The following is a 102306-nucleotide window of genomic DNA, read 5'->3' on the forward strand; positions in this document are numbered from 1 at the left end:
TACTTACAAATGGGCTTTTTTCAAAAACACCGACACTGAGGGTTTATATGACCTCTGCTGTTGCGAACCCACCGTCGTAAAAAAGTTTTTTTCTTGCATTTTGATTCTTGTATTTAAAAACTGTTAGTACTAACATTTACTAGCTTTTATGGGAGTATCTGCACATGGATATCTTTAAGTAATATATTATCTTTAATCATGTAAAATGATAAATTTTGTAATTTTGTCTTTCTGAGTTTGAGACAGCGGTGCTTTGTTATTGAAATAAATCGAAAAATAAACTTAGCCAGGGCTACAATTTGAACTTAGCCCCTCTGCTATAATTTTGAACATGTCTTTCTGTTTTGTCTTATTCAAGTATGTTTTATTTTAAACGGGCTATAAAATGGAGACCGTGGGTTTGAAACGGACGTAAAACATCGCCATTTTGATAGGAACTATCGTCATCCAGGGCTTTTGAATAGGGGTAAATATTGAAGACTAATTTGCTGATTGTGAAACTGGATAATATTCGCACACGGTGTCTATTTGCAATTCGCTTTTATACCAAGCCCACATTGTTTTGCGCAATTTTCCTATGAAAATCCTAACGGCGAAATGTAAATTGTGCATCTTCGGACGTGGAATATATTGCGAAACATCCTTGAAATCCACTACTACAAAAAAATAAACGCAGAACTTTTATAACTACTAGTACTTCTTTTTTTTCTAGGATTATAAAATAAATTAAAACATAAAAAAACAAGCGGAACTTTCTCTAACGTTTTCGGCATCTTTTTGGCAAAATATTCATTCGTACATCCTCAGGACGAAAAGTGTCCAGATATAATCATGAAGTTATTAAATTTAAAATCGTGTGTTAACATTAAATACAAGATTTAAATAAAGACAACTGCAACTACTGAATAGTTTTTATTTTGTTGTTGTTTAATCGGTGTTTGTTGTATTCTCTATGGGGATTAAACAATTCTCGATTCGGACTTTTAATCTAAACCTCTCCAGTCCTGATTTTGGCCGGGGTTGAGGAAGGATGGAAGCCAGGATATTAATAAATTTGCTTCTCATAATAATCCTGCATTTAGCAAAGTCGCAGAGACATGAGAGGCCAAGTGGTAAATACGACTTTTTTTTGACAAAGTTTTCGCACAAACTCGCGATTATGTGGAAAATTTGTGCAACATACAATAAATCAAGGTTTTAATTCCAGAATATATTTGCAAAATTTCTTTTTATTAGACAGCTATTTAATATTTGATTAATAAAATGTAAGAACGTCAAATCACCTATTTCAATGAAAAGTGCTTTTTTTTAAATACTAGTTTGAAAAATATTAGACACGTGTCCGAGTCTATTTGCTAATGGGATCTAGGAGCCGAAAAAAAATATATTTCAGCTAATTGCTTTTGCTATATATGTATTTCAAGGTTATTATATATCAGTCGATTTTTTTAACCTAGGATAAGAAAATAATATGCAGGATCGTAATAAATGAGATCAGATATATAAAAAGTTACAAAAACGTTTCTAGTAAAGTAAAGTAGTTAAAAAATATATTTTGAAAGAAACAATTAGGATATGTTGCAAAAAATACTGATAAATAAAAAAAATCGTGGTCATAAAAAAATAGAAATTTTTGGACTGGATTACTATTAAACTTTATAAATCCTTTGGATTTTATCCAAATTGAACCTCATTAGAACTATTGGAGATCCTCATTTCTCTCCTTTGAGCCTACATTAACGAACATTAGATTTTATATTTTCATAAGTGAGAAAAATAAGGATGAAAAAACTCCTCAAACGTTTTATTTTATTTCTACGGTTCTAATTTATTTATCAAGTTGAAAAGTGTGTCATTATTTGTTCATAGGGTCCTAAATCTATGTAAAGATTCTGATAGTCATTTTTAAGTTATCACTATTTTTGAGATTTTCAAAAAGAATACATATCTCTGATTCTTTTCAAAAATCACAAAAATAGTGATGACTTGTAAATGACAACTAATCCACCAAAATCTTTACTCTATGAGCTTTAACTAATGGCACAATTTTTGTATTTGTAAATAAAATAAGAGGAAAATTTTGAGAAAGCAATATTTGATGATTTGCCCAAAAATTCAGGAATTTTTAAGGGTGAGATTAATGAATATCAACTTTGTTTCTTGCAAAAAAAAATTGAATTGCTTTGCTACAATTAATATAGTATTTTAATAGTTAGTGCCAATTTGCTAGCACTCAGAATCGTTTTTCTGCAAAGTATGTTGAAATAATTTTGTAGTGAGAAACAAAGATGATATTTGTTAATCACACCTTAAAAACCTGAATACAAAGTTTTGGATACATTAAAAAAAAAATTCTTAACCTTTCTTCTTTTGAATCGGTCCAATTTTTAAAAAATTCCAAAAATGTTTAATTAGCTGAAATTTGGGGGGGCCGCGGTAGCCGAGTAGTTAAGTCATCAAACTCTCGGCGTAGTAGATCCCGCGGTCGTGGGTTCGATCCCCACGTTGCCTCTGAACTTTTTCTGACGCCTAAGGGGACCGGTGAATTGAAAGAACAAAAGAAAAAACACGGCACTCATCAATGGAAGGAGCAGGATCAGATCTCAGCGACCTTGAATTTGGTCCCAACCCTCTTCAAAATTGAGTTTCTTCGATGGAAGAACACCGGCACACCGGGGGGGGGGGGGTCAAATTCATGCTTGTGTTGCGAGCCCCCAAAAATGGAGCCAGGGATAAAGTACAATAAGCTGTACAGCTGCAGTGCTCAGGAGGGAACTCCTCTAGTTCCTGGTATCCATTGAGAAAAAAAAAATAGCTGAAATTTACCCACTGGCAAAAATGCGCAGACGCTTGTCTAATATTTTTCATCCCCACGATAAGTTTTATTAAAATCAGTGATACCATTCTGTAGCCTCTTGTTATAGATAAATTATTAATATGATGATCAGTTACATATATGACACTTTACGTGTGAGCGCAGGTTTAATTTTTTTCAATAATCCTCATTTCTGTTGCATTAAACTTCAATTTTAAAACATGTAATAGTAAAATGGTTGACACTGAAATTATTTTGCTTAAAGTAAGCAAATAAAAACTTATTTTTTTTCCAAAATAAAGTCTATACTTTTATATATAACATAAAAATCCAAAAAGCATTATAAAAATTAAGTAATTTATCAATCTTGATTTTAAAGATAATTATATTTTCCTTCCTTCCAGATATTACAATATAGTAAATTTACAATAAAGTTACTTGGATTTAGTGTTAAAATGTTGAACCAATTAAAATATAAAATATTGTCAATATCATCCTTTTGATTTATTTATTTCTTAATGCTCATGCATTTCAGCCTTTACTAGGAGGAGCTTTACTCATTTTACCTTAATAAATTTTTTTCGTTAAAATTAAATTGTTATTTAAATGAAAACAATTCAATATTGTTATTGAAAAAATAGTTTTAAAAAATTGTTATTTCTCAGAATGGGCTAATTAAAAATGTATTACCCATGATCCATTGTCAAGAATGCGGTCTTATAAATGTAAATAAATCGTATAAACTTAATTATCATATAGTAAAATATAAATAAATCATTTTAGATTAAAAAAACATTACATTTTGAAGTAGCAGAACCCACATCTTTTGTGTAAAGGAGTGACAAAACCTTTTCTCCCCTACTTTAGAAACTGTGAAACGTGGTTAAAAATGTTAAAAAATAATTATTGATACAATTTTAATAGAACTTGTCCAGTCTATTGAGCTAAATTCATAAATTTATTATGAATAAAGTCACTTTAAGCTTATTTTAAATCTTGATGAAGGAAATGAGTATTTTTCTTTCTTTCAAATTCGTCTTATCCTTGATGTTTTATATACAGTTGGAAAACTCTTAGAGAAGCATGATTTAAAATAAACTACATAAAAAATTATTATGCAAATGTAGCAAGGCTGTAGTGAAAACTGAAATGTGGTTCGTGTCAGAAAACTCACGGAGAATAAGGAACAGCCAAATTTTAAATTGGAAGAGTTGTGATGTTCAGGAAAATAAAATATGATAAATTACCAAATTAAGGATTAAGAAATAAATAACTCTCAAGGTTGTTCAGCAATATTTTATGTTTTTAATGAGCCCAATATTTTAACACTGACCCAGAATATAAAAATAAAACAAAAAAACAAAGAAAGAGGAAAAGGGAATTGTAATATAAATGTTGTTCAAAGAACCTGTTCTTATATCAATAATAATAAAACAATTTTACATAAATATGTTATATGTGATTGTAATACTGTACTTTATTCAATATTATTTTTATTTTATTTTTAAGGTTATTATCACCATCGCCAGGATTCATCACATAAAGAAAAAATGGATGTTAGATTTGGGGTGAAAAAATATGTTACATATCTAATACCCTTAACCTACCATATGCTAAATGCGAAAGTAGCTGATTTTCAGAAAGATAGTGAAAAACCATTATTTAATTCATATCATGGTTACAAAACGTTAGGAAACGTATTTCCTCGACATATTGCAAATCAAGCCACAAAGACGAAAAATGAAGATGTAGGCCGTGCAAACAAAGGAAATGTCAAATTTAATGGTCCAACGTATGAGGTCATCAAACATATTAACTGTAAAATAAACACTCCACTGTGTCCCTTCCTACAGAAAAAAAGCCAAAGTAAGATTCATAATAAATTATATTATGATATGGCGAAATGGGCAGTCAAAAAATTTTTGCCAATAGAAAAAGGGCAATTTGAAAAAACTGCTTATAAAAATAAAAAATTTATTGAGAAATTAATTACAGAAGGGAAGAACATAATAAATATTGGAACTGAACAGACCAAAGGATTGATTGGTTTTGCGATAAAACCAATGAAAGAAATAAATGGAAAAGATGACATAAAAGAAATGTACAATGAAAATCAGCCCACTGAAAAAGTTAACCGATTTAATATTGAAGTACAACCCGTAAGCAAGCCACATGAAGTCACTGTAGCTCAGTTTATTTTAAACCAGCATAAGAACAAAATAGAGGAAGAAGCAAAACTTGACCATGCACAGAATGGCTCATTAAAAATCAGGAATAATTTTTACAACACAACAAATGAAGAATTGACAAAAGATAAAGCAAACATAGATGTACAACAGAATAGAAAATCTCCAGTTGAATACTTCGTTATTGAACTTGCGGACAAAGGTGAAAGAACATTTAATGAAAGTCTGGAAGGAGCAGTAATTAATAATGGAAAAACATATGAAAAATCACAAGAAAACAATGCTACAAATGATCTTCATAAAACAAAAGATAATACTCTTAAAGTTCTTCAAACAGTATTAAATGTGAATGAACGTGAAAAAATTAATACTGAGACAGATTTTAATAAACAACAATTAAGAAGAATTGTCAACAATCAGAGTCATCATGCTGAAGAAGAAATTATTTCACATAGTCCTTCTATGGTGACTAACATCAAGGATAATAATCCAAAAGATGCAGATAACATTAAAATTGACATATCTTCCGAACAGACTGAGATTCAGAAGAATCTTGAAGAAGATACAATTTTAATAATTGAAAATGTTGCAGTAGATTCCAACATTAAAAATATGAATGGGAGTGATTATACTGAAATGGAAATTAGTATTATTGATACATCTCATCTAGAAAATGGTAGTATTGTACCATTAGAAAAAGAAAAAGTTGCTATTATTGAAAATTTTCCCAATGAAAATCCACAACCCACTATTATAAAAATAGAAGTTGACAATGCTGAGAGCGATGTAGCAAGAGATGCCACTAAAGATGAATTTACTGAACATGCTGACGAACATAAAAGTGACCCTACTGAAGCCGAACGAGTGGTTAATATTGAGAATGGATCCGTTGTTGTTTCAAGTAAAATGAATGAAAATGAACACAAGATTTTGAAAAAGGATAGTGATAATAGAGATCAACTGCAAGTAGAAATGGCAAAGAATGATGAAGAAATAACTCTCAAAGAAAAAACAGAAATTGTGAGTGAAGGTACTTCACAATTTACATTGGATACCGATATACATAAAAGTGAGCTTACCGAGGCAGAACGAACAGCAGACATTGAGAATGGGTCTGAAATTTTTGAAGGTAGAACTATTGAAAATGAAGATAAACTTTTAACAGAAAACAATAATAATTTAGAACAACCTGCAGGAGAAATGTCTGTTAAAAAGGTTGACTTAGCGACTGAAAATAAAAAAATCGCTATTGAAGATATTCCTGAAATTGCAGGCAATTCTCTCATTACTAAACCCATTGAAGATGTTGGAAATGACTACAGTTTTAAAAGTTTAAACATTGAAAACGAGCACCAAATTTTAATAGAAAATGATAATAATGTGGAACTGCTCGAAGGTGAAGTGACTACTGAAAAAAATGAAAATATGCCCGAAAACAAAGAACTTATAATCGGAGATGTTCCAGAAAGAAATTCCGTCATTACTAAAAGCCAGTCTAATGAAACAGAAAGAGTAATCAATGTTGAGAATGAATTTGTAGTTTTTAAAAGTATAAATGATGCAAATGAACACAAAATTGAAACAGAAATCAATAACAAAATGGAGCTGGCTGTAGGTGAAATAACTGATGAAATGGATGAAAGAGAAGCAGAAACAGTAACAGTTGATGTCAAAGGTGTTTCTGAATTGGTGTTTTCTGGCAAAAATCAAAGTGAGCCGCTAGAATCTAGAACAGTAGACAATATCGAGAAAAATTTATATATTGAAAATCAACACAAAAACATATTACAGAATGGTAACAATGAGGAACAGTTCACAGTTGAAAAGGATCAACCAGCTGAAGAGAAAACTATTGATTTCAAAATTGATACTGAACTGTCAGTGTATTTCAACAAAAGTCAAGATCTACATAAAGGGTTAATTTTTGACTATCAACAAAAAACTATGTCAGAGGGTGAGAATAAAGAAGGGCAGCCTACAGTACAATTACTTATTGGTGAGAATGCAAAAGATATAGAAGAAGAAGAGAAAACTAATACCATCCAAGAAGTTTCTGATGAAGGTGGACAACTTGAATCTGGAATTTTAGTCAACCCTGAGAAAGATTTACTTGATGAAGTCAAAAGTATACCAACTGGAAATGAAGAAAACATTGCGGAGAAAAAGGAGCTGCCTTCAGCAGAAATAATTCTGGAAAATGATGAAAAGGATATCACAGCAGAAGAGAAAACTATTACGATCCAAGATTTTCCTGATGGAGGTGGACAACTCGAATCTGGATTTTTAGTCAACCCTGAGAAAGATTTACTTGATCAAGTCAAAGGTGTACCAACTGGAAATGAAGAAAATGTTGCATTGGAGAATGAGGAGCTGTCTCCAGAAGAAGTAATTGTGGAAAATGATGAAAACGATATAACAGCAGAAGAAAAAACTATTACCACCCAAGATGTTCGTGATGAAGGTGAACAACTTGAATCTGGAATTTTAGTCAACCCTGAGGAAGATTTACTTGATCAAGTCAAAAGTGTACCAACTGAAAATGAAGAAAACATTGCCCTGGAGAAAAAAGAGCTGCCTCCAGCAGAAATAATTCTAGAAAATGATGAAAAGGATATAACAGCAGAAGAGAATACTTTTGCGATCCAAGATGTTCCTGATGGAGGTGGACAACTTGAATCTGGAATTTTAGTCAACCCTGAAGATTTACTTGATCAAGTCAAAAGTATACCAATTGAAAATGAAGAAAACATTGCCCTGGAGAAAAAGGAGCTGCCTCCAGCAGAAATAATTCTAGAAAATGATGAAAAGGATATAACAGCAGAAGAGAAAACTATTACCACCCAAGATGTTCGTGATGAAGGTGAACAACTTGAATCTGGAATTTTAGTCAACCCTGAAGATTTACTTGATCAAGTCAAAAATATACCAACTGAAAATGAAGAAAGCATTGCCCTGGAGAAAAAGGAGCTGCCTCCAGCAGAAATAATTCTAGAAAATTATGAAAAGGATATAACAGCAGAAGAGAAAACTATTACCATCCAAGATGTTCCTGATGGAGGTGAACAACTTGAATCTGGAATTTTAGTCAACCCTGAGGAAGATTTACTAGATCAAGTCAAAAGTATACCAATTGAAAATGAAGAAAACATTGCCCTGGAGAAAAAGGAGCTGCCTCCAGCAGAAATAATTCTAGAAAATGATGAAAAGGATATAACTGCAGAAGAGAAAACTATTACCACCCAAGATGTTCCTGATGGAGGTGGACAATTTGAATCTGGAATTTTAGTCAGCCCTGAGGTAGATTTACTTGATCAAGTCAAAAGTGTACCAACTGAAAATGAAGAAAACATTGCCCTGGAGAAAAAGGAGCTGCCTCCAGCAGAAATAATTCTAGAAAATGATGAAAAGGATATCATAGCAGAAGAGAAACGTATTACGATCCCAAATGTTCCTGATGGAGGTGAACAACTTGAATCTGGAATTTTAGTCAACCCTGAGAAAGATTTACTAGATCAAGTTAAAAGTATACCAACTGAAAATGAAGAAAACATTGCCCTGGAGAAAAAGGAGCTGCCTCCAGTAGAAACAATCATGGAATATGGTGATGAGAATATAACAGCAGAAGAGAAAACTATTACGATCCAAGATGTTCCTGATGGAGGTAGAAAACTTGAATCTGGATTTTTAGTCAACCCTAAGAAAGATTTACTTGGTCAAGTCAAAAGTATACCAACTGAAATTAAAGAAAAAATTTTACTAGAGAAAAACAAGACTAAGGAACATCCCACAATTGAAAATATATCAGCAGAAGTAAAAACTATTGACAGAGTTTCTGAATATTCTAATGAAAAACAAGGTGAACTGCTTGAATCAGGTATAGCAGACAATATCAAAAAAGATTTCCAAGACACGATCAGAAGTATTAGCGTTGAAAATCCACATAAAATTTTATTGGAGAATGATAAGAATGAGCCCACAGTTGAAAAAGAAATAACAACAGAAGAAAAAACTACTGGCGAAAGTGAACCTGAATTGTCAGTAAAATCTGACATCACTGAGCCAATTGAATATGGGCAAGAAGCTAATACTGAGAAAGATTTCCAAGCTAAGATCGAAACTATTGTAATTCAACAAAAAATTGAATCAGATAAAAATGAGGAACAGTCTACTGCAGAAAAGGATTATAAAGATATATCAAAAGAAGAAAAATCTATTAACATTGAATTGTCTTACTTAAACCACACTGAACCATTTAAATCAGAAGAGAAAACAGACACACCTACTACCACAGATTCTGATGTAATACACAATGCTGTGAATAAGGAACAAATTAAAACTGACAATTTTATGAATGGACTTAAAAATATTGTTAACAATGATACTGAAGGTGAAAGGAAGACCCTAATAGAGGATATTATTGAGAAACAGCACACAAATAAAACTGATAGTGTGCTTCAAGCAAATGTAAGGAAACTCAATTTGTTTGAACATTTTGCTGATATAGCTACAAGGAGCAAGGATGAAAGGAATGGAACTGAAAACTCCTATAGCAATACTCAAAATCAAATAACCATAAATGGTACTAATGAGGAAACCATCGCAGATTTGCAACTAGATTATTCAGAACAAAGTCAATTTAATGAAGAAAAAGCCTTTATGGCTACGGGTTTTCCAGAACCGGCAAAATCAATTAACTCATCTGATATTACAAAATTAGAACACCTTACACAAACAATAAGTAATAGAACTTTTATTCCAGCGGAAAAGAATAACCAACTTAAAACCCCATATGCAGAAAGGAAACATATTGATTATAGTAAAAAGTGGTTGACCATACAATTTGAAAATAAAACTTTTGGAAGTACCAAAAAACGACTTGAAGAAGAAAAGATTAAAAATTCTGAAGGTGATCATGAAGTAAAATTATATGAATCCAAAACTATTATACGTCATAATGACAAGTCTGAGCCAACTGAAGTTCCAACCAATATGGAAGACGATAAGAAAGAAAAAACTTTGGACACCCACAATAAACCCTTTAAAATGGATATTTTTAGGGCAGAAAACCAAAACCTAAAAGAAAATGAAAATAATCATTCAGAAATTATAGAAACGTTAGATCAGAAAGGGCCAACAGAGCTGGACATCATAGAAGAAGAGAATAAATCACCGATAAAAAGACGTCATGTTCGCTCTCGTTCAGTGGAAGATGATCGTTCTGTGGAAGAAGGTTTATTACCATCTTTAACGATTAAAGATATGTCAGACAGTAATATGACCGAAAACATGAGGTCATTTTTAAACCAATTGGATAAGGATTCTATCTTAGATGTTATTAGTTCCATGAAACGAGACCATCTTGCTAAAGCAAAGCCAGAAGATAAACAATTTTTAGAAGAAACATTTGAAAAACTCAGGCTCTCGGTTCTAAACATGGATCAGGACAGCGATATGACTAACTTAAACCGCAAAGCACACATGCTAACTGATACTGGTTCAGTTTTAGGGCTTTTAGCTGAGGAATCATCAATAGTAAAATCAACTGAGGACTATGATTCTTATTACTACAGTGATGCATCACAGGAAGAAAGTGATGAAGCTGAGCCATCCTTTCTTGAAATGCTTTCTATCGCAAGCAGACACAAGGAAAAACACTTTTCTCCCAAAAACCAATAATTTTTTTTAATATATTGATTTGTGACAGTGCAGAAATATGCATAATTTATTTTAAATTGAGAACAAATAATAATGTTTAAATTTGAGTTTGAACATATTGCAAATAATGTTATAAACTTATATAACATTTTTATATTCAATATTACATATTTATTAGATTTTTATAATAAATAAAAACATATTATGTATGTGTGTATTTGTGATTGCTTATTTTTTTTTTTTTAACTGATAAAACTAATTGAAAAGTACTTATATCATAAAAAAATATAGGCCATAAATATTTCTCTTGTTTAAAAAAAATATACAAAACTAGTAAAACGTAGGCATTTTTATTGTGTACTTTAAATTTAAATTTGTTTTCCTACACTGCAAAACCCTATTTGAATCTCATCTGCGCTTTTTGAAGATATTAAACCATTTATTGACTGCAGACAAATTATATTCACGCTGAAAGCCTGAAACTAAAAAGATTGTCAAATGCAGGATATTTCATAGTTGCACAATGGGTGAGTAAATTTTGGGCAATTTTTCAAGGCCAACGGTATGTTGTTCCTCAAATTTCTGCTTCCCATTTTTATGTAAGTTCATCATTTCTTAAAAGTTACTGGTATTGTGGCACTCTATAGTTCAATGTATTCGTCCGTGAGAAGCTCCTGTGGTCCTGAAGTGAGGAGGCATTCCTCTTTGAATCTTCTTGTACATTAAGATAAAACTGTGACCTAGACCAAGACATAGAAAGCTGTTGCGTTAAGGGTTAAATTAACCGATTAGGATGATTGGGGAGAATAATGTGAGATTTCTGCAGAAGTGCAAACGGCGAAATGCTGAATGCATTTAGTAGTCCGAACAGCAAAGTTATGCACACTAAAATAATCATAAATGACCTAACAACATGAATAAATTTTTAATTAAAATAATAATTTTGTTATGCTATCCACAGTTCACAATGTAGGTTGTGGGAATTTGGAAAAAAAAATCCTTACTGGTTTTTTAATATTTTTTAACGTCGGGCTATTGACACATCTTCAGCAGTGCTAAATGTCAATTGATTAGAATAATTTAGAATTTTATCATTAATATACAAATAGAAACCTGTAACATAAATTGACAATTAATATCCAACCAATTGGTTTTTGTCTTTCAATTAAAATTAAATTGAACTAGTTATCAAATAGGCTAATTTCTGTTAAGTGCCCCATGAAACCAACACTTCCAATAATGAGATAATGAAAAATGAAAGATGTGCCCAAAATGTACAAAATTTTTTTTTTTTCAAATACCCTTTATCTAATTCATTTAAATTATTTTGAACATTAATTAATACAATAAAATGCAATTATAGAATAGTCCATTTTGAAGGTTATATGAAGCAAGTCATAAATTACATCATTTATTTTTTATAAATTGAGTTGAATACACTTTCAAAATCACAGAAAAAATTGTCTCACAATTTGCACATTGTAAACAAATGAATTTCATTACTTTTGTTTGGGTATGAATAAATTATTACGCTTTTCCTACACAGTTGGAAAAACGTAATAAGTTTATTCAAACGCTAAAATTTAAAAAAACACATTAAACAATAAAAAGAATAAGAATCAAGAATTTTCTACGCCTTTTTATTCAAAATTAATGACAAACTTTTTACAACTAAAAAAAATCAATAACTTCTTAATCTTCCAATGATGGAGAACCTGCTCATTAAATCTCTAATTGAGATTATACTGAGAATTTCACTGGAAAATTAAAATTATCAATTTGAAAAAGGAACACCCTGAAAAAAGAAACGATTCTGCATTCCTACAAAGTAATAATCATATATGTACAGAACAGTGTTTTAAGTATTAATAGAAAATTGATGCCATTGTGTCAGCAATCCGTCATCATCATCATCGTCATCCTCATCATCGTAATTGACATACATTTCATGTTCAGTTGTAATTAGCTCTGTTATTGCGCTGAAAGATAAGTTATATATTTTGAAACAAATTTAATTACAAAATAATTTGACTATATACCTTAAAATGTAATGCTCATCATTAGATGTTGACCAGTTTGTGACTCCAGGGTGGGATAACTTATATTCAAGAAGCCAATCCAACCAAGCTCGTAATTCCTAACATAACATTATTATTAGAAAATTTGTATCAAGAAAAACCAATAACAACTGACAATTATTAATTTAGCTAATGAGGAATGACAAATAAATCGTATATTTGGATTTATTTCAATTATTCTGAGCTCTCCTTCATCCTCCACACTAAATTTCTCACAAAAAAATATCAGAGGTAGAGGAAATATCATGGATGTATCAAAAAGAAACGTCGAATTGAGGCATCGCATTTTTTCATAGTAAACCAAAAATCTGAAATGCAAATTTTAATGTGTGAAGACTGGTATATCCATCTTGGATCATTTGTATCTACCTGCTTTCAAAACTTTCATAGCTATCATTAACAGACTTAGGATGTATAATGACTTTCTGGTTGTTTTCCGGTAACCTTACAGTTGTCAATATCTTCGTTCTTACCTTTTTAAGCTTTCTAAAAATGTACAAAAAATACTGTGTATGATTTTTGAGGTAGAAAAATAATTAAAATTATAATTACGTTATAACTGCAACATTGGGGTAGAGTGAGCCACAGAGTAATGCTTTTATAAGCGCAAGATTTTTTGAGTTCTTATTCGACTCGGGCGCTTTAACATTTGATGTAGAAAGATAATTCATGTCACACATTAATTTTGCAAACTGAAACTTCAACTCTCTAAAAGAAGGAAGGTATTACTTAAAAATATTATTAAATAATAAACAATACAAATATATATTGATTTAATAGTTATAAACTTACTGGAGTTGTTCTAGTATATTATGGGACAGGAAATTCCTATAACAAAAATGTTTTGCACTTTCCCAACTTGATCTTTTTTCATTTTCCCACAAATGTATAACTTTTGCCATAGAAAGATGATCACTTTTTTGACCTGAATCAAAATTCTTTTTGATATTATATACGTCTTCTTCCCTTCCCTATTGCAAATATATGTTAGTATGTGGGAATAACAAGGAAGAAATATGTTTAACAAACCATAGGTATGTAATATGCATCTTTGAAGGAAAGGCTGGCAGCTATTGAATACATTGTGTCTATACAGCTAAACATAGAGGCCAACAAAATCATTTTTCCTGTATGTGGATCTACCGGTAAATTAGCAAGATGAAACCCTAACGGGGTCAGCTTCTCATCCTCATCCAAAGCATTCATACTTGTTAGAAGCTAAAAATATATAAATTAATTATAAACATGAAACTATGTTATAATAACTTTATAACCCAGCATTGCCCAGGGAGATAATAAAGATTTTTTTTTAAATATAATTCCTGACGCTCATTATTTGTTATATGTCCATTTTATAATCTCTAAACCAGCCCGGCATTAAAAAACAAATTGTGAAAGTTTCATCGAAACACACATACAAACATTCACTTTTAAAGTAGTACACACTTGTAGACAAAATTACACGACTCTATAGACAAATCGCTGATTTTGTTTGTAGACTGTTGCGGAACAAATCCTAGATGATTTAGAACCTTTGTCACACATCCACACCTACACAACTCAGTTAAACGAGTTTCTGCAATAACATGGCAAGTGAGATAGCGGCCTGCGGATTTGCAGCTTGTTCAGTTTTAATTTTTGATCAAAAAAGGAAAATTAATTGTAAACACTGGTGGACAAGGAATGTTTTGGCAGATGGTCCTAAATTTGGATTGACTTTTCTGGACAAATTAATATTAGAAGATAGTTCACATTTCAGAAATTTTACCTGGCTAACCATCACGGATTTTGAAAAATTGCTTCTTACGGTGGGGAATAAAAGATGCAAGCAAGACGGTTTAGAACAGCCATTCCATCCTCCACACGACAAAATGTCTCAAGTTTTCTATCCGAGCTGGTAGACCATACACTTGCAATTTTTGTCTGCAGGTATTGCAGAACACTCGATTCCCAAATTTTCTATAGACAATCACAGAACTTTGTCAATAGATACAAGTTGTGTGATTTTGTCTAAAAGTGTGTACTAGCTTTTACACATAGATATAAAAAAGTAAGTACTTCGAGTGATAATTCAACAGCATCAGGATTGGGCGGATCCATCACTTTAGCAAGAAAAGGGGCAATTTTTCCCAACTGGAGGATTTTCGCCTGCAAAATCACTTCTTCCAAACGAATCCTCAGCATTTCTGGTAATTGGTATGCAGCAAAGAAATTTTCCCTGACACTGATATAAAGATGGTAACAAATTCCTTCCTGGACTCTACAAAAATACAATATTTAATAATCTACTTTGCAGTTCATTAAACTAGTGCATACCTTCCAGCTCTTCCTTTACGTTGTTTCGCATTAGCGCAGCTAATCCACTCTTCTTTAAGTGTCAAAACGTTATTTTTAATATCAAAATTCTTAACTTTGATTTTCCCACAATTAATAACGAAAACAACATCATCTATTGTAATAGATGTCTCGGCAATGTTGGTTGATAAAATTATCTTTCTCATACCTTCAGAAGAAAAATTTCAAGCTTTTAGTACAGGTGGCCAATAGAAAAATAAAAATTATAACTGACCTGCTGGCGGTCTATCAAAAATTGTTCTTTGGTTAACAGTTGGCATTAAAGAGTGCAAAGGAATTATCACATAACGACCTGTCACACAAATAAACAATTAATCGTTTAAGTGCAACTGAATTTGATTCATACTCACTAGAAGGAAATTTTCCAGATTCTGTCATCTCGCGGTTTAAAGATTTAATCTTTTCCCATCCAGGGAGGAAAACCAGGATCGCACCAGGACCTTTATTCTGACAAATATGTGTTAGCAAGGCAATAATCAGTTTGTTGTTGATCTCACTGCTTTCTGGCATCATTAAATTTTCTATTGTCTGTTTTGAATATTTACCTGCGATATTTCTAAAACAAAATGAAAATTGTAAACAATACTTTATTGTTACTTCCTCATTATGATTATATTGTACAATTATTAGTAATATTTTGTGGGTTTTCTTATTGAAATACTTTATCAGTATCACTAATTAAGAGCACTTACTAAGTTGTTATGAAAAACCATGTGCCTAAAGAAAAAAAACGTTTAAATTTTGTAGAATTCCCTCTCATTCAAGGTAACCAATTCAAAAGGGTAGACATTAAAATCATAATAAATAAAAAAAGTTCTAAAATGTACCGCCGAATGGAAAGACATATTAACATCAGGACTAAATCATGTTGAGGAAACCCGATGACTTCTTTCATTTATGTGAAGTTTAGCAAGGATGCTTCCTGTCACCCACCCTCTTCACCCTGGTACTGGATGCAGTCTTGCATGCATCCCTGGAAGGAAGGAAAAGAGGTATTCAATGGAGGTAAAATTGGAAGACCTTGATTTTGCTGATGACATTAGTCTCTTGGTACCAAGAATAAACGACCTGCAAGCCAAACCAATGGCCCTAAACAACAAAAGGTTAGGCTTAAAAATAAATTGAGAAAAAAGAAGAAAAAAAATTGATGAGAATAAATCTTAGAACTGCTGATGCTGGAAGATGGCAGCGATGAAACAGTAGATTCCTTTACCTACCTGAACATATAAGCAATTAATTCACTATTTTCGTGGTCCGCTTGACCAATTAATACATGACAATTAATTAAGGTTTTTAGTTGAGATGAAAAATGGCAAAAGGAGGGAAAACTCATAAGGTGGGGTTGAGACGGGGAGTTGATGTCCGAGTGGATCGAGGTCACGATAGCTCAGGTGGTAGAGCAGCGGCGTATTTAGCCGAAGGTCGTGGGTTCGAGTCCCTCTCGTGCCATTAACTTTTTTTCATCTCAACTAAAAACCTTAATTAATTGTCATATAAGCAATGTTGAGCTCGAACAGAACTGCATCCATGGACTTACTGTGAAGTTGTTACAAGTGAAAATGAAAGGAAAAAAATTTTTTGCACTGGGGTGGCCAGACTCGGGCAGAGGCGAGGGTGCCTTCGGCAAGGTTGAGCGAGGCCTGGAAGAGGCCGAAGACGTGCGGGTGGTATTTGGAAGCTGAAGGAGGCCCAGCCAGGGTTAGCGGGGACACTGGAAAGGAGTGGGGCCCAACCAATGTGAACATGGAAGCTCGAGCTGGGACTGGTTGGTGTGGATGAGCCAGGCGAAAAAGTAAAGAAAGCATGTGATAGAAGTGTTTTATTTAATTATTTTGGAACTTTTTCTCATCATCATGGAGTGGAGGGTTCACGTGTGCTAGGGGAGAACCGCTCTGGAACGAGAAGGAAAAGAATGTACTCAAGGTTCGAGCTTTTAATTTATATTGTAAGGTTGGTTTCTGGACAGTTTTGTTTTTGGTTTATTTTTGAAGAGACTTGTTTTATTTTATTTTTTTTTTTTCGTTTTATTCACCATACAGAGGACATTTTACTTTCTTGTTGTGTTTTTACTTTTTATTTTGTTATTTCACCCGAGGGTTTCAGTTTTCTAAAAAAAAGAAAACAAAATATAAAAACAGTGTGGCACCTGATTATTTTACTTTTGGAGACGAAGTGGCCAAAGACCAAAAAAAAATCTGCATTGAGCCCCAGGTACCGGGCGACCGGGTGAATTACCAACAGTCCGGCAAGGAACCGGTAACAAAGTATGCAAAAGAAAATGGAAATTATTTTAAAAAAACATTGAGAAAAAGGGGCAGTGCCAGATATGCCCTAAAATGGAACCTGCAAGGATGTTGGACAACCGAGGCAAATGTGGAGACGATCACTGGGAAAGGAACTTTTCCTGGAGTCAGGAAGTCTTGGAGAGGGGGATGGAAGAACTTTAGCTCTCTTTAAGAGCAACAGGAATTAAGTCAAGAAAGTCAACAATCAACAAGCATAAACAGTAAATCTAGCTTGTACTCCTCAAATAACTCAATATTAATCAACCAAATCCTATTGCACAAATCTGTATTGCAATTTCTATTTAACAAAAAAAAATGAAATGCCTAAAAATTGTTGTTGTGCACAAGGAATTTTGTAATAACCTAGTTGATGGAATCCATGCACGTGAAAGCTCAAACACTTAAAATATTTAAAACCAAGATTCATGTTCAAAAACAAGAGAACATAAACTCACACTTAATTATTTACAAATATTTTTTAAAAATTCAAAAGAAAAACAATCAAATCACCGATAAAATGGACCAAGAAGTTTGGTTTCTTCCAGTTCAGTCTTTTTCGCTTTTCTTTGTTTGTTCCTTTTAGTTGAATACTGAAATCTGCAATAACATAAATTATTCTTATTTTGTATAACTTGATTTGTATTTTATCTTGTAAATTTTGTTTAGAGCGTACTCATTTACCTTAACATTTCTATGACATCTTCCAAGTAATATTCTTTAACAGGGTAAGTAAATCCAGGAATGTTGATTGTTGGACAGTTGTTAAAATATTTTGAAAATTGATCTGCATTGAGAGTAGCACTCATCAAAATTACTTTTAAATCAGGCCTCTAAAAAAGAAAAAAAATACAATGTGATTTATTTATTTAATCACCAATTAAACTACCCAAAAACTTACAGCAGGAATAATGTCTTTTAACAGGGTTATGACCATATCTGAGAGTGTATCCCTTTCATGAATTTCATCCAGAATGACATGTGACACCTTCTTCAAAAGTGGGTCAGACCTCATGAATTGCAGAAGAACCCCTGTTGTTACAAACAATATCGAACCAGATTTTCTTGGCAGAGATCTATAATAAAATAAACAAATAATCAATCAGGAAAACAATTACGAGACTCTCGTGTTTACCTTTCAAGTCTTATTTGGTAACCAACACTATCTCCAAGCTTTTCTCCTCGCTCATCGGCAACTCTGGCTGCGATGGAAATCGCTGATATTCTCCTTGGTTGGGTGCAAATAATATGCGTCATGGAACCATTTGCATTCTCAATATTGTCTTCCAGAATGAACTGAGGTACTTGTGTAGTTTTTCCACATCCTGAAATATACTAATGTGATAATACTGAATGTAAGAATAAAAACTTTGCAAAATAAAACCTTACCAGTTTCACCGCTTATTAAAAGAACGTTATTTGTCTTAAGATGTTTGATTATTTCAAATTTTTTTGACATCGCTGGAAGTTTTTTTCTGAATTTCTGCATCTCTTGGTATTTCGTACTGGTTGCTTTGTACTTTTCCTGTTCCATATACATCCAATCTTTCTGAGCATCTCTATTCATCTGTAAATATACAGTTTATTTAAAAGCACTATATTATAAATTTGCATAAGTTCTCACATCTGTAGTGTACTCTGAATGAGAAATTATTTCAGACATCAGGCCCCCAATTGAATTTAGAAAATTTTTCTTAAATGTGCTCTCTTCAATATGTTTGTACTTCTCTTCATCTGTTTGACACGTTTTTTGGCCGTCCGCTCTATAAAAATACAATTTACATTTACCCCATAACCCATAAAAAGATATTTTATTTTTGACATTAAGGAACCAGACAAAAACTGCAAAAGATCAAAAACTTTCAAAATGTAACTATACCTTAGTTTAGTTATACTTGGAGGGGTTTGAGTAGTTACTTTGCTCAAGATGTTATAAATTTGCTGCTGTTTCTTTTCACTGAGCTCAAGGGGAATACAATCCTGAAACAGAATCCATAAGCAAAACTAGTAAATTACAGCTCAATTTATAACTACATACAGCTTTCTTTATCCGCTTCTCTTTCACTTCTCCAGAAGATTTTGTTTTAATGCTTTTTAGTCTGTAGAAATGCCCTTTAACAAATTAACATAAAGATAGTGAGTTTTTCTGTCACCAACTGTGACAGAAAAAATTATGTTAATACAAATAAATTGCATACTCTTTTTTTATTTTGTATACATACAGGAATTATATATAACTATATTAAGAATTATTAATTATAATTATTATACATTAAACTATTACTATTCAAATTATATCGTTATTCAGATATTGTGAGATGCGGTCGGGTGTGATGTAGGTTTCAGAAAAACATTTTACACAGAAGACAAACACTTTGAGCCCTGAAGATGATCTCAATAAAAGATGGAAACGTTGGCACGATAAAGAAAATGTTTTTCTGAAACCTACATCACACCCGACCACATCTCATGATATCTGAATAACTATAGATTAACGGTCACTAATCTCTACACACTCAAATTATATCATTGGAAAACTCATTAGGAAAGTACACTTCGGTCTTTGAAGCAGAAATACATGCCATCAATGCTTGTGCCCTGGAAAATCTTAAAAGAGGTTACACTGACCAAAAAAATTCTCATAAGATCAGATAGCCAAGCAGCCATTAAAGCATTAGCATGTAAAAGAATCACATCAAAATTTGGCAGTGAATGCATCTGAAATCTCCAAACACAACAACCTGATGATATCTTGGGTGCCAGGGCACAAGGGAATTTTGGGTATCGACAAAGCAGACAGTCTGGCCAGAGGAGGATCTGCAAGAACATACATAGGCCCTGAACCTTGGGATAACAAAAACAAATATAGAATCTTCCATCGCAGAATGGATCCAAACAAAACAAAAAGAGAAGTGGATAAACTCTAGCAGTGCTAGACATAGTAAACTTATGGTGAAACACCCTCACCAAGACTGGCAAAAGCATTGCTGCAACTGGAGAGGGCCAAACTCAGAGGAGTGGTAGGACTACTAACCGGTCACTGGCATCTGAGAAAACATCTACACAACATGGGTATATACAACGATGATACCCATTTGTAGATTATGTAATGAGGAGGAAGAAACAGCCACCCATATCATCTTCGAATGTAAAGCAAGAGCTCAATGGAGATTTAACCAAACGTACGGAAAAAAACTTAGGGAATCAAAATGCAGCAGCGAGAGTCAATGACCTGATACTTCTAAGGAGAAGCATTGAGTCTGTTGCTCTGAACTAAGGAACTAGGAAGGTACAATAAGCCAGAAGGCTGCAGTGCCTGGGGAGCGCAAACCCCGCTTCCTAGTATCCTTTTTTACCATACCATTGGAAACTACTTAATATGTCTAACCATGGGATGACCACGACCATGTGGTCTGAGATTAACCAATACATTGGTACCATAACCCACTAACAGCGGTGTCCCTAGAATGTATTTATTTATCCTCTCAAAAGATTTAAAACTGGACACCTACAATTAACATTAGTTTCATGATCACGTGTTTTTTTTTTTAAGTTTTAAAGCCATTTCTGGACAACATGATTTGACATCTTCACCATTTACATAGGTCTGTGGGATAAAGAAACCAGTATTTTGATCCTTACCAATCATCTCAATCTGCTTATCCTCTAGCTCTGACAGACATACAGAAATTATGAAGACAGATGGAGAAATTATGAAATGCGTCTGACAAACCAGCAAGGATAGGTAGGGATCTAATTTCTTGCTCACTTTACTGGTTCCATCTACTAACAGTAATTCAAGTGTCAATCAATTCAAAATATATTCATCAACTTGCAGACCAACAACCACCTAGTCTAATGAATGCAAACGAAAACAATGTACTTTTTGTCAAAAATGCAACAGATGTCACAATTCAGCATTAAGTCCCTGATGTAGACCTAGCTCTATTGTTGGAATCAATTATCATTACTGTTCTGCTGGCTTAGCCACTGTGTCATCAAAATGGCTGAGATGAAAACGGCACTGAGATAAAAGGCGTACTAGTAGAATTCAGAATCAGGGCAATCTTAGAACTATCCTTTCTAAACCTTTTAGATTCAACAACAATCAACTATATATTTTTCAAGCTCTAAAATTTAAACAATTATTTTTGAAATGTTCTTGTTTGTATTTCTTTAAAAATAACCTTTTTGCTGGATCAAACAATGAGTATCAAAGAAGACAAAAAGTAATTACTAATATTTTTATATTTAAAGTAAATACTATTTTTTATTTTAATTTTTCATTACATGTTGTTTTTAGATTTCTTTACAATCATAAAATTAATTTTAGCAAATTTAATTCTCATTATTTGAAACAATTTGTTAACTGTAAAAATTTTAAATTTTTAATTTGAACTTTCTTTGTGGTATACGTGGCAATTATCGTATTCTTTAATTTTTATTTTATCTTTATTTGGATTTATTGCATTATTTTTGTTTTTCTCTCTTCATTAATTTTTTTCTTTCATTTATTTGATCTTACACACCTTTTAAGTTCTTTTGATTTAATTTTTAGCAATAGTTCACTGACATAACTCCTGCCACCTGTTACAAGCACTGCTTTTAAGTGAAGAGACGAAAATCTGCAGATTGGTTGAATGACTTACTTTTTATTTATTGTTTTATTATTTTATCCTTAATTTTTTTCTCTATTTATGTTTTATCTTAATGTATTACTGTACTTTTCAGAAATAAAATTATTATTATTTGTGGAGCATTCACCGCAACCAGACCACAATGTCTTTATTTTCCATTTTCTTACATTAGAAGTGGGATCGGAAGTGCCTCCAATATACCGGCTAGTTTAAAAAAAAAGTGTTTTTGTGTGCCTCCTTTTGCGGAGTAGAAGAAAGAATACTGAACAGAAAATTTAGTCGTAGAAGTTCCACAGAAATATTTTACCTGTTTGGTGACGCTACTAATTTAAGACTTAAAAAAAATTAAACTGATTTAACTATAATTATACTTTGTGCTATAAGTTTTAGTATGTGTTCAGACAGAGGTAATTTGTTTTAATTTTCATAATCAGTACTAGAACTGTACCACATTGATTAGTGTTCTTGTATTTGCTGTGTATTTCTCAGTGTGTTTACGTCTCTAATTTTAAAATTTGTAAATTAAATCTTTTTCATTCTGATAAGTTCAGTTATAAAAAAAAATCGGTCAGTTAATGGTCGAGCCAGTGTGTTTTGTTTGAGTATGTAATGTGCTCAGTGTCAGTCAAGTTTGTGGTCAAGCCAGGGTGAAGACTGAGGTCTCACCAGCGTGGTAAGTTTTGGGTCTGGATTTATTAGTAGTCTCACGAGTTTGTATCTGTCTCGGTCCTGTTAATGATTGAGCCGGGATGATCACTGAAAATGATGCCATACTATTTCCCCTTGCTTAACACTAAGAAATTTTTTTTTCAGGTACACGTCCTTGTGAGTGAAACTTTCATCAGGAATACTCTGTTTAGGAGGTTGATGTTATCAGGCCACAATAAATAGACTTTCAATGTCCAATTGATTTTATTACCGTTTTCAACCCACTGGATCATTCTAAAGGTCATATAAAGTTTTATATGTATAATCTTTAAGATACCGGCATCACAGCACATCAATGTCATTTAGAGTCATTGTTGCAAGGTTAATAAATTTAAGTTTTTTTAATAAAAAGAGTACTATGTTAGTCATCTCAATGGACCGTCGGACCCTGACTGAACAATTCTAAGTTTTTCCAAAAGGAAAACACGAACCTGGAAAAGGGAAATATCCAACCACACAGATAAAATAAAAATGTATAATTTGATCTTATGAAATCCGATAAAAAGCTATATTTACCAAAAATGCCGTGTGATGGAAACAAAATAAAAAAAATGCCTTGTTAACAAAAAAAATAAAATAAAATAAAAAATTCCTCTTAAGAAAAAAACAACACAATTTCACCTTAATCAATTTAAAAAAAAAATACTACTTATAATCACGCTTAATTAAAAGAAGGAGCGGGCACACTCCCTGAAGGAACAAGGATTCAGGAATTTACAGAAAAAATAAAGGATTTGGCTCACCGTCATTGACTCGCTCATGTCCAGTCACATTTTTCTTATCTCCCGGGGAAGAAGGTCCCCACCGGGGTTGTTTGTGTACCAATTTTGCACCCTTACAACTATATAATAAGTGCTGTGATGCCTGTATCTTAAAGATTATATATATGCAAGTGTATTTGACCTTGACCCAGTGGGTTGAAATGACATGACGATTTAGAGACATTGTTGCAAGGTGTATAAATTTAAGTTTTGTAATGAAAGAGTACAATATAATAAGTGCTGTGATGCCGGTATCTTAAAGATTAGACATATAAAAGTGTATTTGACTTTGACCCAGTGGGTTGAAACCGGTCGGTAATAAAGTCAATTGGACATCTATAGGGGCCTGATACCATCAACGTCCTGAACAGAGTATTAAAGCTGAGGTCCATAACATCCCACTGCTGTTTTGGGTTTCATCAGGATTGGCTGGAATTGAGTGATGTCGGTATCATGCTGACTTAGCTATTGTGTGATCAGACCAGCCGAATCAAGGCGTTCGAGCCTTCACCGCAACCGAACCTCATTGCGTCTTTTCTCCATTTATTTTACACTAATTGTCAATTAATTTTGCGGGTTGGAAAGCTGAAAAAGTGACAAACCAATGGCAGCCCCTTTCGCCCAGAACGGATGTCTGGGAGCAGCCAACTCTTCTTCGGTGAACTTTGGGAATCTGCTGTTGATCTGCCTGCTCGGCTCTCCATGTTCTGTCGACAGTTTGTTTTTTCAAATCAAACTCCATCCCATTTGAACAGATTAAAAATTAAGTCTTTGATTTCAAGCTCACCTCTACCACTACTCTGTTTCTTCGAGGTTTTTGGCATTTCGTGAAGGCGCCGGTAAACAGGAGGGAAAAGTTTACCTGGACGTAAAATTATTACGGGTTGGATCCAACCTTCAGATCAAATCGTGTTCATTCATGGCTCGACCCTCCCTGGACTGTGCAGTGCCCACGGTTTACCTTCCAGCGGGCAAGAATGCCTACCGAACGAATTTACCAACAAAGTAGAACAGAAAGACTGAAAAAAAAAATGTAAAGAAGAAGGTTACACCGTCTCGCATGGACACATTACTTATTCGTGATGTCATAAAAACAAATGGTTTTATAGAAAAAATATAACTGAGATTTTTTTTTAAATGGCAATTTTAAAAAAACAAGTAAGAAAGTCTTTTTAATATTTTTCATCCTGTGCTTAACAGTTGGACCTGTGTTCTGAAAACGCCTGGATTTCTTTAGTTTCAGTTTATGACAAATATCATTTATTTAATTCTATTTAAGCTTTTTTTAAATGAATTAACTTAAAAGTCGGTCTCTTAGTATAAAGTTCTTTATTAAAGTTATTCAAAATTTTGAATAGTTTATAGTACAAATTGCTGTACTAGAGAGCAGTAGTTGTGGAACGCCATTCTTGAAAGTTCAACCCGACTCATAAAGCCAGGAAAACAACACCCGTTGGTTGTTCCCTGGACCCGTACCGACACCGATTTTTTTTCAAATGTGTCTTAAATAAACGCGTTATTGGTGTGGTTCGTGTATTCAGTTGATTTTTTCCCTTTGTGTATTTCGTTTCCAAATGATTTCAAACCGAAAGTTCTAGACGGGTGATAAAATGCCAGCGTTTCTCCAAAGCATCGAGGTGGAGAACTTTAAATCCTACAGGGGCAAGTTCACCATCGGACCTCTGAAATCTTTCACAGCCGTTGTCGGACCGAATGGCTCGGGTACGTCCAGAAAATAATTGAATTTAAAAAAAATAAAAACAACTGATTTGGCGCTTAAAGCTCATGTTAGGGAATTTCTTTCTGGCGCCTCGTTGGGATCAACAACTCATGGTTTAAACTTTTACCTTAACGATTCACCCTAAAAGAAAACAGAACTTACTGTGATTCATATCTAATACACCTGTTGAATCTTTGGACCTCTTAACCTGCCAGAAAAAAAATCACAAAAATCTGACACTTATTTGTTTATTTTTCATAATAACTAGGTATAAATATCAATAGTTGACTTCAAACGTAAACACAAAATTAATAACTTGTTTACCTTTATAGTGTTCCTAGGTCTTTTACACTCTTTAGATTAAAAATAAAGAAAATCAGTTCAATTTCAGCTTTGGCTAATGATGGATGTAGTGTTACATAGCTCAAGTTCTGGGTTTGCTGTGCTATACCATCCTCAATGGTATACAGGAATTTAGGGCCACCGGAAGTCTCAATCGAAGAGAAGGTTAAATGCGATATATGTCAGCTAGATACAATCGTTTTAATGCTCTTATTACACTACGCATTAATGGCTTCCTTGATAAGTTAACTCCAAACGGTCCAAAATTGTAAGGGTGAGCTCTAAAATGGTTCTCATAAAGCTTCATTAGAATGGCGTAATCACTAGACATCCTGTTCTCTATTACTTGAGAGGTATAGTGTATAATGGTGACTATTCACAGCGGCTTGTTTCGACACTTGAACAATGGGGGCAGTTCTCTGTACAAATTAGTTCCATTTTCCTTTTTAATGGATATCAGGAACTAGAGGAGTTCCCCTTGAGCACTGCAGCTTATAGTACTTTATTCCTGGCTCTATTTTTGGGGCTCGCAACATGTGCCCCTGGTGTGTCAGTGTTCTTCCATCGAAGAAACTCATTTTTGAAGGGGGTTGGAACCAAATTCAGGGTCGCTGAGATCTGATCCCACCCCAGATCTTCCATTGATGAGTGTCATGTCAGTTTTTTTTTACCCAATTCTGGCTACTGGTCCCCTTAGGCATTAGAAAAAAAGTCCATAGTCGACGGCAGAAAACGAACCCACAACTGCAGGATCTACTAGCTGAAACTCTGACGCCTTAACCACAGTTCCTCCGGTTTGATTTGTATCAATCAGATGATCGGGGATAAAGAATGTTTTGCTGCCTTTTAAAAGATAGGGTATGGGGTAGAATCAACAACCATGCTCATACTGTAGTACTGATTACCATATAGAATGGTATCAGTGTATCTTTGATTGCATTAAGGTACATCGAGGAAGTTCTGGAAGCTGTGGTTTTCATTCCATTTATTGGCTACAACTTAGTGTTAATGCACGATGTCGACCATACATAGTTTGAGTTTCAACAGCTTCAACTCTTGTTGAAGAAATGGGATTCTGTTTCAGAAAACGAAATCCGATTGCTTATTTAATTGATGCTTATGAGATTTAAGGCCCTCTGAGAGGCCAGAGGAAATAACACCTTATTAAGAACAAAGCTATGCTATTTTATCATTAAATGATTTCCAGTGTTTTGGTGAATTTTCTTTCAAACCATCAATTAATATATTTTTTATTAAAACATGAATTTCTGATCTCATTTAATTTGGTTTTCATTGAAATAAGTAATTAATTGTAATTAATATAATTAGAAAACTACAGAAATAAACAAGATTTATTAAGATATATTTTAATGTTAGCATACCCGTGAAGTAATTTTCACAAAATCTGAATAACTTTTTCATTAAAATTCTGAGGGGTTCAAATTTATAACCGCAAGCATGGCAGATACAAGTCAGATGGCGTAACGATCAGTTCCCACAGGCCTCAGCATTATAACTACAGTCAAACTTCTCATAAATGGGCATCACTCAGGAATGGAATTATGTCTGCTTATTAGAAGGGTCCACATATAGTTTAGAGTAGTTTTGTTGCTTATAAACTTTTCTCATATTTATCAACAGGTCTATTACATCCAAATGTAACATTCCTTACTCCACATTGGGTGTAGAATGCACAAAGATCACTGATCGGCCTGTTGCTTTTTTTCTCCAAATGTCCAATGCTACGTAAAATTTTGGGACATCTTGCTGAAAAGAGTCCATGCTTGCCTTCCACATTTGCAGGGATAGATTTTGAAGTTAACAAGTCAGGGGTCAAACCACTTAACAACCGTCTTGGCCTTTCATTTACTGCACCTAAGCCGTATTCGGCTCTTTACAGTTTGGTGGCTGATTTTTTTTGTTCTCTGCTTTTTTATTTTTGACGGAAGCTTTTTATTTGCGTGTATGAATGACGGTCGCATCTCTCTCACTCCTGGCGAGCTCTTGGTTTGCAAACCACTTAACAATATAGTTTTTATTTATTCTCATTTAAAATTCTAAAGGAATCGAATCCTTAACATGACAAATAAAGTTTGATGTCCTATCTCCCCTGGCCACCACGGTCCCCAGACATTACAACTAACAAGCTAAGCGGACATCATGATTGGAATTTTGTCTGCTTATTAGAAGGGTCAACATATAGAAAAAAAATTAAATAGGATTATTTCTTCCTGTGGAGAGCCACACTGAAAAAGTTGAAATGCTGAAACGCATTTAATCACTACTTGAACTGAAAACTGACATGCAGAACCCTTTTTTTTAAAGATTTTTTTTTTTTTTTAATTTAATTTATATAATTTATTTTAATAAATCTCCTTCAAGCTTTACTGATCTAGCATTTTGCCGTACCACTAGGATAGTACTTCAACAATGACACTTGATATTCCATCTTCTGACAAAATGTGTGGTGATCAGTGACCAGGTGCGATCTGGTGTTTCATGTTCAAAAACATTTTCTTTATCGTACCAACGTTTCAATCTTTAAATTCACTAATTTCGTGGTCCGCTTGACCAATTAAATCGTTACAATTAATTAAGGTTTTTAGTTGAGATGAAAAACCTTAATTAATTGTAGTTTCAATCTTTATTGAGATCATCTTCAGGGCCTGAGATTTACAAACATTTTTTAAATTTAACAAATACATGTAGGATGTGGAAAAAAGTGAATTTATACAATGCAAAGAAATATTTTTTTATATTCAATCAAAGTATATCTACCCACTCAAAGTGTTTGTTTTCTGCATAATTGTGCCATTCTTGCATGTCGTGTTGAGAGTGCCAGTGAGATATTGCTGTTTTGTTTATAAACACAAAACATAACCATAAAACTGCAATATCTCACTGGCACTCTCAACACGACACGCAAGAATGGCACAATTATGCAGAAAACAAACACTTTGAGTGAGTAGAAATACTTTGATTGAATATAAAAAAATATTTCTTTGCATTGTATAAATTCACTTTTTTCCACATCCTACATGTATTTGTTAAATTTAAACAACGTTTGTAAATTCCAGGCCCTGAAGATGATCTCAATAAAGATCAAAACGTTGGCACGATAAAGAAAATGTTTTTCTGAAACCAACATCACACCAGAAGACCGCACCTCACAACTAGACGACAAAATGTTAAAAATTCTGTTCTTATTATTGACCAACATTTGACTCACTCTTATCAGCAATGTTAATGCTTAATGTAGACAGTAGGTACTGACTGTTTAAGCTAGTAATTTCTAAAATCAGACTTAATTCGCCGCTTAATAAGAGACTTATTTATTTGTTATTCACCCATCTATCATCTTTGCTATTAAATTCAAGTTACATCTGATCATTCTGCTGTTTTCAAACTTACCAAAACTTATATAATGAAGTTTTATCTTACCTGAACCCTAGGAGGTCTGTCATGGCTATTGATTCCTGTCTAACTTCGTCTGTGTTTTGGACTCCAGCATAACCCTTGGATTTTTATTTGAGAATAAATTGGGAAAAAATATTTTAATGTGGCTCTCACCCCTCGACCACTACATTCAACAAATAGTTACATGTTAGCCCACTTGTACGACAGGAAATAATTTAATCTTCTTTTAACCCTATTTTTCCCAACATTGTAAAGAAATTAGTACAGTCTCAGAAAGGCAAATGTATAAAGACTGCATTATACTAGGACTTTAGAGAGACTAGACTGTATAATAAAATTAAATAAAAGACTAGGCCATGGAATCATTTGTTAACAATATAAACATGAATATATTTGTATTCAAATTGGATAAGATATTAATGCTAATTTGTTTATGTCTTAGGTAAATCCAATTTTATGGATGCCATAAGTTTTGTTATGGGTGAAAAGACGTCAGCACTCAGAGTCAAAAGGTTGAGTGATTTAATACATGGAGCATCGATCGGACAGCCGATTTCTAAAGTGTACGTATTGTTAAAAACAATGTATTATAATGTCAGTTTTAGACTAGAGGGTCATTATATTATTTTTGTTATGCAGAGCCTCTGTCACAGCCGTTTTCCTTTTGGAGGATGGAAATCTCAAAAGGTTTACAAGGACAGTTCAAGGTTCTTCCTCAGACTACAGGATTGACAGAGAGGTACATTAAAAAAATACACAAAGTCCTTTAATTAATTAAGTAAATTAGAAATGATGATTTGGTCAAATGTGTAAAAGTTGTAAGCATAATAATAATAATTTTTTTTTAAATTTTTTTTTTAATTTAGGCAGTAACAACTCAAAAATATCTGGGGGACCTGGAACACCTGGGTATTAATGTAAAGGCCAAAAACTTCTTAGTTTTCCAAGGAGCTGTTGAGTCAATTGCAATGAAAAATCCTAAAGAACTCACTTCTCTATTTGAGGAAATCAGCGGGTAATGAAGATTCCATGAAAACAGTTGAGGTTTTTATTGGGGTGATTTTTCATCAAATTATACCTGTTTTTAAGCTCTGGGGTTTTAAAAGAAGAGTACGATCGGTTAAAGCAAGAAGTGTTGAAAGCGGAAGAAGAGACCAATTTTTCTTATTTGAAAAAAAGGGGTGTTGTTGCTGAGCGAAAAGAAGCAAAACTAGAGAAAGATGAAGCTGAAAAATATCAACGGTTAAAAGATGAGTTGGTACGTTTAATCATTTTGGTTTATTTACTTAAGATTCTAAATTTTTCATTCTTTTTACATTTTTTTATTTTAGGTGGAAAAAGAGATTGAATATCAATTATTTCGACTCTACAACAATGAGAATGATATCCAATACTATGAGACGGAATTGGAAAAAAAGAGAAAGGAAGTTGAAAAAATAGAGAAGAAGAAAGAAGCTGCAGAAGAAGCATTGAAAGATAAGAAAAAAGAGCAAGGAAAAGCAAATAGGGAGCTTGCGAAAATTGACCAAGACATTCGTGAAGTGGTAAATATAAACATATTCCTAAATATTCAGTTTTATTGTCTATTATGTCAAGATTTTAATTAACTCCGATTACTTAAGGAAGCGGAAATCAGTAAGAAGCGTCCGTCGTTCATAAAAAGCAAAGAACGAACAGCTCATTTACAAAAAAAGCTAAACACTGCCAAAAAGTCACTAGCAGAAGTTAAACAAGCCGCTGAAGCTCATTCTGAAGATACACGTCTCCTTGAAGAGGAACTTGCTGAGGTCAATAGAAAACGGGAAGAATACGAAGCGAATGAGAAAGATGCTTCTCAAAGTCAAGGTCGTGATATTCACCTCGAGGAGACACAGGTAAATAAATCAATGGAAATTTAAACGGAATAATTTTCTAATGAATCAATTTACCTCTAGGTTCAAGAATACCACAGTCTGAAAGTTGAAGCACAAAAACGATCTGCTCAGTATCTTCAAGATTTAGATTCGATCAACAGGGAACAAAAAGCAGAACAGGATCAACTTGACAATGAAATCCGGCTTAGGACGCAGATGGAGAGCCAGATCAGGCAAAAAGGCCATGAGAGGGACGAGGCTCAGAAACGTGTTGACAAACTTACAGATCATATCAGGTTTTCATTTAACTTTTATTGATTAAAAACGTATATGTATTTTAATTACTTTTTTTTATATTTTAAATAAAGGGCGAGTGAGCAATCATTAGAAGAACAGAAGAAGCTTCAGATCGACCTTCAAAGTGATGTTGGTACTTCTAAAGATCGTGTCAAAGAATTGCAAACAGAACTCGAGTCCATTATGGAGCAACTGGGTGATGCTAGGGTAGACAAGCACGAAGATTCCAGGCGAAAAAAGAAGCAAGAAATTGTTGAAAATTTCAAAAGGAATTTTCCTACTGGTGTTGTAAGTATAACATTTTAAAAATGGCGATTATGCTTGCATTACATTTCCTGACAGTGACACATAATTTGGTTGTTTTTCAGTACGACAGGATGATAAACATGTGCCATCCGCAGCACAAAAAGTACAATGTTGCTGTAACAAAAGTACTTGGGAAATACATGGAAGCTATTGTTGTTGATACTGAAAAAACTGCGAGGCAGTGTATTCAATACTTAAAGGAGAATCTCCTTGACCCAGAGACTTTCTTACCATTAGACTACATCCAGACAAAACCTTTAAAGGAAAGATTAAGGTAATGACTTTAATAAAAGTTGTGCTAAGTATTTTATTATTTAATATTTATTACTTACTTTTGTACTTATTTTTATTTGTTAGGGCAATCAAGGATCCAAAAAACACTCGATTATTGTATGACATTCTGAATTTCCACCCTCCGGACATCAAACAAGCAGTCCTGTTTGCCACCAATAATGCTCTTGTCTGTGACACCCCAGAAGATGCGATGAGGGCCGCTTATGAAATTGATGGTGCCAATAGATACGATGTATATAATTATTTTCTTTAATAATATTTTTGCATAATTATTAGTTTGATTTAGTTAAAGGATAAACAAATTAGGTAACTTAATGTTACAAAAGTTATGTAACAAGATATTTAACACGTTGACTGCAACCTATGTTGACCATGGTGGAACCCAATTTACCCCTGGAACTTAATTTTAAGTGATAAAAATTTAATGATGGAAAGAGTTGCATCACTTCCAGTGCTAAGTCCACAGAACTTTTGTTCAATTTGGGTGTTTTCCACTACAGTCATAATGTCATGTAACATTGAGGTTCTTTAGCGTGCGCACCTAGCCGTCAGGCCTTATCACACATTTAGATTCTCAAGTTAGGAGCGACTCACCTCCGCACCGACGCACCTCCGGAAAATCTGCTTAACCGAGAGGTTCGGTGTAGAAGCCCACAAATCGACAGACATGCTACACAGATCGATAGACATACTGACTTCTCCTGCTTGTCTCTTCTGAGGGGGTTTGTTACTTTCTGCACTTAACCAGTGCCGTGCATAAAAGGATACCCAAAAAGTGGTCGAAATGCATCGGCCAATCTTCCACACTCCCTAGATAGAGAAGACGACTATCTCCCTGGGTAATAGCTCCGCTAGCATCGAAACCTCCGGATACACTCTGAACACGGTTTCAATTTTAGTGGAATCTATAACCACCCCCTAGGGGAGACCATGCTTACAGTAAAGGCAGCTCAGACGGCCTCCACCGACAAGCACCCGCACCTGTCCACCATTCCTCACACATTTGAGGGAGAGTAGTCAAAGCTCCTCGCTGGCTATATCCTCTCAGCAATCAGATCCATCCGGGAGGTAAATCAGAGGTCATATGCAAGTACTACGGTTCACAGCCACGAATGAAACACAGCCTCTTCTCTAGGTACCCACCAGGGGTCTCACCACTCAGCCACTGCGAGTCCTTACCCATGTAGCTGGGCTTGAACTTTGAAGTAAATACGCTGTTGTTCAGATGGTTATGCACCCTCCCCCGTCTATATATATATTAAAAATATGTATTTAGACAGAAACTGGTAATCTAAACCGTGTGTGCCTCTGATGCAGCACCCGCTGTTTGCGGCCAGCTCTCAAGCCAGCAACTCCCTTAACGCATGTTGAGGGACTAGATAGGCATAGTTTAGCATCCTCACACACTATATGCTTCCTTGGTCCTATCGTCCAAATGCATGCAGAGGCTGCTTAAGGGTGATTATGCATGCCAGGAAATAAGAGCCAGCTTGTGCTTTAGAGAGTTTGTCACGCTCTCAAGGCTACACCATTATTTTGTGCCTGGAAACCCCCCTCCTTGTAACCAATGGTTGGGAAGGGTCTGCTAGTCTCCTAGTAGCACAGTCCCAGGATTTGGATTGAGAAAAAAGTAAAAAAAATTCAAGATGCACTTACCCTCACACACATCCCACCTGCTCATTCAATGTTACCACATTTAAAACTCGGCGAGAATAATCTACCCTTCTTCTACGGCATCTCATTGAGATCCTCCAAAAGGCAACCTCCTTGCCAAGCTGCAGGCATGTCAGTCCGCATCTGACAACCCACCAGAGCACTGCACCAACACGAGCCCCCTGAGCTGGAATCCCATAGCGCACCATGACAAGGCGATATCCAATGGGACACCAGGGCTTCTCTTAGAGAGTCCAGACACTACACGGTCAGCAGGTGTGGCCCCTGCCCACCACAGCAGAGTACTTGGGAGTCACACTAGCATCAGTAACTTGATATTACCTCAACACCAGTACATCACCACCCAATTCAAATATAGAAGTCTGGTCACATTCACTTCCCCAGTATACTCTCCTCAGGACATGGTCGAACACCCTACACTTGGTATTACTCAAGTCGGAGTTAAACCACCTCTTCCTTTCATGCTAATAAATTACTATAAACACAACACAAACACTAAATACATTTAAAAATCCTAATAGACCTGGTGCTTTTACAAGATCCATGCCTGCTGCATTGCCCTAAGTAAAAAAAATCACAATTAAAAAAATAGGCATGGCCATAACCATTGATATTTGAGTCTTTCTGAGGTACCCTGAGGAATTAGAAACGAAAACTACCTATTATTTGGTAAAGTATGGATAGAATTTTAAAATCTTAAAGGGGAGGAAGCAGATCATCCACTGCACCTGAGGGGCTTAGGACCAAACATGTGTCTTATGCAGTCAATGTCTTAAATAAGGCTAATTAACAGCTTTTTTTATTATGAATAGGAGGAATGATGGTGTAAATAAATGATAAAATAATAAAAACAAATTTTTGTTATTGATTTTTTAAAGACCTGTATTAATAATTTTATTTATTTAAAACTTATTTTTGGTTTTCACAGGCTGTTGCATTAGATGGAACCTTCTATCAGAAGTCTGGTATTATGTCGGGAGGCAGTCTTGATTTGGCAAGGAAAGCAAAACGTTGGGACGAGAAACATATGTCGCAGCTAAAATCTATGAAAGTGAGATTTTTTAATCAGTAAAACAAATTTAAACTTGAAAAACAGCCACTAACGTTTTGTTTTTCACAGGAAAAGCTTTCTGATGATTTGAGGGATGCCATGAAAAAATCTCGTAAGGAATCGGAATTAAATACTGTCGAGTCTCAAATAAGGGGTTTAGAAACTCGAATCAGATATGCAAAAACCGACAAGGAAAAGACTGTAAGTTTGAATTTTTAGTTTTGTTTGCATCGTTTATGATCTATTTTTTGTTTTTAGTTGAAGCAAATTGAAGGGTTGGAGCAAGAGTTGAGGGTCATGGAAGCTAGATATGAAGAAACAGGGGTATGTAATTTTCATTTCAGGTTAATTTTTTGTTTTTATGTTTTAGACAAAGTTTTCAAAGTAGATCTACCTTATTGAGTAGACATTTAAATAAATTATATCCACTAAAACACCTTTTTCTGCCATGTGGAGCATTGAAACAATTACAATGCCCCACATTTCTCTCTTTCTCTTAGCTTTTTACAAGGATGTTTTTAGAAGGTATGCAATCACCTCTGGTGACTTGAGGAGTGTATATCGTAAAACATTCTACGCTAGAACTTGGTCTTTTCTGTTTATTCTTTTTCCGGTTGTGTTCGAATAATCAAAAAACCCTTCTATGACGTAAAACAGCCTAGGCGTGAAAAGATCGAGAAGTCGATGGCCGAACGTGACATCAGGATCCAGGAAATGAAGGAAAGGATGAACTCAGTGGAGGATGTTGTCTTCAAGGACTTCTGTAGAAAGATCGGGATGGAAAACATTAGACAATACGAAGAGAGAGAATTACGGTGGGCTTTTGTCCCATACGTTATTGTATTGATGCATTAAAAGCAAACATTTCATGATTTTTTTCCCTTTCAGCTCCCAACAAGAAAGAATGAAGAAGAGAATGGAATTTGAAAATCAGAAGAACAGGATCGTCAATCAGCTTGAGTTTGAAAAATCAAAAGACAAAAAAATAAAAGGTAGTTTTAGTTCGTACATCATACAAAAATATTTCACAAGTTTACTTTTACAGACAATGTCACTCGATGGGAAAATTCGGTGAGAGATGCAGAAGAGGAACTAGATATTGCTAAAAAGGCTGAACAGAAACAACAGGGAGAATTGGAAAAAGAAATGAAGCAGATTGAAGAACTGAAATCGAAAAGACTTCTGCATAAGCAAGAAGTGGACAAAATGGATGAAGCTATCGGCAAGGTAAGTAGAATTTTCATTCTCGGCCAAGTATGTTATTTAATTCCTTTAACCAATTTTTTCTCACAGGCAAGAAGAGAAGTGGGTAGTATAGCCAAGGACATCCAAACAGCACAAAAATCTGTCACAAATATTGAGTCAAAACTGGAAATGAAAAAGGCTGAAAGACATAGTATCCTAATGCATTGCAAGGTAATTATTTTAAACTGTTAACTATTTCTATATTTCTTGGTTTCTTTTCGGGAACTAGACAAAATGAGTTTGATTGCTGTCTAGTTCCAGAAAAGAAACCCAAGAAATAGAAAAAGTCAACAACCGAAAAAGAAGAATTAAAAATGTTAACTATTTCATTTAATCTCATCCAAAATGTCTGTTTTTAGATGGAGGATATACAAATTCCAATGACTCATGGAAACATGGAAGATATCGGGCAGGAGACAACAGGTGGTGAAAGCATGGACACCAGCACAACTAGTTCTCAATCAATGAATGACAGAGAGAGCCGGTAATTTAATCGATTGCTCTTGTTTAATAGAAAAATCAAACTACTTAGAAAATCAATAATTCGCAGAATTGTAATCGACTACTCTGGATTATCTGAAAATCTTAAGGACATTGACGAAGATGATATCAAAAAGGTCGGGGACAAATTGGCCAAAGTTATCAGTGACCAGTCAATGATGCTGCAGAAAATACAAGCTCCAAATATGAAGGTTGGTTTTGTACATATAATTTTCAAAATATGGTTTTACTTCTTTTTTTTATACTTTTTTTTGTAATTTAGGCGATAGAAAAACTTGAACTTGCCAGAGGAAAATTGCAAGTCACAAACGAAGAATTTGAAAACGCAAGGAAAAGAGCGAAGAAAGCAAAACAAAATTTCGAGAGAATAAAGAAAGAGCGGTATGACAAGTTTGTCGAATGCTTTGAACACTTGTCCAATGTCATTGACAACATTTACAAAGTAAATATTCATAATTCCATTAGTATTTTGTAGAAGAATGTTTCTTAACTGGTTCAATTTTTAGTCTCTTGCGAAGAATCCATCAGCTCAGGCGTATTTGTCATCAGAAAACCCAGAGGAACCGTATCTCGATGGTATCTCGTACAATTGTGTCGCACCTGGGAAAAGATTCCAACCTATGTGCAATCTTTCAGGAGGTGAAAAAACCATTGCAGCTCTAGCCTTACTGTTTGCAATACACAGGTAATATGCCTCAAATGATTAAAAATCATTTGTAATATTTTATAATTACTTTTAATAAAAATGTTTTTCTTTTTTTGTTATAGTTATCAACCAGCACCATTTTTCGTGCTCGATGAAATTGATGCTGCTCTTGACAATACAAACATCGGCAAAGTTGCTTCTTACATCCACAGCGAGACGTCAAACCTACAAACCATTGTAATATCCCTAAAAGAAGAGTTTTTCAGTCACGCCGAAGCCCTTATAGGCATTTGTCCTGATGTAAGATAAACATTTAATATTTATCCAGTACTAGTTTTAACGTTTCATTTTTTAGGCTGGCGAGTGTCTTATAAGTCGAGTGATCACTTTAGACCTTTCAGAATACCAACAACACTGGTAAAAAGAAGGATTAATCATGTCAAGACCAAGTTTTACTTTTTGTACATTTCATTTTCTTTATTTTTTTAAAGTGTAAATAGTTACTTTTTAAAATTAATCTTTTTAATATTTATATATATATCCTTTCTTGTAAAGAAAGTTCTTGGTTTTTTTGATATACCTGTAAATATTCCTATTTTTTTAATAAGCTGTCAGTAATGAATGATTTTACTTATAAAAATATATACATTTGTAAATGAACCTTTGACTTTAAAGGACTTGTTTTCAAATTTACGTACCAATTTATTTAAAACAATAAAAAGTTATTTAAATAATAGAATTTTGAAATATAGTTTTATTTACGCATAAAAACCTTTCTATTTCCAAAAATAAAATTCATAAATCAACATTTTGGTAGTTAAATATTTAATGTATTTCCCTAATGATTGAAGATTGATGCAATGTGTTAAAAGCGCATTGTTTCTGACTTCGTTCTTTAAAATTATTGACTAGTCCATTTATCCATTAGTGATCTAATTGACCAAACTACTTATTTCAATTAATTATTCCTTTTATGTAAGGTCTTGGTCAAGATGAAAAAAGTCAGTGACACGATTGGGATTCGAACCCATGACCTTCAGCTCAATACACCACTGCTTGTAACCACTTGAGCTATCTTTTTTTTTCATCTTGATGAAAACCTTACATAAAAAGAATAATTAACTTTAATTGTTGACTAGATTCATTCAATTTATGTAATAAAAGAGGGTCATTTATCTAGCTTTCAATCCAGTGTTAAAAAAAAGTACAAAGTAAAATTAATAAATTTAAGGCATCGGTAGCCGCAATGGTTTAAGTGTTGACACAGCGTTCATCCCTGAAAGGTAAAGGTCCCGGGTTCAAATGAAGAGCTGCTGGACTAAGGACCTTTACTTTGCAAATGAGTATGTTCTTGTTCCTGTTTTTCATATTTACAAATAAGCATTTTTTCAAACAAATTTTTTGTTTTTAAAATGTGTTATAATGCATTATGTAATGTTTGATAAATATTTACAAATCACATAATGATGCAAGGTAAATGTCTTGCAGGTAGTTAACATTTGTTGCTCTCCTAACTTTATTCAAGGGCAAGGAGGGTCCCAGGCCATCTCAGCTAAGGTGGTTTTCCGAGAAACCTGGAAAATTCGGTAGGGATTAACTTATTACAAAGGACATCTTGAGGTCGTGGACATGGTCGGTAAAAGTGACTATGATTCTGAGGTCATTGTTATGACTGAATTTGTTGGATATTGGCAGGTTAAGACTGCCCCATAGTTCCCAGTCCATGTCCAAATGGATTTAACAGTAATAATTTTTTTTTGTCAACTTAGATTGTCATACATGGTCCAAGTAGTTTATAGAGTAGTCTGTAACATCTGTTCAGTTCCAGTCTTTTTATTCGTGTCGGTGAGTCAAGATAGAACCCAAGGTAGCACACAGTCAGTTTTAGGGATGGGATAGTTGTAGAGGAATATTGCTTTTGTTCATTGTTTCATTTATCTTTATCGTCCAAAGTTTGTTTCGTTGAATATGAAATTTCAATGAATATTAGACTTATGCATGGTGCTCTTCTGATTCTCTGAAACAATTGAAAGATCGGGATCAGAGGAAAGCGCTGTAGAACCAAGGAAGCCGTGCAAAGGATGCATGTAGTTGAAATGTTCTGAGGAATTAATTAAATTAATAGGTAATAAATTTAATTAATATTTACTACCTTCTTTTAGTCTTAATAAAGCATTAGTAACTTGAAAAAATTAAATATTCTATCACTAAATGATTTTCTGGTATTTTAAAATCAATTTTCTTTCAAATCATAATTTTTTTTAAATTAACACTTGAATTTCTGGTGTCTTGTTTAATTTGGTTTACATTAAAATAAGTTGTAATAAATATAATGATTAAAATGCACATAGGTCAAAATGAACAACAAAATACGTCTGGTGTCTGGTCTTTAAGTGTATTATGAGGATGTTTGGCACTGGTCGCTACCGTTTTATCTATTTATTTATTATTTATCTTAATTAAATCATAAGATCAATTAAGGTGCAGTACATAAAAATTACAATCATTATGGCACGATTGCTTGATCTTGGACTTTTATAAAGAGTGAGTGTTCATAACCTTTTACACAAAATAATATACGAACATAATAACAGAAGGATAATGAAGGAGAATAACTCGTTCTCAAAATTGTATTTTATAAAATTTATTTATTTATAAACACAGTTTACAAGTCCTTGACTTCCCTCAACCTCCTCACGGCAGATCTGACTGAGGTAGCAGCAGTAGTGGCGACGACCCAGGCACCTCCAGCGACTGTCCTTTTGCACCTCTTGCATGACCAGATGCCAACACAAGTTCTCTTCATGGCAGTCTTTAAAAAGGAAATAATTATCAATGGAGAAAAAAAATTAAATAATAGTATTATTACTTTTCCACAGAAAGAACAGGGATATTTTCCGTGCTGGGTGATCTCCATCTTCTTCACCATTTTACGGAGCGAGGCACCATACCTGGTACCATATTTACCGGTGATCCCTACCTTTTTGGTGTGCTTGGCCTGTTTATAAGAACATTAGTAGATTATAATTTAATAATGATGTACAAGCAATTTTGTTCTTGATAATTAGCATATTTCAAATGAACTGTGTGGCTGCATATTAAAAAAAATTCACATTTCGTAATTTTGAACACTAATATACATTTACAATAACAAAAGTTGAATATTTGTCTATTTAATTATGTTTATTGAAGACCAATGTAATAAAAAAAAAAAAAATGCCTACTATCTGAAATTGTAATGGACCAATGATTATGACCAAAAAAACTAGTGTATGAACAAAAAATGAAAACAAAATACATCAATAATATACAATTTTATTTATTTCCTCAGACTTGTTTTGAGTAAACCACGACCAGTTCATGTTTAATTTATTTATTTGCATTTTGTTGAATAATTATATTTAAGTCAACGGGTGGTGATTAGTGACCGTTAATTGATAATTATTCAGAAATCGTGAGATGCGGTCTGGTGTGATGTATGTTTCAGAAAAACATTTTCTTTATCGTGCCAACGTTGTGATTTTTATTGAGATCATCTTCAGGGCCTGGGATTTACAAACATTGTTTACATTTAACAAATACATGTAGGATGTGGAAAAAAGTGAATTTATACAATGCAAAAAAAATTTTTTTTAAATTCAATCAAAGTATTTCTACTCACTCAAAGTGTTTGTCTTCTGTGTAATTGTGCCATTCTTGCGTGTTGTGTTGAGAGTGCCAGTACGAAGATGATCTCAATAAAGACCGAAACGTTAACACAATAAAGAAAATGTTTTTATGAAACCTACATCACACCAGACCACATCTCACGATTTCTGAATAATTAACAGTCAATGTTGTATTTCAGTCTTGAACTACTAGAACAAACTAAAAATATGGTTCAGAAAATTCCAGGGGTATCTGGGAATCGAACCCATGACCGTGGGGTCTACAAACCACTCGTTCCCAAAAATAATATAAGTTGAGTTTGATGAGAATGTCAAACTAAAACGTTTTGATACATGGACAGAAAGTGCCATGTTTTTCATAGTTACTGACCAGGAAACAAGTCTTCCTTTCTTTTACAAACAAAAAACTATTATCTGCTGTCATTAGAAATATTAGAAAAACTTAATTATGCCAATAAAAAAGGCAGTTATCATAAAAATCTTTTTAATACTTATCGCACAATGTGAACTAAATGTGAGCCAATTAATTAATCTAACAAGGGGCGCAGACATGGCTATATTACGATAGGTTGAAAAATATTAGACTTGTATCTGAGTGTTCTTTCCAATTGACCCTAGGTGCCGAGAAAATAAATATTTTAAATTATTTTCTAAAATGTTTTTCTGCCTTCATTGTGCACGTATATTGAGGTTTTTCAAACTATGGTACATCAGGTACAACACTTTTCTTTTAATCTAGGATAAAATAATATAGTATCAAAAATCCAAAAATGCGTACGAAGGTTTTTAAACTTTTTTCTGAAAATTTGTTTTCTACTCCTTCACTAAATCGCTCAAAAGTGCAAAATTGTATTTGACATGTAGCCTTACATGGGTCCCCCCTACATATTGAAATACATACAGCATAATGTACGCTCAAATATTTTTTTAATCAAGAACCTAAGTTGTTGATTGGGGGGCATTGGTGCCTCAATGGCTCAGATGTTGACTCAAAGGTCCTGAATTTGAATTCAAGGACCACTCGACCCACGATCTTTGCCTTACAAATGAGCCTCTATGTTCTTACATGTCTGTTTTTCATTTACTAGGCAGTGACTTGGGTAAGTTGCATCCAAACAACACTGAACACTAAGTAGAGATGATAGAAAAATCATTTATTCGGCAGAAGCATCCACTTCAACCAAATAGGGTGTGAATCTCTTGATGTCTGTCAAATAACCAACATTTTCTAGATCTTGCGTGTTCTGAAACATACCATATACAGCACGCACACACATATTTACTTGTATGTTTGTGAAAAATTTTATAGAAGAGACCCGGCTTAACAGAGGGAGGGGTATAAATTGTAATACCTGTTGTGAGAGTATAAGACGTCAGATTCAATTTTATGCAATCTTGATGACTAATAAAAGAAAATTCCAATAGTAGAGAGTAAAATCAAGAGTACAGTAACTCATGAGAAAGTATACACACATGTGGGTAACATACAACCAGCCAGTTTGTGCGGATACAGAGAATAAATATTCACCAGTGCCATGCAAGCCCCAACACACCACCAATCATGATGGACAACAGTTACTGTCATTGCTACAGCTGCGGTTACTGGTTTTTTACGAGGGTATTTCAACTACAAGGTTATATGAACCCTCGGGGTGCCGATGTTTTTGAAAAAAGCCCATTTGTAAGTATGTCAGGTTCGGATGCAGGGTCGCTGAATTTGAACCCGGGACCTTTACCTTACAGTGATGAGCGCCGTATCAACGCCTAAACTGTTGCGGCCACCAACTCCCCTTACTCTTTTTTATAGTGGCTACAGTCACATGTTGCTCCATCTTACTTTTGATCCGTTTTCACACACCGAACACCTCGTCCCAATTTTTGTGATTCAGAAGAGAAGCGTTCCAAATTACTGGTTCAGCTTGGTACAGATCGAGGAATTCTGTCTGTTAAGTTGAGCCAATCCATTCCTAATCGACAGGAACAACACTATGGTGTTCTATCATTAATTTAACGAGTTAGGAAACGAGTTTATTATTGAAAAATAAATAGTGTTGATTGATTATTACAGTTGATATCCATACGGATTCCCAAATGTATGGATGTTTTGGTTTCGCCTACTTCACGAATATTTGTGCTCTCTGAAGCGAACAAGGAAACTGACAATTAGCTGATCACCGAATATTGTTGATCGATGAATAACCAAGCACCCATCTCTACCAGCTACTTGTCAGGATTTGGCAAATCTGCTTGCCATTCGGCGAATCCCGCATGTCTGGGGCCACTTTTGACCGTTATACTCTGTGTTTGACTTAATTCATTATATACGTGTAATGAAAGTTGAAAATTCTGTTTTTTATGAAATTCGAGTAATACTCTGATTATAAGTAGATAATTTATAAGCTGTTATTTCCAACTTTTTTTAAGCAGATTATTACCACGTAAGAATATATTAGAATTGTTGAGCAAATACTTTTTACAAGTATTTTTTATTATAAGATCTGTTAAAACCCGTGTCTGTAGGTTCTGCATTGCAAACCTGCAATGCAATGTAAAATCTGGGAAATTAGTAAAACAACCCCAGAAAATGTAGATGTGGTTATGGTTACAACCTCAAAAACCCACACAGATCGGCAATTCACAAATAATCATTTAAAACAGTCAAATTTGATCGCAATTGAATCTTAATAACTAGGTGAAGTATGACATGAATATTCGATTCGGCAATAATAATATCCAAATATAGAAATTTTTGATGAATTCGGATAATACATACCATTTTTACAAGCGTGCAATACAGCTAGTAACACTCAGTAGGACAAAAAGGTTGCTTCGGCTTTACCCGTGGGACTGTTCAAATGATCGATGACTCGAGGAACGCAGCTTGTGGAATTTATACGAACCTTCTATTGGGGAACAAGAAGAAAAAAAAATAATAAGAATATTAAAAAATAAAAATAAAATAAAGAAAGAATAAGAAAGCAGTTCTCATTCATGCTCTAATGTTGCCTTGATGTTTATGGAATTAAAAGCACTTTTTGCTTCCATGTCTTCTTCCCTCCAAACTAAAACCCCATATCCTACTCACCTAGATCTCCTAAAATTGTCCTTAGTTTTTTAAATATTACTAAAATATTTTAAAAGCTATCCTTTCTACTATACATACTGCTACATGTTTCTATCTTGTTTCTATTAAACTCATCATTTATTACATTTCTGTTAATTTAAAATAAATAGCCCACATTTTGAACTTCTCTTCACCTCATCCTTTTTTTTCCTGCAGCCTAGAAGAAAGCCCTAATAGTTGGCTTTCCCCAGGAAACATAAACCCACCCTTGCTAGTGGCCACCACCCTATTTAGTACAATTCCATCATTTTTGAGAAGTTTGGGTGATCTTTTTGAGGTCATATGGAGCAGAAACAACTTGTTCGGCTGTACCGAGCTTTTGGTGGTTCCTTCCACCAGGACTTGGCCCAATGAGATCAAAAGAAATTAATGAATAGGTATATTTAAATATTTAAGAACATCTACAAACAACATAGTTACTACTTTGAATAAAACTTTACATGGTATTTGCTCAATTCTTGCAATTGACGTTGAACCGTTTATTTTTAATATTGTCAGAAGTCTGGACTGATTTTGACTCTTAATGAATTATTTACTGAAGTTTTCTTAGTCTTAATAGAGGATCTTGGTTTCTAACAATGATTACCTTTCAATGTTAAAAATGAACTGCTCACCGTCTATTGCAAGAACTGAGCAAATACCATGTAAAATTTTATTCAAGGTAGTAGCTGTTGTTTTTTCTTGGGTCAAGCATTGATGATGGTGGAATAATCCGCCAAAAGCTCAGTTCAGCCCAAAAAGTTGTTTTTGTTCCCTTTGACCTCTAAAAATTTTATAATCCAAACTTAACTTTCTGCAGGTCGATAAACATCCAAAACAAACCATTTTTGAGATTTTATTTAAACAATATCCTTATTTACTTACTCCCTTGCTCTTATATACCTTTTTCAACCTGCCTTCCGGAAAATTCCTAGTTATGAGACATTCATCATCAAGAAGTTCAACTTGATTTTTTTCGATGCTCTTGGCTCCATAAATAATAATTGGTTTGTTTATTAAACTGACGCATCTTTTTGGTTTTTCTTCTACTGCTATTAATCGCATCTCATCCTATCTGTTTAACGAACTCAGAGAGTTAAAGCTTCAAATTCTGTCTCCTCTTCTTTCTTTTTTTCTGCTGGTGTAACCCAAGGCTCTATTCTTGGACCTTCACTCTTTTACATGTTTCTAAATGACTTTCCATTAGTTCTTAATTTCTCCCAATTTCATCTTGTGCCGATGTCACTCAGCTTTACATGCAATATCCTATGAGCAACATCTCTGCTCAACCGTCATCAAATTTACATTATTGACATTAACTTTTTTTTTAATGGTAAAAAATTAAATTCTAGGAATAATAAAAGATATTTTGAAAAAGTAACAAGTTCTTTTTATTTTAAAGATATGTACATTGTGGAGATATGCACAATATTTTCATTTATTCTTTTAAAGGAATGTTTTTGTTACTACTGAAACCCGTTTTTATGATAAATACAATTTAACTAATATAATTGTTTTAAAGATAAATTTATAATTTTTAACTACATAATTCCATTGATATGTTGACAAAATTGCAACTAAATGTTTTAACAGGATATTTAGTTTTTAAAATGAAATATAATAAAAACGTATACCCTAAATCTTTTGAATTGGACAGTATAATTAAATATTTTTATAACAATAACAATAAAAATAACTTTTAAATATTGCACAAGTTAGAAACATAATAAACGATTACAATTATTCATTTAACAAATGGCAAAATCAATTGTTTCATATAGGAATAAAAAATAATTTTAGAAACAAACAGGTTGAATTATGGACATCCATATCTTCATGGAAAACCTATTAAAAAAATAAATAAAACATACAATGTAAATTCTTTCACTTAAAAAAATATATTTAAAAAATGGAGACAATAAATAAAATTTGGCACGTTCAAATTTTTAAAAATAAAGCAGTTTCTTTGTTCAACTTACTATTATTCATAAAATGATATGAACAATCAATTAATTTTCAATTAATCTATAAATGATATATGGAAGAGAATTGCTTTTTAAATAATTTGTTCTTTCTTGGTTATTTTGAAGTAGCCTTTCTCTCACAGATAATATAAAAATTGACAGAAACAAAACTAACATTTGGACCTCCACCTCGATATGAATTTTGGTAATAAATATATATGTACATATATATTTATAGAATAAAAGTAATCAACAGTATATGAAATTATACAATTTATGATATTAAAAATGGTAAGATTGTCTATTGATAGTATCCTAAGTTTAGGAAGTTTATACATTATATAATAACATTACATCAATTTCGAAAGACTTCACTTCCCCACAGACATCCATTTTTTTAAGTATTAAGTACTTCAAACAAATAACTTGTACATCTCTTAAACAAGATATTGGAGCTAATGAGCTAATGTTGTTTCACATTATAAACATTGGAAATATTTATTTTTTATTTTTGTTTCCACTAGTTTATGGCAAAACAATTTGAAAATTAGGGAAAATTGTCTTAAGATAAAGTTAGTCGAACTAAACATAAATTCAGCCTTACTCCAAGGAAACTGGAATTTGTGATTTCCTATTTTCAAAATATATTTTGTGAGACAATTTCATTTTATTCAATAAATCACATTTAAAGGCAAGAAATTCTCTGATTGGCCACCTCATAGCTAACTCGCTTGCCATTTGAACTTGCTATTCATTATCCATTTCTGGCCCTTTGATCCATCACAGTTACGCAATAGAGGCTGACCTGGATCACGAGAATCTGGTTTCTGCAGACACTGATCTGTATTTAGATGTTTTATTGTTCGCTCCTGTAAACAAAATGCTTAATAACGTTTTTTTAACAGCATACTCATCTTTATGAAAGACAAAACCTTACATTTCTACTGTACACCCAAGCTTGGTTTCCACCCATTCCGTGGCATCTGACGAGTTTAACTGGACCTTCAAGATGGGCTACGTCTAGACAGTTGTCATCTGACATGATCTGCTGTCGTTTGGTATAAGCAAAAACCTATTTCAATTTTTAAAAAAATCAATCCAAACAAAATATTAAGAAAATTGTAAATTTTTTAAATTCCTACTTGATTTCCCCCTAGGCCATGGCAGTAACTCATACCAAGATTCTCTCCGCTTTTCCTACCAAAAGTGTCAAGGCAACTTTGAGATTCTTGATTCCTAACCTAAAAAGTTACTTAGTTTAAAAGATTTATTTATAAACCATTTAATTAAATAATAAATTATAAATTAATGATTTAATTAAACAATTAATTTCTAAAATACAGGTTTATTAAATTATTTTAGTTAAGGTCTTGACTTACCTCTCCAAGGTAGTAATATTCTAAAGGCATTTGAGATTCAGGATAAATATTCTCAAGATACCAACGAAAACTTTTACATCCCAATTTTTCTCTCAGGGCTTTCCTTTCCGAAACATTTCCTACCTGGACACCTTGTGCTCCTACCATTTGAAAAAACATTATTATTCAATTATACTCTAATTACTCAACAACAAAATGCACTAAATTTTAATCAAATATACAATGTCCACAATTAGTTTATACAACTATTAATATTCAATATCAAGCCATGCATATTTTGTTAACTGAGGTTTTTAATCAAAACAGGTTAACCACACCAATTTCTGTTAGTTCAAAGACAACACGCGATATATTTACAGTCTAAACCAAATTAAAATGCGAAAAGCAAAATTATTTGTAAGCCCGAAAAACAAAAACATATCAAACACAAAATTAAAATAAAACATACAATATATACAGGTGTCGTTTGTGTAAAAAGATGAACCTAAATGACAGAAATAAATAGCTATAAAATCAGCAATTTTGTAATTACAGGTTTCACTGTATAAAGAAAGTCTTCCAAAATAAAAAGAGGCTTTTATTTCTTTTCTTAAATAAATGTGCTAGCAGTGATAGTGAAGGGGGGGGGGTCCGAATCGCACCTGGGTTTATAGAGTAGTAGAAGTTCTTCCATTCATCCAGCCAGACTTCGGCTAATCTGGCGTTGTTGTGGTTAACGATCCATGACGTTCCTCCAGGAAAGGTGTAAGGCGTGTTTTTCCTGAACACGTGTCCCACATGTGAGCATGGGTCGATCTCCAGGACGCCCCCACACATCCAGACCTGCAATGTTGCACGTGCAACAGCAGTTGAATAAGCGACATGGGTATTGGAATGGTACAATTTAAGCACAGAGCCTCTTCTGTCGTCGAGAGGGGGGGAAATCGTTTAAAAATGTTTTCAGTTATACATTTTACAACTACGTTCAAACCTAATTATCATCAATGGTTAAACTGGAATAAATTATTATTCCTTTGTAAGTAATAGATAGTTGCATTTAAAAAGAAAAATTAACAATATTAAAAGAAAATATGGAGTGAAGTAAGACAAAATACAATTTTGGTTAGAGGGAAGGGATCCTGAAAACATACTCAACGATTAAAGTACTTCCTTCTGTACTTCCAGTGATATAACATTTGCAAGAGATGTAAATAAAATGTAATAGTTGATAATGAATAAATGAAATTAAACATCAAAACTATATAATTATCTCTACATTTATACGAGTAACATTCCTAGGAAATAAATAATAATGTTGAGAAGAAACAATTTCTATTAATTAGCTCAGAAACGTTTTTCTGATCTAAGCCTTCTTTACATGATACGAAAATTAGAACTTCAAGTTCTCAGTTTTAATGTCAAACTTGTTTTTGTGTGTATTGTTACATTTTAGTAATTTTTTAAAACCATACCATACACTGCTGCCTTGCAAGTATGTTATTCCAACGGCTAGTGTTAACAAATTATCATCAGCCATACAAATTATCCCACTCACCACATTTACAAAACATTTTCAAACTAAAGCAAGCACAAGTCATGAAAAATTTTAAAACAAAAAGGTTGTCTGGTAAGTAAATGCCAGAAGTTTTGTTCTTCTACACCTCTTCATTAATGAAACCACAATATCAAAAGCATCACTACACTATAACAAAATATACATGTTAGTCTTATTAGTCAAACTTAAAAAAAAAAAATCGTAATTTTAAATAATTGGTTAGTTGATATTGCGATGTTGCCATGATTCTTCTTCCATGCAGTATCTTTCACAATTTTCCTCTACTGCATTAAGCATGTACATCTCGTAATATTCACATGTCATAAGGTAGAGAAAAGGAATAATTGTAAGGAAGAAAAGGATAACATGTGAACAATACTTTCTGTCTTTTTTTCTTAGCCTTTGTACCTGGATTCATAGCGTAATAAAAATCTCTCCATTCATCCATCCAGACTTCGGCAACTCTAGCTGCATTGTGAAGGACGATATTGGTCACCCCTCCTGGGAAAGTGTAAGGGGATTTGTCTCTGAAGACATGACCAACATGTGAACAAGGTATGATCTCTAGGATGCCACCACACTGCCACACCTGTGCACATTCGTCGTCCGACAAAACATTTGAATTTTTTTTTACATATAAAAAAGTAAAGAATAGTATAAAAAAATAAACTGTTTTGCTAGTTGAAGTTAAATTACTTCTTAAAATTGTTCTGACCACCAACAAATAAAATGTAGAAACAAGTTTTGTTTGAATGTTGAAGAAAACAAATTGTCATCAGTGGCTGTTGTTCAAAACTGTCGGCTATTTCTTGAAGCTACAACCTGCTGCATACATAAAATTTGCATACTATGTTTGCCTTGATAGGCCTGGACACTTTTTTTTCTTCTAACATGTTCAATTTGGCTGACCTTCAGGGGAGCTAAAGTTTTACAACCAGCTAGACGACCGATCTGGTAGATCATAATGCTTAAGAAAATTATCATCATTATTTTTTAAATTTTGCAGCCCGGGAGGGCTTGTATTGAACATGTTAAACAGTTATCACATTTCTGAATAAAATATATAAATTATGACACAATAAAAACTAAAATACAGTAAAATTTCTGTATGAAATTATTTTCAAAAATTTGAACATTGTTCTTATGAAATTTGATTTTATTACAGCAATGATTAGAAACGCTATAATAAATTTAAAATTCGTGATTGATTTTCCAAGTTATATTACAATTATTTATAATTGAATTACAGCAAATTATTAATGTTTCTGACTAATTAAGACACCATAATTCACTTTACAATAAATAATCGAAGTTTTTTCTTATTTTTTCCAAGACCTTGTGTAATAAATATAAAATCATCATTCATCGATAGAAAGTGGGTCATTGATAATGTCTGATTTCAGGTGAGAATGATAAAATTAAGTAACTGTAGAATTACTAATACTGATAGCAACGTCTGAATAAGTTGCCAACAAGGTTCTCATGATAATGAATGGGATGGAAAAAAATGTGGAGCATGGGAAAAAGCATGGGAATGTAAAATGGCTATCTACTTACATTTGCTTAAGTGCCAAAGGCACAACTCTATTTCTATTCTCCAACTGTATTTGTTTAAATCCAATGTCTTTTTAAAATAAATGAATAAACAAACAATTTAAACTAAGAAGAGGCTGTTTGAAGGAAATAAAACAGTTATAATAGAATTTAAATAAATAAGCATGCACGAGTTTAAATAATGTTCTCACTTCAATAAATTCATTGTTTATGAAGAATAAAAACATTTGTTCACTTACTCTGAATGACATCTCAAGATTTTCACCTCCCCAAATGTCCATTCCCTCATCGTAAGCACCTAGTTCATAAAAATAATCCCGATCGATTGAGAAAAGGCCACCAGCCATCGTAGGCGTACGAAGAGGAGCGGTTCTATCACCTTCTCTCCTCTCCATTTCCCTCTGGGGCACTCTGTACCACCGGAAATTGAGTTTCCAGTTAAATCCACCCCAGGTCATATCTGAGGCAGTGATGTACTCAAACGTTTCATCAGATATTACATCAATGATGGGGCAAACGACTGTTTTTCTATCAAAATATATTCAATATGTTAGAAACTATTACAAATAAATTTTACACAAATTAATTACCTGTTTTGTACAATTCTGGATAATAGTGGTTCAAGCCAACCTTCTGCACATTCACAATGGGCATCTAAGAAGGTGATGACCTGACCGGTGACCTTTTTGGCACCTTGTAGTCTCGCTCTTATAAGTCCTGATCTTTTATTTGTCCTAAGTACTATTACTGGGACTGGAAGGGTTTTGACATAGTCTTCCAGCTGCTTTCCTAGGTGTTCTCTGTCACTTGCATCATCGACAAGGATGATTTCTTTGAGTAGGGTCTTCGGCGAGCGATTTATAGCAGACCAAACGGTCCTTAAAAGTGTGGACCAGGCCTCATTATGGAAGACAATAACAATACTTGTTGTTGGAAGTAACTTTGGATATTCTTTACTGAAACATCTAAAAAAAGCCAATGTTTTAAACGATCTGATTGTTTCTAAACATCACGGTTTATTTAAAAAAAAAAAGTTTTAACAGCTATTTTTAATTTGTAATGTTTTAGGAGGCACCTACTGTGAAAAATCAATGAGATAAAAACTATTGCTTTGCCCACTTTAAACTTTATTGGGCAATTTAAAAAATATTAATTATATTATAGTCCATTACTACTATTAGGTGAAGTTGCAAATCATTACATTTCAGGATTAAAATGCTAATTGCTTCACCCCTCATTGTTTAATGGTTGTAATAACTCGTATGTGAAAGTAAAAAGCAAAGAAATCCAACTTTCTTTTTGCATAGAGCACACAGCCCATGTTCCACTTTCCAAGTTATCCAATGAATATCTAATTCCAGCAGTTAGCACAATTAGCCACCTCATCCTTAGAAATGATTATACACTACAGCTAATTATTTCATTATGAAAAGAATTAACTATTTGAATCAAATTCTGTTTCTCTAAAAGAACATTTCTTTCTCTATTTCCCTTGTTTCAATGGAAAAAAAATCTTTAATAATTCATTTTCTTCCTTTACTCAATATTGGACCATGTTAACTAATTATTTACTTGGTTCAATTCAATATTAAACAATAAGAACAAAAAACTAATACATTGTACAAATTAAAAAATACTATTTCTTACACCAACTTCAGTGTGTATATATTTTTCTGCTTTAAGATAAAGTAAGATACAAAATATTACCATTCTAATTAGTTTGTTTTAAAAGTAAAAAATAAGTTGAAAAAACTTATTTGCATTAGACTATCATCAAAGATAAGGAAGAAGTCCACCGAATTGATAATTAGTACGCTTTGAAAAATAAAGAAAGAAAAACATTAAACTTCAAGTTTTCCTAAATTTTATCAACTCACAGACTGATCATCACAATGATTTATGAGTAAACCGAACTATAACAAAGATAAAATAAACGAATGCAACTTTTGTATACAGACTTTTAAAAAAAGACAACACGCTTGGAAAAAGTTATAAATGTTACAAATCACTGCGCCAAAAATCATTAGGAAATAAATAATGTTTCTATAATTTTAATTAATATTAATAAAAATTTCAATTTTTTTTTTTTAAACAAACAAGATGGTGTCAAAAATAACATTCTTGAGTAAAGGAAATAAAAAGAGACAAGTGGATCAGAAAAACATCAAAAGTTGTTACATGATAAGTTTGCCAGTTGTAAAAGCATAAAAATCTTTTATCATTTCAATTTTTAACTTGATCCCTGATTTTTATCACACCTAATCTTAATCCAAGAATGGCTAATTAGCTCAAAGGTTTTGAGTTTACGTCAACACTAAAATTAAAAAAATGACGCCATAACATATCCTTGCATATTGAACCTAAGCATGAATTGCTCAAATCAAAAAGGATGCGATGTTTATTCTAGTTTAAAATCTGAAATTTAGTCGTTACAGATCATTTTGGTCTGTCTGACCTTGCCGTGCTGGTCTATTAATGTTATATTTTATTTTTATTGATTTAATTTCAATTTTGTGCAATTTTAAGACCAGAATATGTTAACCTTATACACTATTATTTAATTTGAAATTTGGCCCTTGCAGATCATTTTGGTCACTGAAGTGGTTTATTAGTTGTGTCCCTAACCATCCCTAACCCCCCACACACACGCACTCACTCTCTCTCTCTCTCTCTCTCTCTCTCTCTCTCTCTCTCTCTCTCTCTCCCTCTCTCCGAAGATAGAAAATGCTGAAAGAAATAAGTCTGATAAACCAACCAAGCAAGAAGAAACGGACCAAAACGATCTGTAACGCCCAAATTTCAAGTTAGTTCAATTATAAGTTTAACATATTCATACATTTATAATGCTACATAAGTGGTCTTAAAATTAAGAATTAAGTTGAAATTGTGGCAAAACATATACATTTTTTATTAATAAATATTCCACATCAATTAATGACCAAATTACTTATATATAGTGAATAGTACAGTAGTAACATAATTCCTGTCATATGGAAGGGCTTAATGTCCGTTTACCCATTGGGTGTCTGAGGCGAGGGGTCAAACTACTTTACAATACATTTTTCATAAAATGGATTTTTCAAAGCCAAGGCCAATTCGAACTTAGAACTGCTAGCATGGCAAATATGAGCCGGATTCCCTAACCACCCGGCCACCACAGTACCCAACAAAATGAATAAATAATATTAAAGTTGTTAGTTAAAAAAATAAATAAAATGAAAAAACTTACCCATCTTGCCTGACATCAGTGAGGGATCGGTTAAAGCTAATCATATCACTGGCAAGTAGATTAAACTGGTTGAGCTTGAATTTTTCTTTCATAAGTTTCTGTTTCGAAGCAGGAATATGTACTGCTTTTCCCAGTTCACCTGGTTGACCCGGTACACTGGGTACACTCTCTGCAGGCTGCCACAGGGTCAGCTCGTTCACCTGATATGTCACTTTTTCATTCGCTTTTCCTCGGTCGAGAATGCTCGCAAATAAGTTGCCTCTTCCTTTACTCATTTTCCCTGGCTCGTTCTTCGATTCTTCTACTATTCCCCCCATAAAACCGACTGCCACTTTTTTGTTCCCCAACATTTCACATCCCCAACTGTTCGCATTGTTCATGCAGTCCGAGTTTGACATGAGAACTAAAGCGCCGATAAACAGCCATAATAGCGATGTCACAAAAACCACTTTCAGTGTGTGATAACGCACCTTTGTACGAAACATATTATTTTATTTATAAATCTTCGTTTGTTTATTAACTATTTTATCATTCCAGTTTGAAATATTTATCTTATACACAGCTTGAATCGGTGTAATCCTTTGAAATCTGTAATCAAATATAAGCTTATATAAATATTTAATTCTAAGTAAACTTTTTATTCTAATGGCATCTTAAAAATTACAAGTAAATAATTATCTTTTTTTTTATAAATTAAACCTAAAACTTTCATTGCAGAAGTGGTTAACGTCAAATTTCCTGCTAAGTGTCATTGATGTGGTCAGAACCACTTTACATTAATTTTTTCAAATTATTAACTAGTAAAAATTCAAGGGCTATGTCAATGATTCAAACCCAGAACCACCAGTTTACCTATTAACGAAACCGATGGCCTAATGACTCAGCCAACATTAGAAAACTCAAATAGGTTCAATTGACCAAGAAAGCCTGTGTTTCTTAGACTTCTATGTCAAAATTTTTTTTCAAGTTTTCTTAAGCTTTATGGAAAGCGTAAATAAATCAATTAAATAATCTGATGAACATGTAATTAGAGAAAAAGAAACATTTCAATGAAAAATACATTTCTAGAAATCTAATTAAACTGATCAAAATCCTAGAGACATGTTGTAGCATACGACTCCTTTTAGAGAAGTAAAATTTAAAAACTCACAGCAAATAAATGAAATGATCATTCAACTTCTTACCCATCTAACTGAAAAGATCAACTCATTGTAAAAATAAAATGATCAAAATTAACACAGACAAATAAAATTCTTCCTAATATTGCTGAAAAAGGAAAGGAAACCACCAATATGTAATTTGAACAAAATTTAATAAATTACCAACTTTAAAATTGACATTTGAATTTTATTTCACTTTTTTTAAATTAGTCATAGGACAATGTTATACATACATTTATCTTCAAAAGTTAAATGATCTTGTGGGATTTAATTGAACAAATTGCTTACCACGGTACAAGCCAGGTAGCTTAAAGCCATTAAAATATAATATATTAAAGGAAAAATCTATTTTTATTTTCTTATCAAATTTAATTACTACAAGTAACTAGTTAGAAACTACTCTTTTGATCAGAGATAAGTGGCATCCATAAGCTAAAATGGTAAAATGGACCTCAAGTGTCGTTACTAAGCCCATTCCTTTTCTAAATATTTATTAATGACATTTCTCCCTCTTTGTTATAAATTCCATTTATATGCTGAGCTTTTGCAAAAATATGAAATCTTGTTGAGTGGTGTTCATGCAACAGCACAGAACTAAATGTAAATAAGTATAAGGTCGTTGGTTATAATCTTGGATGTAGTGTTGTCCTCTAATTATGCCATACAAGACAGCCAATTGGACAAGCAAACTACCATTAAAGACTTGGGATCACCTACTATAACAACCTGACATTTAACTTGCATTGCACCTCAATAATTAATAAGGCAAATCAAATTTTAGGTTTCTTACATAGAACTACAAAATTGTTTAAGGATGCAAAAAGCTAAGGTCTGTCCCAATTTAAAATCTGTTCAGTTGTTTGGTCGCCTCATCAGATAATACTAAGTAATTCAGTAGGAAATGCACAGCGACGACTCATGGAAATGAGTAATAAACTTCCTTTACAATTGACACTTTTTACCTTTCCTTAAGTCGATTTAAACATATTGATCATGACAAGTGCGTTTGATTTAATTGAAGGAAAGAGCCGGAAAATGAACAGACATGGTAAAAGTAATCTGATGAATTCTTACCAAGTTTCTTACTTTGGTATAAGCCAAGGTAAGAAATTTACTTTTTAACTAATTACTAAGAAATACAGAAAAGATGCTGAAATTTCTATTTGCCTGACAGTAATAAGTAGGACAATATTACTTACACTTCAAACCTAAAATGATCGTGTGAGAGTTAACTGAAGGAAAGAATGAGAAATGTACAGACATGATAAAAGAAATATGATGAATTCCTATCAAATTTTTATCATGGTACAAGCCAGGTATCCTGCTGGCATTAAAATATAATATACTGTCAGAAATTACTGTTTTGATCAGACATCAACCCAGTATTTTGATGTTGTGGCATCCAACATCTAAAAAAGAAGTTAGTACAATTCATTCATTGGCCCATGAAATATAAAAAAGATGCTCAAATTTCTAATCACTTGACAGTAATAAATAGTCATAGGACAGAAAGAAAAAGGAAAAAAAACAACAGAAACTGTACAGACATGCTAAAAGAAATTTGATGAATTATGACCAAATTTCTTACCATGGTACAAGCCTGATGGCATTAAAGTATCGTATATTAAAGGATAAAATCAGTTTTTCTCTTTTCTTATCAAAATTTAATTACTGCAACTTACTGTCAGAAAATACCGTTTTGATCAGACATACATGGCATCCAACAACTAAAAACCTGATGACAGATAAGTTAACACAAGATGCTTATTGGCCCATAAAATATAGAAAAGACGCTAAAATTTCTATTCGTCTGACAGCCATAGTCATAGGACAATATTTCAAACCTAAAATGATATTGTAGGAGTTAATTGAAGAAAAGAACCAGAAACTGTACAGACATGCTAAAAGAAATCTGATGAATTCCTACCAAATTTCCTACCATGGTGCAAGCCAGGTTGCCTTATGGCATTAAACTATCGTATATTAAAGGATAAAATCAGTTTCTCTCTCTTTTTTCTTATCAAAATTTAATTACTGCAACTTACTGTCGGAAGATACTGTTTTGATCGGACATATATGGCATTCAACAACTAAAAACCTGATGACGACAGATAAGTTAACACAAAATATTCACTGGCCCATAAAATATAGAAAAGACGCTAAAATTTCTATTCGTCTGAGTCATAGGACAAAATTACATATATTTAAACCTAAAAAGATATTGTGGGAGTTAATTGATGAAAAGAACCAGAAATTGTAGACATGCTAAAAGAAATCTGATGAATTCCTACCAAATTTCTTACCATGGTACAAGCCAGGCAGTCTGATGGCATTAAAATATCGTATGTTAAAGGATAAAATCAGTTTCTCTCTCTTTTCTTATGAAAATTTAATGACTACTGGAACTTACTGTCGGAAAATACTGCTTTGATCAGAGATATATGGCTTTCAACAACCAAAAACCTGACAGAAAAGTTAACACAAGACGCTTATTGGCCCATGGAATATAGCAACGATGCTGAATTTTCTATTACGCTTGATTTTTATGCCACCAACTGGTAGAGTTTATATGGTTTTTCTTTTTGTCCTGTCTTTCAATAACACAATACTATGAAATGATGGTACAGAACTATTTATTCACCTAAATATTATATTGTTAGTTTAAAAAAAGTTAAAATTTTCACCTGATATTAATTTTCAGCATAACTCCTGCTCAATAGCAAGACACTGCAAAGGAGTTGACATTGTTTTGCAATTTGAAAAATTATTGATAATACATGTATAATATAAATTATGCGTGAAATATTACTTGATATTAATTATTATTATCCAAGTATTTATTTAAAAAAAAAAAAGAAAAAAGAAAGCAAATGTTTTAATGTGAAATACTCACAAGCAATCATAATAGTTTCTCTGTCCTTCCTCATTGCAGAGGCTAGATGAAAGAAAGGGTCAGATTGGGAAAATCAGGCTTAAAGCCCAATTCGTTGTACATTGCGTGTAAAAAGTGATAAAACCTAAATATCACATCGATACTTTTCTAGATTGAAGACTAGCCGAGGTTAGTGAAACAAAAACAAAGATACCGCTGAACCACTTATGAAGATACGGGCGTTCGCATTCGACGGGCATCCGTTGGCATATTAAACAAGGGATCGCGGACCTCGTGTGAATGCCAGCCGAACCACTCGGTTGAGGTTCCCCGTTTGAACTTTGACGTTCACGACTCATTCGCACACCACTTCCAACTATGAGCCAGGTGGGCCAACGCAAATCGCATACGTCACCAAAGAATGTCCCATTCCCCCAAAGGGAAAAATGGGAGATACAATATAATCCCTAACCATCCCTAACCATACAATATAATTTTAATGTGTACATATAAGCAAAATATATTTGGCAAGCAATCAATTCATCAAATTCAAATTTTAAATGGTTTACTATTAAAACAAAAGGATTGAAAAATGAGAAATCTTATTTTAATTGTAGACTAAATATGTATAGCAAGTAATAAATTTGTTAAATTAATTTTATTGCTGAACCAAAAAGCTTTCACTAAATGCTCACTACTTATGTATAATTCATTGTTTCCAATATTTTCTAATATTTCTCATTTATTTTAGATCTAGAGAAAATTATATTGTTTTATTGTAGAATAAACATGAACACCATGCAATGTGTCATGCCTCGGCTCCATACAGAGAGCGTGTAGGCATGCCGCCAGATTTAAGAAGAGTTCTCAAGCACGGTAGCAAATTTCAATGTCCTCTGTTGCGCTTTTTAGGGGAATTTTATATTGTATATAGCCTTCAAAATATGTGTTTTGTTTTCTGTGTCTTATATGAGTGAATGTATTTATTGGTGTGAACAGGGAGGGTCTGATGGCAAAGTAGCTTCTTCATCGCCTCTCAGGTTGTGTGTATGACTTGGGCTGATGGCGAAAATTTTATAAAAATACCCCATTGACCCCAATCTAGATTAGTTTATTATAGGAGTATTCCATCTACCAAACAGTATGCGTGCGATCAATATATATGGGTATGAATGCATTTATTTGTGTGACTGTGTATTGAGTATGTAGCGGTATTATGTTAGCGCTTCAGGGCTGAAATGACCAAGCTGTCGGATGCCCCTGTAAAAAAAAAGAAAAAAAAACACCATGCAATCAATTAATGAAATTCCTTTTATTGCTGTACCAATTAGCTAAATAATCACAACTTACGTATAATTCATCGTTTACAATATTTCTCATTTACTAATAGCACTAGAGAATGAAATATAAATTATGAATGGTGGAGTGAGTGCGGTGTTCAATCCTTTTAAAAAGATAGAGAATGAAAAGTGTGATGTATTATTTTATTGTAAACTAAATATGAACAGCATGCAATGAGTTGTTCAAATTTCTTTTATTGCTGTACAATTCAGCATTCACTAAATAATCACAACTTATATATAATTCCTTGTTTCTACTGTTTTATGTTTTATCATTCATTATTAGAACTAGAGAAAACGATTTTTTGATATATTCTTTTATTGTAGACTAAATACGAACAGCAAGCAATCAATTGATCAAATTCATTTTATTGCTTGACCAAACAGTATTTATTAAATACTCACAGCTTATGTATAATTCATCATTCTCCACTATGATTTTTATATTTTACTAAGAATTGAAAAATGAGAACTCTTATTTTAATGGTATCTAAATATGTATATAAATTTGCCAAATAAATTTTATTGTTGTACCTAACAAAAACTGACATATTTTGCATCATACAATGTTTCCAAATTTTTCTAACAGTTGCGCCCCCTGACACCCCCTTAACTGTCATTATATATTCTAACTATATTCTAGCTTTTAATATTAGAACTGGTCTAATTAAACCCAATTAATTATTTACGTTAGAAATGTATGGTGATTAGTGACCGTTAATCGATAATTATTCAGAAATCGTGAGATGCTGTCTGGTGTGATAGGTTTCAGAAAAACATTTTCTTTATCGTGCCAACGTTTCGATCTTGATTGAGATCATCTTCAGGGCCTGGGATTTACAAACATTGTTTACATTTAACAAATACATTTAGGATGTTGAAAAGTGAATTTATACAATGCAAGATATATTTTTTATATTCAATCAAAGTATTTCTACTCACTCAAAGTGTTTGTCTTCTGTGTAATTGTGCCATTCTTGCCGTGTTGAGAGTTCGTTATTGCATTGTATAAATTCAGTTTTCATCATCCTAAATGTATTTGTTAAATGTAAACAATGTTTGTAAATCCCAGGCCCTGAAGATGATCTCAATAAAGATCGAAACGTTGGCACGATAAAGAAAAGGTTTTTCTGAAACCTATCACACCAGACCGCATCTCACTATTTCTGAATAATTATCAATTAACGGTCACTAATCACCACACGTTGACTTAAATATAATTATTCAACAAAATGCAAATAAATAAATTAAACATGAACTGGTCGTGGTTTACTCAAAACAAGTCTGAGGAAATAAATAAAATTGTATATTACTGATGTATTTTGTTTTCATTTTTTGTTCATACACTAGTTTTTTTGGTCATAATCATTGGTCCATTACAATTTCAGATAGTAGGCATTTTTTAAAATTTTATTTCACTGGTAGAAAGTGCTCAAAATAATGTTTATGAAGCAACACAAACGTAACATTATTTCTGTACTCAAGAGATACATCTTAAACTTACAATCAAAATATATTATGTATACGTAATTTCACTTTTTAATTTTTTTGTAGTGCTCAATTCAAATTGAATTTTTTTTGTGTGAATAGTTTAAACTAAGTAACTTTAGACAGTGTGAAGATTGATACTTACGCTTAAGTGTTTATTTAAATAGACCTGTGTAATAAAATTTAAAACTAATGGTTTTTTGTTTAAGTAGAAATCTACCAAAAACGATAGATAGCATCTACAAAGAGCATACATGCAAGGAATGGGGAAAAATTGGATAGATATTGAGTACATTTATTTGATTTAATTTTAAATGTGGGCTTGAAAACTCTTAAGTTTATAAGTGCTTAGAATGTTGAATTGCTGGTCATTAATATAGCTTTAAGATCATAACAGTATCTAAGCAATTTGAAAGCAATAAGCAGATTAAGAGTGTAAGGAAAATATATAATTTAAAAAAAAAAATTATTATTGGGGATTTAATAAGGAGAATTCTAGTTTTCCATGAAGTGAAATAGCTAAGGCATCGAGAAAAATGTGGGCTTGAAAACTCTAAGTTTATAAGTGCTTAGAATGTTGAATTGCTGAAATCATTAATATAGCTTTAAGATCATAACAGTATCTAAGCAATTTGAAAGCAATAAGCAGATTAAGAGTGTAAGGAAAATATATATTAAAAAAAAAAAATTATTGGGGATTTAATAAGGAGAATTCTAGTTTTCTATGAAATGAAATAAGTAAGGCATCGAGAAAAATGTTGGCTTGAGATCTTTTTAACAACAGTTCTCACATGGCGCCATGTAAGCTTGGAGCTAAAAATAACACCGAGATTTTTAACAATGGGACAAAAATTAATAGGGGAGCCGTTGACATGAGGAGGGGATAGGCAATCTATATTAATGGGTTTATTGGAAATTAACTAGGAGTAGGATTTGTTAGGATTGAAAAGAATGCTGTTATTACTTGACGATCATTGAGAGAATGAAGATCACAGTTGAGCTGAGAGGTGGGGGTGCATCGGTGGCCGCAAGGTTTAGTCTTTGACACGGCGCTCATCACTGTAAGGTAAAGGTCCCAGGTTCGAATCCAGCGGCCCTGAATTCGAACCCGACATACTTACAAATGGGCTTTTTTTCAAAAACACCGGCACCCTGAGGGTTTATTTGACCTCTGCTGTTGCGAACCCTCGTAGGAAAAAAAAGTCTCTGTCTGAGCTGAGAGGTAGCTTTAGAGATTGCTTGTAGGATATTGAATGTAAAGCTGTGTCATCAGCATACAGATGAAATTTGGAAAAGTTAATAACTAATAGAAGATCATTTAGAAAAAGTTTTTTTTTTAAATTTATTTAATTATAAAGGCATACAACCTTTTTTTTTTGTAATTGTAAGTAAATTGTAAGTGTAAGTAAATTGTATATGAAACTGCCAAGTGACTGTCAAATTAATCAGTAATCAAATAAGAACTAAAAATCTCATGTTAATTATTTACTGGCTTTTTTTGTAGTTATGTTGTTGATTTGGTTAAAATAAAACTTGGCTTCTGGCAGTTGGGATCTGTTATCCACTTTTGAACTTCCCGCTTCCAACAATTTCCAAACTCGTCCACAACTCTTCCTTGCCTGTCCATACCGGGGAAACTGAGGACTTAAGTTGCCTGAACTTAATTCCCTTTTACATCATGCTGTAGCTTCTGTCAGTGGGCATCAACCGTAGAGTTCATCGTTCACGTTCTAAGCCGGTTTCAGCTCCTGTTGTCACCTGTTGAACCACTCATGATTATTGTATTTAAAACTTTTGATGATCGGAAATCATTTCTTAAGATCTTATGAGTCTAAAACACATTGGAAAAATGTGAAAAAATTATTTTTAACAACAGTACATTGGTTTTTAAACGTAAGTAATATTTTCATGACAAATTTCTAAGTTCGATCAGTTTTAATATGTCCTGGGTTTCCCAACATACAAATCATCAATTAATTTATTGATTAACTTATTTTTTAACAATATGTCTGTGCAAATAATACAAATGATTTATAAGCAAGATTATATTTATATAAAAAAACAAAAAAACTGGTTTCATGATTATAATATTTTGGAGCCTGTAACAACAATATTAGTATTATTTTCATAATGGAATATATTAATTAATTATTATCATAATGGAAAATATGAATTGAATTTTTAATATGTTGTTTTGAAAAAAAATGCAAACTTTAGTAGTATTTAAATTGTAAAAAACTTTCACTTTCAATTTTTGTAACCCATTCATAATTGGACAACTTAGGAATGACAAAGTGGAATAGGTAAATTCCCACTTCAATTTTATTGCCCGCTAAAAATGATTGTAGTTTTCTGTACATACAACATGCACAAACACGTTTGCATACATTTTCTTTGCAAAATGGTTAATGTTTTAAGTTTTGAATGTGTTACTTATATATTATACATTAAATAGCACTATCATGTGTCATTAGAGGATATTTATCCAAACTAATAATAAAGCTAAATTGCTAGAAAATTCTGAACAATAGCTATTGTTCATGTTATCTTTCCTTCAATTTTATACTTCTTTCTTATAAAAACACACATCAAACATGTGATATAAATGTTTTTCTTTTATTTTTCCATGTTGTCTGCGGGTTGATGAACCTGAAATTTGATTTTTTACGATCATTTTGGTCTGCTTATCTGATCTGTCAGATGCATTTCTGCATTTGGCCATTTTTCAGAAATTTTTCTTGATCATTTGTGACCAAAAATGGTCGGCCTATTCTTGCTGTTTTTGACTGTCAGACTGCTCTCGTTGCCAATTGCACCTCGTTGCACCTCTTGCCTGCTAAGGAACATGTAATGGCTGTAAAAATAATATTTTCTAATTTGTAAATTTAAACATCTCCACTGAAGATGGTGTGAAGCATTCTCGTACACACATCATACACTTGATATAAATGGTTTTCTTATTTTGCAAGATATCTCTATTGTTGTCTGTGGGGGTAAAAACCTGAAATTTGATTGTTACCGATCATCCTTATTGGTCTGTCAGACAGGTTTCTGCATTTTTTGCCATCTTAGTAGTCTTAATTATTGTTTGATCATTGTTGATCAAAATGGTCAGCCTATTCTTGCTGGGTTTTTTTCAAGTATTCTCATGCCTGCTCAGCAACAAATAATAGTCGTAGAAATAAGATATTCTAGTTTGCAAATAAAAACCACTGAAGATGGTATGAAGCCAAAACTGTGGAAAGACAGACCAAAATGATACGAAATGACCAAGCTATTGGTTCACCACCCAACAGATCTCAAGAAGAAATTTATTTCAGTTCCCTTTATTTATTTATTTATTTTTTTTAAATGAGGGTTCGCAACAGCAGAGGTCATATAAACCCTCAGGGTGCCGGTGTTTTTGAAAAAAGCCCATTTGTAAGTATGTCGGATTCGAATGCAGGGCCGCTGGATTCGAACCCGGGACCTTTACCTTACAGTGATGAGCGCCGTGTCAAAGACTAAACCTTGCGGCCACCGACGCCCCCAGTTCCCTTTATTAAAACAAAAACAGTCTAGATCCGACAAATAGGGTTGTAATATGTATTAGTTATGAACCGACTAATATCTATGTACATGGCTCTGTGTGCATAAACCAAAAATTCTTATTTTTTTATGCACTGACTTTTTATGTACTCATTTTAATATCTTTTCTCCTATTTTCTTAACTTGCTTACTCAGGTTGTCAAACTACTTATAAAAAAACACAAGAAGACACGTACACACAAACACATATTAAGATTTGCAACCCCCCCAACACCAATGAAAAGTCATAGAAATTTTTATTTTAAATCAGAATATTTAAAATACTGAAGAAATGCTTGTTATATGCTAAAAATAATTCAGAATGCATATGTTTTTATTAAAAATATATTTTAACATCTCCTGTCGAGCGAAGATTAGGCAGACAAAAAGGAACAAAAATGACCAAACTGCCCAAAAACATTAATAAAACCTCTGAAATTAGCCTTATTTCTGTTCAGACAATTTAATAAAAGGTTAAAATATATATTTAATAAAAACATATGCATTCTGGAATATTTTTAGCATATAACAAACATTTCTTCAGTATTTTAAATATTCTGATTTAAAATAAAAATATATTTTAACCTTTTATTATATTGTCTGAAAGAGATAAGACTAATTTCAGAGATTTTATTAATGTTTTTGAGCAGTTTGGTCATTTTTGATCCTTTTTGTCTGCCTAATCTTCGCTCGACTGTAGATGGCAATAATCTGAAACATGTTTGACAGATCATACTAGCGAGAATAGACAGGCTGAAATGATTGGGAATGCCGGGATGATTTTATTTAATTGCATGACCGTATGTAATTGTTTTAGGGACGCAAAGATGTCGAGGAGAATGATAAGGAAAATATGGCCGATTCTCTTACTCCTGTCCATTCTCTTCACACTACTTGTCATTCAATTTCAGCAGAAGAAGCCAGATCCAAGAACCTTGAGGGACGACTGGGTGTCCTTAAGGTAACTTTCTAAAATAATAATTGATTACTTTGAATAATTGGACAAACTTATTTCATGACAAAGTACCAATAAATAATTAATTTAAAAAAGTCATATTGCTTAATGTTAAATTAAAAAGAAAGAAAAGAAAAAGATTTGAAACACTTAGAGCTAGAAGCTTCATTTCTGTCATGGGTTGGCATATTAAATTATGTTTATTTTTATAGCAATTTTAAAAGTAATGGTTGTGTTATATATAATAAAAGACAAAAAACAGTGTGCTAAGTGTGGATTGATATAAATAACAAAAATTAAATATTATTATAATATTTATTACAAAATAAAATTGAATAATAATAGTTGATAGTCTTCTTACAGCACAGGAATGTGCTAAAGAAATGATTTCTGATGGCAGGCATTAGAATGGGAGTAAGGATATGTGTAATTATTCCTGTAATTAAGTCATAATTGTGAGACCTTTCAAGATGGACTTGAATTGCAATATATACTAAGACCTTGAACAAGTGTGTTGACCTTTCCCAATGAACTTTCCAGTCTTGGCCAACAAGAAGAAAGAGGCAAAAAAAGAAAGAAAGATTAACCACAAAAAAAGTCGATGGTCAGTAAAAACAGACGTGGATAATGCTCTATTAAGCAAAATATTTTTGAAGCTTGCTTCTTAATAAAATAAAGCGTTGTTAGTGTAAAAAAATATTGTCTTTTTAAATTTATTATGTTTTTATATTCCCAAATATATTTTTGTGACTTACGTTATTATTCTAATTTTTTATTTTGTTGTTTTAGTTCAATTTCACAAGTTGTTATTTGTAATTTATTTTTACAATTTATCATTACTCCTTACCTTTTGGTAACATTTTTCTATCATTTATGCCATAGTTTATTTCCTCTTTTTCAAGGAAACTTAAATTGAAAATTGTAAGATTTCTCTTGTCAAGCAATAAATACCATATCCACATTGTTCATTAAGCGGATTTGAAAAGAATGATGCCAATGTAATAAGAAAATAAATGGATAATTGGTTAGACTGAAATACATTTGAATCATTCAAATTTAAAAAATCCCTGGCCTGTGGAGGCTGGATCTAGAAGGAAAAGGTCATACTTACCAGATTGTGCATAGGCCCTACCAAGATCACACACAGACACCTTCTAATGGGGGTAAGATCTAACAGATCCCCATTGTGTGGAGAAATTATCTCGGTAGAGCACATAATAACTAACTGCGAACAAAGTATCACATCCTGCATGACCTGTGTGCAGCCTTAGGACACAGAACGTGTAAATTTTTAACTGTATGTAGTAGTTTTGTACTTTTGTGTATGGAATTTGTTATTTATTGGATTGAATGTATTTATTAGCGTGAATGGAGGGGGCTTATCCCCAATTACCCCGAGGAATATTGAGTACGATTGGGTGGTGTGAATGAATTGTGGTGTGTGACTGTAATTTATTAGCACAAATAGAGGAGCTTATCTCTAATTACCCTGAGGAATATTAAGTACCCAGGGGTATTGTAAATATTAAATAAACTGTTATGTTTTATCTTGTTTCTGTTTTATGTGTATTTGTATTTGTTATTATTATTATTATTAGTTATCAAGTATGAACCTCATTTTTGCTGGTCTTAAAGAAAAACGTGCGCTTGGAAAATAAAAATAAAAATTAATTACACCATTGAAATTTTGCAAGTGACTCCAACTTTAGTATGAAAAACTTTGATGGGTCTGACAAAGGTTGTAACCTAAAGGAAATGTAGTAATGTAGATTTCAATAATTTTCTCAGATAAAAAAAAATAGCAATTGTAGTTTCGGTGTTATTGTTTTTGTCATGAAATACTGGAAAACATGAAAAAGTGTAATTTCTCCCTTACAGTTGATGATCGGACCATTGTACAGGGGAACTTTTTTGTCTCTCAAAGTTTGTGACATGAGTAGCCTGACACCCTGTATACATAAAGATGTATATAATTGGAAATAATAAATACATAAGCTGGATATTTGTTTAACTAAACAAAATAACATAAAACTAAACTACTACTACACCATCATCTACTATAAAACTAAACTAGTTATATTGTTGACCAGATGCTGAACCTTTTTATTATTGTGAGTAATTATCAACCATATGAAGAGAGATTGGTTTAGAAAAATTCAATGTTTGCGAGATTGTTGGAATTGTGAAGGTGCTTTTGTATTTAAAACTTGTTAGCTGGGCTATTTGTCTCTGAGCTTTTTACTCTCGAGCTTAATATAGTGTAAAGAACTTTAAAATTAAAATGCTATTATATGCACAACTGAAATTTGGCAGACATTTTTTGTGTTTGGTGGAATGGAAGGTATCAGCATTTTTTTTTTGTAACTCTAGGGCACAGTTATAGAACTGCCATCGCTTTGTAAACTGTATAAGTAAAATTAATATTTAAAAAAACTTTATACGCCGGTTCTCCTGTAAAATCTAATAACATTGTTTATGCTTAGATTTTTTTATAAAATGTAAATTAATTAAGGTTTTTAGTTGAGATAAAAAAGTCAATGGCACGAGTGACATTTGAAAAATGGCAAAAAGGAGGGAAAATTCAAAAGGTGGGGTTGAGATGGGAAGTTGGTGTCCGAGTGGATCGAGGTCACAATAGCTCAAGTGGTAGAGCAGCGGCGTATCAAGCCGAAGATCGTGGGTTCGAATCCCGCTCGTGCCATTGACTTTTTTATCTCGACTAAAAACCTTAATTAATTGTAATATATTAATTGGTCAAGCGGACCACGGAATTTGTGAATAAAATGTAAATTTCATCCTCACTCATTTTTAATTGGACATTATAATTGTATTTTTGTTCTGTTAGACTTTCTAAGGACCAGAAAGAGTACATTGATTCAAGAGGAGTTCATGTTGTCGTAGGCCATTACATGGGTGACAGTGAAGGGTCCAATTTTTCCAACATAACTGATGGTATTAATACGGTGTTTTAACTGCTATTTGAAATTGATTTTTTTTGTATTTATAATTGCAGAATTGCTCAATTCTAATATGTTTTCGCCGATTCCGAATGAAGGAAAGGATGGAATGGCTGTTGTTATTCCGCCACACTTATCTGGAAAAATGAAGCAGTTATATCACATCAACAGATTCAATTTAATGGCGAGTGATAGAATCCCTTTAAATCGGACATTACCTGATGTTAGAAAGAAAAAGTATGTTTTTATATTACTTCATTAATATTGTTTTGTTGTAATTATTTATATTTATATAAAATTGTAATTGAAAAACAGGTGTCATGGGAAGTACACTGATATAATTGGTTTACCCAAAACATCTGTGATAATCGTATTTCACAACGAAGCTTGGTCTACGTTATTGAGGACAGTTTGGTCTGTGATAAACAGGTCTCCGAGGTCACTTTTGGAAGAAATTTTATTGGTTGATGATGCCAGTACTCGAAGTAAGTAAATTAAAAACAAAAAATTAACTTATTTAAATTTTTCTCTCCTGAACAGGTTTCTCTTAGATTGAAATAAAATTTGCAAGTTTGTCTAATCCGAGACCGCTTTAGCACTTTGTATTTTTAGAATTTTTGGGTAAAGAATTGGATGATTATGTGAAAAATTTGACCGTTCCAACGAGAGTGTTGCGTACTGGAGAAAGAGTGGGTCTGATCAGGGCACGGTTGATAGGTGCCCGAGAAGCAAAAGGGCAGATTCTGACATTTCTTGATGCACATTGTGAATGCACGACAGGTAAAGTTTGTTTTATTGAGCATTTTTAAAATAGTTTTTTTTTGTTTTCTATTTTTGTATAATATGGCATTTGGATGATCTATTTTATCCATCGTACTAAAACCCAATTAAAATATTTCATAAAGTTATGACAGATATTCATAAGTAATAAATTTAAAAAAATTAAAATTGTATACATTTTATAATATTTTATTACACTTGTTGGAAGTTCTCAGCAATTTTTTTTTAGATGTGACACGAAGACAAATTTAAGCAATCTTCACTATAATTTGTGATTCAGCAAAGTTGCTTTGTCTAGATTTGTCTGTTTACATTATAAGATATTGGTTTTTAATTTAACCAAAGCAACCCAAGTCTTCGTAGTACCATTTTTCTAACAAAAGACTGGATTTGCTCAGGTTGGTTGGAAGCTCTTGTGATAAGAGTGGCTAAAGATCGAACTCGTGTTGTGTGCCCTGTGATTGATATAATCTCTGACGAATCATTTGCTTATGTGAGGAGCTTTGAACTGCACTGGGGAGCTTTCAACTGGGATCTTCATTTTCGATGGTATACCATCTCCGGTGACGAATTGAAAAAACGGCGTCTGGATATAACAGAACCTTTTAAGTACTGGTTTTTGATTTTGTTTTTACAAATAACACTTCTATGAATCTCATTTGAACAATTTTTTTTAGAACACCAGCTATGGCCGGAGGGCTATTTGCAATGGATAAAAATTTCTTTTTTGAAATAGGATCTTACGATGACAAAATGGAAGTTTGGGGAGGTGAAAACCTCGAATTGTCTTTTAGGGTATAATGAACTGTGTTCTGTATTTATTTATTCATTTTAATTAATCAAGTTTTATTGTAGGTTTGGCAATGTGGAGGTAGTGTCGAGATTTCCCCTTGTTCACATGTTGGCCATCTTTTCAGGAAATCGTCTCCATATTCCTTCCCAGGTGGAGTTACTCAAGTTCTTTACGGTAACTTAGCAAGACTTGCTCTAGTTTGGATGGATGATTGGAAAGATTTCTTTTTCAAATTCAGTCCAGGTAATGTGACAAATATGAATTTTAAAAATGTGTTTATTGTCAAACTGAGTGAAACTTCTGAGTGGTCTTCTCTCTAGTGGGATTCTATTTTACTTAAACAATTTTGACTTTACGCCTTCTTCAGATGAGCAAGTCGAGTAGACAGACCAATTGAGTGAACAAGTGCCGATCAGTTTAACATTTGGTCACTCACAGACCAACAACCACCACCAGATTTATGTTCATTACACTAACTTTTTTATTTGGATGTTTTGTTTGTAGAAGCGAGCAGATTGCGGGACCAGCAGCCAGTCAGATCCAGGCTTGAGTTGAGAAAACAGCTTAATTGCAAAGGTTTCAAATGGTATCTGGATAATGTTTGGCCTCAGCATTTTTTCCCAATGGAAGGTCGTTTCTTTGGTCGTGTAAGAATTCTTTAGTGTCTTGCATGTAAAAAAAGTCTAACAATAATATTCAGAACTTACAATATTTTTTATAAACATTGCACTGATATTCACTCATACATTAAAAAAAATTTCAGATTAAAAACCAAATCCATAACAAATGCATGGAAAAGCCTACAGGAAAAGGGTCCTTGAACCAGCCGATGGGCCCGGCCACGATCGTCCCTTGCAGCCTCAGTAACACACCTGCGCTTACCCAGATGTTTGTAACTAAGTACGTTTCCGATGGGACTCCTGGTGGTACCCTCGGCCCAATTATGACAGATGAGAGTGTTTGCCTTGACGCACCGGATAAAGATGATCCGGCGCTCGTGCCCCGTGTAAAAGTTATGGCTTGCTCTGGACACGACAAGCAACTCTGGAGGCACAATGTTAACAAGAAAACCCTCCAACATGTTGCGAGTGGACTGTGCCTTGATCTTCCCAACGACGGTGCCTTAGAAAAAGGCCTTGTCCTTAATCCTTGTAATGGGAATGTATCGCAAAATTGGATTTTGGAATCTGTACCTTGGAGGTGACACACTGAAGAAAATTGAGGCTGATTATATTAAAATAAATATTTACAGAAGTTAGTAATCTTAAATAACACTGTCTTTCAAAATCTGTCCAATAGTAATATTTAAAAAAAAAATTAAGTGAATTTAATATTTGTGAAAGTTAAGATTTTTTTCTGGTCGTTTTAGTAATTGTAAATAACTAAATTCATTAATTTCGTGGTCCGCTTGACCAATTAATATATTACAATTAATTAAGGTTTTTAGTTGAGATAAAAAAGTCAATGACATGAGTGGGATTCGAACCCACGATCTTCGGCTAGATACGCCGCTGTTCTACCACTTGAGCTATCGTGACCTCGATCCACTCGGACACTAACTTAGTGAATTTAATGATTTAAAATGAAGTATACTTCACTAAACCTCTCCATGGCCATTTCATTTATCATCGAGAATCCAATCCGATTATACGACATTTGAAAAATGGCAAAAGGAGGGAAAATTCAAAAGGTGGGGTTGAGATGGGAAGTTAGTGTCTGAGTGGATCGAGGTCATGACAGCTCGAGTGGTAGAGCAGCGGCGTATCTAGCCGAAGATCGTGGGTTTGAATCCCGCTCGTGCCATTGACTTTTTTTATCTCAACCAAAAACCCTTAATTAATTGTAATTTAAACATTGTGATTTATCATACCAGATAAATTCACCGTGATTAGACTGAAGTAGTCCATTTTAAAACATAGTGTACTTAAACTAATATCAACTCACTGATAATTAACAAGCTGGAATTTTGTTTTTGATCGTTCTTTTATTGAGATCCGCATAATTCTTATATAATAAAATAAAAATAATATCTCAACGTGATATAGAAGATCTCATCTTGGTATAAGTATTTTATTAATACAATTAGGATACTAAATGCCTAATTTTTCTTTTCAACTTTAGATTAGTGAGTTTGTATTTCTTATGGTTTGGTAAATTGAAACCATAGCAAAATGGCACTTTTATATTTCCGAGCTTACAATTTATTTTGCTCAATTTTCTAGTTTCGCTTGTAATTACTATCTAGAAAACTTTCCCATAGTAACTGATACTATAATAAAATAGTATTTTTATCAATTATTTTAGATATTAAAGTATTAACTGTACTGTACAAGTGAAGTTATGTATTTTAACATGAATGCCTTAAACAAATTGTTCATTGTACATCGTATGTACATAGTTCAATTAATTTTTAAAATTTGGAATCTTATCTGTGATTTAAGCGAATGTTTTATTTCTTTGTAAATAAATGATGCAGTCTTATTTGATTCCATTGATTTTTACCTTTGAACACCACATTTTGAATCCTTTTTTTAAGATATTATTTAGGATTGAACTCCACACTCACCCCATCATTCATAATTTCTACATTTTGAATTATTCATTGTAAACTATTTATTTACAGCTAAACAGACCAAGAGCCCAGGACTGAGCATGCTCATATAATTATGTACTTAACACAAATATAAAGAAAATATATTATGCAGGGCGAGTTTAATTTCTGCCCTCCTCTATATTTTTTTTATTGAAGCATTTTTGGTTAAAACCCTGATACAGGTAAACTTTTATTTTTTGTCTAGTCTCTCATGAACCAAAGTTTTGTTCGAACTTAAACATTATTAAACTTTAACCCAAAGTTTAATTTTTACATTCTTCCATCTACAAGAAAAAGTGGAGATGATTCTGCTGTTAGGGAAAATAGACTGAAATTTGCCAGGCAGAATCGCGCTTTAATGAGCTAGATCCAGTGTGTCCTTTCAATTGATTTTATTTAAGGAAATTGTTGCTAAATTTTTCCTTTGATACCATGAGAAATTAATTTACTATCAATTACAATGATAGATAAATAAATTGGTTCTTAGTTGATAAAGTTGGACATTTTGTTTATTAGAAAAAGTCTTGGAAAATGTTTTGGCGAATAACTTGAGAATGGTTGCTCCAAATTAAAAATGGTTGGAACACTTAAATTCAGGTACAAAAACCTTTCAAAACATTGATATCTTACCGTATGAAATGGTTAAATTGCTATCCATAGCTCATTATCCTGGTGAGTAAGATCAAAATTTTTTTGGCTTGTGAAAACTAGACAAAAATAAAAGTTTAAATGTTTTAAGATTTTTCCCAAAAATGCCCCATAAAATAAATAGGGGGGATAGAAGTTAAATTCGCCCTGTATATAAAGACAGAGTAGAAAATATGAATCTACTAACAAACAATATATCAAAAAATATAGAACGATATGAATAAATAAATAGTAAACATGTATAGAAAAACTATTTCTCAACCCAGATTACAAAAACTTGTTTGTTTTCTATTTTTGTCAGGTACCTGCTGTTACATACAGTCATAAATGTTTAAGACTATTTTAGTAATTTGGCCATTGTGACTTCATAAAATCATTCAGACCCAACACTGAAGAAGGCGATGTGCTGAAACCCATCTGAGACTAACTAGTGAGAATAGGTAGACCAAAATGATTGGTAACAACCAATGTATTAAAAATTTAGGAGACACTTAAAATTGCATGCATTGTCACATTAAACCTTTTTTATTTATCAATTAAAATGTTAGGATATCTTGTTTTGTTTTGATGTGATAGAAAACAAAAAATTACTCATCTAAGTGGTATGTTATATTTATTGCATAAAAAATAGGCCCCTTATATGAGGAATGAGACAGCTTCTTGCCAATATATAATCTACAATTTTTGTTTAAGCCTCTCAACTTGTAATATGGACTTTTTTAATTCCCATTGTTGAAAAATCTCATTGAGGTTATTTAGAACATCACTGAAGATTGTTTTCTCATTAGATTGTACTTTAGCTTTTCATCTCGATCATCTCCGATAAATGTCTTAGTTGGAATCAAGGATATTCTCTTTTCCTTAAATGCTTTTTGTTGTGATGGTACGTGGGTCCGTAGTTACACCTGTATGGAGTTATCCGCCCATATTCACTCAAGTTTGAATTTGAGTGATCAAACTGGCACCGATAGTTTCTGTCAAACCCTTCAGGGAATGCTAGAGGGCATTCGTCCGAAGCAAGATGAGCAAGAATCGGTGGCCACTGATTATCTTTAAGCAAGCCGCTAATAACCGGACCTTCTGTGAATTCCTGAGGAGTCATGTTCAAAAAACGTATTTTGGTTACGACAGTATTGCAAAGATCTTGCTTTATTTGCTCACCTGGAGAAAATTTTGTGAATCGTCTATTATTATTTTTATTTTTTTGGAACATCTTTATTTTAATTTATAGTTTATAATATTTATTTTAACAATAATTTTTGCCTTTACCTTCTCTGCTCACCATATTCCTGATCCACTTTTCAATAGCCTTAAACAGTTCAATTTCCCTAATATTCAATGAATCTTGGCTTAAAATTGTTATCACAGTTTCTTTTGTCGCATTTAGGAAGTTTTGATTTGATACTACACATTCCGTCCTTTCTTGAATAATCTTAATTAACAAAAATAATTGTTTAGTTTATTAAGTTAATCATTAAAAATAAAACTACAGGTTAAAAAGGAGGATTTATCAAATCTAGTAGCATACTTCTAAGCAGTCCAACTTGAGATCTTCAATGATGAAAAACTCAGCAAATTCAATCCCTAAGCATGCTGTGGATGTGTCAAGACTTGTCCTGATGTAGTCCAAGCAGAATTCTTTTAGAGGTAATGTCATATATCTATGTGCAACATTGTACAGCTCTATCGATTGTTCAACAGATGTAAGGAGCACTTTGTCAAAATAAATGAACCTATGGGTTAAGTTTTCAGATTTCTACTTTTTTTTTGCAATAAAATCATTTAGCAACAAAACTAGTTTACATACTTACTCCAAAAATAAGTTAAAGATCTCAGGATCAATTTGATGTATTTCAATAGTTTTTGTTGAACTCTCTTTAAACGGGCCGTTTAATGCTACATCAAAGACATTACTCGCCAAACGTAAAATCAGTTCGTGCACTTTGAATTCCTGTCCAATTAAATTTAGTTAATTAATGGAAATGAATATCAGTCTTGAATTGTTTTACTATTTTATTTCACCTTTTTCTCAGTCCCATTGCAAACAACAAGTACTACATCAGTGTATAAAAATGTTTGAAATATGTGTTTTATCTTCTCCGACAATGATTTGTTTGAATCTCTCCAGTCTGAATTACTCATTGTTAGCTGCAACAAATCAAATACCTTTACATAAAACATTCCATAAAGTGATGTAAATAAAATTTTTGATAACAAGACATGAAACAAGGTAACAATCAAAAATGGGAAGTTCAATGATATTCTGTCAAATCAGATTCAAAACTTCTAAATATTGAAGGAAGGTGGTATACGGAGGGAATACAAATGAAGGATGAGATTTATAACAAGTAAAATAGAGCGTATTGTACATCTGTATATTTGCAAACTTACAATATAAAAGTGCTGGTGTTGACACAAGTGAGTGTGATCTGCCAGAGTTGCTAAGGTCGCCACAAGTTTAAACATAAACATAACCCTAAACATATCTCTCTCTATGTATTAACTTTCTCCAAAGAAACAAGGTATCTAGGTAGAAATACTTGACCATAAGCTCAAATAGAAAAAACATTTAGGGAAAATTCTGCATTGGTCAGATTATGCAGGAAAAACGGGAGAATGATCCCAGGATGGCATACTGGTTATACACCACAACGGTTGGTTAACCACAAACCCTGGTCATATATGGACCTCTTGTATGGTGGCCACAAACAATGAACAAGGGTACACACAAAAAAAAATAACAACTACAAAGATAATTGTCTTAATATAACAACCCTTAAACAATGATGGAAACTGCACTCAACCTACCACCCTTACATATTTATGTACAAAAGGTGGCTTTGCCTTATCCTGAGATACAACGAAATAAAGTCAGATGTAAGGAGAAGTCATCACAAAATTCTGGAAAGAATTAAAATAAATAATATGGCTATAATGTACCTAACAAAATGGGAGGAAAATTCAACTTTGACAGACCCCTCCAACTGGTCATAGATCGCAAAGATCTTTGGAACAAAGCCCAAGTTGCTGGAATGTGCCCTAATATGGTACATGGATGAATCAAAGATCGAACAGAGAGTAGCTATAGGGGGTAAAATGACGAAATTATACCTAGCAAAACCTGTTGGACTAATCCCAACAATTTTCCAAGCTGAGGTTTATGCAACCCAACTCTGTGCACAAGAACTGATGAAGAGAAATTTGAAAGGTACACAGATCATATTCTCAGACAGTATATAATAAAAATAGTAAAATAATAATAACAACAATAATAATAATAAAACATAACAAAATATACAAAACAATAATGACAATAATATATTAATTAATATATTAATTATTTATAATCAAATGTTGAAACTACACTAAAAGAAAAGCAGAAAGAGAAAAAAGGAAACAGGGTTTTTCATTTTTTTTGGATTTTTTCCTTTAACTCTAACTTTAACTTTAAAAACTCTGATGCTATGGAGGAAGCAGAAAGATTCTCAATTACAGGAAAACTAATCCTTGAGTAGATAATTCATTCTAAGTAAAAACCAGACTGAGAATCTGGTTTTCTATACAGTACCTGACTACCTGAGAAGATTAAAAAAAAATAAACGGTTCACCATTAATTGCATGTTGGGCATTAATGTCAATGTTGGGCATAAATATTCTGAATTGTTCACATGTAACTTGTTATTCATTTCTCTTCATCACAATGGGTGAAGCCCTGATGATGATGAAATAAACCACCGAAAGCTCAGCCTTTTTTTTTTGGGGGGGGGCATTTGTTTTTGTAACCAGAATTTGTAGTATCCTTGTTCAAACATTGGTTTAAGTTCGTCATTTGTGGATATTTCAATAAGCTGCTCCTGTATTAGTATGGATTCATCTCTTTGGAAATTGAGTTTGTCAACAATGTCTTCAAATCTTTGGTTCAGGTCTGTATGAAGAGCTGTTAAGTGTTGAAAGTAAGGAAGCAAATCTTCATCTCTAATTTGCAACTTCGAAAGATTTGGAAACTGAGAACATTCTCCTCTTCCCAAGTTTTGTTTGTACAAAAAAAAGTTATGCAACAAACGCAGATATTACGCTTTGAGTTTGGATTAAATTTAATTGGTCACCTTGTAGTTTTGTTAAATTTGGCAAATTTAAATCTGTCATACAGGCTATGTCATTTATTTATATTATATTATTTTATATTATTATTTATATTATATTATTTTATATTATTATTTATTACAATTAATTGGTCAAGCGGACCACGAAATTAGTGAATTATTATTTATATTATTATTTATATATTATTTATATTATATTATTTTATATTATTATTTATATTATATTAAACCTTGCACGGACCCCCTGATGTTCAGAAACCCCTCAATCAATTTTAATTTTCGCTAGACCCCCTGAATGATACCGGGTACCCCTGGGGGTCCTTAGGGACCACTTTGGGAACCATTGGTCTAAGGTGAGAGAATAAAGAATTTATTGAGGAGAACTCTAGTTTTCTGTAGAGTGAAAAAGCTAAGGCTCGAAGAGAATGGAGACTTGATAAGATCTTTTTAACAATAGAGCTTACACGGTCATGCCATGTAAGCTTAGAGTTAAAAATAATACTGAGATTTTTAACTTTAGGACAAAAATAATGGAGCCGTTGATATCACGAGGGGATACATTAAAGTATATTCATAATTCTTTAAAATAAGTATGTTTTAATTAATACAAAAATAAAAATTCATATAGTTTCAAATAAACAAAGTACAAGTTCCGGTTTTTATCTTTTAGTGTACTGTTGGGTGCTATAGAAGAGAGGAGGACTTAAGTTGTTTCCTGCCCTGAACTGCGTTTAAAATTCAATTTTTCAATTATACAGCTTATATTTTGTTTTATTTTAACATATGTTTATTAAGGGTAATATTTTTCTATTTCGTTTGTAAAGTAGGCTATTTAGCCTGTATTTGTAAATAAATAGAAAAAGTTACGATGATGAATAAAATTTATCATTTACTAAAAATGTATTTAAATGAAAATAATATCAATGTATCTGATCGACCTTAAATATTTTTTCGGGTTTTAAGCAAGACCTGAAATTCGGACTAACGATAAAACTTGGAACTTACCACTTGAAACAACACGTCTAAGTTCAAAGCCCAAAAACTCGAAGTATTCCGGATTAACTGGCGTTATATAAGCGGCCGACGAAGCAGGCAGTTGTCACGTGATTTTGAAAATTTTATCGTCACGTCGTTAATAATACACTTTTAGTACTTTTTATTTTTGAAGTGCTTACAAAAATAAGTCAGGTTTCAAATTGTAAATTGTTAATAAAACATGTGTACCCGGCCATTCGCATTAGAAATTTCATAAATTTTGGGTTTGATATGGATGTTATATGTAAAGATTTAAGTTTTACGTAAATCATTGCGCTTAATAAGCATTTCATGATGCTTTGGGTAAATGTTAAAACTTGTCTAGTATGACCTAGAAGGATTTTCCTTTTAATATCACAATTTCTTCAAATGTAACAGTTCCGGTATTAGAAAAATAAGCTGGAAAGTTTGAAAATTGCAGTCTCGGGATCATTTTACCATGACAAAAAAAAAAAACACAAAAAAAAAAACACGAGGGGCCCGAGAGAGTTTAATGCCTTTTAGACGTAATCGGACTTAATATTCGAAGTTTTGCAATAATTTAAATAATAATAAAATGGAATTGTCAATATATACAGCGTTTGTCATATTAAAAGGTAATTTTGATTGCAACAGCTCAAAAACGGCTTTTGTCGATTATATTCAAGTTTTCAGTTGTACCCTGAAGTCTGAAGACTTATTAAACTCGTTGGTTGTCAGATCTTTTTTCAGACGAAGCGTGTCTATAAAGAGAAAGAATTTTCAAGTTTTCCCCTCGTGTTGTTATACGCAAAGTTTTAGGTTTATGTAACAAGTTGTGCTTCCTAAGCATTTTATGCTACCTTAAATATTTAGGCCTGTCTAGTTTGAGTTAGATTTCTTTTTTTAATTTAATAACATAAATCCCTCAAATCTAGTAGTTCTGGTTTTCTAAGCATTTTATGTTACCTTAAATATTTAGGCCTGTCTAGTTTGAGTTAGATTTCTTTTTTTAATTTAATAACATAAATCCCTCAAATCTAGTAGTTCTGGTTTTCTAAGCATTTTATGTTACCTTAAGTAAATATTTAGGCCTGTCTAGTTTGAATTAGAATTTTTTTAAAATTTAATACCATAAATTCCTCAAATCTTGTTTAATTATTAATTTTTTTCGAAGGTTTATGACAGCAGAGGTCATATCAACTAAGCTGACTTTGTTTAAAAAAGAAAAAAAATTGCAAGATATTTGAACCTAGGACCCTCATAGTGAGTCACCCAAGTGCCAATGCTCACCGATGTGGCCACCGAGCCCCTTGAAGCATTAAGGGATTGTACAGATATAATTAGATGTGACTTCAGGCTTATTTTCAATAATATTAACTACAATTTATGTCTATCCCATAACAATTATTCCAGTACAGAACAGTCTGTTTTGACATTGTGATAAAATCAACAAATTTCAACATTAAAGGAAATTGGCCTACAAATGTGACAAGGAATTTTTTACAAAAACTATCTTAAGCTTAATGTAATCAATGATATTGACAATTTTGTTCATATTGGCTAAAAATATTTTGTAGTTTAGAAAATGTTGAGAGTACAGATCAATTTTTGATATGCATTTTTAGATAGGTAGTGAATTTTCAGCACATGACTGAATGTACAAAATCTTTATCAGGTGTGAGTTTAGATATAAATAATGTACGGTCAAAGCTTATTAAAAAGGTTTTGATTTAAGCTTGATTTATGATAAAAACAATATTATGTGAAAGAAACATTGTGTAAAAAAAAATGAGCAAGTAACATATTAACAAATAATTTTAGATAAAGAAGAATAAACAACAATTGAGGATCTATTATCTCAGGAATTAGATACAGTACAACAAAAATTAAGACACTTATTAATACACAAATACGCAAAGGAAATATACTTAAAATTGAATCTGTTTCAACAAAAAAAAAATTAAGAATGACATCTTAAGAAAAATTGAATTGATACATACAGAGTATCTTCACCATCTGTTAGAGATTAAAAAAAAATTGTTACACCTATTCTTTTATAACATCTAGACTGACACAAAACAGATACAGATCCATAAAATCATTATAAACCATTTTTAAATAATTGAAATGGTGTTGAAACTTAAATGAATTCAATCACAGGCCATCCTAAAAGTAGAGAGAAAAATTCTAGACCTTCAAATACACACTGGGCTTCTGAAATAAGGAAGTCTCATGAACGCACGCACGAGGTTTCACCAATTAGAACTAACGTGGTGAAACCATGCAAAGATTGCAAGCATTATGAAGGAAAGGTTGTATTTGGTAAAGGCCAAGACAAAAATGACAAGGAAGAAGAAAATGTCAAAACCGTTACTCGTGAAACACGCCAAGATAGAGAAAGAAGACTTGAACAAGGATTGGCATTCTACAGTAACTGGGTAGATGACTTGGAAGAAAAAAGTGTGCTAATTCTCCCACATAGTTATGAGAGTGCGAGGCGTATTTCTGATTTAAGAAACACCGAAACTGCTAATAGTTCTGGATTTAAAAGAAATGGCAACACTGATTACATAAATAAAGGTTTTACAAAGAATGATGATTCAAACTATCCCAGTGATAGTGCAAAAAATTCAAAACAGAATGCACAGATATCGCCAAGCAAATTTCCGAATTCCATGGTTAATTTAACTAAAAATACAGATGGAAAGTTGAATAATGATGTAAATAAGCATATGACACCACAAGGTGATAAACCGTGGCTTGTTACTGTTCCTGGGAACGCTAATATTCAGGGCGAACTAAAGAAAGTGGGTCAAGGAATACTCAATAGAAATAATTGGTCACAAAAAAGTTTAACAAATTATCAACATCACAATGGCCAAAGATTACCTGTGCCACAATATAATGTACAACACAAAGAAAAAATGTTTCAGACTGTGAACAATTTTTCTCCTAAAAATCAGTATCAGGAGTATCAGTATAATCCACACATTTATGATAAAAGTCAAATACAGCATAATCCTAGCACAAAGGACCTACGATACATAAATAATTACAGTTCCATCCCAAGAGCTAACCCTCAGAAAGATACATACAGTCACAGGAGGGGTATAGAAATTGACGATGGAGAAAAAGAAACAATTATAAGTCCTTATAGGCCAAATAGCCTGGCTCAATTTTACAATCCATTTATAAGTGCTCAACGTGAACGAAAGATGCAATTCAATGTACCGCATTTGGATTATGATGACGATGATATGCCAAGAAGGAGAGATACCTTTGAGGGATATATGGATTCAAGAGCTCCACAACCAAGGACACCTTTTCTATCAGGTCCAAGCCCTAGACGTCAAACAGGTTATTGGAACAGTCCTCCAAATGTACAGAGTACTACTAGATATGACCCACCAAATTCTATAAGACATGCTTCACTACTAAACGAAATTCAATGTGCAAAAAAACATGCAGAATCAAATAAGCCAAAAAATAAAAGACAATTTGATTTGTAAATAACAGATACAATTATCAATGCCCAAATAATTTGAACAAACAATGGAAGAACAATGACATAACAGTTATTTAGTTTTTTTATTTAGTTTGCAGTCTTAATCTCTAGTTTTTTAATTATTTAATCAAATCAAAACACTATGTAAGATAAAAGAACAATGAACATTCAAAATATCGATAGTAACTTAAATTTGGATGAGTTTATGAAACTGTCAACCTGAAGGAAATTTGTAGAGTGTAAAATAAAATTGACAGTACAGAAAGCAAGTTGACAACTTTTTGGATTTACAATACTGAACTTACAAAACTACGGAAATTCACAGTTAGAAGGGATATCACAGTTTATTTCAATCAGAAGAAATTTCAGCGATTGAAAGCTTAAAGAAAATTAATATGGAGAATCAACCTAGAAACTCTTTTTAATATGGAAAATTTTTAGGAATTATTTGGATCCATTGAGGATCATATGCAGTCATCAACACCGTTACATTAATAGATGTTCTGAAAGTTCAAAGTACTGCTACTGAAGCCTCCACTTTGCTGGTTGAGAAGAGAACTGATCAACATTGATTTTAACATTGATCTTGATATGCCTAAATTGATTGTATCAAGCAGCGTTGGACAATGCATCAATATTCTAAGGGAATCCTGATGAGGACCAACCTACTCTCTTAAATCTGATTGTGAGTTTGTGCGAGGATAATAATAAAATAATAATAATTATTATTCCATAGACCTTGACACTAATGCTCAGAGTTTTTATGAAATTCTAAACTCCCCGATTGCAAAATTTGTTCCTACTCGTACATTTAAATACCCTAAATATTTTTCACCAACATTAAAAGATCTCATAGTGAAAAAGAAAATAGCTCACAAAAATTTTAAATAATCCAAATCCCAAGCAGCCTATGCTGTGTTACAAACCAAATTTTCCATGTTATCTCTGGAAGCAAGAAGGATCTATGACTTAATTTTCCTTTTCAAAACTGTGAACAACCAAGTTGACACCATATTGTTAAATATAATTTATTTAAATGTCTCTGGCAAAAGTACAAGGAATAATTTGTTTTATATTCCCTTTCATTATTGTAACTATTTCTATTATGACCCTATTGAAAGAGTTTGTCGTCTTGCTAACTGTAATGACATTGATTTATTTTGTGTCTCTATATCAAAAATCAGACATTTATTTGTAAATTACAATCAGCATTGTATTGCTTTATCAAAATGTCCAAGTACCTTGCATACAAAAATAAATAAAAAATACCATTACATGCTAGAACGAGAAAGGATCAAAGAGTTTCTTATCGGATGGAAACATACAAAAATGCTAAGAAACCTGTGTAACAATTTATCAAGTCCTAATCAAAATAATGAAGATTAGATGATTAAAAAACAAATAATAATCAGCGAAAAGTCTATCCATGGTGAATGATAAAATCAACGGATAAGAAATTTACATCCCAAAATTGAAACTGATGAAACCATCTACATCTTAGAAAGGTTCTGGAGATATCAGTGGTATTAAACATGTGGTACATAGTAGCACCAAAAACAACATGAAACTGGCCAAATGATGCCAGCAATGCCAAATATTAAAATTACTGAGAATCAATCAGGGAAAATAAGAGAAGAAACTGATTAACACTTGATATATTACCTACAGAAGTCAGGTTAAGAAAATGATCTTGGCTCAATGGGATTGTATTTACTTATTTAAATGATACCCGATTTTCAATCAAAGATGTGATAAATTATGAATTAAATTTTTGAGATAGAATGTTCTACTTCTTTGGAGAGCACTTGCCTTGTTTTCAGTGTGAACATTTCATGAGTTTCCGGTAGACAATCAACATTATTGTGATGGTGAAGAAGACGAAAGCCATTTTGGAGGCTGTGTGTACAGACTCGGAGCAGTAGAAACAACCCTATGCAGATATTGCTAGCAATAAGAAGAAACAGCGGAACATGTCTTCTGTTGGTGCTAATATCCAGGCTGGGATTCCTGCCTGAGGAAAAGGCAAAACCTGAAGAATACACAGGGGAGACTTTAACAAAGATTTGGGATCTGATAAAAATCCTAGTTTAATAAAAAGCTCTGGATAATAATTGAGAATTGCATAATAGACCCTGGTGTCTGCAGTAAAGAGGTTAATTCCGTATAACCTTAATAACATTTTTCTTTAATATTGTTAAACTGTTATGAATAAATATTATAGATTTAATCTTTTTGAAGGAACTGTTATTATCTTTGTTGTTGCCAGTTTAGCTCAGCATTGAACATTTGTATTATCTTAATTAATGTTTTTAGTTGAGATAAAAAAGTCAATGGCACAAGCGGGATTCAAACCCACAATCTTTGACTAGATACGCCGCTGCTCTACCACTTGAGCTATCATGACCTTGATCCACCCGGACACTAACTTCCCATCTCAATCTATCTTTCGAATTTTCCCTCCTTTTTGCCATTTTTATTCGTAGGTTCGAATCCCGCTCGTGCCATTGACTTTTTTTATCTCAACTAAAAACATTAATTAATTGTAATATATTAATTAGTCAAGCGGACCACGAAATTAGTGAATTTGTATTATCCTTGAGTATTTTCATGATCATCTTGTTCTCTTCTTGTACTAGATAGCTTCTAGTTCGAGAATACTATGACCTCATCTACCTATCACTTTTTTTTCACGACACTGAATAGTTTCCTCGCCTTCTTTGTACCTTTGTCTTTATTCTAAGAAGAATTGCGCAGCAGGAGAAATGTTACAAGTGTAGAAAACTCAGTCATTTTGAGATTGTATATTAAAATAAAGCTATCTCAAAATGATTGAGATTGTGAATTTTTTCAATTTATGTTCATGTAAATAACATATTGAAATAATTATGTTAATGTTTTCTTTCTATGAAAAAAACTTTGTACAAAAATTTAGTTGTAATTTGTGTTTATACAAGTTCAAACATATCTTTTAGTAATTTATGTGACAAGTTCAAAAGGTTTATAATTAAACAAAAATTTGTTAAACTAATGAATGAAATTGACAGTAGGTTTATAGGAAAATTTCTTTCACAGGAACTGTCTTGAGTATGTTATCGAGTACTTGTTTCAAGTAAATTGCTATGGCTTTAGTTACGCCTGGCCCAAGAGAATTATTCAGTTCTCTCCAATTTAAGTTCATCAGACCATTTATGTTGTTACCTAAAACATACATGTTTGAATTACTCAATCAATATTATTTTGAATGATGTCTATTCTCACCTAGCTCCCTGTTACCATTGAACAGGTTTTCAAGATTGATTGTCAATCTTTTTGTTGTATATTTAATGTCTAGGTTTTTTATAACTGCATAATCTTCATCATTCCTTTTCTCCGTTTTGTAATCAATATAAACCATCAACTTGACATCCTCTGTAAATAATGATATAATTAATAAACATATAAAACATTTTGGTTAATGGCATTACTTATAGTGATTGTTGTATGGCCGTTTCCAACGATTGGTAAAAGAAGAAATTTTCCACTGATTTTATAATCACTAAATAGTTGCAAGTCCAAGTTATCAAATACCCATTCAAAGTGTTTTCTTTGAGCATCATATCTATGATAAAAAACAAATAAATATTTTACTGTTTAAAAAAATTCAAAGACATCGAACTAATAAAAGAATTATGCAATATAGCTCAGACATTTTACAGTGGGGGATGTTTTCTATTTATTTATTACAGTAATATTAATTAATTTTTAACTGTACAGAAGAGTTGCACTTGTTCTCTTGGGAGCAATATTTCTGTATGGTTGTTGGAGCTAGAAATTGACGAGAAAAAATGGTGGTCATCATAATTTGTATGAACTGAAGTGTGTAATTGTAAAATCATTCAAATAATATGTTTTCCTTATATACAGCTTTTACTATTTTTATTATTATTTTATCTTTTACTATGTCTAACATTTTTTTCACCTCACTTTTTTCCTTATTACAAGTATCTGCTGGCCAGCATTCACGAAGAAAGACCAGGCAATCCTTCCCTTCTAGGACATGCTGAATTCTTTGTGCTCAAATATAATCACACATTGCTATGTAGTCCTAATTCAAGTTACATAAATAATAACCTAATCTAAGGTTGGTGGGATCCTCAAAGTACTAGGAGAACTCACCCCTAAAACTAATATAAAAGTATGTGAAGACTAAACCTATAGTTGGGATGCTGGTAGGCTGTTCAGAACCTTGGAGTCCTCCTATCATTCATGCCAATCATTACATTCATAAAGGGTATTACAAACAATAACCTAAGTTTGGTGTGACTCAGAGTACTTGAAGGACAAGCCCCTAAAATTAATATAAAAGTGTGTGTTTCTCAGTGACCTGTTGTTTCATAATTTGTTGAAGTTGTGTGGAGCGGCCAAGAATGAGATGGTTTAGAAAAACACCTTTTTCATTTTTTTGCTGATGTTTTTACCTTTATTTGGGTATATTGGTTTTGTGTGATAGTGTTGTGACAAATATGACACCACAAGAATAGCACCACACTTTATGCCATAAAGATGACCCAAATAAAGGTCAAAACATCAGAAAAAAAAAGAAAAAGGTGTTTTTCTTCAACTATCTCAGTTATGACTGTTCCTCACAACTTCAACAAATTAATATAAAAGATATTTAAACTAAACCTACAGTTGTGAGTCTAGGAGTGTGTTCATAACCCCGATGTCTTCCCATCATTCACATAAATACATTACATTACAGAATCTGTCAAACCATACATTCAATTAAAAGTTGGGGGAACCACTATGGTTTTAGTATTATTCAGACTCACGCACCTTTCACACTACGCGAAATCTTTATACAAATTAGCTTAACTGCTTAGTTAAACCATACCATTCACGCCTAAAAATACATTCACACATGGCACTGTTGTGAATTATATTTGTTTATGTGTTTTGTTTTGTTGCAAGGCTGAGGGGTTAAAATCACATTTTAGTTTATGCTCTAGATTCAATGGGTCTGTATTCCAAGACAGAGGCATGCAAAAAAGTTTAACAATGGATTGTTGAAGAATCTAATGGCTGAACTACTAACCTGGGACAGGTTAGGACTAGAAAAACAATAGAACTGCTGACTACATGGCATACTATGGAGGTTCTAGGTATAAACTACAGGTCACTATGGGAGTACAACTCGGAACGGCAGAAACAAGCCTGTGCTGATGTTGCCAAGAAGAAGAAGATGAAACATGTGCAACAAGGGAGACTGATAAAAAGCATTAAGCTTAACGAAGAACCCTAGAAATTAATAGAGATCACACAATAGACTAATTTGAAAAAAGTTATTGTAAATTACATTAAGGTAATTCACTATAATGATTAAAAGTATAAAATGTATAATTGTGGGAAGTTCCTGCAATAAATAAATATTGGTTTTGGTAAGGACTCTTTTTATCCTTAACCTTAACTTTATTAGCATTATTGTGAGGTTATGAGGATGAAATCACATTTAAGGGAAGATGACTTCTTCTTTTTCAAATATATTTCTTTACTTGGAACTGACGAAGTTGCTGTTCCTTAGCCCACGAATTTCAGTATTTCTCAAAGTAATATTCATAGCGATGCTCTTCGATTGATCTTCAGTAATGGAAAGTTCTGGTATAAAAAGTGGGTCCATGGTGGGCACTTGATACTTCGGATCACCTGAAATCAATATAAATTATGACAAAATGTATTTTGTTTGGAAACATTAATATGTTTGGTAAACCAAGGTCATATGGCAAGATGTATCAAATTGAATTGTATGATGAAATAGGAAAAAATAATTTGCAATTCAATTAATACTAATTACTAGAGGCTATTAAGTGTAGTTTCAAGAAATATAATTCATAATAACACAACAAATGAAAAACTAATTTGATTAACTGTTTTAATAATTTTTACTTTGAGAATTTGCTGGAATGTTATAAAATATTTTTTGTGTTATAAGTTATAATTATAACAAATGACTTTTCATTGATACAATGTAGTAAAAATTGAATTTACCTTTCATTATATATGGCATGGCAAATTTTCCATTCTTTATTGAGCACTCGTCAAATTTAGGCCCCACCTTGCATGGTTTGATCCATGGTGCTGAGAAATCAAAATATTTTTATTATGTATTATGAAGTCAAAATAAATAAAATTTAAAACCATTAGAGTTTGTGGTCCGATTGACCAAATAACATTTTTCAATTAATTAATCTTTATGTATGGTATTGGTTGAGAAAAAAGTTGAAAAATGTCAAAAAGGAGGGAAAATTCGGAAATGGAAAGTTGGTGTCCGAGTAGATTGAAGCCACGACAGGTCAAGTGATAGAGCAGCGGCTTATTTAGCTGAAGGTTGTGGGTTCGAATCCCGCTCGTGAAACTGACTTTTATATCTCAACTAATACCTTACATAAAGATTAATTAATTGAAAAAAAATTAAAACATTGTAGTGATAACCCTCGATCATCCAGGTCAGCCTATTCTTTTTGGTTTTGTTATATTTTTTGGATATCTTGCAAGAGGCTAACCAGAAGATGATGAAATCATCTGACAGACAAAACCACTCATATGTAGAGCAGGATGATCAAAGATGATCAAACTATAGGTCCAAACTATGCCTACAAAGTGGTTTGAGTAAATTCCATTTTCTAGTCTTATAGATCGTTGATTATGTACAAATTTGGTATTTTCCCCAATGCTTGGAAAAGCACTTTTGCCATTCCTCTACATAAAGCTGGCGATAGATCTAATGTTTTCAAGTACAGACCAATATCTATTCAATCCATGTTCTCCAAGATATTTGATTCTATTATTTGTAATAAACTTAAAAACAACATTAAATCTTTTATTATACCTCAGCAACATGGTTTCTGCTCTAATAGATCAACTGTTACTAACCTGCTCACATTTCAAAATTACATCTTAGATGCAATAAACTCTGGACACCAAGTAGACTCAGTGTATACTGATTTTTCTAAAGCTTTTGATAAAGTAAATCACACAATACTGTTAAGGAAACTAATGGATTATGGTTTCACCAGAACTATCTTGAATTGGTTATCCAGCTTTCTCTCCTACAGAAAACAAATAGTCAAAATAAAATCATTTAAATCATGTCCCTTTGCGGCTTCCTCAGGAGTCCCGCAAGGGTCTCATCTTGGACCAGTTTTGTTTCTCTTATTTATTAATGATATGCATCTTGCTCTCCCTTCTGCTCATTTTTTATTATTTGCTGATGATCTGAAAATCTATTCCAAAATCACTTCTCCTTCTGATTGCTTACAATTTCAAAATTCTATCAATAATGTGTTAACCTGGTGCTCTAATAACAAACTTGCTCTTAATGTTTTCAAATGGTACACAATTACATTCTCTCATAAGAAACAACCTTTTATTTATCTCTATACTCTCCATGATGCTCTTTTAACGCGAGTTGAGGTCGTAAAGGATCTTGGTGTACTTTTTGATCAAAAGCTCCAGTTTAAAGAACATATTTCTTCAATAAAAAATAGATCTATGAAGATGCTAGGTTTCATCATCCGGAGCACCTATGAATTTAAAAATCCTCTATGTTTTATCCATCTTTATAAAGCTTTGGTACAACCTATACTAGAATATGCTACACCTGTTTGGAACCCATTCTATCTAAATTATCAAAAAATTCTTCAATCTGTACAAAACAAATTAAAAAAAAAAAACTTTCCTACAAACTCAATCTTCCTCCGAATTCTGCCTACCCTGAAATCCGCTCTGAATTTAAACTTTTCGAACTGGCACTAAGAAGGAAGAATACTTTGATATTGTTTTTGTATTTAAATTATTAAACAATCTCATTGATAGTCCTTCTCTCCTCTGTCAACTACAGCTACATGTCCCTTCGCACTCTCTTAAAACCTATAAATTATTTTATTTTGAATTCCAAAGCTCTAACTACATGCTCTCTTCTCCTCTACACAGAATGATGATCAAGAGTAACAACATCTGCAATAGCATTGACTTCTTCAATAGTTCTGTGCAATCTGTGAAAAACCATATCCTACAACCTTAGTTGAATGCTTTTATATTTCATACTGTACAAAATTATTACAATTTATTTCATTTACTGGTTCAACTAATTCTCGCACTCTAGTCTTATTATATATTTATAAAGAGCATTATTTTCATTAAATATGTACCTAATTATTGTAGTTTCAATTGTCTTTCAGCTTTATTTTGTATGTCTTTCATTTTTGTTGTTCAATTTTTACTCTTTAATTGTATTTTTATATTTATCATTTATATTTACCATTTATATTATTACCATGTATATACGTCCTTATTCTTTTTATATATATTATTTGTATTTTTACATATATTATTTATATTTTTTGTTATTGTAAAATGTATTTTTTATAGTGGATTTCGATCCGTAAATAAATAAATAAATAAATATATGTAAAACTTATGAATTTGCAGAATACTGAGCATGTATTAAACGATTACTTAATTTAATTGGTTTATTTTTAAAATTCTTCGTCTTAAGTATTATGATTCCTTGTGAAAACCTTGAAAATGTTCCCAAGACCGTTAATTAGACCTGGTAATTTCTTAACGGTTAAATTACTACGTTAATCGACATCGCGTCTAAAGTATGATTAATAGTTTAAAATAATTATAAAAGATCACTGCTACAATATTTTTAAATTAGATAATGTTGTCCCACAAAGTATAGGATAGTTTTGATTAGCGTGTATTTTCTAAGGCCAGGGCGAATCGGCTTCCATTTTTTGAATTTAGTTTTATCGATTTATTGATTTTGTTTAACTGACTTCCATTGATGTACGAACATTAAATTTTTTCTGGGAAAATACAGAATTATCTAGGTAGACAAAGTCGGAGATTCTTACGAAATTCGGCCCATAAGCAGACATATCGAGCAGATTATTATTGTTTGAGGGTCCGAACTTTGTTAGTTCTTTTGTTTATTTTTTCAAAAATAAATTTTTGTGTCCTGAGAATATATCTCTTATGGACTATCCTTACAATGGCGAATCCTACAAATAATAGGTTCTAACATAATTTATATTGTATATCATAAAAATAGACGATGTTTGTCATCAATTTCATACAGATAACCTCTCCTAAAGACCTCGTGTAAATTTATATTTCGTCAGGGGTACTTTTCTATGCTTAATGTTATTATGAGCGTTAATTTGTCAATCGCTAAGATATTGTATTTTTTATTTATTTTTGCTGTCTTTTTTCTGGCGTTTTAAGCATGAAATGTGGATGAAAAACAATTTCAATTGTTACTGCCATGCTTTCGACCTATTTTAAGGTCATCATCAGGGCAAAACAATCTTTAGGATGTCTACAAATTGACATTTTTGAAAAGATGGTTTGCTTTGCTTTTTGTTTTCTTTAGCTACAAACGTTTATGTATAGTTATCTAGCTTTCAATAATTTTTCAATAACTTTTTTAACTTTAAAACTACATTTCTTCAATACACAGGGCGGTTTGATATGAGATGCAAGCACAATATTGGTCGATATTAGAATATAAATGGAAAAGACGCAAAAACTGGTTTTCTAATTCACTCCATCTAGAAGACACGATTTGTAAAAATATTTTTCGGACAAAGATGGACTTGCCACATTGATAAACGGATTTTCTCCATTACCGATGCATTTCCATCAAAATTGAGGTCAATTTTAAACACTACTTAAATTACTTACTTTCTAAAACCTACGTCACACCAGACCGAGACCTTACGATCTCCAAATAATCATTTAACAACTACATTAAATTTTCTTAAGTATGTGCCATCTACTTGAATCTTCTAAGTCAGACAGCCTTCTCGCCGGCACAAATCTATACAATTTAAGCATTGAAAGATCTTTGAAGAATTTGAAAAATTCACTACGCTGTGATAAAACCTCCTGGAGATGGGTGAATTTGACAAAAACTGCTTCGTTTAATAAACTTTCGAATGGTATGCTTGGCAGGATCGGTATATTATTTTTCCGGGGAGTAGGTGACCAACCCAAAACAAAAACCGTGTATCATGGGAAAATCAATGTTTTAATCGAAACTGAATTCTACACATTAAAATTAAAATAGATACTTAGGTGAAAACAGCTCATGGGTTTTGAAGATAAAAGATTGTTGCTTCTTTATAAGGAAAAATGCTGACTTTTTACAAGTAAGAAGACCTGGCACTTCTAGCAATTTTCAATCAGTTCTGGTGGACTAAAGACTACGAGGGATTTCGAAAATATGAAAATGATACTCAAATAGTTAATTTTATCAGTTGGACAAGGAAATCTATTAATAATTTGTACAACAACGAACATGATACAATTAGTATATATACATAGACAAAGAATTTACTATACGTGAAAACTAGTACATATTGGCGGTACAAATTACAATTTAAAATAACATTAAAGTTAGGATCAAAGGTTAGGCGACCTATCAGGGCAGATTATTGAAATTTCATTTTAATCTGGATTTATTTTTGACGTTAGAGCTTGGTCGATTTCAATTTTCGAAAAGGCTTATCAAGAGGCATCGGTAAGAAATCTAACAAGTTTCTACTTTGTTGTATGTTCTAATCTGTGTTAAAAATATTTAAAAAAATGAAAGAGACAGATGGAAAAATTTATTGCTGAAGATTATTTGAAGATCGTGAGATGCGGTCTGGTGTACGTAGGTTTTATAAAAACATTTTCTTTATCGTGCCAACGTTTCGATCTTTATTGAGATCATCTTCAGGTCCTGGGATTTATAAACATTATTTAAATTTTACAAATACATGTAGGATTTGAAAAAAAAGAATTTATACAATGCTAACATTTGGTTTTTTTGTTTATAAATCCCAGGCCCTGAAGATGATCTCAATAAAGATCGAAACGTTGGCACGATAAAGAAAATGTTTTTTTAAAACGTACGTCACACCAGACCGCATCTCACGATCTTCAAATAATCATAAACTAACGGTCACTAAACACCACACATTTATTGCTAAAATCGAACTTAGTATAAAAAAATATTCTGAAATCTGAATTAGTTCATTAATTGATTCTTACGGAGTCCTGAGGCTGAAATCAAGCCCACGTTGAGCACAAGAACCGCGAAATGGTTGATCATTTGGATGACTGGCGGTAGCTCAAAGAATCCTTCTCTTAAATACTTGAAACATACGTCCTTGGAGCCTTTAGCTGTATAATTTCTGTACTAAAATACCGATAGAATCGGACCACGAGTGGATTAGGAGTTACTAAAAATTTTAATATTTTAAATATAATACATTTAAGAAATTAAATCCAATGATTATCTTATTTTTGAATTTAATATTCATTTTTGTACTTATGAAATTCAATTAATTTTACATTTCAAATTATTTTCAATATTGTATCCTTTAGAACCATAGTTCAATGGTAAAACAATGTCCACTCGGACATCAACTCCCCATCTCAACCCCATCGAGGTCACGATAGCTCAGGTGGTAGAGCAGCGGCGTATCTAGCCGAAGATCGTGGGTTCGAATCCCTCTCGTGCCACTGACTTTTTTTCATCTCAACTAAAAACCTTAATTAATTGTAAAATGTCTTTTACTTTGGTTTTTACGTATTTTAATGTGCATAACGTTTATGTGTAAGGATGTGTGCCATTGGCTGGAAACGTGGTAGTCTGAAGGAGTACGGTCTGGAGTTGTAGCGTGGGCGTAGTAGGATCTCGATCCCACCCGAATTTTGTGTTTGGAACAAAACTTTCTACCCACCAAAGCCTTTTAACTTTGTATGTAATTCCTTTCAATTAATTAAGGTTTTGGTTGAGATAAAAAAGTCAGTGTCGCAAGCGGGATTCGAACCCACGACCTTCGGCTAAATTCGCCGCTGCTCTACCACTTGAGCTATCGTGACTTTTGTATGTAATGTGTTTCTTTTTCTTTGAATCGAGAATTCGTAATAAAAGCCTTTAAAAATTAAAGGAATTTTAAGTATCGACAGCGCGTTTCAAGGCGTTGCTTAGCTTGTTGAGAGAGTAGTCATGAACTTTTAAATTTCCCTAACGGGAGTAATTCACTCTGCTTTTAAAAGTTGAATAATTCGGAATTCATTAATCATAAATATAGGCATCATAGTGTACAAGTTGAACAAGAATCTGTAAATTGAAGGCGCGATCTCACGGTTCAACTTTTGTTTTTCAACTTTAGTTTTGTTTCAACTAGTCAAACTTTTTTTCGTTTGAAGCGAGACTTCCGTTCAAGTTATGAGTAGCTCCTTTCAAGGTGAAACATAACTTGAAATATGTGAACATCCAGTTGGCTGTTTCCTGTTCAACTTTTACATACAGTACACGTGCTTTTTTTTTGTTTTACTTCAATCGGATTTGAAGTTTGATGCTAAAATTATTAGAATTCGATCATGCTTTGTTGCCTTTGGAATCACCGACTTATATTTAATATATTATTGTGTGTATTTTCTTTCCATAGGCGATCCTGTACTTTTTGCAGTAGTTCAATTTTTTCTTTAGACGTTCTTAAGTGCTCTTTCCCTTTTTATCCTGTAAAGAGAGTTCTTTCAGCAAGGAGTCTGATGTTTCCAATCAATTTGTTCTTAAAAGTATTGCTTTACCCCAAAACCACGTTTCTTAAAAAAAACTAAATGACATGTTTTTATCTCATCTTTTAATCGAACTAACAAATTCATGTACCACTAATTTCGACACCATGTTTCAACTAACCTATCATTGACCATTTTATTGTTGAAACGTGTCAAAAAATTGATAAAAGTCGTTTCAACTAAAGTTCAAAGTTCAGGTCGAGATTTCGGTTCGAATTATGAGTCATTCCTTTCAAGTTGAAACATGACAAACATATGAACATCAGTTGACTGTTTCATGTTTAACTGAACTGAAAGCAACTTGAATATGTTGTTCACAAGTTTCAATAAAAATTGATAGACTTTTGATTTATAAACCATTGAATGTTCTTTTTTATTCATTGTATAATTAGCAATAGTAATTTTGGCAATTTCTTTTCGTTTTACGATAGAACTCGATTTATTTTCTCTTGCATATATAAATTAAATATTTTAATTTTTTCACCATTAGGTCATGGAGTTCATAAATCATAAATGTCAGCACCTTTTGTGCAAAGACGCTGCATATGGTAAACGTCTGAATTTTTTAATAAATCAAGCAATTTAAAAGGTAATCTGCTTACGACAAAATTTTACTAATTTTTTCATCACATGTCAAGTTTACTTAAGGCTCATTTTTGTTTCTTAAACTATTTATTTTATTTGGGAGTCAGTGCCCTCCCCCCTCTGAGGGTTGAGGGTTGATATGATCTCTGCTGTTATGAACCTCGTTAAGGAAAAAACTCGCATAGTAAAAGTTGAATAGGAAAGTCAACTGAGTCTTTACAAAATGGCTACTTGGTTCACAATTAATATAGGATGAAAAGAAATAAATATAAAATATGTTTTAAGAGGAAAAGTTAAATCAGTTCCAAAGAATATATTTTGTAATGCCTTTATGGAAAAAAAATTATTTGGTTTGTAAGACATTCAATTTTAATTGTATTTAACAGAAAAAATAACATACATTAGTCTAGAACATAAATATCTAATTATACTAATTTTAAAATATAATATTTAATTATTATATACTTTTAGTGAAGATTATTGAAGTAGTTCGAGAATTAAATGTATTGTTCTCGACACCAACGCAACATAGCATGTGTGTAACATAAACTATGCAAAATAATAAATTATTATTTAATTTAGCTGATTGAGTAAAAAAAGTATTTAACAATTTGGTAGCAATATAAAAATGCTAGTCATGAAAGCGCCATCATGGGAACTATGCCTGAAATAGTTTATGGAGATTAGGCATTTTAATCGTACATATCCTGTTAAAATAAAAATATGAATTAATGCTAGTCTTGTTAAAAAAAAATCCAATTGGCATAATTGCCTTAAATGGAAAGAGTTTTTATTTTGAATTTTAATATTTCCTTTGATTTACAGATTCCGGTTTTTCTTTTATGCTTTTTTACTTTTCATTTTTTTTCTAAACAAAATGTGTATCCTTTTAATTCTTTTCTTTAATTTTAGTAATGGAATTGTGCTGTTGGCAGAAGACAATTTAATGTTCTTTGTAAAATATGAAGCATTAAACCTTGTTATTATCTCATTAAATGTCAATAAATTGCAATGATGTTATTAACAAAAGTCTTGTTTATTTAAACTATTTATTAAACTGTTAAAATAACATTGTCACGAGCTATCACCTTACTATTTGTGTCTTAATCCAATAATGACAGCAGAACTTTTATTTAATTTTATTCTCACTAGCTGAGTAGGATCAAATAAAATTTCACCAAATGACCATTCTGGTAAATTATTTCAAATACTACTAATGGAATTGTACAGTTGGCAGAAGATAAAGTCATGAGATGGAATTATATTTGTGATACCTACTTACAAGAAATGTAACTAACTCAACAGAGAAGTAATGTATTCATTGCTTTAACAACAAGAATAAATAAATAATAATCAGGGCACTTAGACTAAAATAACATTGTCAGGAGGTTTTAGCTTACCATTTATGTCTTAATCCAATTTTGACAGCAGAACAGCTTTTATTCTCACATGTTGAGCGGAACTAACTAAAATTTCACCAAATGACCATTTTGGTAAATTATTTCAAAAACTGGAAGAGCTGGAAGAATATAATCAATGCTTTATTGTGTATTGTTGTTTGTAGATTCCTTTTTTCTTTTTTACTTTTTTACTTTCATTTTTAAAAAAATCAAATGTCTATCCTTTTAATTCTTTTCATTAACTTCAGTAATGTAATTGTACAGTTGACAGAAGAGAAACGAATGTTTTTGTAAATATGAAGCATTTAACCTTATTATTATCTCATTAAATTTAAATAAAGTGCAATGATGTTATTAACAAAAGTCTTGTTTATTTAAAATATTTATACAACAAAAACTGTTAAAATAACATTGTCACGACCTATCATCTTACCATTTGTGTCTTAATCCAGCAATGACAGCAGAACTTTTATTTAATTTTATTCTCACATGCTGAGTAGGATCAACTAAAATTTCACCATATGACCATTGTGGTAAATTATTTTAAATACTGGAAGAGCTGAAAGATCAGGCATAATCATTCTGCAATGCTTTATTGTGTATGAATCAGTGGAGTTTTTATAAGTCTTACAAAATTTAATCTATAAGAAATTACCAAATATTAATAATTAATTTTCCTTAGCTATTTTTCAATTAAAGTCATGAGATGGAATTATATTTATTATATCTACTTGCAAGAAATGTAATTTAACTCAACAGAGAAGTAATGTTCATTGCTTTAACAACAAGAACAAATAAATAATAATCAGGGCACTTAGATTAAAATAGGTATTATATAATTGTATTACTATTCAGTAAAAACTAATAATATACAACAAATTATAATAGCGTTTAAACTTTTTCATTTTGTAAGAAATGTATTCTAAATATTGTCATCTGTTCAAAATGTAATAATTTCACAAACACAATACATGATGATAATTTAATTGTATTATGGTTTTGTCCATGAGACATCATGAAGGAACACCTTCGGAATGCATTTTAGGCACTGTTTTTTGTATTAATACAGGCAGCATGGGTAGCCGAAGGGGCCAGCTTGATAGGAACGCATCTCAAAGCTCCACCTCATTGAATAGTTCTACTCCTGGACATCCAGAGAGCACAGAGTTTGATAGACACCGTCGTCATATGAATTCTAATATCCGCGGACCTGTGAATCCTGGCCATGAGGATAGTGACGAATATAGTAGATATCCTGTTTATGTGCCAGGGAGGAAGCCCGAAACGTGTGATAGGATTACCTGTAAACCAACTGATCTTAATTGGAATTATTGTGATGATATTTTTGGATTGTGTTTAAAGCCATGCCCGAAGCCTAATGCCCGAGACTTGAGACGAATTAGAGAAGCTGGGCGATCATTTTACGATGAACAAGAGAGATTATTTAATCAAGGCTTATATAATCCAGACAATATTGATCAGACGTATTCAAATCAATCTGTTGGAAGCCGACCTTCTTCTTCAAATATTGATCAGAATAGGTATGGCAATGAACAATATTATCAATCAGGAGGAAATGAACCATCTTCAAGAAACACCAACAATCAAAATGTTTCTTCTTCAAGGAGCCAAGGGAGAAACTTTCCAGGAGCAAATCGACAAAGAGGCCTTTGATGAAAGGAATCCACTGATAGCTCATTAATATTATTAACTTAAACTCATAATTAGCTACTCATTACCTATACATAATCAATTAAATGATCATCATTATAAAATACATAACATTTTAATTTAACCTTTTTAGATATAGTTCAATTAATTAGAGCAAGTTTCAATTCTTTGGATTTTTCACTTGAAATAAACTAAAAAATAAAAAAAGGGAATAAAAACAGAAAAAACAAAATTACAATAATCATAATAATTTTGAAGTAAAGTACAAACTGAGAAATCTTTTTAGAACAAAGTTTTTCAAAAATAAATATAAACTCAAGGAACACATATGCAAAAAACAAAAAAATCTGAAATTTGTCTCATAAAAAGAAACACCTGCATTTTATACTGTTTAAAATCAAAATGATAAATTTAAATCGGTCTACTGATAATTGTGATATTTGTCACTGAATATGGCACAGCGCCGAAATGCATTTGATCAGTTCAATAAACCAGTGAGTGAATACAAACCCAATGCCAGTTTAGTTTCACTGACTCACAGACCGACACCCAGCATCAATCGATGAAATTAGACATATTGTTGATATTAGACCCTTTATCTCTTCTTATAATATTATCACCAAAAACTCACCATTTTGATATAATTTTGTTTATTTTAAACTATAATTGAACACTCCTCGATTCAACTCAAAAATCTCACTTCCCCTGAACTGTCAATCCATTCTGCAGAATTGGCAGCGACTGGTGTGGCACTATTGAATTTAGTCTAACACCTTTTTCACATTCTGTAATTTGTACCAACAACTGAAGTTAACTAAAAAAATATGATGTATGTGCATTATAAGATTATATAATTGTAATATAGTGAAAAAAAATCATAAATATTATTAAAATGATTAAAAACTTAAAATATGATGGCTACAAAATATCTTTGATTTGGGGGAAAGGGCATTCTAGTATCTCAAAAAATGAAGCAGGCAAATTTGCCAAAAAGGCAAACTATCTTGGATCCAAAAACAAAAATATCAGTGCCATATTCAGAAAAAAAAATCAAATCAAATTAGATAATAATAGATATATGTGGAAACAGAATTTGAACAGATCAAGGAAAATCAGCCAGAGGACTAATCCTAGTCGCAAGAACAGTATCAAGGAGTTACATCATATTTCTAAAAATTATCATCTGTCATATTTAAATATCTAAAAAACACTCCACAGCTAGAACTTAAATATAAAATAAGTTCCTCATAGCTTGATTACTAACATGACCACCTTAATATGGATTGCTGCACTTTTCTAGAGGGCAAATGTTTTTAAGTTTGTAAAGTTTGAGGAGTGTACAGGTGTTAAAATGACTTTTTGAAATATATTATTTAGGAAATTAATGCGAATATAAAATTATAAAATAATAAATTATACAAAAATAAAAATATAGATTGCACGTTTAGGATTATTAATAAACTCTGCTGCCAGAAATAACAACAAAGACAGAAAAAATTCTTTTGCTACAGGTACACAATAATTGAAAAGAATTAAAGTATTACAGCTAATTAATAATTTGCATAGAGATGACACAAGAAACAATTGCATTTTGGAATATTTAGATCAGGATACATATTTACCCAAAACATTTGGAAAATAAACCAAGATGGATTAAAAATAATAATTTTCTAAAGACTTGCCAACTTGATTAGCATTGTATTTGCTCCAGATCTAACAAGAGATTTATTTAAATTGCAATCTACAATTTTCATTTTTGTCCACAGTTTTTCATCTGTGTTTTTAGTGCATAAGTTATTAACAAGTTTGGTTAGTTTGTATGACAATTTAGGCAATTCAGTGACTGGTTCTTGGTTGACATTTTGTTTTTGTGTTTTTTTTTTTATTATTCATTTGTTATTTGTGGTTGTATTGTAGTTATTGATTTATGTTATTTTTATTGTTTTAATAATTGTTGGGGGATCGTGATAGTTAATTGGTTAGTGATCAAACTCTCAGGGAAGTTGTAAACTTCAGTCGTGGAATGGATCTTACCGTTGCTCTTGAAATTTCTGACCCGTACTCTGGTTAATATGGAAAACAAAAGGAATATTTTTTTATTACTTAAAAATTACTTTAAAAACACAAACCCTATGCTTTGAATTGAAATGTGACATGTATTTAGTACTACTAAACAAGACAGTATGATGTGTGAGCGATGGTGAGTATGAAGATTAAGAAGTGGAAGGTAGTGCTAATTCTGGCACTATTTGAACCATAATGTGCTCTTCTCTTAGCAGAGTAAGGTTCATTCTCAGGTCCTAAAACAAAATCTCTTATGAAATTGTCGAACAAGATGAAAGTGTTGTCGGATCCCAGATAAATTCCAAAATTATAATCGCTGCAGATCAGAGGAGCACCAGAGTCGGTTGTTTGAAGTTGTTCCTTTCCCAGTGATTTCAGGCAATGTCCCTCCCATTTGCAATTTGCCGAAGTGGGTGATACTTCTAAATAGCTGACTATGGGATACCACTTATCCTTCTCCATGAGCATTTCTACTTCTGTACGATCTGGTGCCTTCATTGTCCAACTGTAGACTCTACATGTTTTATGGGACGTAAGGACATCCAGCCAAGCAGTTTTAAATTTGCTACGACTGAGAACTTTCATTGGTTGGATAGTCGGGGTCAGCGTGAAAGCTCGATCCAAGTATGCAATTGCAACGTCAAACAAAGTTTTATACTCTTTTTCATTCTGATAATTGGTGTGCAACCCAACATCCTTCACAAATGCGTGGTTTTGGAAAATGGGAAGTTGGCATCTAACTTGTTCAACAAGGACGTGGAGGGTCAATTTGTTTTTTTCAAATGATGTGTTAAAACAGTGGGCTACTGTAACTATTGTATCTGCTTTTACCAATGTCCCAGGGCACTGAAAAATATCATTTTTACATACTGTCACAAAATTAGTAGTGTCTTTTAGAGGTACAAAATGGTAAGCGTTTTCTAGTTTCAAATCCTTCCCAAATACCAAAGCTATGTACATAAATACACTTAAATACAGCAACATCTCACAGCAAATTTGTACAAATGACTCTACATGCAAATTTTGACAACTCAGACAAAATATGTTTCTATTATTTTACCATGATCAATTAAAATAATTTCTATTCTGACATATGATGTATCAAATTATAAAATAAGTCTATAGCATTTTTGATGATAAATTCAATGAAAATTTCAGGCACTTGTAAACAAATTAAATCAACAATATATGAAAAATTTTATTCCATTATTTGCTGACATCTTCAATATAATTTTGTAAGTCTGCCATCATGGAACTTCTCAGGTTTTTAAGTGATGAACTTCTTGCATGTATATGGTGCAAGTGCAAGTCCTCAAGCGAAGTAAAGTTTTTCCATAGTTTTGCGGAACCTGCAATAAGTGAAAATCTGAAGAGAGAATGTGATGAATATAGTGGGAGGGATAGCACATCCCTGCCAAACTCCAATTCCTGACGTGTCTTGCAATTGCCAATGCAGGACATTTTTGATCAATGGCTGACCTTAATCGCTCCGATTACGTGCAGTATACACATTATATAACGGTTTGGTTAGGCAGAAAAAGCTCGTAAAGCCGTAATAAAGCTCTCTGAACATTGTTCTAAAGGACTGACTTGCCATTCCCAGTTATAAACCTTTTATTTATTATTTTTTAAGACTTTCCATTTAATTAGATTAGTCATTAAAAAATGGTTTACATTGAGTTTTAGTAGGAAATCGCACATGGAGATACAATCTAATAAATTATTCTCAGTCAACATGTGTGCATATCACTCTGACAAACATCCTCAGGTGTATTTAAATGCTTGTTTAAACTATAGTCAATATTAATTATAGTTAAGTTATTTTATAAGCTGTATTATATAATTAAATAACTCATTTTAAACATATTACATTTACCTAAGTATAAATAGTTTCCATAGCAGCAATTGATGTACAGGAAAGTTAAAAAAAACTTATGCAACATAATTTATTAGCTTATTGTATTGGTACTTAAAAACCAAGTGCAATGAAAAGTGTAAATGTGAAGTATAATCACGAATTGGCTAATTCACCAGGGAGCTATCCGCCTGTTTTAACTTTTTATAATCAACGTTACCTAAGCCTTCGAAAAAAACAAAGCATAAAAAAGACATGGAGCAAAATGTCCTGCAAGATGAAGAACTTCATAAATGAAAAACTGGACAACTCATTTCAAAACGATACAGATAATACAAACCTCGAAGGCATATGTGGTAATAACTGCTCCTACCATAATGATGTAGTGATATCCCATGTTCAGTACTACCCAGCTTTGGTGCCAGAAAATACCACACAGGACCTTGACAGGTTGAAAGACATCTACGTCCGTTTGACGAGGCAAGTACAGCATTTAAATAAGTCCAAACACAACGGTAAGTACATGTACTCCAATTTTGAGAAATTAGATGCATTACTTAATCGTTTGAATAATGATGAGGATAGGAATAATGATATTTTGAGATCTTTTGTCCATGGTGTATATTCCCTTTGGATGGACTATAAACATGAAAAAAAGGCACAAAGAAGAAAAATTAAAAAATTAAGTAAAATTTACAAAAAGAAAAATGCTCAAACGTCTACAGATAACACGATTGATTTAGAAGTTTCAAGTGAAAACAGGAAAACTTCATTATTCTTAAATGACAATGCCCCCATTGTTCTTCATAATTCAACTACAAATGGTTACAAGTCAGAGAAAAGTCAAGTTACAACTCAAAACGCTACAATAGATCACTTGCAAAATAGAGAAAACACAAAATGGAGATCTTACGAATCGGATGTTAAAAAAAGCCATGAAATACTGCGACAATCGGAGAAATATCAATCCGACCAATCGCATGAAACTCAAGTCTCTGATATATCCACTAAATTCTATGATTTGACAAAAAAAAACCATAAAAGGGAGGAAGTATGTTTAACTCAAGTTCGAGATCAACTAGAAAAAACTATTACCATGCTA

At 32.5% G+C, this 102306-nt stretch overlaps 8 protein-coding genes and 1 long non-coding RNA gene across 13 annotated transcripts; 3 read left to right on the forward strand and 6 right to left on the reverse strand.

Annotated features, from left to right (window-relative positions):
- Positions 1-1007: 1007 nt before the first annotated feature.
- LOC106662246 (titin-like) lies at positions 1008-10704 on the forward strand. Its single transcript, XM_014386168.2, has 2 exons — positions 1008-1112; positions 4325-10704. Exons 1-2 carry the CDS (start codon positions 1031-1033, stop codon positions 10675-10677), a joined length of 6435 nt encoding a protein of 2144 aa, XP_014241654.1. The 5' UTR covers positions 1008-1030; the 3' UTR covers positions 10678-10704.
- A 1576-nt stretch (positions 10705-12280) lies between these two features.
- LOC106662298 (ATP-dependent RNA helicase DHX36-like) lies at positions 12281-24527 on the reverse strand. The gene is made up of 21 exons (XM_014386304.2): positions 24265-24527; positions 24080-24184; positions 19410-19483; positions 19251-19351; positions 18996-19134; positions 18761-18938; positions 18507-18696; positions 18273-18447; positions 18056-18204; positions 17885-17971; positions 15440-15645; positions 15304-15381; positions 15051-15237; positions 14793-14994; positions 13764-13952; positions 13527-13705; positions 13287-13442; positions 13104-13220; positions 12850-13042; positions 12696-12793; positions 12281-12635 (listed from the first exon to the last, which is right to left on the reverse strand). The coding sequence occupies exons 1-21, from the start codon at positions 24299-24301 to the stop codon at positions 12515-12517; spliced, it is 2961 nt and encodes a 986-aa protein (XP_014241790.1). The 5' UTR covers positions 24302-24527; the 3' UTR covers positions 12281-12514.
- Positions 24528-24872: 345 nt separating this feature from the next.
- LOC106662289 (structural maintenance of chromosomes protein 1A) lies at positions 24873-37507 on the forward strand. 2 transcript variants are annotated; one of them, XM_014386281.2, is made up of 25 exons: positions 24873-25199; positions 29399-29519; positions 29596-29695; positions 29823-29971; positions 30046-30214; positions 30288-30500; positions 30579-30830; positions 30891-31105; positions 31178-31394; positions 31475-31686; positions 31770-31938; positions 34309-34431; positions 34501-34632; positions 34690-34755; positions 34954-34956; positions 35089-35246; positions 35320-35423; positions 35477-35658; positions 35725-35847; positions 36036-36160; positions 36227-36368; positions 36440-36619; positions 36684-36862; positions 36946-37123; positions 37179-37507. In XM_014386281.2, the coding sequence occupies exons 1-25, from the start codon at positions 25088-25090 to the stop codon at positions 37242-37244; spliced, it is 3690 nt and encodes a 1229-aa protein (XP_014241767.1). In that variant the 5' UTR covers positions 24873-25087; the 3' UTR covers positions 37245-37507. The 2 variants fall into 2 exon arrangements, with proteins under 2 accessions (XP_014241767.1, XP_014241768.1); XM_014386282.2 differs by lacking the exon at positions 34954-34956.
- Positions 37508-39454: 1947 nt separating this feature from the next.
- On the reverse strand, positions 39455-43371 carry LOC106662386 (60S ribosomal protein L37a). Its single transcript, XM_014386453.2, has 3 exons — positions 43265-43371; positions 39693-39821; positions 39455-39635 (listed from the first exon to the last, which is right to left on the reverse strand). Exons 1-3 carry the CDS (start codon positions 43265-43267, stop codon positions 39489-39491), a joined length of 279 nt encoding a protein of 92 aa, XP_014241939.1. The 5' UTR covers positions 43268-43371; the 3' UTR covers positions 39455-39488.
- Positions 43372-44961: 1590 nt separating this feature from the next.
- Positions 44962-57675, reverse strand: LOC106662256 (polypeptide N-acetylgalactosaminyltransferase 5). 3 transcript variants are annotated; one of them, XM_014386196.2, is made up of 10 exons: positions 57308-57669; positions 57099-57141; positions 53255-53842; positions 50616-50990; positions 50265-50553; positions 48880-49060; positions 46938-47077; positions 46701-46799; positions 46496-46630; positions 44962-46427 (listed from the first exon to the last, which is right to left on the reverse strand). In XM_014386196.2, the coding sequence occupies exons 3-10, from the start codon at positions 53737-53739 to the stop codon at positions 46281-46283; spliced, it is 1851 nt and encodes a 616-aa protein (XP_014241682.1). In that variant the 5' UTR covers positions 53740-53842; positions 57099-57141; positions 57308-57669; the 3' UTR covers positions 44962-46280. The 3 variants fall into 3 exon arrangements, with proteins under 3 accessions (XP_014241682.1, XP_014241683.1, XP_014241681.1); XM_014386197.2 differs by lacking the exons at positions 48880-49060; positions 57099-57141 and adding an exon at positions 47579-47759 and having other exon boundaries at positions 57308-57675; XM_014386195.2 differs by lacking the exon at positions 57099-57141 and having other exon boundaries at positions 57308-57674.
- A 4108-nt stretch (positions 57676-61783) lies between these two features.
- LOC112126255 lies at positions 61784-69732 on the reverse strand. Its single transcript, XR_002909848.1, has 2 exons — positions 69644-69732; positions 61784-61872 (listed from the first exon to the last, which is right to left on the reverse strand). It is a non-coding gene; the product is annotated as an uncharacterized LOC112126255 (long non-coding RNA).
- LOC106662199 (polypeptide N-acetylgalactosaminyltransferase 13-like) lies at positions 61802-70618 on the forward strand. Of its 2 annotated transcripts, none has more exons than XM_014386079.2 (11): positions 61802-62007; positions 64499-64642; positions 67482-67588; positions 67650-67830; positions 67909-68078; positions 68206-68373; positions 68772-68982; positions 69051-69168; positions 69229-69409; positions 69671-69813; positions 69930-70618. In XM_014386079.2, exons 2-11 carry the CDS (start codon positions 64509-64511, stop codon positions 70368-70370), a joined length of 1854 nt encoding a protein of 617 aa, XP_014241565.1. In that variant the 5' UTR covers positions 61802-62007; positions 64499-64508; the 3' UTR covers positions 70371-70618. The 2 variants fall into 2 exon arrangements, with proteins under 2 accessions (XP_014241565.1, XP_014241564.1); XM_014386078.2 differs by lacking the exon at positions 61802-62007 and adding an exon at positions 62850-62961.
- A 2383-nt stretch (positions 70619-73001) lies between these two features.
- Positions 73002-77728, reverse strand: LOC106662200 (kelch-like protein 30). Its single transcript, XM_014386080.2, has 6 exons — positions 77516-77728; positions 74430-74555; positions 74219-74358; positions 73936-74140; positions 73677-73839; positions 73002-73568 (listed from the first exon to the last, which is right to left on the reverse strand). The coding sequence occupies exons 2-6, from the start codon at positions 74547-74549 to the stop codon at positions 73249-73251; spliced, it is 948 nt and encodes a 315-aa protein (XP_014241566.1). The 5' UTR covers positions 74550-74555; positions 77516-77728; the 3' UTR covers positions 73002-73248.
- A 6202-nt stretch (positions 77729-83930) lies between these two features.
- On the reverse strand, positions 83931-92170 carry LOC106662201 (circadian clock-controlled protein-like). Its single transcript, XM_014386081.1, has 6 exons — positions 92091-92170; positions 87036-87125; positions 86543-86693; positions 84476-84609; positions 84270-84419; positions 83931-84209 (listed from the first exon to the last, which is right to left on the reverse strand). Exons 1-6 carry the CDS (start codon positions 92149-92151, stop codon positions 84061-84063), a joined length of 735 nt encoding a protein of 244 aa, XP_014241567.1. The 5' UTR covers positions 92152-92170; the 3' UTR covers positions 83931-84060.
- Between the last annotated feature and the right edge of the window lie 10136 nt (positions 92171-102306).

The sequence above is a fragment of the Cimex lectularius genome, unplaced genomic scaffold, assembly GCF_000648675.2.
Source record: "Cimex lectularius strain Harlan isolate CLEC.00 unplaced genomic scaffold, Clec_2.1 scaffold19, whole genome shotgun sequence".
Lineage (NCBI taxonomy): Eukaryota > Metazoa > Arthropoda > Insecta > Hemiptera > Cimicidae > Cimex > Cimex lectularius.

Excerpts from the sequence above, each read along its gene's own strand:
- LOC106662246 (XM_014386168.2), top strand. The coding sequence starts at position 1,031 with ATGGAAGCCAGGATATTAATAAATTTGCTTCTCATAATAATCCTGCAT. Across the intron at positions 1,113-4,324 it reads GAGACATGAGAGGCCAAGTG|GTTATTATCACCATCGCCAG; the intron begins GTAAATACGACT and ends TTTATTTTTAAG.
- LOC106662256 (XM_014386197.2), bottom strand. The coding sequence starts at position 53,739 with ATGTTTCGTACAAAGGTGCGTTATCACACACTGAAAGTGGTTTTTGTG. Across the intron at positions 47,078-47,578 it reads CTACTACTCTATAAACCCAG|GAGCACAAGGTGTCCAGGTA; the intron begins GTGCGATTCGGA and ends TTCAAATGGTAG. Across the intron at positions 46,800-46,937 it reads AATATTACTACCTTGGAGAG|GTTAGGAATCAAGAATCTCA; the intron begins GTAAGTCAAGAC and ends GTAACTTTTTAG.
- LOC106662200 (XM_014386080.2), bottom strand. The coding sequence starts at position 74,549 with ATGAGTAATTCAGACTGGAGAGATTCAAACAAATCATTGTCGGAGAAG. Across the intron at positions 74,359-74,429 it reads GCAATGGGACTGAGAAAAAG|GAATTCAAAGTGCACGAACT; the intron begins GTGAAATAAAAT and ends TTAATTGGACAG. Across the intron at positions 74,141-74,218 it reads ATCTTTAACTTATTTTTGGA|GTTCATTTATTTTGACAAAG; the intron begins GTAAGTATGTAA and ends CTTAACCCATAG.
- LOC106662289 (XM_014386281.2), top strand. The coding sequence starts at position 25,088 with ATGCCAGCGTTTCTCCAAAGCATCGAGGTGGAGAACTTTAAATCCTAC. Across the intron at positions 30,215-30,287 it reads AACGGTTAAAAGATGAGTTG|GTGGAAAAAGAGATTGAATA; the intron begins GTACGTTTAATC and ends TTTTTATTTTAG. Across the intron at positions 31,106-31,177 it reads AAACTTACAGATCATATCAG|GGCGAGTGAGCAATCATTAG; the intron begins GTTTTCATTTAA and ends TTTTAAATAAAG.
- LOC106662298 (XM_014386304.2), bottom strand. The coding sequence starts at position 24,301 with ATGCCAAAAACCTCGAAGAAACAGAGTAGTGGTAGAG. Across the intron at positions 24,185-24,264 it reads GAAACAGAGTAGTGGTAGAG|AACATGGAGAGCCGAGCAGG; the intron begins GTGAGCTTGAAA and ends AACTGTCGACAG. Across the intron at positions 14,995-15,050 it reads CGTAAAGGAAGAGCTGGAAG|AGTCCAGGAAGGAATTTGTT; the intron begins GTATGCACTAGT and ends GTATTTTTGTAG.
- LOC106662386 (XM_014386453.2), bottom strand. Across the intron at positions 39,636-39,692 it reads CCTGTTCTTTCTGTGGAAAA|ACTGCCATGAAGAGAACTTG; the intron begins GTAATAATACTA and ends TCCTTTTTAAAG.
- LOC106662201 (XM_014386081.1), bottom strand. The coding sequence starts at position 92,151 with ATGATCAACCATTTCGCGGTTCTTGTGCTCAACGTGGGCTTGATTTCA. Across the intron at positions 86,694-87,035 it reads CATGCCATATATAATGAAAG|GTGATCCGAAGTATCAAGTG; the intron begins GTAAATTCAATT and ends TATTGATTTCAG. Across the intron at positions 84,610-86,542 it reads AGCAACTTCGTCAGTTCCAA|ATATGATGCTCAAAGAAAAC; the intron begins GTAAAGAAATAT and ends TTTTTATCATAG.
- LOC106662199 (XM_014386078.2), top strand. The coding sequence starts at position 62,873 with ATGGTCGGCCTATTCTTGCTGTTTTTGACTGTCAGACTGCTCTCGTTG. Across the intron at positions 67,589-67,649 it reads TTTTTCCAACATAACTGATG|AATTGCTCAATTCTAATATG; the intron begins GTATTAATACGG and ends TTATAATTGCAG. Across the intron at positions 69,169-69,228 it reads ACCTCGAATTGTCTTTTAGG|GTTTGGCAATGTGGAGGTAG; the intron begins GTATAATGAACT and ends GTTTTATTGTAG.